The 144,179-nt window shown below is 47.1% G+C and overlaps 2 protein-coding genes, 1 long non-coding RNA gene, 1 other non-coding gene and 1 pseudogene across 12 annotated transcripts; 3 read left to right on the top strand and 2 right to left on the bottom strand.

Moving 5' to 3' along the window:
• The first annotated feature begins 43,037 nt into the window (after nt 1-43,037).
• Ptpn5 (protein tyrosine phosphatase, non-receptor type 5) lies at nt 43,038-99,269 on the top strand. 8 transcript variants are annotated; one of them, XM_030242238.1, is made up of 17 exons: nt 43,038-43,275; nt 43,575-43,808; nt 43,958-44,026; nt 44,405-44,786; nt 64,267-64,343; nt 85,494-85,687; nt 86,230-86,337; nt 86,560-86,643; nt 87,046-87,287; nt 88,385-88,574; nt 90,939-91,023; nt 93,899-93,978; nt 94,166-94,303; nt 95,091-95,201; nt 97,457-97,617; nt 97,705-97,818; nt 98,146-99,269. In XM_030242238.1, exons 5-17 carry the CDS (start codon nt 64,319-64,321, stop codon nt 98,237-98,239), a joined length of 1,626 nt encoding a protein of 541 aa, XP_030098098.1. In that variant the 5' UTR covers nt 43,038-43,275; nt 43,575-43,808; nt 43,958-44,026; nt 44,405-44,786; nt 64,267-64,318; the 3' UTR covers nt 98,240-99,269. The 8 variants fall into 8 exon arrangements, with proteins under 8 accessions (XP_030098098.1, XP_006540776.1, XP_006540777.1 ...); XM_030242239.1 differs by lacking the exon at nt 43,038-43,275 and adding an exon at nt 45,504-45,554 and having other exon boundaries at nt 43,369-43,808; XM_006540713.4 differs by lacking the exon at nt 43,038-43,275 and having other exon boundaries at nt 43,363-43,808; nt 44,158-44,786.
• Nucleotides 63,996-81,444, bottom strand: Gm14377. Of its 2 annotated transcripts, XR_003946769.1 has the most exons (4): nt 73,800-81,444; nt 66,986-67,086; nt 66,185-66,257; nt 63,996-65,694 (listed from the first exon to the last, which is right to left on the bottom strand). It is a non-coding gene; the product is annotated as a predicted gene 14377 (long non-coding RNA). The 2 variants fall into 2 exon arrangements; XR_001778120.2 differs by having other exon boundaries at nt 66,986-81,444.
• Nucleotides 93,840-93,898, top strand: Mir7056 (microRNA 7056). The gene has a single exon (NR_106023.1). It is a non-coding gene; the product is annotated as a microRNA 7056 (primary transcript).
• On the top strand, nt 102,345-117,013 carry LOC102637012 (immunoglobulin superfamily member 22-like; annotated as a pseudogene).
• Tmem86a (transmembrane protein 86A) lies at nt 122,288-126,424 on the bottom strand. The gene is made up of 3 exons (NM_026436.3): nt 126,263-126,424; nt 123,950-124,214; nt 122,288-123,651 (listed from the first exon to the last, which is right to left on the bottom strand). Exons 1-3 carry the CDS (start codon nt 126,281-126,283, stop codon nt 123,212-123,214), a joined length of 726 nt encoding a protein of 241 aa, NP_080712.1. The 5' UTR covers nt 126,284-126,424; the 3' UTR covers nt 122,288-123,211.
• Between the last annotated feature and the right edge of the window lie 17,755 nt (nt 126,425-144,179).

Here is a 144,179-nt window from a genome sequence, read left to right as displayed (position 1 = left end):
TAAAGAAAGAAATTAAAGAAGATCTCAGAAGATGGAAAGATCTCCCATGCTCATGGATTGGCAGGATCAACATTGTAAAAATGGCTATCTTGCCAAAAGCAATCTACAGATTCAATGCAATCCCCATCAAAATTCCAACTCAATTCTTCAATGAATTAGAAAGGGCAATCGGCAGATTCATCTGGAATAACAAAAAACCGAGGATAGCAAAAACTCTTCTCAAGGATAAAAGAACCTCTGGTGGAATCACCATGCCTGACCTAAAGCTTTACTATAGAGCAATTGTGATCAAAACTGCATGGTACTGATATAGTGACAGACAAGTAGACCAGTGGAACAGAATTGAAGACCCAGAGATGAACCCACACACCTATGGTCACTTGATCTTTGACAAGGGAGCTAAAACCATCCAGTGGAAAAAAGACAGCATTTTCAACAAATGGTGCTGGCACAACTGGCGGTTATCATGTAGAAGAATGCGAATTGATCCATTTCTATCTCCTTGTACTAAGGTCAAATCTAAGTGGATTAAGGAACTCCACATAAAACCAGAGACACTGAAACTTATAGAGGAGAAAGTAGGGAAAAGCCTCGAAGATATGGGTACAGGGGGAAAATTCCTGAATAGAACAGCAATGGCTTGTGCTGTAAGATCAAGAATCGATAAATGGGACCTCATAAAATTGCAAAGCTTCTGCAAAGCAAAAGACACCGTCAATAAGACAAAAAGGCCACCAACAGATTGGGAAAGGATCTTTACCTATCCCAAATCGGATAGGGGACTAATATCCAATATATATAAAGAACTCAAGAAGGTGGACTCCAGAAAATCAAATAACCCCATTAAAAAATGGGGCTCAGAGCTGAACAAAGAATTCTCACCTGAGGAATACCGAATGGCAGAGAAACACCTGAAAAAATGTTCAACATCCTTAATCATCAGGGAAATGCAAATCAAAACAACACTGAGATTCCACTTCACTCCAGTCAAAATGGCTAAGATCAAAAACTCAGGTGACAGCAGATGTTGGCGAGGATGTGGAGAAAGAGGAACACTCCTCCATTGTTGGTGGGATTGCAAGCTTGTACAACCACTCTGGAAATCAGTCTGGTGGTTCCTCAGAAAATTGGACATATTACTACCGGAGGATCCCGCAATACCTCTCCTGGGCATATATCCAGAAGATGTCCCAACCGGTAAGAAGGACACATGCTCCACTATGTTCATAGCAGCCTGTTTTATAATAGCCAGAAGCTGGAAAGAACCCAGATGCCCCTCAACAGAGGAATGGATACAGAAAATGTGGTACATCTACACAATGGAATACTACTCAGCTATTTAAAAAATGAATTTATGAAATTCCTAGGCAAATGGATGGACCTGGAGGGTATCATCCTGAGTGAAGTAACCCAATCACAAAGGAACTCGAACAATATGTACTCACTTATAAGTGGATATTAGCTCAGAAACTTAGGATACCCAAGATATAAGATACAACTTGGCAAACGCATGAAATTCAAGAAGAACGAAGACCAAAGTGTGGACACTTTACCCTTTCTTAGAAATGGGAACAAAACACCCATAGAAGGAGTTACGGAGACAAAATTTGGAGCTGTGACGAAAGGATGGACCATCTAGTGACTGCCATATGCAGGGATCCATCCCATAATCAGCTTCCAAATGCTGACACCATTGCATACACTAGCAAGATTTCGCTGAAAGGACCCAGATATAGCTCTCTCTTGTGAGACTATGCCGGGGCCTAGCAAACACAGAAGTGGATGATCACAGTCAGCTATTGGATGGGTCACACGGCCCCTAATGGAGGAGCTAGAGAAATTACCCAAGGAGCTATAGGGAACTGCAACCCTATAGGTGGAACAACAATATGAACTAACCAGTACCCGGGAGTTCTTGTCTTTAGCTGTATATGTATCAAAAGATGGCCTAGTCGGCCATCACTGCAAAGAGAGGCCCATTGGACTTGCAAACTTTATATGCCCCAGTACAGGGGAACGCCAGGGCCCAAAAGGGGGAGTGGATGGGTAGGGGATTGGGGGGGGTGGTTATAGGGGACCTTTGGGATAGCATTGAAAATGTAAATGAGGAAAATACCTAATAAAAAAAAAGAAAAAAAAAAAGAAAAAAAGATAACCACCTTAGATCTCTCTTCCTTCCAAGGAAACAAAGGCAGTTCGTGGAGGTACAGAATGTCACTGGTCTGATCTTATTCCATAAGAAATGTGGGATTAGGAGAGATATAAACAAGAAGAATCAGGACTGAATAAACTGCTGTTAGAAGGAAAAAAAAAAAAAAAAAAAAAGAAATGTGGGATTCCTGTTTTCTATACAAAGGTTGTGAGATTTGACATTAGTATAATCGTGGTCTAAATATAAAAACCATATTGATTAAGAAAGACCTAGAAATTCATTCCCTCTACCATAACTATAATGAGCACATACTCTTTGTACCTGGCTGACAGCTGCCTGCGTAGAGAGAATGCTGTGACATGTTCTTTCTGTAAGTGGAGATGATGCATGTCAGACATTAATATTGCCATGAAAGCTTTGGGAATAAAAATAGATGTTATTTTTGCCCCTAGTATCAGGGGCTCCCAGCAGTATAGAAGAGGTCTCCTTACACAAATCTGTCATACAGATACAACTGACTTGAAACCATCCAGGATAAAACAAAGATATGTCAAAAGAGAGAGCATCTTGTTTATAAACTATAGTTACAACCATGCAATTGAGGTGGGTAAACTGGGGACGATTACCTGGGAAGCTTGGAATCTGAATTGATGACTCTACTGTTTTAACCACCATATTAAATTTTTTGTTGCAGGAGTGGGAAGATAAACAGTCAAGACATTAATAATAATAATAATAATAATAATAATAATAATAATAATAATAGTTATTATTATTATTATTAAACCTTAAGATTCTTCAGAGAATGAATATCGACACACACACATCTTTACTATCCTGGACCTCTGCCAGATATTTGGTCTTAGCTGCAACAAGGAACCTAGGCTGCAATGTCCAGAATGGCTCTGAACAGACAGGAATTGGCATAGATTTGCAAAAACAGCTAAAGTCAACTCCAAAATAATCAAATCAGACAGAACACTCAGGCTGGTACTCAACAAGCCAAAAGCCAGCATCCTTTCCTCACATACCCCTCCTCCCAAGCCTCCTCCCAAGGATATTCCATCCCTGCTGTCCCTTGGGCTACAAATGAGATGCTAAAAATAAAATTGGGGGGATTTGGAAAGTAAGCAGTGGGGAGCAAGCAGAATGTCCCCTCTTGTCTAATACAGTCTGTTTGAGGGCAGAGGAAAGAGCTCTGGCTTCAGAGTAAATTTAACATTTCATTCCCTGAGTCACACTTAACTCTAAGTACTGCCTTTAGAGTTGATAAGACCTAACAGAAACCTCATATTTGAGAAGTCAGTGAAGGTCTTTGTATATTCAGGATATTTTTTTTCTTTGCCTGTGTAACAAAGCAAGAACTCTGCCACTGAGCTACATCTCCAGCCTTACACCACCTGGACATCCAGGTTAAACCCTTTGCAACAGCTCGCTACACTTGTAACAACAGAGCAGCTCAGCTTCTGATGCTCTGAAAAGGATGGGAGAAAGAGACATGGCTTAGCCTGGCTATGGACTCTTTGTACATTACCATACAGTCCCTTCCAAAAGCTTTCTAGAGACAAGATAAAAATTTAAATGTTGCTTAATTACCATAAGTTCCTGTGAGGTTTTCTTGTAGCCTAGGTGTGTGTTAACGTCTGTCCAGAAAACCAGTGTCCTCCTTAGTGGTGACTGATATCCACTTGGGTGGTCCTTCTACAAACTACAAACTGTGCTTTCTTTTGATTTATAACATTGTATTCTAGTTTAATTGTAGGTAGGTGTGTGTGTGTGTGTGTGTGTGTGTGTGTCTGTCTGTCTGTCTGTCTGTCTGTCTGTCTGTCTGTCTGTGTGTCTGTGTGTCTGTGTGCGCGCCCTGGAGGTATAACAGCAGGAAGGGACGAATCAGGGGGGGGGGGTCGGGGGAGGGGGACCATTCAGTCTCACTTCGTGAGAAACAGGACAAAGAGGAAGAACACCTCCCTGTGGCTTGACCTGCTCTGACAGACTGTTTCTCTCACAGGCTTTATTTATACATAAAAGCATTTCCTCAGAAACTTTATTCATCCATTACACAGCTTTTCAAAATATATTTACTTTTAAAGTCTTCCTTGATTACATGAGGATATTGAAAGAGGAGCAAAGCAAGCAAACAGCAAGTTTATGAGAACTGAAAGTTAACATTATGATAAAATCAATTTCCTTTTATCTCAATTATCTCCTTCCTTGAGACTGGAGTCCTAAAGCATTGTGGTTACAGAAATACTAGACAGGGTGACTATTTGAATTTGATTGTTTCAATTTGACACCGAATTAATAGATCAAAAGTTATTTCCTCCTACTTGTTGTATCAAGCTTGGCTTTCTACAAAAGTTCAGTCTACCCCTGTTTAATTCTTCCTTTCCTTCCTCTATATTTCGTTTACATTTGGTGTAAGACCACCGTCCTTTTTCTTTGATTCTTAAAATATTGTGCAGCCCTTGCTTAAGCAAAGACAACAGGTTTGTCCTTTGTTTTTCTATAATATCAGAAAAGTTCTGGTCTGACAATCTATCCAGGAACGCAGACAGCTCACTAAGCCAAAATAATTTCCTCTGTGTCTCTGTCATGAACCCTTGTTTCACTACAATTCCTATCTTTATTACAATTCTGTAAAGAATAGAACATCAGAATTCCTAAAACTGCTTGCTTCTGCCAGCAGCAAGATACCAAGGCTTGTCCTTAACTATATGATCAGAATCTCTTCCTATTCATACTAGTCCCTTATTTCTGAAGCTGAACAGAAAAGCCTAGTAATTCGCTGGGCAGTGGTGGCACATGCCTTTAATCCCAGCACTTGGGAGGCAGAGGCAGGCGGATTTCTGAGTTCGAGGCCAGCCTGGTCTACAGAGTGAGTTCCAGGACGGCCAGGGCTACACAGAGAAACCCTGTCTCGGGAAAAAAAAAAAAAAAAAAAAAAGCCTAGTAATTCAAGTACAGTTTGTCAGCTTCTAGAATTTCCCTAAGTTTTTCTTCTTTAAGAATTTTTCTCAAATCCTCTGTCTCACACTTACTGATAACGTTCATTATTTATCTAAGTAAAAAGTCCTGGGCTGGCGAGATGGCTCAGTGGTTAAGAGTGCCGACTGCTCTTTCGAAGGTCCCGAGTTCAAATCCCAGAAACCACATGGTGGCTCACAACCATCCCTAAGGAAATCTGATGCCCTCTTCTAGAGTGTCTGAAGACAGCTACAGTGTACTTACATATAATAAATAAATAAATCTAAAAAAAAAAAAAAGTTCTAAGAAAGACTCAATTTTCTCTATAACTGTTCTTCCTGAGGAACTTCCATTAATTTCATTCTTGTTTGCACCAGATTTTAGTTATCCCAGCTCTAGCTTTTGGAGAGAGACCTTTAACAGTGAAGAACATAAGTACAAGCAACAGTTGTACAGCAAATTTCCACCTAGGACAGTGAAGGGTCAGTCTAAGGTCATCCAAGCATTAGCACTTTGTCAAACAGCGCCTTCAGGACTCTTGGCACCAACATGTGTGGGTGATGCATGGGTGCATGTATGCATGTGTGTGAGTCTGTGTGTCTGTGTGTCTGTGTGTCTGTGTCTGTATATGTGGTACCTTTCACACTTTGTTTGAGCTACCCACTTCAATTAACCTGGGATTATCCCCATCCTGTCCCCCGTCCTGCAGCACTGGTTACAGGCCTGCACCACCACACCCACCCTGCTTTGTACATGGTGTATTAGTTACTTATCTTGTTGTTACAACAAAATATCTGATCAAAACAACTTGAGAAAGGAAGGGTCTCGTTTGGCTTATAGTTCAAGGCCAGAACTATCCATCCTGACAAGGCAGTCGTGGCAACAAGATCATGAGGCTCAAGTTTGCATCACACCCTGTGTCAGGAAGCAGGGAGCAATGAGTGTTCCATGCGCATCTGGAGTTCTCCTTTTTATTCAGTCTTGGACGCCAGCCCATAGAACAGTGATACCCACAATCAGGGAGGATTTCCCACTTCATTTAACCAAATCTAGATAATCTCTCACAGACGTTCCCAGAGACTAACATAATCCAGACAACCCTTGTCTTCTAGGTGATTCTAGATCCTATCCCATTGACATTAAATATTAACCATCACGCACGGACTCTGGGGATCTGAACTTAGGTGTTCACACTTGCAAAGCAAATACCTTACTGGCCCAACTACCTTCCCAGGCCCATCACTAAGAAGAGCTCCATGAATGGACTCCCACACTCAGCACAACATCCTTAGGATTCATCCAAGTTGCAGCATGTACCAATAATTCATTGATTTTTTTTTTCTGTGATAGAGCAGGATTCTACAGGTCACAAGTGAGAGGACGCTTGCATTGTTTCCAGACTAGCTTTTATAAATGAAAATGAGTTCAGTGTGTTCGTATGGATTTTTAAGTGAACATCGTTTTCCATTTCCTGGGATGTGTGCCACAATGGAACGTTGGGTAGAATAAGAAGTGCATATTTAATTTTTCAGAAAATGCCAAAGTACTTTCTGTGGTGCTAAATTGTGTTACTTTCCCATTGTCAGTGTATGAAAACTCAGATTTCTTCAAATCCTTGCCAACACTGAAACCTAGAAGTAGTTTAGCCACTCCAGGAGGAGTGCAGAAAGTGCACACTAGTTCCTCAGGAGCCTTCTCTCCACAGCTTGTAAATAGGACCTGCTTCACATGAGCCAACCTCTGGGTCTCTGTGCCCTAATGTCTTCTCCTCATTGTGTTTCTTATTTCATTCTTCCACGATTGTTTTATTTTCCTAGAGACTGAAACAGTCTGTCCTTCAGGGAAGCTCATTAAGAAAGAACATAGCCTAGTGTGGTGGCACACGCCTTTAATCCCAGCACTTGGGAGACAGAGGTAAATAGATTTATGTGAGTTCAAGGACAATGTGGTCTACATAACAAATTCTAGGACAGAGAAATCTCAAATCCTTGTCTCAAATCTTATTCCCCTCCCCCAACCCCTGCAAAAAAATAAAAAAGTTTTTTAAAAAGAAAGAAAGTAAACAAGAGTTTCAAAATAGCTTTAAGAAGACCCTGAAACTGGTCAGATTCACTAGGCCCAGCCCTCCTCCAGAACATACAAACAGTAAAGACTGCTGAAAATGCCTGAGAGACAAGCCAAGAAGCAAAAGAAGACTCTGAGACCAGACCAGCTGCCTGGAAGAAGCAGAGGCCAGCCTGAGCTGCCTGGAACAGGCTCAGACCAACTGAGGCACCTGGAAAGGACACTCTCCAGCCTGTGGAGCTGCCTGCAGATCATGCAGTGCATTCCAGGGTCCCAGGTTTTGTGAGCTGTCACCCATGCTGGGATGGCTATGGTGACACAACTATCTGAGTCCTTTCTGCTTCTGTAAGTAGCCCTTCATCCATATTCCTCTAGATAAGCCCAACAAAACTCACTGGCTCCCCAAACTGGACTTTGGTGCTTTGGTGGTATCCATACTTTGCTTTGTCATATAGTCCCTACCTGGAATGAGTAGATGTGTGTGTTTCATCTTCTCAGGAAAAACTGCCACATGATGAGATTTGCACGCATATATCGGACTGTAACTGTATCCACTTCCCATTGCCCTGCCACATCACTGGATGTGGCCTACATATCCCTAAAAGTCACAGTCTAGGATACGGGGGACTGAGATTTCCATGCACAACTACTGGAGGGACACAGTTAAATCCATAACAAGGAATTAATCTGCTAAAGAAATGTTCTGAGTGTGGTTTTTATTTGCCATATTTATGTTGCTTCCCACAGCCTCCTTAATGAAATAGAGATCTTAATTTTGGTCACAGTTTTGGAAACTAAAAGTTCAACCATCATCCAGGCTCTGGGATGAGTCTCGTGGTGGATGACGGGAGTGCACAGGAAGAAGGGATCTCTTATCCAACCAGGAATCACTAAGACATGGGTAGCCAGAAGGATCCTTCTACAACTGTGTCTCACAAACCCAAGGGGTTGCCTGAGAATAGGATTTCCAGAGCACCTAAGAATGCCCCATCATGCTGCCCTTTGTAAAGTTCTACAAAGCCAATCACCATGGGAACCGAGGGTCAATCACAGGAGCTCTCAGAGGGCATCCAAACAGTATCCAAAACTTAGCAATAATAATATTAGGCTACCTGCAACAAGAAGAACAGAAAGGCAAGTCACAGATTTAAAACTTTAAGTATATACACTACATGAGAATAAATTAATTACAAATTGACTGAAATGGAAGGAGAAAGAAGAATATGTTGTGTGTGCCTAATCCTTTATAGTTCACAAAGAAAGCAAATTGATCCTTTTATTCAGAGTGATAAATTAAAAAACAAATAAAGGGGCTAGCTAGATGTTTCACGTGTATGGGGTACTAGGGCCAGTCCCCAGTACCACAGAAATAAATAATAAGCTAAGTTTGTTATTTGTAGCTAATAATAATAAGAGACATAAGAATAGACAGAGGCTGGGAATGGTGGTGCATGTCTTTAATCTAAGCACTTGGGAGGTAAAGGTAGGTGGGTATCTGAATTCAAGGACAGCCTGAGCTACTTAGCAATTCCAGGCCAGCTAAGAATAAACAGTGAGACCCTGACCAAAAAAAGAATTGACAATGACAAACAATAGCCAGTGACAGTCTCTAAAGAGTGAGCCCAGGGGAATTCTCAATCTGCATAGATTTCTGTCCTTTAGAACAGCCCTGAAAGCACTGCCACCAAGACAAGGTAACCCTTTATCTGGTAAGCCTCGGATGGCTCAACTCTCTACGCAGCGCTTTTAAGACTCCATAGTGCAAGCTCACCTTGCTTGATGCTAAGGTAAGTTGGCAATTAAAAAGGAAAATCACGATTCTTTTGAGAAACAGAGAAAAGGGGAGAGGCATGTATGTGCGTGGAACTGGGGCAGATGAGGCCAAGAAACAGGTTGGTGGTGGACCAAGTCTCAGCTGACTCCCGTCTCTGATTTGATCCCACTTCTTGCGCAAGAAATCACGTGAGCTGACCAGAGTACTCCCTACCCTTGACTGGAGACCCCAGTAAGGTTGCATTCCCAAACTTTCAGGTGTCCTCTTGTAACATCTCCTCCCTGTGTCCTGTGTCTCCTCCCCAGGGTGGGAGTCATGATGCTTCCTCCAGGAGTAAGGCAGGACTCAGATGCTGCCTTCTGAACACAGGGCATTATCAGAACCATCTGAGAGGTCCTAAGTAGGCTTACCCAGACCCTCCCATGCAAGTTCCTCTGTCTTCTCCTTCGTTCCCACCATTCAGATCTCTGTAGAAATGGCTGCCTCTTACATTCTCTAAGAAGCAAGGTGACATGCAGCTATTTCTTCCCAGAAGGCTATACCGTGGGTTTCCTGGTTCTGCTGCCTTTCCCAACACTTTCCATTGTGTGTTTCTCAAGGCTCCAGGAAGAAACAGGCAGGGGAATCATAGCTCAGGAAGGGGCTACTTACAAGAACAGACAGGTTAAGGAGAAATGTCAGCGCCTACAGAATCACCCCCAAACAGCAGTACACAGCTACAATGTTGTCCACCTAGCTGTGAGGCACAGGTCAGAGCTGGCTCCAGACAGTGTCCTACCACCGGTGGCTACAGTAGCAGAAGAGGTGAACCTGGCACCTGTGGAGGCACTGCCAGGGCAAAAAGCCTCATAGAAGAGAGGTGGGGAATAAGAAACCCAGATCCCTCTCCTCCTGCTTCCAGAGCCCTGTGGTGTCACCAATCCAAATAGAAACAGAAGGAAAAGGGTCCAAAGGATGGGTTCACAGTGCCCACTCTCTTTGGATGCCAAACTGCAAAGGAAGATGACAATGAAAGACACTTCATGGCCCATGAAACTATCCCTCACATCTCCTGTCTTTTACACTTGTGTCCCCTGTGGTTTTCAATGCCTTGAAAATGGGATTTTAAAAAGGTAAAGACATATTCATTGTATTAATAACATTAATTAGGGCCTTACTAGACATGAGTTAGAAACTCCAAAGCATCAGACCCAAAGACTTTCGCAAAACTGCTCGTGGCACCCAGTCCTAGAGGGGAACCAGCATCTTTGTGATTCTCCATGACTCTCAGTCCTATCAATGCTGCGGGGACTTAGGGGAAAGTAGTTTGGAATGTGGGGACATTTCCTTTGTTAGTCCCAGGACCCAGGCACTGGTTGTATCGCTCCACTCATCTGCCTTGGTTACATCACTATTCAGATGCTCAGATCACATGGTAACATCAACATGGGGGGGGGGGGGGGAATGGGGGCTGGACGTAGTGACACATGCCTGTGATCCCAGCATTGGGAGGGAGGGAGGGGCAGGAGGACCAGTAATTCAGGGTATCCTCAGCCAAACTTAAAACTCAAAATATCACAATCAAAGAAGAGAAGAGTGGGCCATTGCAATCGGATAAAAGCACTTTTCACCTGTGATCCTCAGAACCTCCATAGTCGAAGGAAAGAACCATGAGACAAGCCGTCCTCTGACCCCCACACAAGCACTATGGCATGTGTACCCACACAACTAAAAGGGGAGGAAGAAGAGGGGTACTGGGATGCATTTGGGTCTTCAAAGATGATCTCTTCAATTCTGTGTTCACATAAAGCACATTTTTAAGTTCCCAAAAAGAGATAGGAGGAAACGTGACACGAGAGTCGAGCAGACCCAAGAGCTGCCCTGAGATCATTCTTGAAAATGACCCAAGAAAGTCCCTTTGTCTCCTGGGCTAGGGGAGGCCATTGTAAGAGACATTCTCTAAGGAACACTGGGAAACAGTAACAGATAAAACAGCAGTGTCTTGGCCCATAGAGTTCCATGCTTGCGGAAGAAGCTATCTTCCTCAAATATCACACATGCACCCTAAGAGCATGTCTAAACTGAGAAGTGCTTTGAGCAGAGACAGCACACTAATGTCTTTCCTCCAATTTCCCTATTTGTACCAACCAACGTCGTGGGAGCTTGTCTCTCTGAGGAGCTCATGGGTGGGTTCATCAAGAGCATCCTCTCCAGGGAGGGTGTGTCCTCCTTTCCCCTGAGAGCTCCCTGCCCTGGGGAGTCCTCTGAATTGCAAAGCTGTGGGTGCTTTGGGGGCCATTGCCATCTGTGCTCCCTGTGTGATTGGTTATGCTTGTCCTCTGTTTTTGAAGTCTGTCTGTGCCACATTTTATTTCATCCACACTTTTATTGTCCCCCCCCCCTCCTCAGATACAACTTGGGAATTATCAGTCTGATTTTTGTTTTTCCTCATCCACCTGTAATGAATGCACAGTGGGGAGGAGGGACAGAGGACAGAACGTGGTGGTTTCAAGTCAAACTCTGTGTGAGACCAGGAGCTAAACTCTCATCCCACGCTCTGCAGAATGGAAAATGTACTAAATCTTATCCCATAGGATCTTGAGGGAATCCAAGGAGAACAGGCCTGGTAAACAACACATCGATGCTGTCACGAAGCTGAGCACTAATCCTCTCTCTTCTGCTGGGATGTGTGCATCGGTAAGTCACTCTTTACAGTCCATTTTCACACAGACCCTTCTCACAGAGAGAGCTTCCATCAAGGAAGAGAACACTGTGAGGGCTCTTCTGGGATGGCGAGTAGAATGGCCTCTTATTTCTGTACAGCTCACAGCTTTCTTCTCCTCCAGGGCTTTCCTGTGCTTCGAATATGCCTTTTCAGTGCCACTCAAGACCTCTCCCTCCTTGCGGCTTCCTGCTTTATGCGCAAAGTGCTTCCCTCAGGCACAAATCTTACCCACTGTGCACATAAATGCTTCTAAGTGCAGACAAAGCCATATTGACTCCTCACTTCAGAGCCATTTTTTCTGATCAACAGCAGTTATCTGGGTGCCCATAAACAACTCTAAATATGTGCAGACCTGTCTCATACAAAGAAAGAAGGCTGCTGGACTTAATGTCATCGCACTGGATGTCTGAGTGTGCTGCTGGTAGCTTAGTCCATCTTCATTTCCCCCTTTACCCAAATTATCGAGCACCACACCGTCCCTCACCCATGAATTTATTTATTCACTGAACAAAGACTGAAACCAACTGAGCTACCCATCAAGCTAAGCACTAGAGATACAAAGTTCTCTGTCCCGCTCCCTGCTGTGGTTATCCATTTCTGGATCCAGTTCTTCTTCCCTTCCTCCTAGCAAGAGGTCACAGTCTCCTCACAGCCTTAAAGCAAAATCTTCTTTCTTGGATGGAACTGTTTCAGTCAGGGGGATGTTACAATCCCAGAGCCTGAGCGTGTCCCTGGCTCTGTCCCATTAAGCATCGGTATTTGAATCTTAGTATATTTCCATGTCATTCGGAGGACCTGAGGTTTTGGACAGCAAGCTCGGGCTGTTGGGAAAAAGAATGCTTGGTTTTCATGAATGTTCCAAGAATCCCCAGTCTTGATAAACTTCTTAGACTCCACAGTCCTGCTTCCCTCCTCTTTTTTTTCAGAGTATGAAACTATTTTTTTTTAAGATTTATTTATTGTACATGCATACATTCTCTATCTGCATATACACCCGTGTGCCAGAAGAGGGCATCAGATCCCCTTGTAGGTGGTCTCGAGCCACCATGTGTTTGCTGGGATTTGAACTCAGGACCTCTAGAAGAGCTACAGTCCTCTTAATCGCTGAGCGATCTCTCCACCCTGTTTCCCTCCTCTTAAACATGAAGACAGAGGTGTCCGTAATACAGGGAAATACTGAAACTTAGATATTCTGCAGCAGATGCTCGGGTCTTTTTAGGTTCCCAGGCATAAGCAGAGGATTGCTGAGTCCAGATCCAACTACTAAGGAGAAGAACAGAAGTCACAGCAATGACTAAAGGTAATCTCCTCCTCCTTCTCCCTCCAACCTTTGTCATAAAGAACTGGGTCCTGGACAGACTGATCCTCATCACTGCCCTGGTTGGGCCGGCAAGCACAGTAGTTATTCTCTGGCTCTTTGTCTTCTACGTAGGCAGAAAGATTTAGTCTCTATCCTAAGTCTTTCTGTAGCCTATTCCTTCCTGTGGCGCCACGTCATTGGTTTCCTGCCAGGTGTCATCAACTCTCTGAATTCCAAAAACCTCGAGATCTTAAAGAACAGGGTAGTTGTTCCCTACAGCACAATTCAGTGTCACTAACACTGAGCACTGCCCACTTGTCCTGTGCCCCATTTGCTATCACTGCCACTATCTGAGGCACACATTGGCTGTCGTGGGTGCCCTGCTGTAGGACCTGTCACTGTTACTGGCCCTCCTGGAACGATGCAACTGTTATGTGCTAGTTGGGAGTTTTGCAAATGACTAGCATTTTTTAAAAAACTCAATTATATCATAACTGTGTGATTGATTGTTTTATTTGTGATCCTTTCAAGGACTGCGGTAGAATAATGTAGTAAAGACCAATTATTGCGTACTGGCTTATTGATTTATTTGGTGATTTACTTAAAGCGCTGCTTGCACTGCCCCTTTGCAAAACATGATGTCACCTGCTACCTGGAACAGAGTGACCTGGGAAGGAGCTGAGACAATGAGCTGTTTGTTACCCTTGACAACTGGCTGACTGCCACACGTGCCTCTATAAACTCTTGCTTGCTTGCTTGCTGCCCACTTGTGGTTTTAGAGTATAAAATGAGCTATAAACTCAACATGTCATTGAAGCCTTGAGCAGCCCTCTTGGCTTCAGCTCCTCCCTTCCACTCCTATTGGTATTGAAGTCCTTATTACACAAAGATTCCCACAACATTTCTGGAGGCCTCCCAGTAAGATCTCCTTCACCAGATCCCCAGCTGGTCCAGAGAGGTTGCTGCCCTAGGGTCTCTCGGCCCATGGAAGGTCTCTAAAACTGAGAAACACAACCCCTTAGTGGGTGGAATTCTGGAGTCCCCTTCCAGTGGCCAAAGGGACTGTACAACCCAAGACCAGTTTCCAAGTAGAAGGGGACAGACTAGACTGAACTTCAGACCAGGTAAGGATCCCCCAGGGGATAGGCCAGAAGAGCCAGGGAAGGCGTCATCACCCCCAGGAGACTGCATCTGAAGCTTGATGGGATGCTGATGTGACACTGGTTTCCAAGAAGAAGATAGATTGGTCTCCAGAGAAACAGAAAGATTAGAAATTTTAAATGGGAATATATAACTTCTGAATGAATGGAGGAACACTTGTAATGGTCCCACAGTTCTGTAGCTATGGGATCTGATCGGGCTCCAAACTATGGTTGCCCTGTGGTCATTTCATCTAAACCAACCACCTCCTGGAATAGGGGGTGGCCAAGCACAGGGACATGCATGTGGCTCTAATGTAAGACCTCTTAAGTCACTGTGAGGTGTCTGGGCAGGCGGGCACTTGCTTGAGGGAGAAGTTGGTCGTCCCCACCCCATCCCATGCACTACACAGGGCTAGGCATATATAACCTCCCCCAGCTCCTGGTTAGGGAACTCTTCTCATCCTGGGATCTGCACAGTCCCAACATGAGACCTACACAGTCCTACAAACCATGCTTGACAACTTTAAAAGAGGATTTACTGCTAAGGAATATAGATGAAGCCCTCCAAATTAAAGACTCTGAAATCGGTTGGACTTCCTTCGATGTCTCCTGGCTATATGAGGACACTCTAGATTTGCCTCTGATTACCAGAGTCTGAGAGGTTTTTATGGGATAACTTGACCACCCACACCACTTCCCATGTGTTGATTCATGATATCTGTTGGCCCGATACCCTCTAGGATGGCTTTGCTACCAGAACCTTCCCAGCCCCAGACCATACTGGCTGCAAAGACAATTAAACCTGAAGACACCAAGGAAACACCTCCATTAGCTTCCCCAGAGGATGAAATTTTCCCATGATGCCTCTTCCACACCACTTCAATTGCCAGTGCTATACAGCTCTGAGGTAGTCAGTCACAAGACCACCTAATCCCATCCCTCTAACGGCATCCACCCAACACCATGCTCGCTAGCCTCGTTGAGCCAGCCAGCTCCTCCAGACTCTGGTTTGGTATGTTCCAGTGATGAGCCTATTCCAGTGGGAATTCCACTGAAGGAAATGCCAGGCCTCCCCTCATCCGTGAAGATGGCAGCTGTGTTATCCACCTACTTGCCTAAAGAAAAGGGAGCAGCCCACCACCACCGCTGCCTCACAGCAGGACAGCTGCACAAGCTGGTCCCCGATCCAGGTGTGGAAGCTTTTACAGATGGGAGTTAAGCCTGCAATAGGAGGAGGAGTCCTTCACAGCAAGAGACTCGGCCCAACAAAATATCAAGGCAGGGAACTGTTTATCTCAGGGGCCAAAGAAACAAAAAACAGAGGCCAAACCCTACAGTTCCTAAAAGCTGTCTGGGCATCCTGGGAGCTGTTCCCAGGTTCACACAAAGAGCCAAGGTCCAGTCCATGAAGACATAGCCCAGCAGTCCCATCCCATTACCTCCCAGAAAGTATGTCTCCATCATTGATGAAGGGGTGACTAAAAATCAGGAAGACTGCCACGAGTAGGAAATTATTAATTCCTGAGATGGCATTTCCCAGCCTCGTGTGACAAGCTCAGGAAACAACCCAGGTGGAAAACCTGCTCTACAAGAACTGTTGCAAAGACGAGTGCTGATCCCCAGGTTGTCAACACTGACCCAACAAGCAAGCAAGCAAGCAAAGCCCATCTGCAATGTACTAGGAACAGCCCCAGGCAGGGACCCGAGGCCCCATGCTGACGCAAAAGCAGGGGTCCCCGAATCTGAATGTCTGGAAGTGGTCTTTAGTGACACTAACCCAGCAGAGGGTACCAACACTCACTGGTTATGATGTGCACTTTTTCAGGCTGGATAGAAGCTTTTCTTACCCACACAATTTACTTGGAACTTGTGCACAGGGCACCACCCCCAACCATCAGACTAGCTGAGAGAATGAATAGGACTTGAAAACAGCATCGGCCAAACATTTGCCAAGAAAAAGATCTCCCTTGGCCAGAAATTCTGACACTTGTACTGTTTAGTGTACGTTACATGACCTCTCCTTTTAAGATAATGCTTGACCACCCAACTCTACTGCTCCCAAAGGACTCAAAGGACCTCCCAGAGTGTGGACACACCTGCCTCCAATGGTTCTTGAAAGGGGTGGCTGACACTCCACAAAAAATATTGTCCGCTTTCTCTGCTCTTAAAGTTTCAGGTCTCAAGCACTGGATACACCACACCCACACCAAGACTGCTGCAGACCTAAGCCAAGAATGGATTGTGCCAGCCCAGCCCAGCCTCTGAAACTGACCAGCTCAAAACTACCTCGGAATGGAGACAACTCCATGTGAGGCCTGGCAACAAAAGAATGGTTGTGGATTGTGGGTAACCTATTGGTCTTATTTAAATACTGGTTATGCAAGAACTGCACCCTGAATGGAGCCTGCAAGGGAGCTCCCCCAGGGAGACAGGGAGACAGGGAGTTAAGGCCATAAAGGGACTTGGGTTAGTAATCCAGGGATGGGGAAGACCAGAAAGAAATAATACAAAAAAGGGAAACTGGCCTGTAGTGACAATTTTGAAATGTTAGGTTTCTTTAAAACCACAGAAATATTATAAGAATATGTTATCATTTAATCCCAGGTGTGGGATGTGGACTGCCTAGGAGTCATCACAGCAGCTGACTATGATTTGCCTCATGCTCTAACAGAGGTGTGGTTTTACCAACTGCAGATCGTTTCTGTGATTGTGTGATATTTGGAATCCTAGGGACTTTTCAGAGAGTCTATAAATGCTAGGGCCCTGAGAGGTAGGGGGTTGGTGGTTGTTGGTAGTTGTTATTGGTCAAGGTTTTTTATGTAGTCAGTCATACACACACACACACACACACACACACACACAACCAAGAATAAGAAATTAGATATCCTGCGGGCAAAAATCAAAGTTGACCCAAGGAACTCAATGCCCCTAATCAGCAGGGGGTAGTGAGATAATAATTTCATCCCCTATCTGACTTCATTTCACTCCTGACTTAATTCAGGGATCTCTTTCCTTTCCTCTCTATCCTTTTTTTCTCTCTTATCTGGTGTTAGGGGATTGAAAGGTGGAAGAAAAAGGGTGGAGAAAGGCAGAAGAAAGAAGAACCCACAGAGTAACCAAAGACAGCTGCTACACTGGCCATTTTTTTAAATCCCTTCATCTGGAAAAGATGTGTCTTAAAATGCTGGCTTTTGTAATGCCAGCCCCGAGCTCCTTTACCCAGGTCAGGACATCCATCCGGATAAGCTTGCAAGCAAGCAGGTTATTTATCCTGGAGTAGGAATAAATACCCCCAGGGCCTGATTAACAACACAAAGGGACAGGCTTAACTGGGACTTAGGAAAAGCCCAATATGTGCAAAATGAAAAGGGCTGTGCCAAACTAAGAATAGATACTGTTAAAAGAACAGTAGCTCCTGCTGGTACACAGTTTGTCTCCCCAGGGGTATTTACACCTGGCACCCAGGAGCTGTGGACTCATGACTTACCCATTCGTGTCCCGTGACTTAGGTGTGCTCCCAAGAAGTGAGGTCCAGCAGTTCTTAATATTCCTTGGAATCAAGAAACAAGAGAACACCAGTCTTGCATCCAACCAGTTCAACACTGTCAGCTCTATACTCAGATCAAGAAAAACCATTGTTCAGGAAAACACAGTCACTCTCCAGAATGAAATAGATTCATTGACAGCAATGTTCCTCCAAAATCCCAGAGGACTGGACAATTAGTACTGGCAAGGATGACGCAGCCACGGTTTTAAATGGGAAATGCTGTCTTTATTCTAACCAGCCAACAATAGTGTGGGGGAGATGCCAAGAAGTTATTAAAGGAGTAAGGCTAAAGGTACACGAGAGTCAGTGGAATGCAATGGAGGTGATTCAGCAGGGGCATCCACCCATTTCTTCAACACGGATTCACAAGGTGTGAAGAAGGGGAGGACGGGGGAATGAAGTAGACTGCAGTAGAAAGGACCAATTATTAAACACTGATTTATTAGTGATTTACTTAATGCACTACTCGTATGGCCTATCTGCTAAGCATGACTTTATTTGCTATTTATAGTGGGTTGGACTAATGTTGCTTGTATTCTAATGCTAATTTGCACCCCCCCAAAACTGTTTGCCCCAAAGAGAGTCCTCACATAAGACATGAAAGAACCCTACCCCAGTTGATTCTGATTGGTAAATAAAGATGCTGCCAGCCAGTAGCTGGGAAGAAGAGACACAGGCGGGGTAAAGGAGAGAAGGAGAGAAGCTGCTATGGAATAGAAGAAGAATGTGCAGGAGAGGAAAAAGGAGAGCCACCACGGGTTAGCTGAGCCATAATAATGTGGACATGTGGGCTGGCCAGTTGGAGCTAAGAGCAGTCCAGATGGAACAGTAAGTAATAACCTGGTTTATTGATAGAAAGGGTGATTCTAACAGCATGGAGGATAGGCAGCTGCCCAGCTATTGTGCTGCCTAAGGCATATTTAAAAATATAAAGGCTGTGTGTTTTTTTCATCCAAGAACATAAATGATCCAAGGTGGGTAGAAACCCCATGACAGGGTTTGTTTTTTGTTGTTGGTTTTGGTTTGTTTGTTGTTTTTTTTTTTTTTAATATTTATTACTACAGGATCAGAATGACCTGGAAAAACAGCTAAAACAATGGGTCGGTGCCCTTCACAACCTGCTGGCAGCCACACCCCTCAGTGTGGTTTTAGAGTATAACATGAGAATACAAACTGGGCCTGGCATTGAAGTCCAGGAGCTTTCAGGAGCTGTCCTGACTTCGGCCCACTGTGACAGTTCCTGTCTTCGACTCTCACTGGTGTCGGAGTACTTATTCCAGAAAGGTTCCCGCGCCAGCCCAGCCCAGTCTGCGGATCACGATCCTCTGTAGTTCCCAGTGGACTCCATTGCCTGCAGTGCTGGTCTCCCTCATCTGTGGCTTGCTTTAGAATTGGCTGGTCACGGATTGTATGGATTGTATGAGCTTCAGTGTCCTCCTAGCCGCTCCATCCGGTTACACTCTGTGCAGTTAACAGCTGCACCAACCCTAGCATTTACTTCCTCATTGCTTCGGTTAGCAGCAGCCACAGTGACAGACCCTCCAGGTGGCTCCCCAAAATGCCCAACAGAATGTGAATGAATGCCCCCCCCCCCTGTGAATGAACGAGGGGGGAACTCTTCATCCAGGAACCAAGGAAAAGGTCAAGAAGCAGACTGGACCAGTGAAGAGCCTCTACCTCCCCCCACTAGATATGTCTTTAACAGTTAACACTGTGATATTTGTTTTTCGGTCTGGCTTATTTTGCTTAATATAATGATTTCCAGCTCCATCTAGTTTCCTGCAAATGTCGTGATTTCGTTCTTCTTTACAAATAATAAATGAAATATGTATGGAAGCAGAAGCGGGTGCTGATTGAAAAGGAAGAAGGAACCCAGAACAGTGGGAGGAAGTACAGTCACAACCTTACAGGGAAAGCTACAGCTTTAAGTCATTCAGAGCATAACATAAATAAATACATACATGCATACATACATACATGCATACATGCATACATACATACATACATGCATAGATAGATAGATAGATAGATAGATAGATAGATAGATAGATAGGTAGGTAGATAGACAGACAGACAGACAGACAGACAGACAGACAGATAACAGTAAAATAAGCCAGGTACAGCGTTATACCAACAATCCTAGCACTTGGAAGGCAAAGGCTGGAGCACGTAAGTTCAAGCCCAGCCTGAGCTACATAGTGAATATTACTGCACCAAGTAAAAGGTGTCGAATTCACAGTAAGAAACCTTTCTACAGAGAAAGGCCATGGCCCAGGATGACTTCACTGAGGAATTGCATCAGCATTTAAGGAGCAGAGAAGGCTACTGACTCGAATATATTTCAGGTAATGTAAGAAATGGGAACACTTTCAAATCCATTGTGTGTAATCAGTACTGCCACGATGCCAAAATCAGGAAAAATACAATGAATCCAAACCTCAAAGTCACTAGGAAGGGAGGGAGGAAGAGAGGGAGGGGGAAGGAAGAGAGGGAGGGGGGAAGAAAGAGAGGGAGGAGGGAGGGAGGGAGGGAGAAAAGGGGAAGGGAAGAAGGGAGGGAGGGAGGGGAGGGGAATGGAGGGGAGGGGAGGGAGGGCGGGAAGGAAGGGAGGGAGGAAGAGAGAGAAGGGGAAGGGAGTGAGAGAGGGAGGGAGGGAGGGAGGGAGGGGGGAGGGGAGGGAAGGGAGGGAGGGAGGGGAGGGGAAGGGAGGAAGGGAGGGAAGGAAGAAGGAAGAGAGGGAGGGGGAAGGAAGAGAAGGAGGGAGGAGGGAGAGAGAGAAGGGGGAGGGAGGGAGGGAGGGAGGGAGGGAGGGAGGGAGGGAGGGAGGGGAGGGAGGGGAGGGGAAGGGAGGAAGGGAGGGGAGGGGAAGGGAGGAAGGGAGGGAAGGAAGAAGGAAGAGAGGGAGGGGGAAGGAAGAGAAGGAGGGAGGAGGGAGAGAGAGAAGGGGGGAGGGAGGGAGGGAGGAAGGGAGGGAGGGAGGAGGGAGGGAGGGAGGGAGGTGGGAGAAGGGAGGGAGGGAGGGAGGGAGGGAGGGAGGGAGGGAGGGAGGGAGGTGGGAGAAGGGAGGGAGGGAGGATTCAAATGTTTCTTAAGGCCAGATTGGGCTGATTGTTTACTGTTAATAAGGAAATAGCTCATCTTATCCAGGCTTTCTGACATGTTTACACTTAGGTAAGTCTTTATATTTTTCTAAGATCTTTCACATCAATACCCAAATCTTAAAACCTTAATTATTGTTTCCCTACTCCTGGTTGGTAATACAAGTGAACATGTTTCCAGAGTCCCTAAAGCTTGCTCTACTCCAAAGTATGCAATTCTAAGGCCAGACAGATGGCTGAGCAGTGAAGAGCACTTATGGCTCTTGCAAAGGACCTAGTTTTACTTCCCAGCACCCACATGGTGACTCATAACCATCTGTGAATGTAGTTCCAGGCACTCACACACACACACACACACACACACACACACACACACACACACACACGCAAGCAAGCAAAACACTCATGCACATAAAATAAATACATCTTTTTTTTAAGATGCAATTTCTATCGAGTCTTTGATAATATCTATGACTTAGTGAACCTGCAAATATCACCCATTAGGATATCCTGAACAGACATTGTCACCTTTTTCTTCCCTTCGAAGATCTTGTTCAGTATAACTCTGATATCCCAGTCTTAAAATAACTCTATACTTCTGAAGGCTGAAGACACTGCTCAGCGGGTAAGAGCACTGGCTGCCTCAGACGGCCAGGGCTCAATTCCCAGCACCCATATGGCAGCTCACAACTATATTTAACTTCAGTCCCAAGGGATCTGATGCCCTCATCTGGCAGCTTTGGGTACTGCACCCATGTGGTACACAGACATACAGGCAGGCAAAACATCCATGCACATAAAATTTTTAAAAATAAAAACTATTAAAAATATAACCTGCTGAGATCATGTGGTGGTGTTAGGGCTGGTCGTTTCAGAGGCTCAACCCTGGAGATGACTGGTTCTCCCTTTCTAGGCAGCCATTATGTAGCTCCTCATGTAGGAGTAGGGCCTTGTAAGAAACTTCCCTGTGTGTAGTGTCTTAAACTAACACACACACGTGCACCCACACACATGCACACATGCATATATACAAATAAGAAAAAGCAAATGGAAATGCTAGAGACAAAACATAGACATCAAAAAAAAAACATAGACATCAAACATAAAGATTCTTATGACAGGCTCATCACTAGACTTGACACACGTCAAGAAAGAAGATAGATTCAAAAGAATTTACCCAAAAATAATACTAACAGATGGAAAAGTGTTGGGGCGGGCGGGTTACATGAGGGCTGAGAGATAGAGTCTACCTGTACCTGTAGTCCCACGAGGAAGTGAAGGAGAACCACCAAAATAAACAATGCTTGAGAATGTCCCCAAAATAATTAGAGGTGTCAAAGAAAATATCTAAGAACATCGAAAGCTCTCTGCCAAAAAAAATCAGGATAAACATATTTTAAAACACCTACAGATTTCATACGGTCTTAGTCAGCGTGTCTGCCAAACACAATCTCGCAGGTTGAGCAGCTTTGACAAGATCAATTTCTTTCTCATGCTCCCAGAGGCTGGGGAGTCCAAGGGCAAAGCTTGTGGACAGCAAAGCCTGAGGTGGCCTCCCTTTCTTTGTACAAAAGACAGAAAAAGAGTGAGCGCCCTCACATTGTCCTGTATTGCCAGCAGCCCTACCCTTGTGACACCACTCAACCTGAAGAACTACCTAAAGGCCTTACTTCCAACTACATTCTCATTGAGGCTTAAGGCGACCATGTGGACAACTGGGTCACATAAGAGTCGCTCCTCCGAGTATGCTATACAGAAAAATCAAAGAGCAAACCTTAAAAGCTGCTGGAGAATCCACAACAATCATGCGAAGAGAAACAAACAAAATCAAATTAGATTTTGTGGGAGACGTCTTATAAGCTATGGAGGTAATAAGAATGGGGTATATTTTAAAGGAAAGAAAAAAAAGCTTAACACAGCTCAACGCTCTGAGAATACAATTCAAATAATAATAATATATATTATTAGTTCCGACTCCTGCTTTGCATATTGTACTGCATGTATGTAAAATGCCATTGTGGTAAACAACTGGATGATAAACGTGTGGGTCATTTTTAAACGTCAGACAGCTTCCTATGAACCTACACTTACACAGCGGTAAAAGGATTTTTATACCATGCACAAGGACTTCAAAATCCTGAAATCAGGATAAATCTAACAAAGCATGGCTGATATGGGCAAGACAGGAAGGAGCTGAAGAAAGCCTCCATGGCTGGGGAGATACTCTTGTCCCTGGATTCAGAGATTGTTAAAGAGTCCGTGGTTCCCAACTGTATCTAAAGATTCAATGACATAAGAAACAGCAACCCAAACTCATGTTTTTATAGAACCCACAGAGTCTAAATTTACATGGAAATTTTGAGAGGAAAGGGAATTAATTCAAGAGTAAGCTCAAAACTTAGAATCAGCTATAGACATATAGGATAAAAATGTAGCCTAGAATAAGCCCCAGTATAGCTCATAAACGATTGACAGCATAGCATCAAAGTAATTCAAATAAGAACTATATTTTTTTAAAAAAATGAAAGAGAAGAATACCAGTTTAGCATAAGAGAGATCTTGATCCTTATCCCCACATGACACACAAACATGTAAAAGCAAAACTTAGAATTTTCTGAAAGATGATATTCGCACCCAGAGGTAGGTCAATAGACGGAAAGCTTGTTCCACCCACATCCCCATTCATGGGCCAAAGCCCTGCCTTTAGGATGATGGTATTTAGATGTGGGCACTTGGAATGTCCCTAGGGTTAAATCAGGGTGGGTGCCCTATGGTGTAGTTAATGCAAGTGGTGGGAGGGGCAGGAGCTTTTCTACATTTGCTTTTTCTTAGTTTTCAATTCACTAATCCTTGGAGGGCTGGGGGTGGAGACATGTTCTAGTTTCCCACAAGAACCCCGAGCAGTGCAGAGTTTCCTCTCATGGGTGGAGTCTGTGGCGTTGGCATGCTGTCTCCAGGAGAGCTCTCAAGCACTAGCCAGCATTAGTGTGATGAGGCTCTGGGACCCATTAACCATATCTACCATAGTCAGGGCTTTAGAGAATGGTGCCGTGAAGTCGGAGAAAAGAAGAGATAATACAAAAGGACAGAAAGGTGAGCAGAAGCCATGCTGTTAAATGCCAGCATCAACAAAGTTGGTTAGATTAGACATTGCATCCTCTAGTTGACGGAGATAGATAAAGGACTCGTATCCACTCATTTGTGATATCCCAAACTATGCTACCCGTTTCCATATGCCCAGCCCCAGGAACACGAAAACTCAGTGCTGATTTTATTACTGCTCACACCGCCCATGTCTGCCCACAGACTCATTCTCCCATTTCTAGACTACCTGAGGTTCTCATCACAGCAGCTGATGTGCGAGAATGACAATAGTTGTTCCATGGTTGGGTGAGGACCACAGCCACACCCAGGATGCCTCTGCCCGACCTCTGCATCTCTGTCAGGTTCTCTCTATGAGCAAAGGGCAAAACAGGACAGACTCATTCCTCCATTGCCGATGCTATGTGCACAGAGGCAGGACCCCCAGGACAAAGATCTCCCATGAGAGCAGGAAAAGGATTTACAGCATCTTCGTTTGGTTGTCATCTGAATGGGGGTGTCATGAACCCATCAGTGTCCGCAGTTGCAACAGTCACTCAAGAAAACCAAGAGAAGCCAAAGGTCTACACGGTATTCACTATGCCCTTTGAAGGCTGCGATGGTGTAAGTCTTCACCATCCAGAGGGTGTTATTAGCACGGGAAATAGGAGACCGCTGGATAACTGTGTTTGAAACTACACCTCCATTAAGATAGTTATGGAACGAGTTTATTGGAGAAGAACTTCAGGTCTTGGACTGAATTTATGGAAATGTTTATCTTAGCCAATAATGAGTGTGTCAGTGTCTCTCTCTCTCTCTCTCTCTCTCTCTCACACACACACACACACACACACACACACACACACACACACACACTTTCATCAGTTTGGATCTGTTCTGAAATAATGTAACAAACAACGGGTTTGGTTGTATCTTTTCCATTTACTCTAGTTAGTATCCTTATCATACAGGGCTGCAGAGAAGGCTCAGCATTTAAGTTACTAGCTGTTCTTTCAGAGGACCCTGGCTTTGCTCCCAACGCCACGTCATGATTCACAACCCTCTTGTAGCTCCAGCCCCATGGGATCTGTTACCTTCTTCTGGCCTCCACAGGCACTACACACACATGATGCACAGACACACATCCAAACACTTAGGCGCATAAAATAAAAATAAGTAATATCTCCAAAAGTTTTTTTTAATATTCTTATGATTTAAAAAATATTATCCTCCTCAAACCCCCAGCTTCTGCTACATGGCACTCAGTCAGGTTGGAAGACACCAACAAGGTCTGGGAGCCAGGAAGTCAAGCAAGGGGGTGGAGAGATGGAAGAGAAAGAGAAGCATGGGAAGAGAGATGAAACAGAAGATGTGAGTAGTGAGGAACAGCCCAAGGTGAGTGGCCTCTGCTGCCACCTGAGGACCATGGGGTCTGTGCCAATGTCCATGGCCCATGTTACCTCCAAAAACTATGTGGATATCTCTGGTCTGGGCTACCACTTGGGGCCATGTTGCTGCCCATTGGGGTAACCTACCCCCACCCATATTGTATCAACTGGCTATGAAAGTGTGTCCCTGTAATCTCAGTTGTTAACTGCTGGGCTGGCGGTGCCTGGGGCTGGCAGGATATACGGCATCGTCACTTCTATAGCTTGCTTTCTATACGGAAACATTGGTTGCCTCCTTGCCTTCCCCAAAAGATGATTCTCTGAGATTAGCATGTTAGAAAGCAAGCTGCCATGAGAGAGGTCACTTAGCCCTCGATCTGCTCAAAAGGCCACTCTAAGAGATGGACGGCACCTAGGCCAGCATCAAACTTGCCTCCACCTCTGCCAGCAAATCCTACCCAAAAGGCGAGGCTCCAGGACATCTATGGGGGCAAAATCAGCAGAGACTCCTAGCAGTTGGGGGATGTGGATCCTGAAGTGGCCACTTCCTGTAGCCAGGCAGGACTCCAAGGGGAGGGACAAGGACAGCAACCATCCCACAAAACCTTTGACCCAAACTCTGTCCTGCCTACAGGATGTGCAAGGACAAAGATAGGGCAGAGATGGAGGAAATGGCCAACTAATGACTGGCCCAAATTGAGACCCATTCCAATGGGCAAGAACAAATCCCCGACACTATCAATGATATTATGTTTGCAGATAGGAGCCTAGCATGACTGTCCTCTGAGACTCCACCCAGCAGCCAATGGAAAGAGATTCAGCCAGCTTAGACAAATTGGTGATCTCCGTGTTTATTTAGTAAGAGATCCAGGGTCGACGAGGCCTCTACACACACAGATATACATCCATACCCACATGAACATATACATACAGCACACGGATGTGAAAATTAAATAATTTAATTATATCGTTAAGAAGTTTGCCCAACTCTGATGATACTGCAAACCTCTGCTCACCTCGTTTGTAGTACATTCCATTGTCCACTAGAGGGCACACGCTGCAAATTAATGAAGGCTTGAAACACCGGACTAAAATCCAATCCAAGATTGCCAATGTTAAATGAGTATGTCACCTTATTAAAATTCTGTCATACTTACTGAAAAAAAAAAAGGTTGCCAGCCTCTACTACAGATACAGTGAGACCATATAGAAACAGCCATGGTGGCAGAAATTATCAAGCTTGGTCTGGCTACTGGACTGCTGTTCTGGGTCTGAATATCCCTAATGTCCCCAAGGTCCATATCCTAAGAGCTTGGTGTCAGGGACACGTAACTAGGAGGTAAGTGGACTGTGAGACGTGAGGAACAGTAGGAGATTGCTGGTCACTAAAGGTGTGACCTTGAAGAAAAGTGCTCTTGCTCTCTCCCCCGCCGGGTGTGTGTGAATGCGTTTGTGTGTGTGTGTGTGTGTGTGTGTGTGTGTGTGTGTGTGTGTGTGTGTGTATGTGTGTGTGTGTGTGTTGCTCCTACACACACTAGATGCCAAACAAATGACTTCACCTGACCACACACTTGAACCCCCAAAACTGTTCTTTGTAAAGTTAGCAGTGTCCCTGGCATTTCACTGTATTAATGCAAAACTAACTAATCAACCCATAAATTGTAAACAACGAAGGCCAACATGGAGGTCCCCTGTTGCAGTACCACCCTCCAAGGATGCCAGTAACCTTGGGTAATAGCTGGAACCTTGAATCCAGTGCTCTTGGTCTAAGCACGTGTCGCTCCTGCCCAGAGTGTCTTCACTAGCCATGGGTTGGTTCAAAGTCATGCTCAAAAATAAGACGAGGCAAAAAGGGTACATGAGCTGTAAATATTAAGTTTTATCTTAAAGTGGTATCAAGATACCTTCCTCTCCTCACCCTAACCCCACCCATCCAGGATATATATGATCCAGCTCCATGAAACAGCACCCTTGTTACACATATGGGACCATGCTAGTTAGACCAAGGAACCTTTGCACAACTAAAGAAGAAAACACCAGGCACAATGGAACCCACTAGTCAAAATATGTGCCACGCCACATAGGACTGATAGTGGCAGTAAGGTCACCTCTGCAAGCTGGGGAGTCCAAGGGCTCAGGCCAAGAACCAAAAAGTGGAAAGTCCTCCATGAGTAAAAGACTTGCCTCGAGAGCTCAAAGATGGAATCAGGCATGGCCCCGGCCACTATCATTCTCACAGGCTCACTGAGGGCATTGGCTCCCCACACCTGCAACTCTAGACGACAGGCATCACACAAAACAGGATGAAGCTTGCACAAGGGTACAAAGCATGAGTTTCCCTGGCCATGGACAGGATGGCTGCCCCTCTAGTCTCCTGATGTACATGCCAACAGACCTTCAAAGAAAGGATTCACCATGTTGCCAGGAGCAACACTCGTCATCATGTGAAAGGGGCAGATGGGTGTGGCCGCAGAGTGGAGACAACCAGGAGTGAGCTTATAACTGGATGTCTCTAGGTGTTTCCATCCCAAATTTAACTATAAATAGGTAACATATAGTCAGAATGGCCTGCCCAGGAGACAATAAAATGAGATTAAGACTCTCAGGAATTAGGGTTTCGTCATTCTGCCAGACCAGCCAAGACACTGACTGAAATGGGAAGAGTCCACAGTGAGCTGTAGAGAAAGGAGGTGGTGGGCCATTGGTCTCAAGACCATCTGCAGCAGTGGGAGCCGTGAGCCCCTCTGGGGCCATCAAAAATCCTGGCAAGCCTGTGACAAGCTGGCGTGACCTCATCTCAGATGACTCTGGGCTGCGTCAGGTTGATAATTAAAGCTAACTAGGACACTCCACAGCCAACTGCAACCCAGAACTGTAACCTGGGAGTCTGCTTTAAGGGTTGCCCTGGTGTTTCTGATCATCACAAGGTTGGAAACCACTGGTTTAGGTCACTCTCTTGTACTGAGTCGTTTAGACTAATGTCTCCGTGAACTTCTGTGAGCAGAAAGTGAAATTTCAAGATCTCTCCCAATATCACAAGTCTAACATCCAGCTAATTCCTCATCACTGACTAATAGGCATTAAAAAAAAAAAAAAAAAAAAAGCTTGACTTGAAATTATCATAGAGTGACTATTCATTACCAGAAGAATTGAACATGGTCATTTCTGAAAGTGACTATACTTCGTGAAAGACGAGTCATGGTGGCTCGTGGGGGGCTGGGTGTTGGGGGTGGTGTCACTCTATTAATCAGAATAGTCAGAAGATGATGCTGTAGCAACAAACACCAAAACCTGTGATTCGAGACCCTGGAGTCAGTTATAAAGTCATCTCCGCAGAGTTGGCATCCAACCCAGAACTCAGCAGGGGGCGGGGTTCCTCCTAGTGTTCCCCTATCTCAACACTAGGCTTAGAGTTCATCCCCACTGCCGGGCACTCTCTAGCATCAATTGTATCATCCTACATAAGAAGTCATTGAAGGGCAATCCTGCTATATGCTCAGACCCCAACTGCACATTAGGGAAACCAGCAGTGGCTACAATAGTTAAATAAAATGTATAGGATATATGAAAGTAGAAAGGAAAATATATGTGTGTGTGTAGTGGTATACATTTGGAATTTGTTTGGGTTTTTTTTTTAAAGATTTAATTATTTATTTTATGTATGTGAGTATACTGTTATGTCGCTGTCTTCAGACGCACCAGAAGAGGGCATCAGATCCCATTACAGGTAGTTGTGAGCCACCATGTGGTTGCTGGGAATTGAACTCAGGACCTTTGGGAAGAGCAGTCAGCTCTTAACAGCTGAGCCAGCTCTCCAGCCCTTCTTTGTTTCTTTACATCATTGAGGGCACAAGTTATTTTGAATAATTTACATTTTTATTTTACATTAAGTTTGCATCTTTATTGTAAAGGAGTCTAATGTAAAAACTCAGTCTCAGGCCTGAAAGGTAACCACGTGTATTTTAAATCCACGCTGGCATTCCTGCTTGCACTTACTTCTGTGTTTGTTCTGCTCATCGATGTAGATTTTATTTGATCTCTAATGACTTTGGTTCAAATTTCAGGGCAGGAATTTCTCTTTGGGTCTCAGTTATTCCATCTCTAAAACAAAGACATTGGGAGAAGTCGCCTCTAACATGCCTTTCAGCAGAGGGTGTGCAAATGAAGACCCTTAGCTGTTATCTACTCTTGCCTTCTCCTTTCCTCCACAACTGCACCTAGGACCATTAATACCTGGCAGAATAGACTTTGAACCAGCCTCCCCAAGTCTACAAGAAGGGCCCAGAGCAGCTCACAGTGCTCAGACACACCAGTGGTGTCATTCAGAGTCTACAATTGCATCCACTGTGATGTGCAAGCATCATTACAGCCCTGAGACCCTGGCCAGAATCACAGAATTCCTGAAATTCTGCCTTTGAATGCAACACTGAAAGCCACTTCCTCCAGTATATTCCAAAAGTTTTAGGACTTATTATTATTATTATTATTATTATTATATTTCTTCATTTAGTTTTATGTGTCTTTTGCTTGTATATGTGTGTGAATTGCAATTCAATGTGTGTGTGTGTGTGTGTGTGTGTGTGTGTGTGTGTGTGTGTGTGTGTACGCTTGGTACTCACAGAGGCCAGATCGCCTAGATATTAGAGTTACAGATGATTGTGGACCTCCACGTGGGTGCCAGGAATCAAACTCAGATCTTCTGCAAAAGCAACAAGCACTCTTAACCTCTGAAACATCTCGTCAGCCCCAGGATTTCTTGCTTACCCTGTCACTAAGGGCAGCTCCTGGAACATATTATAGACTTGCTATTTGCGTGAGTCTAAACCTCACCTCCACTCCCCTTTTATGACATGTTTTAGGAAATCACCGTCTGCTTCCCCAGCAGCTGAGAAATTATTGCCTAATGAGAGACTCCAGCCCATTGTTTTTACCCAGAGACAGACATACCTGGAGGACCCTGGGGTTGAACTCTATTCAATCTGTTAACACAGCAACTGAGGGGCAGCAAGATGGAAAACCAAGGACGTAAACATCAGCACAGGACAGAAAACATACGTTCCAATGACAGCCGCCCTCTAAGCTGTAAACTGACTTTTGCTTAACGGGACATTTATGCCCACTTTTAAAGTCCTGCTTTGCAGATTGGGCAAAGGCAAGATTTTCTGAATCCAGTGTTTCATGGTTTAGATTTTCTGCACGGAAGTCAGCAGGGGGCGTATGTGTTCCTTAACTCAGCCTGGGCAGCAGAGTCTGGAGCTGATTCTGCACTGGAGTAAACACTGAGGCGTATTAAGGCTCTGCCGTTACCCCTTCTTGACAACATAGAGAATGGTCTAGTAGATATATCCTCAAGCAAAAGAGGAACTTGGCAGTAAATGGTACACAGAACAGTGTGTATAAATCCTTCCATTGCCACTGTTAGACTAAGACCCAGAGGCAGCCTGAGACCTACAAGTAAAAAACACCACCACAAGCCCAAAGGGTGAGCTGGGCTCACCATCAATCAGAGTCCTTCAAAAATTCTATTAGCAACACCTTGCTCTCTGTCTTAGTTGCGGTTACCATTGTTGCCATGAAACACCATGACCAAAGAAACTTGAGGAGGAAATGGTTTGTTTGGTTTACCCTTCCACATTGCTGTCCGTTATTGGAGGAAGTCAAGACAGGACCTCAACCCGAGTGAGATACCGGAGGCAGGAGCTGATGCAGAAGCCATGGTGGAGTCTTGCTTACTAGCTTGTTCATTGTGGCTTGCTCAGTCTTCTCATAGAACACAGGATCACCAGCCCAGGGATAGCGATAGCACTACTCACAATGGGCTGGGCCCTCCCCCAGCAGTCACTGATTAAGAAAATCCCCTACAGCTCTAACTTATAGAGGCATCTTCTCAATTGAGGTTTCCTCCTTTTAGATAACTCTAGCTTGTGTCTAATTGACATGAAACTATCCAACACACTCTCTAAACCTCGGCTATACTTGTAAACGGTAAAACTAAAAGAAACTGCAAGAATATCAGGCACTGTGCATCTATTACCTCTGAAATTAACACAGTCCCTCCTGGATAAAGGAGGCCTGTAAGATTCAAGAAACTCCTTACAGTGCTCAGGAAATTCATGAAACTTACAGGCCTCAGGAATCAGAGAAAGATGAAAGATGTACATGGTCCCTCCCAAGATTATATGAGCAGTAAACAATTACTGAGGGAAGACTTTCTGTGGAGCTGTCTGCAAGTTATACAGGGAATAATTTTTTTTTATCACCCATGCTCATTTAAGTATCCCTTCACCCATATTTCTATAAGAAGGCTGAGCAAGCCACAGTGAGCAGTAAGTAAGACTCCACCATGGCACCAGACAGTGGTGGTGCACGCTTTTAATCCCAGCACTTGGGAGGCAGAGGCAGGTGGATTTCTGAGTTCAAGGCCAGCCTGGTCTACAGAGTGAGTTCCAGGACAGCCAGGGCTACACAGAGAAACCCTGTCTCGAAAAACCAAAAAAAAAAAAAAAAAAAAGACTCCACCATGGCTTCTGCATCAGCGCCTGCCTCGAGGATCTCACTCTGCTTGAGGTCCTGTCTTGACTTCCTTCAATCCCAGCTGATTCACATCTGACTTGAAATCCAGGTTATTTCACTGAGCTTCTGACTGCATGTGGGAGATGGTCTTTAAAAATAACTCAAACATTGGATCTAACATGGCTTTGAAATCAAGCTCTTAGATGGCGGAAGCAGGAAGATCAGAAATTAAAACCCAGGCTCAGCTACATGAAACCAGTAAGAAAATTATTGTTTTCTTAAGAAGAAGAAGAAGAAGAAGAAGAAGAAGAAGAAGAAGAAGAAGAAGAAGAAGAAGAAGAAGAAGAAGAAGAAGAAGAGGAAGAAGAAGAGGAGGAGGAGGAGGAGGAGGAGGAAGAAGAAGAAGAAGAAGAAGAAGAAGAAGAAGAAGAAGAAGAAGAAGAAGAAGAAGAAGAAGAAGAAGAAGAAGAAGAAGAAGAAGAAGAAGAAGAAGAAGAAGAAACTCTTGGTGTCTAAAATTAGCCTTCATAGACAGGATCAGCCACTATGACACCTTTGCTCAAAAGATGAGAGAAGGGGAGGAGGGGAGGGTGGAGGCAGAGACAGAAGAGAAGAAAGAAGGAAGTGAGGAAGTAAGAATGAGATGGGGAGGGGCTGAGGATATGAACGAAGGTTCCCACGGCCTGGTCTCCAGGCAGCCTCTGCCTCTTCTCCAGGCAGAAGCCTTCCTAGCAACTGAAGCTACACTGCATTGTTTGAAGTACTCGTTTCGTTTCAAATCAAACATGAAGGATGAACTCACCCCCAAGACAAAAGGCCTTTCCTCACAGGACTCAGATAAATCAGAGCTCAAGGTCAGGAGAGTCAAGGGTGAGCAATCCCTCAAAACCCATCTGCAGAACAATTAAGCATTGTCAATAGCTCTGCAGGCTTCTGAAGGGCAGGCTTGGAGAACCTCGGAGCCAGCAGCCAGAAAGGCCCTGGGAACGGCCACACTCAAACATTTCACCTGGCAGAAGGTGTAGCCCTGAGAGGAAGTGCAAGAGTCACAAGTCGAGTGTTCGCAGATGCCAGGGAAATGGAGCAAGTTGAGGTGGGTAAGAGGGGTTAAATATGTCACAGCAGACAGGGACTTTAAGAACAGCAACAGAAGAAATATTGATGGGTGAAACTAACATTTGTCCTCAGTAGTGAGAGTAAGAATAAGGACTTTAGCAAACTGACATCCCTGTCTTCTAAACACCATTTGCTACCCAGTTGCACTTGGTCATTGTTATAGCCTGATGGGATTGTTTTCCAGGACTTTTTAATATGGACTGGGGACTAGGAATATGTCACAATTGGTAGAAAGCTTGCCTACTATCCACAAAGCCCTAGGCCCAATCTTCAGCACCACATAAGCAAGCATGGTGGTGCATGCCCGTAAACGCAGAACTGGCGTGGAGGCAGGAAGATCGGAAACTCAAGGCCATCCTTGGCTAATAGTGAGCTCAAACCCAACCTGGACTACGAAAGACCCCATTGCCAGAGAGATAGGTAGATGGATGGATAGATAGATAGATAGATAGATAGATAGATAGATAGATAGATAGATAATACAGAGACAGAGAAGGAGAGAGAGAAAGACAGACAGGCTGTGAGTTGACAGAGTTAAAATGCTCAGATTTTTTTAAAAAATGATGGCAACTAGTTAAGAACAGAATCTTTGTTTCCCATCTTGCCCTCTGACCTGGGACACTGTGCATGGTAAAGAATTGTTCTCCTGAAAAGCCCTAAGCTCCAATTTTCACCTAAATGTCCCCTTACTTTATGACCTCACAAAAGACACTTTTCTCTCATTTAGACGAGACATTGTTTCTCGTCTAAAATATGAAAAGGGGGAGGGGAGAATGAGGAGGGAAGAGGGGGGAGGAAAAGGGAAGGAAGAAGAGGAGGAGGAAGACGGAAGGAATGAACCTATCAGATTTCTTTAGATGCTCTCTGGGTTTCTGAGTCTGTACAGAAGGAAATTAGCAAGACATCATGGAATAATCATGATCTCCAGGGACCAAGTGTCTGGGTGACACCTGCATCCGACACACACTCTGGTCCCACTGGAACTTCAAACTTGTCCACAGGGAACACAAATGTCTACCCTCCCTGCCAGCCTCTTCCCACCTCTAACCCAACTGCCCAAGTTTTCAAAACTCCACTCTCATCCAACCACAAACCCTGTCTATTCTATTTCCTTTTAATCTTTTAGCTCTGTTCACTTCTTTCCACACTTTCCTCCCAGTCTAGACATCCATGAACTTCACCCACATTGCAACAGCCTCTCTCTCTCTCTCTCTCTCTCTCTCTCTCTTTCTCTCTCTCTCTCTCCCTTTCCTTCTCCCTCTCTGTCTCCCCCTCCCCTCCCCCTCACCCTCTTCCTCTCCTTCTCTTTGTTCTTAGCTCTCATTGGTCCATCCTTCATAGCACAGCCAAAGTTTCCTCCATAAAACACAGGTGTCCAGCTTAAAACCCTGTGGTGATCGGAGACATGGTCCATGGGAAAGAACGCGTCTGTGCTGTAAACTTGTCCAAAGCTATCACTAGGGATGTAAACTTGTCCAAAGCTATCACTGGGGAGGTCTTGGGCCTTTGAGAGAATCAACAAGCGATGCTGCAGATGTATTGCTAATGGAAGCACAGTTAAACAGCCCCTGACTGCTTGTGTTTATTCCCACAGATTGAGGTCGCTCTCATAATTGGTTGGAGAAGCCTCTTTCAGCCATGGGCATGGGCGAAAGCAGAGATTTATAACATACCAAAGCACCGAGAAGGGACTGCTGAGTTCTCCACTGCAAAGCAGAAATCTATATCACTCACTCCAAAGCCCAGAAATATTTCAGAAGAGGAGAGGAAGGGCTGTAAGAGCTGGAGAGTGGAAAGGACTTTTATAAAATGCTGTCACCTGAGTATCACACAGCTGTTACAATTATGAACACCAGGGACGACAGTGACACCTGCAGAAGACATGCACACAAAAGAGAGATGAGTGTGGGGACATGGCTAAGAAGAAGGGACTGAGCAGGGGTGGGAGGAGGAGTCAGACGGATGACAACAGACAATGTGATCAATGTAGAATGTACACATACAGGAAACTCAAAATCTTAAGCCTGTGTTTGCCCTTGTGGTAAAATCCAAACTGCTTGTATTACTTGCTTGGGTGCATCTGTGATAGAGTCTCCGACAGAACAAATTAACCGGGGGAAGAGGTGTAATTTATTTTGGCTCACAGCTTCAGATAACTTTTGTCTGTCACAGGGGAAAGGTATGGCAGTATCCATGGTACTGGGAGCATGTGTGTGTGTGTGTGGGGGGGGGGGCTCACTGTATGATGAACAAGGAAGCACTGAGAGCATTGGAGACCCAGAAGCTGGGCTGTCCCTACTCACCTACTTCAGCCAGCCAGCTCTCACACCTGAAGGAGAAGATTTAAACCATGAGCCAGAGGAGGGTATTCAAACCGTAACACTTTAACCCGAGACCCAGCATGCGTGGGCTCCTTACCACTGAACTTCCTTTCTGCCAGTCAGGACTCAGTGTTCCAGGACAGTAAATGTTCAGCTGACTGAAGTCCAGTGGTGCTTGTGGCAGAACTGGCTTGGGTCCCCTTTTAAAGTTCCACTGGGCCTTTACATGGGACTTTACATAAGACCTCTTCCAAAGGAGCCGGGGAACAGTATTGGGGGGGGGGGTGCTTTTGTCTGTTTACCTTTCTGTCCACTTCGGCGTTCTCATACTCTTTCCCCTGAAGAAAAGAAACTAGCTGTTTACCAATGAGTCCCCGGCACCTTGTGTTGTCTGGTCCCCAACAGCCAGTGCACTATTTTATGAATGAATGAGTAAATGAATGGATGGATAGACAGATGCCAGGATCGTCCAAAGACTCTGCCACTTTCTAGTATGAGTCTGTAGTGAAGCTGCCCTCACTTTCTGCACCCGTCCTTACAGGCAGACGTGGGTTGTGTGGGAATATGTTTTAGGACCTACAACATCTGAATGTAGACATTAGTTGCTACCCATCTCCTCTGTGCTTCAGTTTCCTGGCCTGGTTCCTCCTCCGTAGCCTTAAAGTCTGAGTTAAGTGAGTTAGCATATGCAATGGGCTTTAAATGGTACCTCACACACTGCAAGCATTATCAGAAGAGTGTGGAGAAACGATGAGTGAGCTTTACAGCCCTCTGGGATGCTGGGTGTGATGAACATTTGCTCATTTTGGATTAACCAGGTCTTGCGTATGGTTCTGATAGGATTGTCAACTGCAGTGGGCCCTTCCCTAGCCAGTGGAAGCCTACACCCAGAGTTCAGTCAACAGGGCGCCTATTCTCCTGATCCTGAGAAATAGAAATAAGAGTACACAGGGGGCTGGAAAGATGGCTCAGTGGTTAAGAGCACCGAGTTCAAATACCAGCAACTACATGGTGGCTCACAACCATCCGTAATGAGGTCTGACGCCCTCTTCTGGTGCATCTGAAAACAGCTACAGTGTACTTAGATATAATAATAAATAAATCTTTTTAAAAGTTTAAAAACAAAAAAGAGTACACTGTTAGAATTGTATTAACCCTACGGACCTCTGGGGTGGCCCGGCCTTCAGCTTTCCAAGCTGGGTTCTTCAGCCTCCCCCCACCTGTGAGTTTCCTCATACCCTTCCTGGGCACTGGCCATCTATGTGCTTCACTGGCAAGGACTATGCCTGTCTCAGACCCAGAAAACAGTCAGGCCATAGTCACTGTGATGTGGCTCATAAGGTACTTCCCTTCCCTGTGCCTCAGTTCCCCACGCTCAACGTGGAGGACCCTGAGTCGGGTGCTTGCCCCCAATCCTGGGCCATCAGCAGAGCCTCTATGGGCCTCAGAATATCTGTATGGTTCACAGGTGCCTCATTAGACTTTAAGACACAGCCACTGGGGACACTGGGGCCTGAATGGCCTCTGGGGACCTTTCAAATAAAAAAGACCGGGGATCCAGTCTTTCTATGATGATGCTACCCTAGAGAACACCACAGTTTGGGCTCGTGTCTCATTGTCCTCTGCATCCAAGAGGAAAACTCTGTGGTCTGGTTATTTTTCTCTTGCTGTGATAAAACAAGATGGCCAGGGCAATGTACAGATGAGTTATTCTTATTTACAGTGTCACAGGTGGGAAAGCCCCGCAGCAGGAGCAGGAAGCTAAGCAGTTACGGGTCAGCCACAAGCACTAAACAGAGAGAGCAAACCAGAGCTCTCAAAGCCTGCCCGCAGTGACACTTCTTTCAGCAAGGCCAAACAGTGCTACCAGCTGGGGACCAAGCACTCAAATGCCTGAACCAAGGTGGACATTTTTTTTTTCCTATTCAAACCACTACCCTCCAGTAGCATCCACGTATTAGGACAGAGGTCAGATCCTTTCCTGATTCCTTGCACGTTCTAGTTCAGGAGTTCCTCCCCGCCCTTGTCTCTCACTCTTATTCCTGGTAGAAAGAGGTCCACCCTCGCACCCTTGGCACTCTGAATGGCCACTTCCTGTTGCAACTCAGATGAGCTCTCCCACTAGGAGACTTTAATCTGGACACCTAGCGAGCCCTGTGCCTTTCTACCTCTGTTCTCCATCAAGCCTGCCTCTTTTCTTTTTCTTTTTAACATTTATTTATTTATTTATTTATTTATTTTTAGTATTTATTTTTTTTCTTTCTTTTTACACTCCAGATTTTATTCCTCTCCCAGTCCACCCTCTCTATCTGTTCCACATCCCATACCTCCTCCCTGCCTCCCTGTCTTCACGAGGATGTCCCCACCCCACCCCCAGACCTCTAAACTCCCTGGAGCCTCCAGTCTCTTGAGGGTTAGTTGCATCTTTTCTGACTGAACCCAGACCCATGCTGTATATGTGTTGGGGGCCTCATATCAGCCGGTGTATGCTGCCTGGTTGGTGGCCCAGTGTCTGAGATGTCGGGGTAGGGGGACTCGGAGCGTCCGGGTTAGTTGAGACTGCTGGTCCTCCTTCTGGGTTGTCTTCCTCCTCAGCTTCTTCCATCTTTTCCCTAATTCAACTACGGGGGTCAGCAGCTTCTGTCCATTGGGTGGAAGCAAATCCCTGCATCTGACTCTGTCAGCTGCTTGTTGGGTCTTTCTGAGGGAAGCCTGCCTCTCTTTACTTTCTCTCTCTTGCACTTGCCATGGTCTGAATTATCTTGCTGTTTGTTGTTTTAACCAGATTCTTTGCCAACAGGCATGCCCCCTCCACTGGAATGTATGTTCTATGAAAGCTGGGAACCTGGCTGTTGTTTAACACATACCAGTCCTGAGCAGCAGTAGGGCACTCAGAGTAAACCCACAATAAAGCGTCTAGTAGTTACTACAGTTTGTAAGAAAACCCAAACAAGCCAGGCGTGGTGGCGCACACCTTTAATCCCAGCACTTGGGAGGCAGAGGCAGGTGGATTTCTAAGTTCAAGGCCAGCCTGGTCTACAGAGTGAGTTCCAGGACAGCCAGGACTACACAGAGAAACCCTGTCTCGAAAAATGAAAAAAAAAAAGAAAGAAAGAAAGAAAGAAAGAAAGAGAGAGAGAAAGAAAGAAAGAAAGAAAGAAAGAAAGAAAGAAAGAAAGAAAGAAAGAAAGAAAGAAAGAAAGAAGAAAGCCCAAACAATAAACATAAGACAGGGCTTCAGTTCTCAATTAGCTGAGCAAGTTTTGGTTTTTTGGTTGGTTGGTTGGTTGGTTGGTTGGTTGGTTGGCTGGCTTAGGCTATGTTGGGTTTTATGTTTGTTTGGTTGACTGTTTTGTTTTACTTTCTTCTGTTTTGTTTTTAGACAGGGTCTCACCTAACCCATGCTAATCTAGAACTTACTATGTAGCCAAGGATGACCTTGAACTCCTGATGCCCTGCTTCTGTTGCCAGGGTGCTGGGACTACCATGCTGGGCTCTGAATATTTCTGATATATTCTGAGATCAGGAGCCAAGTAACTTAGCCTTTAATGTAATCTGAGTATGGTGCCGACCACACTCTAAGGCTTGGTCTAATCTGTAGGGAACAGGGTGGGGGGGCAGGCTTGCACCATACACACTCCAACTGTGCACACCACAGTGATCTAACCCTAGCTAAGGTTCTCTTCTGAGAAAGCTGGCTAATGACCTTGGTCATCTTTTTACTCTTCAGGCTTGCAACTAAGAAATATAGTAGTCACCTATAATAGAGTATAATTTCCAGGAATAGTCATCTGTCTCTGGATACCCATGATTCCTACAAAAGCTGTGCTTTTTTATTTTTCTGTCTCTACTACCACAACGCCAGGCCTAGCACCATATTCTTAACATTACTAGTTAAATATATATATATATATATATATATATATATATATATATACACACACACACACACACACACACAAGGACACTATTTTTAGTCTCTTAATACAATCCACTTTGCTGGTTTTGATGTTTGGATAACACCTAACTTTGATTGAGAGATCCCATCAAAAGAAAGTTCATATAGTTCACTCGCCTACTAGATTCGTAGGGGCCTTCAACAGTGACCCACAGTGATGATGATGCTACAATCACTGGCTACACAAACCCTAAAGGCTCTGTCTTCAGAACGCACCAAAGACCTAAGAGCTAGGGCTACCTCCACTTCTTTACAGAAGCAAGTAAATAAAAGGGAACAGACAAGATGTATAGGCTACAAAATACAGTAGCCTACATTGCCAATCAGGTATATCTATTTCTTCCCAATGCCACTCATTTCAAAAGAATTCACTGCATGCCTCATGTATGTCAGACAGACAAATGCCTAGGATATATCAACAACACAAACAGATAAATATGCTTGCTCATGTGAACCTTATATTCCAGTGAGAAAAGATGGACATTAAATAGTGACTTTATTGAGAGCTCAGTGGTTAAGGTATATGTTGCTCTTACAGAAAACCTGAGTTTAATTCTGAACACCCTTCTCAGGCAGCTCATTCCTTAAGGGGCCTTAACTCCAACCCCAGTGGGATCCAACAAAGGAGTCTGGCCTCTTTAGGTACCAACACACATGTGTACATACCCTCACAGACACATAATTATATGTATTATGTATTATAATTATGAATATATACATAATTATAAATAATAAAAATTGCAAAATTTAATAGTGGTTCGGTCTTAGTTAGGGTTTTCTTGCTGTGAGGAGACACAATGACCACAGCAACTCTTAGAAAGGAAAACATTTCATTAGAGCTGGTCCAGTGTCATCATGGCGGGAACTGTGGCAGCGACCAGGCAGATATGGTGCTGGAGAAGAAGCTGAGAATCCTACATCTCGATCCTCAAACAGCAGAAGACTGTGTGCCACACTGGATGTAGCTTGCGCATATGACACTTCAAAGCCCCACCTCCACAGTGACATACTTCCTCCAACAGGGCCACACCTACTCCACCAAGGCCACACCTCCTAATAGTGCCATTCCCGGTAGGCCAAGAATTCAAACACTTGAGTCTATGGGGGCCATTCCTATTCAAACCACCACACACTCTAGTAAAGAAATCATCTAATTCATAATTCATAAATTTACTCATCTAGAACATACTATAAAGTTTCCTAAGAAATACAAAGTGAGATATTGACTATTACAATATAGTTTATAAACAAGTGATGCAATATGCTAAAAGGTAAAATAAACAGATATAAGAGAAAGAAATAGAGGCAGATCAGAACAGCCAAAGAGGGCAGGGAGGGCTTGGTAGAGAGGACAGTCATGGAGGGAACACCTCGCCGAGAGAGCAGTACTTCAGCCAAACCCAAAGAAGATGAGTTATTGCTACAAGGTGGCTGCTCTCCATTCTTCTTAGCTTCCAAGATGATCGACCCAAATCTGAGCCTCATTACAGTGCCTTAGAGGTGCCGAGGACTATGCCCTTTCTCCCTTGGAGAAGTACGATGGCTGCGAGCAAGGCTCCCAGGACCAAACTGTATTCAAACCCTGGCTCTACCACTTTCAAGGTACATGGCTTTGTGGTGGTATTTCCATTCCTCTGCGTCCCAGCTCCCTGCTTCAAACTGGAGATATTAATAGGACCTACGTCACAAGGCTCTTTTCAGGATTTAGTGAGATAGCACAGGTGAATTCCTTCGCACACAGGAAGAACTCAGTAAACTCAGCTATAATCACTGAGCCTCACTCCAGTCTCGCAATGTTTATTTACATTTTCCTTGGTCCTGGTTCTTTATCCTTACTGATATTTTAACATTGTTTATGGTTTCTGCTTCGGTGGTAAGCCACCTCAGATCCTTTGTGGATTAGGGTAGGTTATAAATAAGTCAGTAAATAAATTAAAATCTGGACAGGAGAATATTTACACAGAAGCAAAACGTTTCATTACCAACAGACTGGACTGCAAGTGAGGTCAGAAGCAAGAAATATTGATTCTGATTCCTGAGAGTTCATCAAAAGCCACTACAAGACATCCCCTGGTTTCTCTCTGACCATCTTTGTCAGCCCTCCCTCCCCTCTCCTTTCTCTTCCCTCTCTTCTTCTTTCCCAAGCATGTCTTCCTCCCTCAAAACAGAGCAAATGAGTCACACAAAATGACTCAGTAGCCCCCCAAGTCCTCCCGGCCTCCCACCAGCTTTGGTGCCATGGGCCTCACAGAGCTGCTGTTCCTCCCATTAGAAGAAACATAGGAAACAGATGGGGTCACTTCCCGTGTTGACGGGCAGAATGCTGACTTCGTGAGCTACTAGACCTAGGCTGGACCCTCTCCTGTCAGAGTGACTGAGTGACTGAGCTGGGTGGTGACATGGATGTCCCTGAAGCCCTCAGTGCCCCTAATTCCTGATCAGTAACAGTGACACCCTAGGTGTTTGTGTAGATGCAAAGATAGAATTCAGGACTGCAACACATTATTTTCAAAGTCTTCCATGAATGTTAACTGTACCAAAGTAACCCTTAGAGTGCCAAAAACTGCATAAGGGTGGACGTGGCAGACACAAGGTAAACAAGCTGGTTGAGATATGTCCCTACTTGATAGAGACCCCGGCAAGAAGCAAAAGAGAAAAATCATTTGAACCCTGGCTACTATTTTATTTTATTTTTAGTTGTGTGTCTGTCTGTGTGAGTGTATGCCGCGTGAGTGCAGGTGCCTGTGAAAGACGGAGACAGTGTTGGATCCCCTCGAGCTGGACTCACAGGTGATTGTGAACTCGACCCTTTCCAAGAGCACTGTGTACCCTTAACCACTGAGCGACCTCTCTAGCCCCAGAGCCCCTACTATTAGAGGGACTCTCAGGGGTCTTCCTTGTCTCTCTCTTTGAGATGGGCATCAATAGCTACATTGACAGCCAGGCATGAGCTCTGCACAGAGCAAGGGGAGTTCAGGAGGCAGCCCTGCCCCCAACCCGCATCCCCACCCCCACCCCAAACCCGAACCCTGGGCAGGACTGACAGAAACCCTCCAGGTCCAGCTGTGCCTCCTCTGTGATTCCTGCACCGACAGTGCATGAACCTGGGCTTGGCTGACCTGCAGGGAGACTCCTAAGTCCTCTTCTTTTTCACTTCCATCTGCTACCCCGTCCCCAGAGCAAAGGCTCTCTGTTCTGTGAGCTTGGACTTTGGAACTGGCCAGAGCTTCATTCGAAGAACACACTTGTTTAAGTGGCATTAACAAAGTTACTTATTCTACCTGGTCCCTCCAGACTATTTGGCATGTCAAAAATGTCCACCACTCACCAAAGTAGTCACAAAGATTAAATAAAGCAATACAGTGGGGATATTCGAAGCACTGCCCCATACATAGTAGGCACTCAGTAGCTGGTAGTCACTTTAATGACACCTGAGGAAGCTCAGCCTGACACTGCAGCGTGACATGGCGCTGACAGGCTCAGGGAGGGGCAGCAGGTCCACAAGCACTCCTGGGCAGCCAGGGAGTACGCCCTGGTTGTCACACTGACACCTTCCTCCCCACTGCCTGGAAAGGAAATTCCTAGAGGGTAAGCAGGAGACCTAGCTTGCCTCTGTGCCTTTCCTAGGCAAAAGAAAAGACCCAGCTTAGGGCCTTCAGACGCTGATGAATCCTTCTGTGCTGAGAATCAAGGAGAGCAAAGTCACTGTCTGGAAGTCTAGAGTGCATCTAGGTGGGGAAGGCGAGTGTCTCTGGAAACACAGCTTTAGCTGTCCCTTGGATGAAATGGAGAACCGCTATAGGCTGTGGGATAAAGGACTGATATTTCTCTCAGACCACCGCATAGAGGATGATCTGAGGGTGGCCAGGGAGGTTCCAAGGAGAAGGTGACACTTGGTGTTGAGAATTGCACAAAGAATGGGGGTTTGTGGGAGGATGCATTCCAGGCTAAAGCACAGTGAGGTCAATGGCCTAGAGATGGGAGAACAGCAGTTTGGTGACAGGGGAAAACTGCAAGGCAGCATAAGAAACCGGAGCACCTCTGGGTACACAAAAACGAAGGTTTTAACTACCATAGGAAAACACGAGGAGCAGGCCTGCAATCCTAACTAGGAGAATCACCAAAGACCTCATGGAAGTAGCACATTAAAGAGGTAACGGGAGAAAGGGAAGCCATATGGCTTTCTGGAGCGGAGAGATTAACAATGTGAAGGTCCTGGGGCCTGAGAGGCTGCCATCTTGGTTATGGCCACAGATTGGGAGGAAGGAGTGAAGGGCAGGAAGTGAAGTTAGAGCATTAAAGGACGCCTGCTCATGAAGACCCTCCCAGGCTATAACGGGCGCTTTGGTGAATGCAATGGCCATCGGCTGTGGGAGTTCTGACAAAGGATAGATGCAACCTGGTGCGCATTTCTTTCTTTCTTCCTTTTTTTCCTGGTGCGCTTTTCAAAAGGATCGCTCGGAGTACTCTGTAAAGAAACAGCTGCAGGTGGCCAGGGACGGAAGACTAGTAAAGAGGCTACTGCGGAAATTTAAGCTACAGAGGAGAGCAGTGGCTGGAACCATTCTTTTTAGTAGCCGCGTCCTGCTTCTCATTTTCGCCATGTAAAACTGCTGCGTGTGCGATCCACTCTGCCCCCACAGAGCCTGCAGTGGGGTGAAATGTCAGGAACAAGCCCCGGAGAAGGTAAGATTGGAAAAAATGCCACAACTGGGCAGCCCTTGGAACCCTGGCGCCCACATGAAAGCAAAGCGGATGGGTGCCTGTCCCGCTGCATAAGTCAGGAGAGCTAACCCCGATGGAGAGAGAGGTGTCCACCCGCTCTTGCTCTACAGAGACAGAAAAAGAAGGAGTGGGAAGTAAGGCGCCTCCTCCGAGTCCTGGAACAGGTCCTGAGCTCCCGGGTATGCAGTGCTCCGCGGGTACAGGTGCCAGCTACAGCATCCCCCTGTGCACCAACACTCCCAACCCAGTTCTGACCCCTTTGTCTAGCTTGCCTCTACCCTCATCCATCTGTCTGTCCGTCCTGCTCCAGATAAAATGTGTACAGCCCTAGTGGGGTCCCTCTGGCGGTTGCCGTAGTCGCGCAGCCCCGACCCGGGGCTCCGGAGAGAAGAAAATCATGAATGAAATGGATGCGGCGCTCCCACTCCCCCGCCCTCTCAGTCCAGGCAACCTTGGCATGGGGGCGGCGCCTGTGGGGACTCCGTACAGAGTTGTGGCGGGTGAGGGGGCACTGGAGATGGGATCCCATGTTAAGGGTCTGTGGTCCGCCCCTCTAGAGCCCTAGGCGATGCTGGAGCTCCCCACCCCCACCCCGCCAAGCGGGCGAGCCCTGCGCAATTCCCGGGGAGCGGCGCAAGCCCGTCCGGGGGCGGGGCGGAGCCCGGGCTGGGGGTGCCCAGCAGACCCGGCAGCTGCACCCGCGACTCTGCAGTTCAGGCGCATTTGGTGGGGCGATTGGGCAGGGAGCACGCAAGGAGAGCGGGACTGAGGGCTCCGCGGACAGACCGACAGACGGACGCCCCCGCACACGCAGACGCACCGAGCTCCGCACGGCCCCTGTCACACACAGACAGGGACACACGCAGACACGCACACTCGCGCGCTCACATCCTCCCGCCAGCCTGCTTGTCCGCCGGCGCCTGGAGCCCGCTCTGGCCGGTAAGTGCGGCGCCTTTGTGTGAGAAGCCGGGAGGCATTGGTACGGGGTCCCCTCTGGGGCGGCAGCGAAATTGACATCTCCTCCAATCCACCGAACCCAGGAGCCCGAGTCCGCCCCCGCCACGCCCCCCGTAGGGAGCCCCAAAGACTGGAAGTGGGGTCCCCAATGCAGGGGAGGGGGCTTGTGGTTGGGGACCACGGAAGGAGCGGCCGCCACTCCCCGTGCTCTTGCGTGGTTCCAAGGAGGGATTCAGATAGTGGACCAGGTCTGAGCTTCTGCGGCCCAGGCTGGTGTGCAGCTCTCAGCTGCAGCGCCTCTGAACCCCCAGAGAGGGGTGATGGAAATGGTAGCTAGCCAGCTGGTTGCCAAATTGTGCCTTCCCCGAGACCCTTTAGCCATCCGCCACTGGGTTCCAAAATAGATTCCCGGTGCATTTCCCCTCCCCCCGACATATTGCTTTTTTTTTTTTTTCCTGGAGGAGGCCCAGGCTCCTACAAAGCTTGGGTCAGAATCCTCATCAAGGATCAATTAGAGAGTGAAGTAGCATCTTGGGGCCGGGAAAAAAAAAAACTCATTTGATAGCTTCATTCTCCAGACAGGGAAACTGAGGCCAGTGAGGTGGTAAGGCCAAGGTCACTAGCGAGTTAGTAGCACAGCATGCATCGGAATCTGGGGCGCTTGGTTTTTATACCCATTTTCTCCCCCTACACAATCAGACCTAATCCCCAGGAAACCCCAGAGCCCAGAAATTCACGTGAGTACGCCAGGTGAGTCTTGACAGTGCTGGCCCTTCCCCCAACTGAAGCTGAAGATGCCATTCATTTCCTGTCATCCTTGCTGGTTTAAAAAAAAAAAATGGGAGTGGGTGCTTTAATTTGCCTCATTTCGCCTCTAGGGGGGCTCTGTTTTGCAAGCATCCATGGTTTGGAAGGTAATTTGGAGAATGAAGCAGAAATTCGATTCCTGGCGTGGCTCTAGCCCTTCCAGGAGTTGCTAAGCCTGAGGGTCCCCAGTTGGACCAGGTGATGTGGCATTCCATGCTTCATCTCTTCACTTAACTTTGGGATGACCACACGCCTTCCCAGTCAGGCACTCTGCCGTCCTCCATGAGCACCCACTTTTGCTCATCCAACCATGTCTTTGTAGAGGTCTAATCATCCTTCCTTTATGGAGTCCCCCAGGTCCCCACTGATGGCTCTTTTTCTTGCTGTTTACGAAGGCTGGCCTCTTGGTATTGCTGAGAAAGCTGACAAGGAAGCTTGAGTTACAGCTGCACCAGGCTCCCTCAAGGGCAGCTAGGTGTCCCCATGCAGAGTGGGCTGTCTGGTGACAGAAGGTGCCAAGAGAGGCTGGCTAGAGAGTTCAACCACAACTTGATGGAGAAAAGATGAAGTTGGTCACCTTGGAGAGTTCAGATGAGATAGGGTCCAAGTTAAGATCAAGTTCAGTATCTAGGGGCATGAGGCTGTCTCAAGGGCTTTCTTCTTGAGTTAGGTAAGCAGCCTAACATGGAGCAGGGCAGAGGTGGCCTCATAACAGCTCCAGGAACCACCACTGGCATCGTTAGTCTAAGTAGATGGTACCCTCCTCCTCCTAAGAGGCACCATTTACACTGACCTCATAAAGAACTGTGGCACTTAGGTGTGGGATATGCCAAAGCCCCCACCCTGAGAGAGGGACACCTTGGTCCTAGGTCCAGCTCCTCCTCCTCCTCCTCCTCCTCGCCACTGTGTAGTTCAGAGGTTTCTTGTAACCTCTCTGCAGCACACTTTCTCCTTAAGGAAAATTCTCTCATGTCCAGGATTTCAGGTCTGCACTATTCATTGGGGTTAGCCGGGGGGCGGGGGGGGGGGGGTCGGGGGAGGGGAAGAGCATTTATTTATATGACTACTCTGGGCCTGGTTTCCTCTTCTTTCACTTTGTGAGGGAATGTTGACTGACTTAAAGAGATAATGCATGTAGGTTACTGAGCACAGTTCCCAGGACAGAGGGAGGACTCAGGAATGGATTGATGCTTACAACATTCGTGCCTTTGCTTTGCAGAGATGCCCTCCACTTGTTCCCCTCTTCAGATCCTTTGAGGACGTGGGATTTTAAGTCCTCTCAGTGATCCTCCCTAGAGCCAGCCCTCTCCTGCTGACCTATGCCTCTATCCCCTGTGAGACATCCATGTCAACACCCTGGTGGACTTTTGCTTTCCAGTTAGTTTGCAGTTATTTAGATTGAATGATTAGGTGATGCATCTTTACACAGTGTCAAGGCTTTTCTTACCCTTGGTCACCTGTATTTCCTCTGCACGGTACAACAGTGATGCCGAGAGCTTCAACCACTCCATTAAGCAGGTGGGGAAGTTAGGACAAAAATACAAAGACTCCAAGCTAGATGGGACAGCCTGTTGTCAGGGAGCGCAAGTAGGAAAAGATGGCAGTAGCCTATGGATAGATAACAAGGGCCTGGACTGGGGGTGGTTTGAAGAATGGATAGAAAAGAGATCTGGCATCAGCAAGAGGTCTCTTGTCACGGAAACCTGCAGAACAAACAAGGCAGATAACCTACTAAAAAAGTTTAGAAGGGCAGATTTCTTCTTCTTGAGAATCAAGGTGGTTTCTTGAAGTTCACTGGTACCCGAGATAGGTCTAAGTGATTTGTATATTAGAAGACAGTTGGGATGCTTCCAAGAGGTAGAAACAGCCTGAGCAGGGAGCAGACAGATTCAAGGACTTGGAACATGGTCAGAAACTGAAAAGTGATCCATCCCCACTGAAGCCAAGAGTTAAAACTAACTCATGACAAGGTTTTGGTGGTGGTGGTGCTGGGGCACTGGGTGCCAAGCCAAGGAATTGGATTCATTGTCGAGTGAAGGAGAGATATAATCAGACCTGCTACAAGGAGAACAAGCTAGATGGGGCAGCCTGTTGTCAGGGAGCGCAAGTAGGAAAAGATGGCAGTAGCCTATGGATAGATAACAAGGGCCTGGACTGGGGGTGGTTAGAAGAATGGATAGAAAAGAGATCTGGCATCAGCAAGAGGTCTCTTGTCACGGAAACCTGCAGGTGACTTGATTTGGGCGCTTCAGGGAAAGAGGAGAAAGGGATGGCATGGCTTTGTGGTTTGAATGGCTGATGCTACCATTCACAAAAAGAATCCGCCAGGAGGGGGAAGGAGACTCTGAACGAATAGGAGTGGCTGACAGGAGCCATGATGACTCCTGATGCAAGGCTTTGCTGGCCAAGCACCTGATACAGTCAAAAGCCAGTTCATCCATTCATCCTCCGATGCATAGACACACCCATGATGTGCTGGCTTGTTGTAGGTTCCAGAGATGTATTGCTGAAAAAGACAAACTTCCTACACCAGGAAAGACAGAAAATAAAAACCTAAGCAAGATAAAATGCTTGAGGTTTGCCTCTGGAGCAGGATAAAGCAGAAGGAGTAAGTGGTGGGTAAGGGCAGAGGATGGGACTCTCGTTAAACAAAACTGCCTTGTAGGAGCTGATATCTAATCAAAGCCCTGGAGGAAGTGAGGAGGAGACTTGAGAGAGCAGTCCTTTCTAGAAGAGGTTACATGTGCAAGAGCTCTGGGATAAGAATAGATGGGTGTTTCTAAGGAACCTTGTGTTGCTTGCTATAAGAGGTAGGCAAGGGAGAAGTCTGGCAAGGAAAAGGGCATGAAAGAGGGCAGGGCCCATCATGCGGCTGCTTATAGGTCTGAGGAATGAGACCTAGAACACATTGGTGTTAATGAGTCCAAGAGGACCTGAGTCCTATTTGTGTATTCTTAGTGCCTAGCAAAATAGCCCTAGTGCTATACAGTGACTCACTAAATATAGTCTTCGAAGGGATGAATATTGGAACTGGCCAGTCATGTATCAGATTTCACATCTCAGACTTTCCTGAATCAATAAGTGTATTGCATCATAGTAAGGATATAGTGAACTTGTTGCATGGTCACATTCATAAAACTTAGGGCATGGGAATGCCTGTGCTGTAAATTGAGTCAAATATGTGTCTCTTGGACAACTAGATGGCCCAAGGGATAAATCACTTACCATGAAACCCATGGAAAGATGGAAAGAGGGAGATAGATGACTCTGCAAAGTTGTCCTCTGACCTTTGTACACGGACCGTGGTACTCATGCACCCACACAGAAGCATAGTAATTTTTAAAAAATCTTCATATCTTGTTCAGTCTGACTCAATGTTGTAAACACTACTGATGGCTGAGGCTAAGTAGGAAAATATACCTGCAATGATTGCAAACCAGCTAAAATGATGGCATTTGAGGTCTTTGATCTTATGTCTACCATAAGATCCTTTTGTTCATTCCACAGTTTCTCCTGTTTAACCCCTTCACCCTCAGCCACTTCTCTAACAAACGTTCTGAAGACACTGATTTCTTACACAAAGGAACAGATTTTCAGGACAAGGCATTATCATCTCCAGTAAAATGACAGTCTCCCAAAAAGGCAGAGAGAGAGCAATTAGGACATAGAAATTATAGAGTATAAATACTTTAGACACCTAACTCGTTATTTAAATGAATCTACAAGTGTCAAGGGCAAAACTCTAGAAGGTAGCTAACCATATAAAACACCGATGCATTAAACTGAACAAGGTATGTATGGATACTAAAAATTATATGGGACCTTGTGCCAAAACAAAAAATAGTTCACCAGAAAACCTATGCACTCATATGGCTTGGCACAACTGTAGATGTGTTCTGACCCAAACTTTGCCTGTGGCTGAGTGACCTGAGTGAGGTCCTGTCTCCCAAACTCAGCTTCTCTATCTCTAGCAGGGGGTAGGGTAGGGTTTCCAGGATGCTGCAACACTAAACCTTCCTAGCCTGTGCAGTTGACAGTGATGCTGTGGCCCCCTGTGGTCGTCAGATGATTTGCGGGTGTGGGGCGGATAGGTAGCATGCTGGCCTGCGGCCAACATGAGCTGTTCCCACGAACAGGAAGTCAACTATGAGGCTGTACCTTGTGGGGAACAAGTTGACAGGTGGTCTTAGTCTAGGACTCAAAGACTGAACCTCCTGGTCCAAACTCCATCTGAGTCTAGCAGATGCTTTGGCTACGTATCCTGGAACAGGAAGAAGACGATATGGGACACAAGAGCTGGATCCTGGAGAAAATGGAGAGAAGGACACACAAGATCAAGGAGTTCTAGGGGTGCTTGAGAGGGTGTGCTGAAGGCCTTGCTTTTAGTTCTTTGGGGTGTATACTTAGAGACAAAAGTGCTGCCTTATGTGGTAACTCTATGTTTCACTTTTTGAGAAGCTATGGTGTGCTTTTATTTTTTTTTAAATAAAAGGGATTTTTTTGTTGTTGTTGTTTGCCTAGCGTGAAGAAAACCTCCCATGGAAGTCTTAGGAATGAATGGTGCAGGAAGAAGCCATTAATTTAAAACAAGTGAATTTTGTGTGAGCTCTGCATGATCTTGGAGGTAATAGAGAAGAAGAAAGGGGAACAGAATACAAATGAGCACAGCCACCACTCCTGAAGAACTGTTGTGATCTAAAGGCACTGTGGGTGGAAAGAGAATGCTCTCCTGAGAGATTGTAGTGGGTGGAAGTCATTCAAGCATGCAGGTATTTACTGCACTGGGCACCAGGGTGGACACAGGAGCCTCAGCAATCAATATGACCTGCAAGACCTTACCCTTGAACCAGTCTGATCTAGTGGGGTCAAAAAAAAAAAAAAAACCAATCTAGCAAACATGGTCCATATCAATGTGTGCCTTGAGAATAAGACACACAGACTTTGAGATAGAACTGATGGTATGAGCTTACAGGCCCCATTACTCAGAGGGCTGAGGCAGGAGGATAGTAAATTTAAGGCCAACCTGAACTACCGAATAATGAGCTCAAGGCCAGTCTAACCTAGCAAGATGCTATTCAAAAATTGTTTTAAAGTAGGGGAGCTAGAGATATATATGGTTCAGTTGGTAGAGCTCTTGTCCGGCACACATGAAGCCCTGGGTTTAGTTCTCAGAACTGCATGAATTAGGTACGTAGTGCATGCCAGCAATCCCAGCACTTGGGAAACATAGTCAAGAAGATCTTAAGTTCTAGGTCATCTTCTGACAGCATAGTAAGTTCAAGGCTGGCCTGAGATACACGAGACCCTATCTTTACTAAACATTGCTCACATATAATCTTAAAGGTATATCTATATGCAGTCAGATGCACAATGATCTACTGAGCCTTTACAAGCCTATGAGCTTGTTTGACTAACACAAAGATACAGAAGTGGCTTAAGGATGCTACTCATGTGTTATATATACAGTGTATATATACAATACTGCTTTAATATTGGTAGAATTGTTTTTATGGAATCAGAAGAGTAAATTTCTTCCCACGTCTAAAAAAAAATAAAACAATGAGAGATGTGACATGCTTCATTAAACCTCCAACCTTCAAAGGCAATAATTACTCCCATGTCTATCATTGTGGGAAAATTTTATCTTTTCTGGAACTTCGTGTAAATAGAATCATAATGGCATTGATTTGGGTATTGATTTCTAAGTGGTAACTAGAAAGGTTGGGGGTGGGAATGCCCATTGGGTTCAGAACAATGTCTTGTCCTACCTAGCCGCCAGCCACACTGAGAGGCCCCTCCTCACCCATTTACCTCTCCAAGCTGTTGTGTCCTGCTTCCTCCCACCCCAAGCATCTTCCCTGCTGTTTAGGGACTCCTGCTTGTCTTTCAGCTCGCATCCGTGCAGTTACACCCTCCATAAGACATGCCCAGCTCTCGCGTCACACATATCTGGCACCACTCACTAGATTGCAAGCTAGTGGAGTGGAGACTAGGATCAGCTATGTGTCCCCAGAATGAGCTATGCAGATATGGGTATAGCATTATACTGTCTTGTCTTAAGATTGTTTCACATACAAACAGAGTTTAAGATAAGTATGCGGGGGCTGAAGAGATGCCTCGGTGGTTAAGACCATTAGCTGCTCTTGCAGAGGACCCAGGTTTGGTTCTCAGTACCCACATGGTGACTTACAACATTTTCAGAGGATCCAACACTTTCTTCTAGCTTCCATGAGCACTAGACATACATGCAGTGCACAAGAATACACGTAGGCAAAACATTCGTGCACATAAAATAAAAACGATTTGTATATACATACAATGTATATACATAGGTGTGTGCACACACAGGTGGGAATTGTCTAAGTGCTGGGTACTTGTCTAGCATCTAAGAGGTGCTAGATTCAATCCTCAGGACCACAAGAATAAATAAACATAAAAACACAAATTTAAGGATCACAATGGGAGGGGAACAGTGAGATGGCTCAGTGGGTAAAGGTGCTTGCCACCAAGCCCGATGACCTGAGTTCTATACCTGGAACCCATATGACTGAAGAAGAAAAATGGCTCCAAAAGTTGTCCTCCGACCTCTATAAGCATATCATGCGCGCACGCACACATACACACAAGTATGTGTAAAAAATCTAAAAATTAAAATAACTGCAAATATATCTCAAACTGCTCCCTGAAGCTGATAAAAGAAAAATAGTGCAAAGCAGTCTAATTTCTGAGCATAAATGAGAATCATAGCCTAGGACTTATGGCCAAGGAAGAGCTGTGCAGCTCAGGGAGCAGCAGAGAGGAGGAGACCAGCCAAGAAAAGTTGCCTAGGAGAGGTGAACTTCAAAGGTTTTCCAGGAGGAGCCTGTGTTGTGCATGGGGTTATATAGTCAGGAGCTAGCCACAGAAAGCCTTGAAGCATGGTCTTCAGTTGTGTTGAAGGCTGAGTCCCAGTCCCTCCTTTTCATTCTCTGAGCATTTCTTCCTTCGTCTTCTCTCACTTCTTCCCTTCCCATCTCCTGAATCTGAGCATACAGGAAAGCATGGAGGGCCCATTGCATTACCTTTTGTCTCTTCTCTGTCTTCCTACACTGGAGGCTACAGGACTAAGTCCATCCCTTACTCCTCCTCTGCCTGGGCAGCTCATAGAAGACACAGTCATGGACAGGCCAGCCAGGGAACAGCTCCAGGGTGGGGTGTAGTCCTTCACCAGGTCCCAGACCACCAGAATGCTGGAGAAAGAGTTCACTCGGAGCCCAGGTTGCATGCAGCAGCCTCACTTGGAGAGAGCTCCTGGAGAAAGCATGCACTAAGGTGGGCCCTGAAAGAAAGCAGGAGGCCACAGCTTAGAGAGCCTGTCCAAACAGGAAGGAGACAGAGAGGCTGAGAAGCAGGAGAGAACGTGGCTGGGAATGGACCCGTTTCAGTATGGGAGAAGACTTAAAGAATTTAATTATTTTTACCTGTTCCTCTCCAGAGCTCTGGGTCTGGCTCTGAAGGTCTGGAAACAAGCCAGGGCCTTTCAGAGGTGAGAGAGGAGTTTGTCTGGGGATCCCTTCTCTTTAACTGCAGGATACCTGGCAGAGCCTAAGGCAATGGGAGGCTGGCTTTTGTAGCTGATAGCAAATATAAAAAGTAAGAGGTCTCCCATGACTTGGGGGTAGACTGCAGAAGATGCTTTGAGCTGGGTCAATAGGAACAACAGTGGGGATGTCTATCTCAGGATTACCTGGCATTTTCTGTACATATGATTCTTCCTAGTCTTTACCACAACCCTGCAGCTCCGCACACTTCTTCTGAGCCTGGAGATTAAGACACCAGCCCAGGGTTCTGTAGGCAGAAGGTAAGAGGATGTAATATGCCAGTGTCTGAACCTATCCTTTCCCCCCAAAGGACTGTGGTTGACTTAAGAGGGCAACCACAAGACAGCCGGAGTGCCATATTTTGAGAGAGTCAACTCACAATATGTCTGTTGAAGGCCACCCAGGGTCCCAGGGATGCAGCTATTTCCAGAACACGGTAAAAGAATCCAGTTTCCATCCTGACTTCTCTATTGGCCAGAATGACCATCTTGTCAGATCCTAAATATCCCTACATTTCTTTTAGCTTCTACAAATGGATGGTGATGTCTCCCTCTGTGGTGGTTTGAATGAGGATGTCTCCCCTTGGCCTCCCCACCCCCTACCCCACCGTAGGCTCATATATTTGCACTTTTAGTTCCCAGTTGGTGAACTGAAGGATTAGGAGGTGTGCCCTTGTTTTACAAAGTGTGCTGCTGGGGGTGGGCTTTGAGGTTTCAAAAGCTCACATGAGACCCATAGATTCTCATTCTCTGACTCTCACTGACCCTGTCTATCTGTCTGTCTGTCTGTCTGTCTGTCTGTCTCTCTCTCTCTCTCTCTCTCTCTCTCTCTCTCTCTCTCACACACACACACACACACACACACACACACACACACACACACACACACTCACTCACTGATGGACCAGGATGTAAACCGCTTTGCCTGTCTGCTTCACACCATGATGATTAGGGGCTAATCTTCTAAAAATTTAAGCAAGCCCCCAATTAAGTGTATTCTTTTATGAGTTGCCTTAGCCATGTTGTCTCTTTACCACAGTAGAACATACTAGGACATCTACACACACACACACACACACACACACACACTTGTCTAAAGAAAATATTCAGAGAAGCATGTGGCACATACAAACACCTGACTTGTCTTTGTTAAATTTGTTTCAGGAGGTCAGACCCTTTTCAGCCTTCATTCCTAGTCCTTTCTAGATCTTTTTCCTGGTTCATGCTCAGTTCATGCAAAAGAGCCTCAATCCAGAAGCTGTCCCTGAACTTAGGCTCTGACTGGGCTTTCCTAGGCCTGCCTCTGACTCTTTTTATCTGATTTCTCCCTCAAACTCTGAAGATCCCTCCATCTTCCCCACATTTACTGCTGAAGGCAGAGCCAATCATGACCCAGAAGAGATACTCAGAGACTGGAATGAGACCATAACGGGAACTACAGCCACTGTGGATGTGACAGTACCTAGGATTCCCAAGCTACAAGGTGGAGGCAGACTTTGAGGTGACCATCTTCCCACCTTCCCTTCCCTAAATGCCTCCAAGTATCATAAGAAGGAGCATAGATGATTCCAGAAGTGAGCATCACTTCTCCATAGCAAGTCACCGCAACACTGACACAGCCAGCAGCAGCAACAGGGAAGTCCAAGTGAAACCAGAGGCCGGTAGAAACCAAAAGCACAAAACAAAGTATGGTCAGGGGAAGCCAGGCAATGCGTAACACTTACAGTACTGTGTGCCATAGGCTTGTCTAAGATTCTTAGATTGACTTAGCATGGATATTTCTGTTGGTCCAGATTCCTTACCAGATTAGGAAACTGAGGCACAGAGAAACTCAACAAAGCTCTGGACCTCTTCCAGGCTGGCAGCAAAACCCCTCACATTCACAGCTTGAAATCAACCACAGTAGCAGCATTTACACCATGGAAAGTGGCAAAAGTTACAAAGCAGAGCTTTGCTGTGCATGATTCGGGACTCATCTTGAATCTACATAGACCTTGTATGGAAGGAAAAGGGCTGTAGCCATTGGAGAATACCCAATGCTCACACAAAATAATAACAATTGGTATTCCCCTTTTTAAAAATCAGCATATATCTGTACAAACCAATAGATGTAATTATGACACTGCCATATGCGTGTGTGACGTTTTTCAATCATGCTCGACCCTAACGTGCTCTCCTGCCCTTCTCCCGCTGCTCCTCCTCCTCCCATTTAATCTCATTTCTATTTTCATGTCTTTTTTTTTTAATCTAAAGTCTACCTATTAAAGAAAATGTGATATTTGTCTTTCTAAGTCTGGCTAACTTTGTTTAACATGATGTTCTCTGGTTCTACCCTTTTTCTGCCAAATGACATAAATTCATTTTTTATAGCCAAATAATGCTCCATAGTGTGCATATACCACCTTTTCTCTATCCCAGTTCAACTGCTGATGGACATCTAGGCTGACTCCATACCTGGGTATTATAAACTGTACCAGCATAACTTTGGTGTGCAAGTGTCTCCATCCTTTACTGACTTAGATTTCCTTGGGTAATACCCAAGAGTTGTACAACTAAATCCTATGGAAGCTCCACATTTAGCCTTTGTTTGTTTGTTTGTTTGTTTGTTTAGGAACCTCTTTACTAATATCTATAGCACCTGCATTAACCTTACATTCCCAACAACAGTGTATTTCTTTTCCCAGCATCCTCTCTGGAGTTTGCTGTTTAGTTTCCTAAAGATGGCCATTCTGAGTAGAGTGAGGTGGAACCACTAGCCGATATTTGCATTTCCCTGTTGGATAAGGATGTTGGACTTTGTGGTTGTTGTTGTTGTTGTTGTTGTTGGCCATTTGTACAATTACCTTTGAAAGCTGTTCAACTGTGGGTGTCTTTAGGAGCTTATGGGATCGTGTCTGAACATTTTACATACATCTCATACAAAAACCTTGTCTAGGACCCAAAATTCACTTAATCTTCCTAATAACCCTCTGAATCTTAAGTGTGAACCAGTTGAGGAAACAGAGACCTGGGAATCAGGTATTTTGGCCAAGATCTGGGAGCTGGCTGGGAGCCCTAATTTGTAGAGCAATATCAGGGGTTCACACTTGCTTCTTTTGTGGTAATTTTAATAAGCCACTTGCAAACACTCAAACTCTAATCCACTTTCATTTATTTTTTGGAACTAATTTTCAAACAAATGAATGGATAAAGTTTAAGTGTGAGAAACAGGAAGCCTACAACTTAAACTATAAACCTCGTGGTTCAAGTAGACCCTGGATCTGGAATTGAAGCAAACAGTGGAAACCCTGACTCTGTAGTTGCCAAATGTGATCTTGAACAAATAATTCTCTCTCTCTCTCTCTCTCTCTCTCTCTCTCTCTCTCTCTCTCTCTCTCTCTCTCTCTCTCTCTCTCTGCCACTACCACATGCACATGTATACAAGGGAGTTCCTTACTTGGGGTTAGAGTAAGAAAGGAGAAAAGAGGTTTGTAATTGGAGCGGGATCTAGCACACAGTAAGCCCTGGGCAAAGGGAGGCTGTGATGATCACACTATAGTCCTGGGTGCAAGTCTTCCCAGTGTGGCAGGAGCCTGGGCCTTGATCACAGAACAGAGGGATGAGAACAGGAAAGTGGACACCGAGCTCCCTGAGGGAGTCATCAGGAATTCTTAAGGAGGTAACATTTGAACAGGGTCTTTAAATTAATTTTTATTAGCACAGAGTAATGGATTTCAATATGGCATTTTCATAAATAGACATCATTTTATTTTGTTCTTATCCCCCCACACACACACTACCCTATCCCATCTACCACCCCTACTTTGCTGGGCCCTTCCTTTCAAACAGGTCCCACTTCTCTTAAAGTGAAAATTAGTATTTCCCAGAGAGACAGATAAAGAGACTTTTCCAGCAGAAGGAGAGGAAGGTGCATTTCCAAGGCATTAGAGATGGAGTGAGAGTCTAAGTAGAGGAAGCATCAGCATCCCCACAGGAGGTGTGATCACACCTTCATGTTCATGACTGCCTGTTTTCTCCTCACAAATTAAAACTGTGTACCTGGGGAGTGGGGAGCAGAATGGAATGTTTTCAGAGCCTTAGAAAACGCGGGTAGACCAGATGTCCTTTGAACCCTCAAGACCTCCAGCTATCTTTTGAGTCCCTGCCTGCCACACAGTTCATAATCACATAGGTCTATTCACATATGCAGATGACTTGCACTGTCCAATGACCACAGCTGGACTCAGATTCTGCCAATGGTTGGCTCAGCTTGGTTCACCCTTCACACCTGGTCAGCAGCCTTTACCCAGCTTCCCTGGACCATGACCTGACTTCCCTCATGGTGTGAGTGTCCTCTGCTGGGCCACTGCCTTTCTGCCATCTCTCTTTTAATCTTGATGCCACAAAATTGAAACCTGAACCATAGGGATGGGCCCATTTGTCAAACATTTTTGAGGGGAGGTTTTTTTTTTTAAGATTTATTTATTTATGTATATGAGTACACTGTGGCTGTCTTTAAATACACCATATGAGGGCATTGGACCCCATTACAGATGATTGTAAACCACTATGTGGCTGCTGGGAATTGAACTCAGGATCTCTGGAAGAGCAGTCCGTGCTTAACTGACTGAGCCATCTCTCCAGCCCGATATTGTTGTTTTACATCCTTCATTTTCATTACAGGCTCTCAAGATTCAGAACACATCACATGTGTAACTATAGCCAGAGGTTCAAGTTAGTAGGTTCAAGACCTGTGACCTGTCTATGTTCTGATGGAACATGGTTGCCATTATCACACTCAAACTGCCTCCAAAGGCAGACTCATGCTTCCTGGAAAACCAGTGGTCACATCCTCTAATCCTTCTGTGACAGGGAGGACCATAAGGGAGTGCCCCCTCCTAGGTCTGGGATGGGGAACAGACACAGAAATCACTCTCTAGCTCCTTCATTGGTTCACACTATGAACCCAGAAGAACCACTGTACCCCCAAGCCTTAGTATCTTCCTCTGTAAAATAGGGACCATCATATGTTTCTCCCTCTGTCTGTGGGGGGAACTTTTATCAAGAGCACCCAGCACCTGCTAGAATGTGCCACCATCCTATCTCTGAATGTGGTTTATACCCAAGGCTAGAAGGTAGAAAAGAAAGGTACAGAATGTGGGTAATGTGGGCAGATCTGTAACTGTGGGTGGCTTTGGGCAGGTCACCTCATATGACAAAATCTCCACTTTCTTCTCTTGAAAATTGAAGTAACAGTCAATTTCTTCTAGGCCTGTTGGAAGGCCAAGCACCTCCCACATAGACAGTGCTCAGGATAATGCCTAGAACTGTGTCACTGTCCACTCCCTCCTTGGGCATGGAACAGTGGAAGAACAAGACTAATTCTACCTATTTCCCTCCCTCCTCTGGGCACCTTCTCCTCCTGATTTCCATCCACATAAACCTATCATGTGAAACATAAGATAGAGATGTTGAAGATCAGGAGTGGCCCAGGGAAAGAGTGAACAGTGTCCACAGAGCCTGAGCTGGGTCACAGTGAGTCTCATGGACCCTCACCCTAAAGGTGGAGTCAGGACAAGATGCCTTAGCCATGTACATGAGCCCATGATGTCTCTCTATGTTGCTTTCACAATTAGCCTCAGTTGCTCAGTCCCTGTGTGGTATCCAAGGCCAGCAGAGAACCTCTGTGTGACTGCTGTTCCCATCTAACCACAGTGAGAAACAAGAAGAGCCACTGGACCAGACCACAGACACCTGCAGGCTTGACAACACTTTCCCATTGTCCCCAAAGATGGGCACAGTCCTTGGATATCTCATTCACGCTGGAGCTACGCCAAGCAGCTAGGCAGCATTTAGAGCCTTGTGCCCTTTCAGAAGCATGCACTGGTCCTTTTCATGAGTTAGCATGATCTACACAATTGCCTTCACCACCACCATCGTTTTTCTCCTGCATTTTATCTCTGTTGGTCACTTGCAGGGCTTCTGGGCATCCGCTGTTGTATTCGGTGGTGTGATAGCCCTGGGGAACTGAAGAGTAAACTAGAACTTAGGGGACAATGAGATTGGCTTAGCAAATAAGTGTACTTGCTACCAAGCCTGACAACCTGAGTTTGATCCATGGAACATACGTGTTAGAAGGAGAGGACAGACCCCACCCCCAGCACACAGTGCTTGTACACCCATGCACACACTGGGTAGGGGGTGGCTGTGTCATCTTTCTTGGCCTGAAGACGGCTCTCCACATCCTCAACACCCACCTCCTTGTCCAGTAGACTCCATCTTAAAGGTCTCCACCTTCCCCAAGACACCAAATCAGGACAGCTTTTCAGGGAGCATGGCTTGGGGATCTATGACCAAACCTTCCTTGTGATAACTATGAGATGTCTGCTTTACCTCTCTGGAAGTGAGAGGAAGGAGAAGGAAAATAAGGGGGAAAAGCACCAGTTCCCATCTCAGCAGATCACCCCGTCCCACACCACCTCCCTTCTGACACGAGTCAGACTTTCTTCTCTCCACTCCTCATGCCCTCCCTCTGCCTGGTCAGCACTCCCACCCCATAGCCACATACTCCCACTCCTCCATCAATCTTATGACTCCTCTACCTTGTTTGGGCCTCTACAGTACTCCAGGGCACCCTGGACATTTCCTGTCAGCCATGACCCCTTCTCTGGCCTGGCTTCATCCTTACCTGCATTCTGCAAGAGACGCCTGTGGCTCACTGCACTTGTGTGGTTTGCTCATAGTAGCTGTTTGCAGTAAACACATATTGAAGAAATGGATGGGCCAGTCCCTGTATTAGACTCACTGAAAAGATGTAAAGCCGGGCTGCCAAGCCCCTTAGCTGGGCTTGTTCAATCCCTTCCACCCTCCTTTCCTTGGATGTCAGGTAGTCACATGCTCCATAATGCTACCCACAGAGCAGGATGGGAAGGGAATCATTCATTTGAGTTTATCTCATCCAGAGAACTCTCAAGTTCGTGGTCTGCTCAGACGAGGGCACAGATGGCTGGACAGTGGACAGATGGGCCAGGAGGGTAGGCAGCTTGGTAGGATGGAAATAGCATGAACTAGGTAGGCATTGGAAGGCCTGGGCGCAGAGCCTGTCTGTTCCCTGAGTTTGCTGCACGCATCATTCTGGTCTCTTTAGCTGCCAATGACAGAAACACTTCACCCAGACGGTAAAGACTCTTCTTAGGAGCCTTGGGGTATGACACAGGCGTGATAGGCAACTGAGCTTCACTTCAGGGATCCTTCCTGTGACAAGAGGCAGACAGGGCACTAGGTGAAGGAGCAGGTAACTCCTAACAAGAATTGAGGATGTGGTGAACTACCTGCAAACACTGTTCAGGTCACAACTGTGTGACCTGAGTCACTTCTCTGTGCCTCATTTTCCCCCAACTTGGTGTTCTGACGCTGTCCAGTTTTTCTTTACATCTACGGTTTGCTTTTTGCTGAGGAAAATTCCAGGCCCTGGCCCCAGATGGCACCTTTTCCTACCTGGATACCTTGGGAATGAAGTTTGAGGGAGCTAAGTGAGGGAGCACTTGCGTATGGTCTCCAGAGGGCACTGAGCCTGCCCATTCTGTGACTAGTGACTCACTTGCAGAATGTGACCAGCCTGATCATTTCTTTTCCATCAAGCCAGTCCCTCTGCGTGCTAAACTTGCTGATAACAGACCTGGGTGGTGGTCTACCTAGCCGTCCCTCTCTAATGTTAAGAAGCTCCTCGCTAAATCCACTGTCCTATCAGAGACCCCAAAGCCACCTGAGAACCTGACACTACCCTATTTTTGACCTTTAAAGTTCATCAGATGCTCAGGAGCAAGAGTGCCTGTAATGCATCGGGGGTGGAGGGAGAGAAGGATGCTCTCACATCACTGAAGTGGATAGGGAGGGTAGGTGTATACATCGCTAAGAAACATCAAAATCAAGTAAGCAACAAGAGAAGCGTGAGGCAGATGTGAGGAAGCCTGGAGGGTTTGATTCTTCCCTGGAAGTTATGAAACGCTCTATGAAAGAGGTGATGGCTGAGAAGAATACACAGGAGGAGTAGGATGTGGCAGAAGCTGGAAAGAACATTGCAGGTTGAGGAACAGTGCGAACCAGGGCATGGAACTGAGAGCAGTTCCACTTGTCAAATAGAGATGGGAGATAGGATCTTGAGACAGTGGAGAGCTTTGTGGTGCTAGGGAGGCATACTAAGAGGCCTGATAGGGCAAGCAGGAAGTCCATGGTAAAACACAAGCCAGTTATGATTTCCTCAGCTTTACACTTGGGTGTCATGGTCCCTCCCAGCTAAGTTTCCTCCTCCCATGTCCCCCATATCACCTAAGATGGGTGCTTGCCCAGGCTCCTCTGCCTGCCTCACCAAATCTGTCATCTTTGCTCCTCATAAACACTGCACAAAGCGAGCACCTACTCCAAGATGCCCTCAGTGGCACCCACCCACCTACTCCTAGGCAGAGGAGTGTGGTACAAACAAACACATTCCCCATTGTCCTTGAACAAGCCCCTGCTGAAACTCAACTCAGAGCAGCTATTTGTGTCAGCACCATCAGCCATGGGTTCCTAGAAATTGGGCAAGTGGTCCAGGCTGGGTGTATAACTATGTAATTATACCCACAGGCATGAAGGGGCTGTTAAAAGTAATGGTGATGATATCCAGGCTGCAAGAAGCCTGGGATGTGACCACCTTACTTGCAGATGAGGAACATGCCCAGGACAGGGAAGCGATGGCCCAAAGTCCTAAGCTCGTGGGGATAATAGTAGCACTGGATCATAGTAGCACCATTCACAAAAGCCCAAAGGCAGAGGCAATCTACGTGTCCATCAGCTAATGAGTGGATAATGAAATGTTGTCTGTCCATACAGTGGGAGATTATTCACCCATAGAAAAGAATAAAGAACAGGCTAGTAACGGTAACCAGCTTGGATGCACCCTGAAGACATTATGCTAAGTGAAAGGAACAAGACATGGAAGTCTTCATGTGTAGCTCTACTTCCGTGAAATATCCAGAATCGGCCATGGAAACATGAATAAAATTAGAGGTTGCCAAGGGATTAGGGGATGGAGAATGAAGTATGGTTCCTTAATAGGTATATGGGGTTTCCTTTGGGGGAGGTGAAAACATGTTGTCACTAGGTAATGCTGGTATTAGATGGTATAGGTTTATTCAGTGTACAATGATGGGTTTCATCCAGGTGTGGTAGTACACACCTACAGTCCCACCATTCAAGGGCAGAGGTAGGAAGATCAGGAGTCAAGACTAATCTGAGCTGCATAACAACACTGTCTCAATAAAGCAGTAAAGAAATAAACATTAGGTTTTGTGCTATGAAGACTTCATGGCCAAATGCCACCTGCTGAATCTTGAGTCCCTTCCTTACATCTATGCCGCTAACTCCGCCCACTCCTGCTGCAGACTTCCTGAACCCAGGCTGGCTCTGGGAGCCTTGTGCTACCTCTCAGTACACGGCCACATGCAAAAAGGACTCCCCATCCAAGAGGTAGAGCTCATGATTTCTGAGAGAAGTCTCACCTGCTTTCTCATTCTTCTGACCAGACTACTTCCAGTCGGTGCCCCAAAATGAAACATTTGTACTGCCCAAGTTCTCACTCTGGCAGCCTGTCATCTATAGAAATATCCTTTAAGAAGTAGTTCCAGCCTTCCCTTTGGAGGACACTTCCTCCTCCCACAGACTTGAGGGGAACTCTCCCCTTGAGTGGAACTTATGTCCAGACATCAGTTAAAGAGATGGATGCCATGACACAATCATGTTAGCATCTCCAGCTCTTTGGTCAGATGGGAAGGACCCTGGCTCACCCAGCACTGCATTGGACTGCCAAAGCTCTTGCTCACAGGGGTTGCTTGGCAAATGCATGTCGAAGGTACCCCATCATTTCTGAGGCTCTCTGATTCTAAGCACAGCAATGGGAAGCTATTGAGTGAGTTGACACAGGCGAGTTTTAGCAAGTGTTGCCCAGCTGACAGAGGAAGTGGAAAGGGTTGCCCACAGCAATCCATTCCATGCTGCTATATCTGCTCCTGGTGGGCAAAGAGAAAGGCAGTACCCAGAGTCAGGGCTTCTCTGTGCTGTGTGAATGGAGCATCTTAGTTTTGGAAATCTGATCAAACTCCTGCCAGAGTCGAGATACACAGCTCTGAAGGGGCAGGGGCTGGAGTCCAGCACAGGGCAGAACCAAATCTTGCTCCATTTTCCTCCACAGTGTTGGGTGCTACTCTTTCTGCTTTTCTGACTATGAAATTAGTCATTTTCTAGGAAGCTTATTTATAGAGTCCACTGCATGCATGCAGCGCTGAGCTATTCTGAATGTGGCTGGGGTGTGAAAGCAGGTGTGAGTCACTTGTGGGTCCCCATCCAGATACCTTGCTTATCTTTCTGCCTAACATCGTCGTCCACTGACTCGGGTTACCTTCTATCTAGGGGTGCTCTTATAGTAAAGCAAGTTCAGGGTTGAGAGGCTGTTCGCAAACCCAACTCCCACGGCCCCCACTTTTGCATTCAAATGTGCACACACACACACACACACACACACACATATATATATATATATATATATATATATATATATATATAGCATCATCATCATCACTAACAAAGGAATTAGAATGGCACAGCAGTAAGAGCTTTAGCTTGGAGTTCTCCAGTGTAACTTCAAGCCCAGCTTCACTCTGATGAGACCTTGGGCAAGTCACATAAACTACTAAGCTTTGTTTGATGAACATTATTTCCTGGAGTCATGGTAAGGACTGTGTTTCAGAGTCTCTGGAAGGTAAACCAGTCTTGTGGAGGGGGAAGAGGAGGAAGAGGAGGAGAAGGAGGAGGAGGAAGATGAGGAGGAGGAGGAGGTGGTGGTGGTGGCTGTGGTGATGATGAGATTACACAGGAGACACCTGCAAAATCCAGCCCCTCTTCTACAGCTTGACGCCATAGGGGCTGTTCTTTCCCATGGGTCCTCCTGATGAAGTGGAGCGAATCAAAGGGATACTGAAGGGGCAGCTCTTCGTCTTTGCTAACGGCTGGGGCTCAATCCTGGACCACCAACTTCTCCTAACAATTTCTCTCCCACTACAGGAGTGAGAGAGAGAGCCAGGCTGCTGATGACTCCGAGGGAGGAACCCTGGACATGTGCTGTAGTGAGAGGCTGTTGGGTAAGTGTCCTCCACACTCCTATGACTCAAGAACTCAAAGTTGGGGAAGAAGGTACCACTTGACACAGAACCAGAGACCTGGCTGACTGTGAACTTGCTGTTCCAAGGTATCTGTATAGATGGGGATTTGTTGCTCAAACCCTGAGTGTCTTTCTGACCTAGTATCCTTTGGGGCAGCTCTGCCTCCTCTGGGAAGAAGAGCAGACAGCTGAAGATGTGCTTAGGGGTAAAAAGGAAGAGAGTAGGCCAGGGAGCCCAGCACAGAGAGCCGCTGATCAGTGATGTGTCAGTGAAGGCCTCGGGAGCAGTGGAGAAGATTTTAAACCAGATGCTATGGTCTGAGCTGAGGGTGGCCAAGCAGCATGCAGAGCTGCCTGTCAGTCCTGCAGAGAAGCCTGGTTAGAAATCAGAACCTGCCTTTGGAGTGCAAGTGACCACACATGCAGGAGTCTGCCCACCTGTTCAAACCCCTGTCGTAGCTGTCACCATGGAGACAGCCAGGGCACTGTGCCCATGGGGTGGCAGCATGGCACACCAGTAGGAGACCACATCCCTGGTCAAGGTAAACTGCATTCAAAGGAAAGGAGTAGAGAAGACAGAAGGTGGTTTTATTCCCTTTTTATATGTTTTAATTATTTTCCTCATAACAAGCGTCCGTTGCGGCAATGTTACAAAATAAAGGCAGGCGAAACCGATGAAAACTTGCCATACCTTTGTCAGCCTACGTTTTCATATCCTCCGCCCAAATGTTTGTTTCAAAAATAGCCTTTTGAATTCTAACTTTGAAGCCGCAAACCTGTGGTGTCTGAGAAACCTCATGATCGTGCAAGGTAAGACGTTCTAAAATGCAGTCTCTGTGTGACATTTAAGATTGGCATTGAAAAGAAACAAATATGACTCTGAAGTAGTGACTTCAAAATAAGCAATGACAGCATCCGCTGCCCACTGGTTCCCATGTCTTGAAAGCTCTTCTAGTAGCCTGGGCCTTTGGAGCAGCTTGCCCTTAACCTGTAGGGGCACCATTGCATACCATGATCTCCTGGTTAGAGGGATGGATGTATCTCATAGAAGACATCCTAGAGGCGACCAGAAGAGCTAGTTGGAAAGAAAGAATTGTCTGAAGGAATATGAAAGCTGGGTACCTGAAGGGCCACCGTGTGCTGGGAAGGGTGGGGTGACAGATCCATCCCTCATATTTTAGTGTGATAGCATAAGTCCAACATGTAGGCAAGAAAGATGGGGGTCCACGGGGTGAAGAACTTAGCTTCCTGACTTTCAGAGTGGTCCAGTCGTCGAGCTGATGATTCCAGAGGAGAGAAATGAGTGCCCCATCACTGGAGGCATTCAAGTGCTGGAAGATAAGCAACAGAGAGGAAATTTCCACAGTGGGTGGGAGATCTCAGTGACATCAAAGTCTCTTTCAACTATTAAACACTTCTGTGATTCAGATATGAGTCATAGAATTCAGAGATGATTCTACAACCAGAGATGACCCCACTGGCTAGAAAAATATCCATGGAAAGTAGGACATAATGTATAGGAAGCAGGGAGAAGCACAGTGTGAAGGGAAGAGCATGGGGCTTGGCATTTGGGTCTGACTATGCTATTTACAGGCTGTGTATTTATGGGCAAGTCATTTAACCTTGCTGGACCTGCCTCCAGCCCATCGTCTGAAAATAGAAAGAACAGCAACATGAATATTCATCTTCACAAAGGTCCTGGGGCAGTAAATAGATGTGACCCACTCATCGGTTCGGTAAGAACATTTACTGAGTACCTTCCATGTCTCAGGTACTGGATTGGGAGCTAGGACATAGTGGTAGATGAAACACAGTCCCTACCTTAATGAAGGTTCGTGGACGGGTTCTGTGCTGGGCCAATTCTGGAAAATGGGGCAGAGCCACAGCAGAGAGGCTACAGTAAGAAGCACAATACGTTTAATTCTAACTCTCCTCCCCCAGAGCCGGCAAACAATGTCGACTGGAAGAGATTAGTCATCTCCATCGAAGCTGGCACACTGCCTGCCTTATGCAATACTCAGGAAGTTGGTATCATTTACTGCCCCCATCTTACAGATGACAGGACCAAGGCCCAGGGAAGTTGGGCTTTCTTCCCAAATTCCCTTAGCTGGTTGACATTTGGTAAGGGAAGACTCAGTCCAGCCATTCCTGAGCCAATGACCTCGCCACTGCCCTGGTCTACCTCCATTGTCTCCATAGAGTCAGTGTTGTCTGTAGATTGAGTGAGAGAGAGTAAAGGGATGCTTGTCCCCAGGGAGGACTTAGGCAGTGTCTCCCTCTGTGTCCTACTTCTGGAAAGCCCTATCTGCCAAGGTCCAGAAAGGTGTGTGCCCTCTAGGCACCCATGATGCCAGGCAGATACAGTATTGTAATGGTTATTTACCTTCTGGTGACCATGAGCTCATGAAGGCAAGGCCCACTCTGTCTCACGTCTGTGTCCTCCATGCCCAGCATTTGTTCAGCCATGTCTCCATTTATTCACCATTAACTGAGCACCTACATGTGACCGGCTCTGTAATCGTTTCAGAAAATCTAATAGAAAGCTACACTAAGAAAGCACCTACCCCACAAGACTATATTATGTCTTAAGAGTGGGGCTTCAGGTCTGGAGAGATGACTAACCTGATAAGAGCACTGGCTATTCTTCCAGAGGGTCCAGGTTCAATCCCAGTATTCACATGGAGGCTCACACATGGTCTGTGCCTCCAGTTACTCCGTGAACTCTGCAGGCATGTAGTGTCGAGACGTACATGCAAACAAAAACCCATATACATTAAATCAATTACTATAAGGGAAAAAAGAGTGAGATTCTGGTCTTAAATCTGTCTCAGTCACTAATCAGAGAAGTTAATAACTTCACCTTCCTGGATCTGCTGTCTATAAAGTGTCAAGATTAATCTTTGCAGGGCTAGAGAGATAGCTCAGCAGCTAAGAGCACTGGCTGCTTTTCCAGAGGAACTGGGGTCATTTTCCAGAATCCACTTGGCAGCTCATAGATGTCTGTGACCTCACCTCTAAGGGCCCCAACACCCTCCCAGAGACAGACATGTAAGCAAAATCGCAATGCACATAAAATAATGTTTTAAATCAAGAAAATAAAACATTTTTAAAAGATTAATCTTTGGTGCCATACAGGATTGTTGGATGGCTCGGTGGATTAATAAAGAGCTGAGATCATCCATAAGTATCCACTGTAGAGGGAAGATAGGCAACTCGTAGGGAGGGGGAACCATGGGCCAACAGTGGAATGACCGTAGAAAAAGATGAAAGCGAAGCAGAGGGAGGTGGGGAAGAACTGGAAGGTGGTTTAGCACTGTGATTGTGTGGCGCTGATCCTGGTGTGAAATCTATTGCCACAAAGGCTGGTCATCCAGATTTGCTGACCTAAATGGCAACCTGGACATAAAACAGATGAATGTACAGAGGCCAAGAGCACTGGGGTGCTGGGCCTCCGAAGAACCCATAGACACTGTGAGCAATTGCATAATGATAATAGCAGTATAAGAATACAGCCCTAAGTAGTCTCTCTCCCTCCCTACTGCCTTCCCTGCTGGGCAAGATACAGGCAGAGTGAGGGCCAGCCAGGCTGGGTGACTCATCCATTCCCACACAAACTTCAGAGTGGGATGACACGGCCAACACTCAGAGCCTCGGTCACCCGGACCTGAGCCGGCATGAGGCAGGTCATATAGACCTCTTAGATAGCGTTCCCTGGAGTGAAGATGTCTTTAGGCATCACAAGCAATCCAGGAAGCCCACAGCTGCCTTCAAAGCGGGTAGGCTGCTCACACCCTCCAGGGCAACTCCCACGTGCGCTCACACACTTTGTGTTTGTTCTCATTTGACACAGCCGCATGCTCCCATACACACACGCACATGCCCACACAGTCGCCCGAGCACGTGGCCCACCTTAGACTCACAGGGCCCTGTGGGGGTGGACACGCACCTCCGGAGGACATACACACCTGCATGTCTCCTTCCTCTCGCATGCTCAGCTTGCTCAGCTCTGCAGTGACATCTGCCTTTATCCACTTCATAAGCTCCCTGGCAACTAAAAGACATACCAGCCCTCTCACTCTCTCTGGGTCTCTCCTGGGACTGCACCCTGACCTCACATATGTGCACCAAGATCAGAAAGCACACTCCTTCCCCCTGCATCCCCTCTTCCCCTGCCATTTAGCACTCTTGATTGCAGGGACCATGGTTGATACTTGGTGTAGACCTGTCACTCCATGCTTGCACAGACATCTTTTCTTCCCCCCAACACGCACACTTCTTTTTAGGTGGTCACTCTCCTCTCTCCCACTCCCCTCGCATGCTGGCTTTCCTTGCTCGCAGTCACCCAAATGCATTGGTACATGCAAACCCACACTTCCTGCTCTTGGGCATGTAGGTGTTCACATTTGCATGAACACCAAAGCAAATAACCGTGTTGATGCTGGGGGCTCTGTTCTTCCCCCAGCCAGCATTGCCATGGCCCTAGCCTCAAATCCAACCGCTTCCTTTGGGTACACAGGAGGTAGAAAATGCTGACGCCACATTAGTGATGAGCAGGCCACACTATCAAGTGACATCATTAAGTCTCGCTTTCAGTGTCTCCAATGAGCAGACTCATGGACAAGCTGACTCCTGAATTTTACAAGGGAGGTCTTTAATGGTATGCCACCTCCCGGCCAATCTCTTACTGCAAGGGCCCTTGCATGTATGCACATAGGCACATCACACTGTATAACTAATCATGATCCACAATTCACCTCAATTAGTATGTACCCTCAAAATGATGCTCCTAAGGCCGGGGGGGGGGGGGAATCATATAGGCATCAGGTCATGATAAAAGGGAATTCTGAAGACCTCATTATCAGAGTACTGCCTGAGAAGAAGGCATGGACACCAGGTAGGTGCATGGGCACCTGGACCTTGTAAATTATTGCCCTAAAAGAATGGTATGGCCTAATGAGAGGAAATGCAAGTCCCACATCTAAGAATGACATTGCTCTTGAGACCAAGGTACCCCAGAGAGCCCCTATAGCTGATTAGAGTCATGATCGTCCCAGCTACCCTAAGAGTTAAGTGTTTGATATTCACACAAGGTTTCAAGTGTACAGTGAAGGCCTAGAATTTGTCCTTTGGGTAGGGTCAGAGATGACTTCTTGGGCGGGTAGCTTATGAGCCCTGCTTCCATCTTCAGTCTTGATAACTTGAAGGCAGGTCCCAGCCCAGCACTAGGCATAGTACTCTATATGTAGACTGACTAGTGTTCAGTGGATTATTGTCTGAACCCAGGGAAGCAATCTTGGCCTCAACAAGAAGCAATTGCTTATCCTGGGTGCCATTTTATGGAATAGAGAAGATTGAGACCTGTACTCATGAAGGCTTGCTTATCCTAACTCTGCAGTGACCCCTAGCCCCTTTCTGCTGGTTTTTATTCCTTTACTACATTGATGCTTCTGTTTTCATTTAGAACTTCTAATGCATTTAGAGATGTTTACACTGACTGATAATTTGAGCCTTTGGGCCATTATAAACAAAGCACTGTTAGGATGTGCTAAGACACTAATGAAGTGACATTTTATAATATCATTGCCTTGAGAAGAGGCCTTAGCCAAGTATCCACCAGTCAACAGTGGTGGATCTTAACTATTTCCTGACACCAAGGCAGAAGTGAGAGCAGGAACCCAAGAGGATGAGCCTTGAAGTGCTTTGGGGAGGTAGACAGACCTGGGTTCATGTTTTAGCTCTGTCACTAACTGGCACCATGGCCTTAGGTAGATCATCTGAGTTGACCTCAAATGTCTATTCTCTCAACTACAAATGGTGATAGATATAAGATGTAAGGTTAAGTTAATGAATGACTTAATAGATCGAAAGTGTTTGTTGCACAGTATTCCATAAACGGTAGCTAATAACGATGGTAGTCATTCCATAATATGGAGCATGAACAGAAAAAATAAAAATATTAATCTTTCATTTTTTCTAAGCCTGCTCCAGGGCTCAAACTTCCAGTTCTGACCAGGCCTTCAGCAGCATAGCTTCCATGACTGTCCACCACAGGTCTGAGAGCTCACAGAGCCAATGTAGCCTCAGACAAGAGTACTGTTGTAAATCAAATAGGAAAGGGACCAACAACTGGCAAGAGAACAACCTCTGCCCTGTTAGCTTCACAGAGGTGGACATGGCTATGATGTTGTAGGGAGTTGTCTGGGTGTGCAGAGACACTAAAAAAGAGTCTCAGCGGCTGCTGCCTTCACAAAGGTTGATGCCAAAGCCCACTGAGACAGGTGAGAATTCATTCCATTCCTAAGACACGTGGGGACAGATGCTCTCCTTTTTTATCCAGTCACCATAGCTCTCAATATATTCTTTATAACCTCCTCGTAAAGCGCGCCCTTTCAACCTTGTCCTTTGACTTGGGCTCATTTCTTCTTTACAGATCTCAGCCTATCACTGCCTTATAAACTGTCTCAAAACTTAGTGGCTTCAAACAGAGACCATCTTAACCCGCTCAAAAGCTAAAGGATCAGGCAAGAATCCGCCAGGGGTTCTTCTGTTCCACATTAGCTGAGGTAATCCACTGGGCTGCGCTCACCTGCTGCTGACCAGGGAAATAATGTCCGAGAGAAAACTTTTCGTATGCACCTGGTGCCTCCGTCTCTGCCACTTGGCTTCATTCTCTCTTTAGTTAGCCTGGGTTACCTCACAGCATGGTAGTTGCGAGTACGTGGACTTCTCATATAGCAGCTGACTTCTAAGATAGAACACCCCAAGAGGGTAGAAACTGGTGCTTCATATTTCCTAAGCCTCAGAAACTATAGTATTATTTTGATTTACTGATCAGAGCTAGCCATACTCTCAGCCCAGACGAAAGTAAAGGAAGAAACATGTTTCCTCTTGATGGACCAAGTTCAAGAATCTACACCACCTTCATCTGCCATGGCGTCCTTCATCATCTCCTCTGCTCCTCTTACACTGGTTTCTTTCTTAAATATCAATTCCTTTCTCCCATTTCCTACCCCCATTGTTTTTCCAAGCCTTTCCTTATATCAACACCGCACTTCTGCCTATCTTAAGTCTTTGGCTTTTCTACTTGCTTGTAAAAAGCACGGCTGTGTGCAGACTCCTCTCCAACACTTGTTAGGCCACTGTGTGCTATACCAAAATAAATTAAAGTTGGAAATAGAGCCAATATGTTTTGAAATGGAATATTTTACATCCTTCTATCTGGACAATATTCATCTGTAAGGAGTTGGAAAGCCAGGTTCATAAGTTAAGCCAGGAGCTAATTATGACTCCTTGTCATTCTGCATTAAGATTCAAGGTTTGGAGAAAACCAAAACTAGCCTAGCTGGCTCTATCCACCATAAGGATGCTCACATGCACTTATGCGCAGGGGCACTCTGGCCCATGCATCTGAGCTCCAAACACACCTTCTGCAAAGTAGAAGTGCACAGAGCAGTTTGTTGCTTATAGGAAACAAGAAGAGAGAACACCATACTCAACAGCCAGACTCAGGCCAGGACACACAGAGAAGCTCTGGATGTGGGTAGAAAGGGGGAAACAAATGTCTTCTTGGCTTCATGGACCCCTCACTTGTGAGAGGGATACCTAGTCAAAGAGGAAAGAAAGCAGTCTTTTAAACATAAGCAAACTAAGAGCCATTCTCCTGGTGTAATGGCAGTGCTGAGCACATCTGCCCAAGTGCCTGGCGTCACTCTCATAGCTGGACCAGGACAAGTCCCTGCACCAACCACTCCAGCCCTCAGGTCACTCTCCTGCACTGGAGAGTGGGGAAGTTGGTCTTCCCACAGCAGTTGTGAGGCCACAGTGAGCTGGTACGTGCATGGACCTTGTAAACCAGAGTCTATTCACTTTATCTGCTTTCTATTGTTAGATTCAGACCCGGATATGAATCTGAGCCCTTCCTTTCAAAGCTTGGGATCCTGAACAAATCATTTCACATCTCTAAACATCGGCCCACCCCACTCAGGCTGAGGCTGACTGTGACTGTTAAGACAGATTGGTTTTTGGTTTTGTTTTTTGTGTTTTGTTTTGTTTTGTTTTGTTTTTTGCCAAATTCCAGTTGATTATCACCTTCCTTAAAACAAGCCATTTCTGACCCAGCAAGAGAGATTGTCAGATTAAGGTGCTTGCTACTAAATCTCATGACCTAAATTCAATCCCTGAGAACTACATGGTAGAAAGAAAGACCCACTCCTGCAAGGTGCCCTCCGGCTTCCACACACATGCCATGGCAAACATACATTCAAAAAAAGGCACTTACTTAATTAAAAATATAAATTTTTAAGAGACCATTTCTCCATTACAAACAAGGCCATTTGGGACTGCACTTCTTCTGTCCACCTAACCCAGTTCCTCCCTCTACCAGCCCACACCAATGGTCCTAGAGCCCAGCAGCAAGGCACACTATAGCCACACCCACCATAGCCACACCCACCATAGCCACACCCAGCCAAGAGGATGTGAGTCCAGCATGTTGTCATCTCAGGAAGTCTGTCATCTCAGAAAGGGGTAAGGCTGCCTGTGTTAGGCAAATTTTGTTGCACAAGTTACCAAAAACTTTACAGCTTTAAACATTCATTATCTTACTGTGTTTTTTACTCAGGAGTCCAGGGATGATTTAAAGGGCTTATGGTTCTGGCTTAGCCTTTCAGAACATCTCAATATGTTAGTCATTGTACAGTAATCTCAAAACTTAGCTGAAGCCAAACACCTGCTTTAATCTAAATTCACCCACAGCTGTTAACATGCCTCCTATTCCTGCAGCCTGTTGGTCTCAGTTCCTCTCCAAGCAGACCCTTCCATAGCGACCCAATAAGACACTGGTTCCCCCAGTGTGGGTGACTTCAGAGAGCATGCCATGCAGGAGAGAGCACCCCAGATGGAAGTCACAGTCTCTTCTAACCTAATCATAGAAGTGTTATGCCTTCACTTCTGCTGTGTGCTTTTGGCCACAGAGCCTAACATGGTTATCATGTGGGAGAGACTGCACAGGGTTATGAATACCAGGAGGTGGGATCATTGAGGGCCACCTTGGGGGCTGTCTACTATATTGCTTAAAAGATGAATAATTAAATTTGAAAAGCTTTTAGTAAAGCTTAATGTAACTATCACCCTCCATCCAGCTTCATTTTCAACCCACTAGAATATTTCAGTATGCTTCCTTCTTTGTATCTTTCATTGTTCAATTTGCAAGTTAAATTCTATATAATTGTATATATGGGCTAGTGTGCCATCAGTCTTAAACCATGAATATAAAATGTCCATCTTTTAACACAGTTAAATCCTTATAATTCAAAGAGACAGAGTCTTAGGATATAACAATGAACCATCCCAAAATGCTAATTAAATGGTAGTTGTAGGTTGGAGGGCACCCTTACCCCTGCTTGCATTGTTGACAGACCCCAAACCTGGGACTCACCCAAGTCCATGAATAAGGGCTGGTTAATCCTATGAGACCTCTGTAGAGACAGCTGACCAGAAAAAAAACCAGGGCATCCTGTTTCCTTGTAGAAAACCGACAAAATGACTCAGAGGTCATGTTGGCGAGCCCACTCAGGTAAAGGGAGATTCAAAGGCTCCTTGACAATCATCTATGCTGCAACCAGATCCATGAGCCTTTCCTTCTGGGAGGTGTTGATTCCCAAGCAGGATCTCTCCAGCTCCCCCAGACTTAGGAGACAGAACAAAAGGCCCTGTCTGTCCTGTCTTTCTCTTTAGACACCGGACCAATTTCTAGTTCAGTGGTTTGGTTTCTGGTTTCCTTGGAGGTGGGGAGGGTATTGAGAGCTTCCAGCAAGGCAGGCCATGCTTCTTCAGTGGTCCACATGAGGCCCCTGTCTGGCTTCCTGCACTTGCTTCCTTTGCTCTCTGCTGTGCCCTCTATACATAGCTCATGTGTCTAACATTCATTCTTATTCCTGCCCTTGCTGAAGAACTTCAACATTTCATTCTCTATTTTCAAATTGTGTATATTGAATAGACAATCCGTGTCTTACAATGGTTGGAACTAAAGTTCTTTCTGACTTGAAGGTGAAGGTGAAGCAGAAGAAACAGAACCTCACATTTGGATCCTCTCCCATGCTAGCAACATACAGTGCGCTACTCTTAACAGGGCTCTGGGCAGGAACGATGATCTGAGGCTTCTTTCTGGTCAGTCAGATCAGCAGGGTAAATCACGGACGTTCCGCCTGATTGCTAAGCTTGCTTTTCAGCAGGTCAGGTGGGATAAAAACATGTCTACGTAGGATGGTTTCAACTTGTACTGAGCTTCATGGGCAGTAACTCAGTCCTAAGTCAAGTTGTTCCTGCACTGTGTTGGATCTCGATTTGTTACTCAGTATTATCCATGAGTCTAAGTTCCTTGATATTTTGCTCCTAATAGATGCAAATGCTCTCTTTATGTCCCTGAATACCTGGCCTTTCTTCCCCTCTAATAATGGGCATGCAGCCACATCTCTTACCTCACTCTTCTCATCAATCACACAGGAGAGAAATATGACATTACTCCTCCCTCACTGTGATGGGGTTGTTTATTTGTTTGTTTGTTGTCAACTTGACACAGGCTAGAATCAGTCATCTGAAAAGAGGAAATCTCAATTGAGAGACTGTCTCCATCAGATTGTCTGTAGGCAAATCCGTAGGGCAGTTTGATCAATGATTACTGTGGAAGGACCCAGCCCACTGTGGGTGGTACCACCCCAAGGCAGGTGATCTTAGACTGTATAAGAGAACAGAGTAAGTAAGCCACGGGAGCAAGCCAATAAGCAGCAGCAATACTATCAGTCCTTCAGGATGCCCCCATACAGTACCTGTGAAACCTGCTTTAGCTTCTGCTTCCAGGTTCCTGCCTTGACCTCCATCCATAAGGGACTGTAAACCGTAAGATGAAATAAACCCTCTCCTCCTTGAATTGTTTCTGGTCATAGTGTTTATCACTGCAGTATAAAGCAAACTAGACTATTCAGAGACTACGTACAATTTTCTTTGAGCTTTGCATCTTGGAGCATACCCTCTGGTTTCAGACCAGTTCAACAGACAACCTGAAGGCAGGCATTGTAAATGGAGCCTTAAGAGATGCACAGGAGCCCGGAGGTGCTAGACCATTCCTACTGGCCATGACTAGGACATCTGTCCTTTATCCTAAGAAAAAAATAATAGACAGCCATGGATTTGGATTTCTGAGGTCATTTAGCCAAAACTGCTGAAGAACTCCAAGCTAGGACATGGCCTGCCACTGCTGTGAGTCTTAGGCCACCGACTCTCAGGAGGCCCCCTGTAGAACCTCTTTGCTATCTTACTAATGAGGGAGCAACATGAGAGACTTTTAGGAGCAAACCTCAGAACCAGGAGGTGGTGGTGCACACCTGTAATCCCAACACTAAGGAGATAAAGGTGGGCAAATCCAGAGTTCAAGGTCATCCTCAGCTACATAGTGAGTTCAAGGCCACTTAAGCTATATGGGACCCTGTCTCAAAAATAAAACAGAAAGACTCTTATACCCTGGAGCTTCAGTTCTTCATCAGGGAAATGAGAAGGTCAAATGAGAAAACGCTCATCTTCCGTGGGTCTTCGTGCTTAGGTCTCAGGCCCTTAGGGTTCCTGGGACCCCATCACCCCAGGGTATCCGATGTCTGTTCCCTTGTTTCTCAGCATGGTGGCTGGCACAGGGAATGCACCCATAGAGTCTCACTGAAGCTTTTCACCCTCATAGTTTAGAGCCTCCACTCCAGAGAAGCACGAAGTGCTCGGCCTTTGTGAGCAGCTGCAGAGCTGTCTGTAGTTTCACACGGAACCATTCCATTATATCCTGTCCAAAGCATACTTGAGTTGCATTTTGTTTAGCATTCTAGATTTAATTAACTGGCAGAGACAAAGCCTCCCTGTTTCCCTAAACCCCCGTCCAGGCCCGTTCTACTCACTGACCCCAGCTCTCAGCCAGCAGTCTCACAGCCCCAGCCCACATCCAGGTGGGGTGCTCATTGTCCTCCTGGAGGCTCAGCTGGCCCATGAACAGGAAGTCCTTAACCTCAGCTGGCCTCCCTACCCCACCTCTCGCCCACCTCATCTCTTACTGCTGGCTACCATCTACTGAGCATTCATGATCTGCTAGATACCAGGCTGTGCGTGTGTATGTGTTTACCTCATGGTAGCCTAAAAGTCCTATGAGATAATGTTTGCACAACCATTTTCTAGAGGAGAACTAAGTTCAGACTGTCATGCAGTCACTGTGCTTATCCAGGGTCACACATGTAGTAAACGACCAAGCTAGTGAAGATTTAGAGTCCTCAATCAGTAGGACTCTGAATCTTCAGGCTTCTAGCTACTACCAGAAGCTGCCTGTCCAGAAGACAAACTGGCTTCAGCCTCAGGACTTCCTCAAGTTTCCTGGAGGTCTGCCTAGCTTGAGTTTCCAGACACAGTCCCCCATCAGTCCCCCTTCTAAAGAGCAGACTCTCTCCTGTCTGTGAGCAGTGATCAGTCCATGTGTCCACAGCAGACTAAGCAGTGTGTACCCTTGACCTCCAAATCCCTCCCATCACCTTGGCCCTGGCCCGACTTTTAAGAGTCTTCCTAACTGGAAAAGCCCACCCACCAAACATGATTGACTGTGCCTAGAGAGGACCCACCTAGAGAGGCAAATGCAGTAGCAGCCTAGGGTAGGTAACAGAGCCAGAATGAGAAGACTGACGATGTCACCAGGCCTCCTAGATCTGTGCCCTGACCCTTCCATCCATACGATGGCTTTGGGCAGGTCCCTTCCTCTTGGACATCTTTCTTTTTTCTGAACTGTAAAAGAACAGTCCCGATACCTCTGCCATGCAGCCATTAGAGGACTTAGTGCTTGTAAAGAGGTCACCAGAGTCTCTCCTCACCAGGTAGCCAAATTTCATACAAGAAGCCAGCAAACACACGTTGGATTTCCATTTCCAGCCTGGCAATCCTGCATGTGGCATCTCTTCTGCCTGGTATGGGGGCAGAGACCAACGCCTGTTGGTGAAGGGGCTGTGGAAGATTTACTCTTGTTCAAACGACCACAGAGAGGTTCTGCACCTTGCCCAAGTCACGGGGCTGAAAATGGTGAGCACCTGCATTCTGGTCCAGAATCTTCTCACGCTGAAAATAGTTTTCCTGTTCTACCCCGTCCTGCCTGCTGAAGAAACAGAGAGATGAATAAGGTGTGGGTGGTGGGGCTGGAGAGATGGCTCACTCTGGAAAATGCTGGTTGTGTAAGTACAAAGGCCTGAGTTTGGATCCCTAGCATCACAAAAACAAATTTAAAAAATATGGCATCGGGTGCTTATAATCTCTACCACCCCACTCCTGGGGGAAGCAGAGACAGGAGGGTCCACGGAGCTCACTGGCTAGCCAATATAGACTAATCAGTGAGACCTTGCCTCTAAAATAAGATAGACAGCACCTGAGGAACACCAGAGGTTGGCCTCTGGCATCTACATAGTGCACACAAATATAAGACGCAGGCCTACCATCAGCCAGTTTATTATCCAGCAGAGCCTTGCTCCCTCCCCAGGCACTTGTCCTGCTTCACCTTTTGTGGATCTCGATCTTGGCTATCAGGACTGATGGAGCAGAGATGTCAGGAGCCAATACACACTCCCAAATACTGTGTCTACTGCCCATTGCCTTTGCAGAGAGGAACCAGAATTTTTTTTTTCACCAGGACTCCTGGTGCTCCTAGAACCCTGCTGGCCTTCACTGGCATGCGGGAGTGTACACACACACATATACATACACACATACACACACACACTCGCGCACACACACACATGCGCACACACACATGCGCGCATACACATGTACACACTTGACTCTATTTCCTAAGTTGTTAGGAGGGGTTGAGAATCAATACTCTAGGAGCTGCCCCAGCTTGTGGTAAACACTCAGTCTGTTCCCAGAAGCTCAGCATGGTGGCTCCCATCTGTAATCCCAGAATTCAGGAAGTGGGGCTAGGAAGGTCAGGTGTCAAAGACCATCCTTGGCGACATGAGGAGTTCAAAGCCAGCTTGGACTGTAGGAAATGCTGTCTTAAAGGGATGGAGGGTGTCTGTTCATAATGCTTGGGGTAGCAGACAACCCCCATGCTCTGCCACTTGGCTACCTAGTGACCTTAGCCAACCCATGTCCCCAAGTTGTCCCTCAGTCTATTCAGAGAAATTAGCAGGCTGAGCCAGATAAGCCTCCCTGGCTCGATAGTCAATGACTTTGGAAACCTGAACAGGATTAAGTGCCACGCCCAAGTGGCCAGTGGTCTCCTGTGAACAGTAGACCGCCCTTGGCTGGGCAGTCACTCCTGGCCACTCTAAGAAAGAAGAAAAGCTGAATGGGACCGTCTCCCTCCACACATAAACAGGAACAGGCAGGCTTCAGCTCCAGTCATGGTGGGCTGCTGCTGGAAGCAGGCAGATGAGTCACTGGGGAGTCTCTGTGGTTCTCCGGCTCCACAGCACCAGCCCCCAGGCGGTGGAACTGCAGAACTGAATGGTGTGATTGGAGAGCTGGGGTACAAGAGAGATCAGCGTGTCCTCACATGCTCCAGATGACACCTGAGGCCCATATGCCTTCACTCTTTACCCTGGATCTCACAAGTTTCGGCCTGGGTTACTGATCCTGCCTCTCAGTCACTCTTCCCCCTCCCTCCATACCACTCAATATCCCAGGATCCATCTGCCAAATAGCATGCACAAAAACTGCACCGCATCCCAGGACAGCTGATAGGGTTAGAGGTTCCCACATGACCCTTTCCTAAGAAGTCATATGGCAAAAAGAAACCCTCCCTTATTGTCAGGAAGCTCTGGGTTCAAATCTCAGGTCTGCATTTACTCAGAAAAGGTGTTTAACTTCTCTAAGGCTATATTTCCTCCGCTGGAAAAATCGCTATCACTCCACTCGAGGCAAGCCTTTCAAGAGCCTCATATCAAATCGCCTGTAGGCAAGCAACCTCTGAGTGGTGGTTTCATGTATAGCAAAGCAGCTATCTTACTGCGAACTACTGACGCTAACCCTCCATACAATCATCTACCTCTCCCTGCCAACTGGGACCTAATGATAACATCTGTCATAGAGAGGTCACTGCAACTACTTTGGGAACAGCACAGCCAGCCCAGGGAGGTGATGTCACCTTTCCCAGAACATGATAGTGACTGAGAGGGAGCACAGGACAATAAGACGTAGCATTATCTCTAGAAGATGGGCAAGAGCCAAGAGAACGAATGGGCCAGGACCCGGGCATCTTCATAGGCAGGGCTGCTTGTTCACTGCTAAATTCCCAGAGCCTGGCCCAGTTCTTGGCAGTGTAGGCACACAGCAAATCCTTAATTGAATAGCAGGGAAGCAAACCCTTGTGGTCTGAGCTCTTGGCATGTAAATAAGTCTGCTCTGGACTCGCACACAGATGAGCAGAGGCTAAAGTCAGGGCTGGGATCCCAGCGTCATTCTTTATATCTGCAGTTTCTACCACTTTCTATCAGGGATTGAGGCTTCTTAATGGGAGGTCTAAGGAACCCCCTCCAGATTGTATGCACAGTACAGTGTATGTTTGATGGTATGTCTAATCTGATCGTTTCTGTCCAGAAAATAATTTTTTAATTGTAAAAAAGATTTTATGTTTTCTTTTATGCATGTGTGTATACATATTAACATTCATGCATGTGGTGCCTACAGAGCCCAGAAGTATACATATCAGATCTGTAGCTAGAATTACAGGTAATTGTGAGCCTCCTAATGTAGGTGCTGGGAACTGAAAGAAAGTTCTTAGCCACTAAGCCATCTTTTTGGTCCCCAGTTTTTTTTTTTATATTTTCATATTATCATTAGTGTGTATGTGTGAGGGGGTGGGAGGGAGAGAGATGACACATGTGACGATCAGAGGACAACTTCATCATATTGATTCTCTCCTTCCACCTTTATGTAGGTTCCAGGGATCAAACTCAGGTTACCAAGTTGTATGGTAAGGATCCTAACACACTGAGTCACCTAACTGGCCTCAGAAAGTGACTTGACATAAACTCTGCTCTGAACGACATATATCTGCCTGGCACCTGGTAAATCTCATCATTTGGTTCATCAGAACCCCCAGAGACTTTTTCTTTAAATGCAGAGCCTTGGGCTAAAGCTATATGGATCAGCTAATAGAATGCCTCCTTAGCTTGCACAAAGGCCTGGACTTGATCCCATCATCATATAAAATCAGGTACAATGACGCCTGTCTACCACCCCAGCACTTGAGAGGTAGAAGCAGGAAGATTAGAAGTTCAAAGTCATCCTCAGCTTCAAGGTCATCCTCAGCCACACCCGAAGTTTGCAGCCAACCTGTAATGCCTGAGACTCTGTTTCAAAGGGAAAACAATGTTTAAAGCTTCCACCTCTGTCTCTGAGATCTCCATTCAGGACCCCATCATATACAGTTAGCCTACCATTTCCTATATGCAGATGTAATGGCCACAGGTTCTCAGAGGGGCTTGCCTGCCTTCTGAGTGGCTGTTATGTTAGGGGTAGAGCTATGTGCACTGGCATTCTCTATATTCCCACACTTCTTAGTGTGGATTGAGTCAGAGCCTGAAACTTGAGAGTACTAACTTGGATTCGTAAGACCTGAACTCAGAATTTTTTGTTTCTTTTTAAGAATGTCTTTCTTGCTACAAATATGTTGATAGATAAATAGACAGGAATTTAAGACATATAAATAAAATTACCTCTCTTCTCCCTCTCCTCCCCCCAAAACTGACATGATGGCACATGGCTTTGATCTAAGCCCTTGGAAGGCAGAGACAAGTGAATCCCTGAGTTCAAGGTCAGCCTAGTCTACATAGAGAGTTCTAGGCCAGCAGGGCCACACACTGGCACCCTTTCTCAAGAAGTACACAAAAACTGCTGTTAACTCTTACTGCACATCAGATCATCACACTACCCGTGTGCAACACCACCCCCTCTTCATAAGGCACACTCTACCTTCTCCTCGGCACATTACCTTTTCTTACAGCTTAAGGCCAATAAGATCGCACTGTGTATAACCTCGCCTTTGCACTCCAAACTTCCAAACTTTCTTCCCATGTTATTAAATATTCACCCACAGAATCATAATATAATGGCTGCATGATACTTTATTGTAAGCAAGCTTCATGCTTCTCAGACTGGAGCACATGTAACCCTGAGGGCAAAGCCACAGGATAAATGTCACCTGTCTCCCTGAAGCACAAATTTGATTCAAAACTTTGGGAGGGGAAAAAACATTTTAATATCAAAATGAACACTATGCTACGGTGTAGGTTAAGAGAAAAACCTATCATTTTTTTTTAAAAGAAAGCAATAAAGTCCTAATCTATGTGAGCTTAATGTTGTTACCCTATGAGGCTAGAAACAAACAAGAACTCGACTCCAGTTCAAGTGCCTGTGCACACATAGGTATAGGAAAAGGCCCAGGGAAGAGACACAACTCAAAGGCTGCAGCTTGAGCTGGTCCTGGCCTGCACCTTGCCACCCCTCCCTACATGACATCACCATCAACTGTGTGCACAGGGGCCTTGCCCTTGAGAAACCACCCTCCTACAGAGGCGGATGCACTTCCCACATGGTTTGTCTTCTAGCAGCAGCTTTTCCTTTCTCTGTACCCAGAATCAAACTGAACTTACTGGTCACCAGCTGTGCCCATCATGGGTGAGCCACCCTCCTCTTTCTCTCTTAGACCCCCACCAGCACTCTGACACATCACCGATGGTGCATTTATTTGTTCTGGTTTTCCCATGGAGCTAGCAATCACTCATTCCAAAGCAAGAATTGTAGTATGACCTGCCACTTATTGGGTGCCTGCAAACTGTCAGAAAGCATACAGAGTTTTATCTATAGGATCTAAAGTCTTTATAGCAAATCTGCAAAGTATATATTATCACACTCCCATCCCCACCCCGCCACCACCAACCTTATTGAGTAAAAAAAAGGAAAGGAGGAGGATGAGCCAGGCAGGGTGGTGCACATCTTTAATCCCACACTTGAGAGAGAGGCCGATCTCTGAGTTCAAGGTCAGAGATCTACATAGTGAGTTCCAGGCCAGCCAGAGCTACACCTGTCTCAAACATGCAAACAAACAGAAGGAACAGGGTAAAATACTATCACTTGTCCATCAGGCACTCATCCAGTCAACATGCACCAAACCTACATGCCAACAAACAAACTGATACCACTCTGCCCTCAGGGACTTGTAGGTGAATAGACCCAGTGACAATCTACATGGCATTTTACAAACCATAGTGAGTGTAGTGTATCCAGAGTCCCAAGTGACTTGCCTCAAACTGAACCCATCTCTTCCATTTACCAAACAGGCTACCTTGAGGGGGGAAAAAATAACTCTTAGCCATTCTGTCCTTCATCTCCCCTTTGTAAAAATCAGGGGAGCGATGGCAGTACCAACTTCCTAGGGATGCTGTGAATAATAAGTGAATTAATGAATGCCAGCATTCAGAACAGAGGCGTGTCAAGGTATCTTGCGGTGGGTGGTAGTATGAAGAAAGGGCATGGGTAATGGGGCAGAACCTAGTTCCGGTGACATTTAATTGTCAACCACAAGATGAATAGGGGTTTCCTAGGTGACAGAGACAGTGGCAAAGGAGGGAGCAGGATGTTGAAGGAATATTCTAGGTAGAAGGAATAATAGGCAAACATTAGGTACAGCAGCAGCTCACCTGGGAGCTACCAAGGTACAGCTGGACTACATCGTTGAGGAGCTTTCAGAGTCTGCAGCTGGCAGCAAGGAGCCTGGGATTTTACCAAGGCTTCTCCAAGCCCAAAGTTCTCGAATAAGCCTGCGCATCTAAGTCTGGTGAGAGGCTCGGTAAATGTTGAGTGAATGAACACATGGGCAGCTGTGTTGGCTTCACAAGCTTCTGTTGTCAGCCAACAAATGCACACATGCAAGTCCACATGTATAGTGATGTACAGACAGCCCCATGCCAATTGTCCTGTCCAGCTGGGCACATCCACTTTGTCAGGCTCTTTCTTTTGGGTGGGATGCTGACCTGAGTTTGGATGGAAATTTCCAGCACCTGGAACTCTGAACAGTGAGGATGCTGTTCCTGGTTCCCCACACCATATCAGGATGCTCGGATCTAAGGCAGAACGTTCACGTGAAACTCCCTTTTGCAAAGTCTTGATGGAAAAGCAGCCTCCAGATCAGGATAGAGCAGAGCTTCTGCCCTGCAGTCACAGGCAAAGGCACTCAGAGCACTTGGTGACAGCCTGTGTTGCCCCTGACAGGGTGTAGAGGCTCAGTAAGAAAAGCAGGGGTGGGCTGAAGATGTAGATCGATTGGTAAAGTGGTTACCTTGCATGAAACCAGGTCCTGGGCATGCTCTCCAGCACCACATAAACCAAGCATGGTGGTGCAAACCTGTAACCACAGCACTCCGGGAGGCAGGAAGGGGGTTGGGGAGGGCAGGGATCAGAAGTTCAAGGCGATCCTTAGCTACATAGTGAGTTTGAGGTCAGCCTGAACTTCATGATGCCTCAAGGAAGGAAGGAAGGAAGGAAGGAAGGGAGGGAGGGAGGGAGGAAAGAAGAAAAAGGAAAAGAAGAAAGTGGAGCCAGGAGGATGAGTATGCTAATCTAACTGCCTGAGTTCAATCCCAGAGCCCACATAGAAAAATTTAAAAGATCTTAAAATGCACCTGAAATCCCAGCATTTCTCTCTTTTTTTAAAAGCATTTATTTATTTTTATTTCATGTGCATTGTTGTTTTGCCTGTGTGCATACCTGTATGAGGGTGTCAAATCCCCTGGAACTGAGTTACAGACAGTTGTGAGCTGTCACGTGGGTGCTGGGAATCGAACCCAGGTCCTCTGGAAGAGCAGCCACAACTCTTACCACTGAGCCATTTCTCCAGCCCCAATCCTAGCATCTCTAAGGGCAGATGGAAGAAGGACAGGAAGGAGGATCAGCTGGGAGTGCTTACAGCACAGCACTGATCAATGAGAGACTCTGCCTCAAGAGTCATCCTTTCACTAAGGCACGTCACGCATGCTCTCACTTAATAGTGTTTTTAAGACAGGAGAGCCTGAGGTATGGGGAGAGATGGCTCACTTGCTGCTCTTCCAGAAGACTCAAGTTTCATTCCCAGAACCCACGTCAAGCAGCTCACAACCATCTGTAACTCTAGCTCCAGGGAGCCCAATGCCTCTGGCTTCCTTGGGCACCTGCGCTCATGTGCACATACCCACATTCAGACACATACACCGATTTAAGACTACTCTTCCAGAGTTCCTAAGTTCAATTCCCAGCAACCACATGGTGGCTTACAACCATCTGTAATGGGATCTAACGCCCTCTTCTGGTGTGTCTGAAGACAGTGACAGTATACTCATATACATTAAATAAACAAGTCTTTAAATAATAATAATAATAGTCTTAAAATGGAAAGGCTAATAATGTGGAACACAGTCCCCATTTCTCAGATGAGTAAACTAAGGTTCAAAGAATAAGTACCCTAGGCTATACCAATTGTAGTCATCCAGAATTAGATGACAGGTAGCCATTATCTATTCTTCTCACCAAAATTTTCTTCCATACTGCTCTGACTTCTGCTTCCTGATCTGATTGGGGGGGAGGGTCTCAAGGTGGGGAGATGTGCAGTCATAACCACCCCAGGATTTCAGTCTTCCAGCCCCACTTGGAGCACATATCACAAAAGACAAAATTCTGAGAGCTGGAGTGGGCGGGTTGTTCAGGGTCACGGCCTGCTTATGCCGTATTCTTTTTCTTCCCCTTGCTTTTCTAATTGAGTTTGAGGTCGTTGTTTTTGTTTCCTTAAGAAATGGAAAAGAATGAAGCTGCGTAAATACAACGGTACTAACTCTGAAAACCCCCTGCCATTTTAACTCTCTTACTGCAGAAATAAAAGAGAAATAATTTGTCCACCCACACGTAGCTTGTTCTGACGAAGGTAGGTGAATATTGCTTTGCTAATCGAGGGTGACTGCTGGAAGTGGAGCCTCTCTGACTGAGAGGAAAGCTACAGCAACCCCAAAAGGAGCCAGACCACCGTAGGTCCACAGAGCCCTGAGCTCAGCCAGAGCCAAGTCACCAACCCCTCCTGTCCCAACTTCCTCAGGTCTCCCCCAGCCGGTAGAGATGGAAGCACCGGACGAGGCCGAAGGACTCCCCAGCAAGCAGAAAGAGATGCCACCACCCCCGCCACCCTCACCGCCCTCTGAGCCAGCTCAGAAGCTGCCACCTCAAGGCGCTGGGAGCCACTCCCTCACCGTCAGAAGCAGCCTGTGCCTGTTTGCTGCCTCTCAGTTCCTGGTAAGGATGTCATGGGTTTCACCAGACCGGGAGAGAGGGTGGGTTGAGGGATGGATGGCCTTCTCCTTCTCCCAAAGATGGCTGCCTGGGGAGGTTGAGGGATGAAGACCTTTCTGATGGCTCCAGTTACTTCAAGTCTTCATGACTGGAGTGAAGGGAAGGCTGGAGTTCTGAGCTACAATCTCAGGAATTAATTTCCTCATATCCTGCCATCCCTAATCCCTAACTCAAAATCCCGGGTCCCTGAGCCCCATGTCCTACAGAGTTCTCTCTGAAGACTCCTGTCTAAGGAGGCCCTTCTGGAAGACTTCCCTTGTGTGTACCTGTGGGGTCTCCTGTGGGGAGGGGCTGTCTCAGTTGCCTGTGATTAGTTTTTCTCCTGAAGAGTGCTGAGGCCTCCTCTGGGTACACCACCCTTCCCTCCACTGCCCAGTCTGAGAGGCTTGGGAGCCTCCTTGGGGGCTGAAGGTGAGCTCTGCAGGGCAATATAGGGGCAAAGGGCTGCAGCCGTACACTCAGTCTGCGCCTCCCAACTGCCCCAGCTTGCCTGTGGGGTGCTCTGGCTCAGTGGCCATGGCCACTCCTGGCTGCAGAACACCACAGACCTCATCTCCTCCTCGCTCACAGTGTTGAACCATCTGGGACCTGTGGTGAGTAAACTCTGAGGGGCCCCTAGGACAGTGGGATGGAGTGGGTTAAGCTGGGGTTCCCATCCCACCCTCACAACCCCTGGCTGGGGTGTCTGAGTTCAAGAGATGCTTCTAAGAACCCAAAGGCCTTCTGTGGTCGTCCACCCAGATGGGTTAATAGATAAGAACACTGCTCTTCCCCAGTCTCTCAGTACACTGACCAGTTTATCTGATGTTCCCCAGGCCTGGCTGGGTTCTGGGACCTGGGGGATACCAAGTCTGCTGCTAGTCTCTCTGACTGTGAGCCTGGTCATCGTCACCACCCTGGTAAGGTGCCTCTGTCCTCAGCCTCAGTGCCATCCCTCCCCACCCCTCTCTAAAGTCCCCCTTCCAGGCGGGATGGCCAGGATTTTGAATGGGGCCCAAAGATGGGTTTGTCTCCTTGAACCAGTACAGCTCCTTAAAGCAGGAGGCTCCTTTCTAGAAGTGAGGGGGTCTGAGAAAAAGGGCAGAGGCAGAAATAACCCCAGGCCCCACCCAGAAGGATTAAATCACAAGAAACTGGGGATAGAGAAGAGAGAGTGGGGAGAACCTGGCATGTAGGAACCAGAAGAATGTTATTGCTACAAACCTTGTAGCATCAGAGAGCTCAATCCCACAGGATACCCCAGGAGCCTGGAGGGCACCAAGCACAGTCCCCAGTCCATGATGCTGTGTGCTCCCAACCAGGTGTGGCACCTCCTCAAGGCACCCCCAGAGCCACCTGCCCCACTGCCCCCAGAGGACAGGCGTCAATCAGTGAGCCGGCAGCCTTCCTTCACCTACTCAGAGTGGATGGAGGAGAAGGTAGAGGATGACTTCCTGGACCTGGACGCGGTGCCCGAGACACCTGTGTTTGACTGTGTGATGGACATCAAGCCTGAGACTGATCCTGCCTCATTGACTGTCAAGTCCATGGGTCTACAGGAGAGGTGGGAGGGGTAGAGGATGGGGTGGGCCTGGGGTCACAAACTCTCAGCTCTCCTTAGAGGGTAGATGCCTAACTCCTGCTTTAGAGAACAGAGTTGTCTTCATACCTTAGCATGCATAGACATGTAGTTTTCCAGCAATGCATATTAATCAGGGTACCTCAAGATGAATGTCCAAAAAATAATAATAATACAATTCCTTCCCATGTGCATATGGGCATGTTTAGGTGTGCACAGATACATACCGATACTCTCCTTGGCTTGAGGAAGTCAGGGTTAGTTTCCTTACAATTTTAACTTAAGATTCCTTGAGTTTTGACTTACCTCTGTTCCTTGTAACATGTAATTTGACAAAGGGACAATAGATAGCATTTCCCAAAAACCTCCTGGGCATGAAAACCCTACTTGCCTAAAGCGCCCCCATAGAATTTCATGAGCATGCTTTGGGAGATCGTGACACCCTCTGTTTAGAGCTAAATAAGCTAACACATTTCTGGTTTGAGATACCTACAGAATGTCATTTTAAAAAAAATACTCAAAGAGGACTCAGAAAACCTAGACAATGCTTCTTGGCTCAGCCACTTCCTCATAGTGAAAATCTAGACAATGTTAGTGCCCTCCCCAAACTCAGTGCCCCTTTCTATGCAATGAGGATCCTTCCTGTCCTGATGTTTTAGACACTATGCATGATGGAATTGGTCCAGTATAGACATCTTTGCTACTGCTAACTGCCCTTGGGCTCCCTTCTCCCCTAGATGTAGAGGGTCTTGGCCTCTCCTAGCAGAGATGCACTTGACCCCATGCCAGCCTTATTCTAGAACTGTGCTACTGAAGTCTGAAGTCCTCTTGAACTTGAGCCTCACCTTAGTAAATGTCTCCCCTGTGGGCCTCCTTCCTCAACAGAGAGGGGAGGTGTTAGGGACAGCATGAGGGTGAAGCTTTTAGAACAGGGGCCTCCACCCGACTGTGGGAAGGAGCAGATTGGTGTAGGCAGGAAAGTATGGTCCTTAGGACAGGTTCTTGTCACATCCCTCTTCCTGGAGTCCACTCTGCTCTCCACTGACCACCTTTCTCCTTCTCCTCTTCTATGACCTTTGCAGGAGAGGATCCAATGTCTCCTTGACCCTGGACATGTGTACTCCTGGCTGCAATGAGGAGGGCTTCGGCTACCTGGTGTCTCCACGAGAAGAGTCAGCCCATGAGTATCTGCTCAGCGCCTCCCGTGTCCTCCGGGCAGAAGAGCTACATGAAAAGGCTCTGGACCCTTTCTTGCTGCAGGCGGAATTCTTTGTGAGTCCCTCCAAGTGGCCACTCCACCATTGTCCATGTAGTGGTCCACCACCCGGCCAGTCAGTGCTCAAGTGTACAGGCCCAAACATGAAATAGACTAACATCTCCTCCTCGTCATCTCCCCCAGCATCCTGCACAAACTCTCACCCTCTGAGACCTGATGTCCTCACTTGGAAAGTCAGACAAAGGGCAGGAGTTAGGGAGATGACACCGTATGTCAGGCAGGCAGTGGTACTTGGCAGGGTCCTTGCAGGAGGTAAAGGGGACAATACCATATAGCAGGCAGACAGCAGTGCTTCTGGATCTGTTTTGAGGACCGTGCTTGGAAGCTGTGGAAAGCAGCAACCTCCTAGTGGGTGTGGGTTCAGAGGTAGAGCCTGTACCTAACAGCATTCACAAAGTTGGGCCAAAGCCCATAGGAAAAGAACCTTTTGTTTTTGCACTCTCCTGTCTTCCCACCCTCCTCTGTCTCCGTGATCAGGGATGTTTTTCCCCATGTCCCTAGGTCTCCCCTTTCCTCCCCTAGGTTTAAAGCTTAGGCCTAACTCCTTTTCCAACCTCTAACCAGCATGTGTTAGATCTAGAAGGACCCAATAACTAACAGTCCTGATCCCCTGCCTGGAGTGTGCAGCCATCTAAGAGCTCAGCCGTAAGAAAGCGTGGCCTGTGATGTCACCAAAAAGTGAGACTGAAGTGAGCCTCGGCAGAGTGAGACAAGAGTATGCTTTTGATACTAAGCCTCAGACAGAGCAAACGCCACAACTGCAGGAGTCTTAGCCTTGTCCCATGGGTCTGCACCCACAGTTAATAAGAGAACCCCAGCAGAGAGAAGGGAGGAACTGAGGCCCAAAAGCCCACTTTCCCATCAGACTCAGGTAGCTCATTCCCTTGTGCCACGTGGGCTCAGTGTTCCAGGATCCACCAGCAAAAGAGTGCTGGGTCCCAGCTTGCTTCTCCAGCCTTGTGCTCCACTCCCATACCAGCGGGAGATGTCCACTTCTGGGCCAGGGGACTGGGACCTTCCTCGAATCACTCCAACCTCCAGGTCTCTAGAAAGCCTTCCTCCACCACCCAGCCTCAGCTCCCACCTCTCCCCATGCAAAGAGCCCTCCACATCCTTTCCTGCTCAGTAGATACCATCGATGTTTGTCAAGGAGGAAAGAGCAAAGACTGCTCACCCACTCCATGGGCAGCTCTGCAACATGTGTGTGGTGAGGGTTTTTTTTTATTATTATTTCTTTTGATTCGCACAAGAGTCCTAGGACGGTACCACTGTCCGCATTGTGCAGAGACCATATAGTATATCCAGAAACACTGAGCCAGAACAGAAAGATTAGAAGAAACTGCATAGGGAGGCATCCCTGGGGAGACATCCCACTGGCCATCCGGGAGGGGACAGAGCTGGGGTGAACCTAACAGTGAGAGCCAGGTTGGAGGTCCAGGGCTAAAACTAGTATTCTCAGCAAGTGCAGCACCAGGAACATAGACCCGCATGGTTCTGAGCAGAGCAGGGAGGCATGACTATGAATGGAAAAATCAAGAAAAAAGAAAGCCAAGTCAGGGAGATCACAAGTTCAAGGCCTCCCTGGACACTATAATGAGTTCAGGGCTAGTAAGCAACTCACTGAGACTCTGCCCCAAATTTTAAAAGCATAGGGGGAAAAGAGAGAACTGGGATCTTAGCTCAGTGGTGGGGTACTTGCCCAGCATGCACAAGGCTCTAGGTTCAGTCTCCGGTATGAGGGGAAAATGGGGAAAGGAACAAAAGAGGGAGGCCAGGTCCAGAGAGACTTCACACACTTGGGTGCCCATCAGACATGGATGCTTCAAAGGGAAAATGGGCTTAAGGGATGGAGAAGCAAGCTCTCTTTTTACTGGGCAATTGGGGAGGGTTCTTGAAGTGACCTCAGATAGATGTGTGGAGGAGATGAAGGTGGGCAGATACTATCAAAAAGTGAGCATCACAAACAAAAGTCCAAGGAGAGGATGACAGATGGCAGGCACACGCGTCCCCAGAGCTACCTGGCTGTCTGCTGCAAAGAGAGCAGGGAAGGAGGCGGTGGCTGGCAAGGTCACTTTTTGTCTTGTTGTTTTTCTCTTGGCCTTTTATTGTACGTCTATCACAAGCCAGGCTGGCCCTCAACAGACAATTGCTCTGCTATTTATTTTATGCCCTTGGCATATGCCAGTAACTCTTCTAAATGGGTGTGTGTGAAAACTCACGTAGCGGCAAATGCTTGTCAAGCGAATGCATGAACTCAAGACAGTGCCTACACTGGCAGTTGGAGGCAAGCAGCCTCTGAATTTGGACTTCTGAGAAGACCGCCCTCAAGCTGCTCACAGCCCCGTGTCTTCGTCTTCTAGGAAATCCCCATGAACTTTGTGGATCCAAAAGAGTATGACATCCCAGGGCTGGTGCGGAAGAATCGGTACAAAACCATCCTTCCCAGTGAGTACCTGCTGCCCCAAGGTGGGGAGGGAAGAGAGATCCTGTCGTCTGGGAAGTCCTCAAGTCCAGGGCCCATGGGATGATGAATAATCATCCCGGGAGATGGGATGGAGGCTGGGACAACCAGGAAATAGAAGGGAATGAGCAGGGACTGCTTCACCTTCTGTCCCTGGACCCCTGCCCTTCCAAAGGCCAGTGGCATCGAGCGCACGTGTGCATGGCCTTTCTTTTCCTAGTGGGTATATCATGTTTTAAGAAAACATTAAAGGTTCAGAGAAGGTAAGTGACTAACCCACAGCCACACAGTTAGCAAATCAAGGCTTTAAACCTGGGCTTCTGTGGACCCAGAATCGAGTTCTTCTGATCACCTGTGTCCTATACGATCTGACTGTCAGTCCTCTAACAAGCAGAGCCACCCCCCGAAGGAAATGAGGTGCTGTCATCCTGTAGTGATCTGTCTATTGTAGGGTGTATTGTGGGGCTACAGAGCAATGCCCTTATAATGCTTGAGTAGGGCTTGTCTCCTTTGGAGGTGCTTAGACCAGCTGACCTGTTCATTCTATCCCATGATGTCATTGTCAGGTCATGTTTATCAAGACCCTCTGGGGGCTACCTCAGAAGGAGGGGGTGGCCTGTTGGAAATGAACCCACACACACACAAAACCTACTCCACTCAGTGTGTGGAGTAGTGAGCCCTTAAAAAGCAGTTTGCCATCAGCATCTCCAACAGCATGTAAGATGTCATGACTTATTTTTAACTTTTAAAATATCGACTTGTGGTTGCTATGGTTACACAGTCTCTAGGTGGTTATGTTTAAACAAAGCACCATTTAAGGCCAGGATGCTTTATTTGGGCTGCTCACCTCTTTTCTCAACTTATCCTCTCTGCTCCTGTTTTTCCTGCAGGCAGTGGCCTGGCTACCCCAGAACCTAGCATTCTGCTTTGCTCCTTAGAATGGCCACTGGAGCTAGCCATACTCTATGTGGTCCTGCTGGATTGTTGACAGGTTCCCACCTCCTCCAACCATACCCTGAACCTACAGGCCCCCACACTCAACACAGAATGTTGTACAACCAAGCAGAGATGACCCTAAACCTTAAGGGACTAGATGGGAGAGAGAGTGAGACAAAGAACACGGAAGGCCCAGCAGAGGCAGCCTCTTTGATCAGGAACACCCTGAGATTTATTCTACACACATTTCCTGAGCCCCATCCCAGGGACTGAGAATTGGATTCTGCACACAGAGCTTGGTGTCTAGCAAAATAAACAGCTCTGTAGACAGGTCCAGTGTGAGCACCACATCAGCAGACTGTGTGAAGGTCAAAATGCAGGGTCACAATGCTGTCCCATTCAGCACAGTTCCTCAAGCCCCAAAAGGACAGCGAGTGACTGGATGACACACCGGTCCTTCTTGAAGGAAAAGGTGGATGACTCCCTCAGATCCAGCCCCCTCCCTTCCATCCTTATTACCAAATGACTTGGTGGGTGTTCATTCTTCCATGTTGCCCAACTCTTATGAGCACCATTTACATATGGTACACAGATGCCAGGCAGGACAGCCTGTGACCTTGACACTTCCTGGATTGTGGCCGTCATATCCTGACTTGTGCTTTTTCTCCTTCTTGCCTCTTCTCTCTCACAATGAGGCAGAACAGAAATCTAATCGTGTCCCCTTCCTCCTTAAACACAGTCAATGTCACCCTCTCTAAGCAAGGTATGTGATACTATCTGGCATCTGGCTCCTCGCCAGCACCAGTCTCAGCCTTGGCCTGTGCACCTGATCAAACAAACTGCTTGCTGTTTCTTCTCTTGGTCCTTCAACCCTGAAAGGTGCCTCAACTACCCTGTCCCAGTCCCAGTCCCAGTCCCAGTCCCTTCTGTCCCCTCTGTCCCCTCTGCCCCTCCAGCCCCAGAGCTCTCAGGCCATGTTCCACTCGTCTTCCTACCCAATGCTATGCTATCCTTGAGGCAGGGATCATCCATCTCTTGTTGATCTAGAAGGTTCTTCTCATAGACACAGCATCAAGCAGAGCTGGCATGAACCTGCAATCATGACCGCCACAACAGTGACTCTCTGATTGCAAAGTTTTCACATCTGTCCAGAAAGGACAGCACCTACATCTGTCCTTGAAACACCTTAACCTGGATAAGTGAAACCAAGACAGCCCAGGCAGAGCTGAGCACTCTCTTCTGTTGGCCTTGCAGAAGGCCCCTCCTGCCTACTCTTATCCCTCTCTTCCCCTCCCCTGAACCACTTCTATGCACTCTCTACAAGAACTGTCTACACCCATATCATCTGCCATGACCCAGGCAGAGATGGGGGTCTAGCAGAGGGCTGGGAATGAGAGGCAGACACCCATCACCTCCATCATCACCCCAACAGCTCTAGGTTCTTTTCCATTCCCAATGTCTGCTGGGAACTCATGATCACAGCAGTTGTGTTTGTTAGGTAGCATTTGCCCCATGCTGTTGGGTGGTGCTTCTCGGCCCACGAGCTACTGGTTTTCCTTTTAACTCTATTTCTAATATTACTTATTTTGTATGCACACGCATATAAGTGTACAGGGCACAGTTGTGGGGGTCTAAGGACAACCTGTGAGATTCAGTTCTCTCCTCCAGCACATGAGTCCCAGGGACCCAACTCAAGTTATCACTCTTAGGAGCAAGCATCTTTACCCTCTGAGCCATCTTACCAGTCCCTGCTAACTCTTTTCGTCTTTATAAGGAAAAAGAGGTCATCAGGTAGTGACTCTTCATTTTCTGCAGTGCCTGTGACAGCACTTACTGGCTGTGATCTCAGAGGAAATGTGGGTGCTGTGGAGGAGGACAGAGAGGTTGGGCCCAACTCACAGCCTCACCTGTCTCCCACCACAGATCCTCACAGCAGGGTACGTCTGACGTCACCAGACCCTGAAGATCCTCTGAGTTCCTACATCAATGCCAACTACATCCGGGTATGTAGCTCCATCCCAAGAGCCTTCCACTAAAGGAGAGGCCTGAGCTGATGCAATCTGTCCTTCAGACTTGTCCCCCAAGCCAGTGTGGCTCCTACAAGCCCCAAGAGGAGCCTAAGTGTGGGATGGGGCCCTGGGAGTGCCACCTCCACCCCTGACCTGACGGGCTGGACTTGGGTGGCTGCAGGGCTACAGTGGGGAGGAGAAGGTGTACATCGCCACGCAGGGACCCATCGTCAGCACTGTGGCCGACTTTTGGCGCATGGTGTGGCAGGAGCGCACACCCATCATCGTCATGATCACCAACATCGAGGAGATGAACGAGGTAGGGACCCTGTGCCATTGCTCGTTGCGCCCTGCTCTGTGCCCCCACATGAAGCATCTCCTTTGCATAATAATCTTCCTGAGGATCTCGTGAGCCTGGCGTGCACTCAACTGTCAACATAAGGAAATGAGAGGTGTTGACAGTTAAGGTATACACTCAACGCCACACAAAGCCTAGCAGAGCCTGGAGCTGGCTTCTCCCACCCCATCCAATGGCTGTATTTGAGTCATGATCTGCTGCCTCCCAGTCTGCCGCTGATACGCATGTTCATGATGAGCAAGCTCATTTAATTGAATCTCCATTGTTTAAAAAAAAAAAAAAAAAGAGAAAGAGCTCAAGTGAGGAATCGAGTTTTATCCCAATAAATAAGTCCAGGTGTGGTATATGCATGCAGCCTTATCCCCAGTGCTCGGGAAGCCAAGAGACAGACAGACCTAGGCCTCACTGAACTTACATGGTGAGTTCCAGGCCCACGAGAGATCCTGTCCAAAAAACCAAAGTGGACTGCCCATGAGGAACAACACCTGAAGTTAAACTCTGACCTTTACACACAAGCACACAGACACACACACACACACACACATTATCCTATAAGATGGTATCATTTTCATTTTTCAAATGGGAGAAACTGAGGCTCAGAAATGAGAAGTAGGTCACAAGTTATGAAGTCAAGATTTCGACGCAGACTTCTAAAACGAAGCCTGTCGTCCTTGTAGACCCCAGCGGAGCAGGAAGGGATGTGGAAGAGGAGTGGGAATGTAACCCAGCCTGATCTTGGTCCTTGCAGAAGTGCACAGAATACTGGCCAGAAGAGCAGGTGGTCCATGACGGCGTGGAGATCACCGTGCAGAAAGTCATCCACACGGAGGACTACCGGCTGCGACTCATCTCCCTCAGGGTGAGGCATGGACCTAAACAGGAAAGGGATGTTGGGGAGGCTTAGTTGAGACCCCCACCTGAAAACAGTACTGAAAGGCCTACTGTAGGTGACACATCGACCCACGGCACTCCCAGCACGTACTGTTAAACAAGGGTCAATAGACTCAGACGCTAAGCCTTGCTTGCATGTGCCCTACGCCCTTTCTGTGCACTGCCGACCATAGCAGCTCTCCTCCACATCTTCCCAAGGCCAGCACTACCTGGGCAAGGAGGCTTCAAGGGCTTCCAGCATTGTCCTTATCGTAACTGAGAGTTCCTTTACGAGTTTGAGTGACAGTAATGTCCCTTCCACTGGGGTGCTGGCTTCCAGTCTGATGCACCCAAAATGTCCACCAGCAGAGGGCAGGCACTCCTTGCTGCTTTAGGACACACAGTCATGGTTACAGGAAATGGCAGGAAAAAAAGGAAAATGCACAAAATATGAGCAACACGAAGCAGCCCAGAAGGGTGGGGAAAGGGCATCCTCCTGCTGGAAAGTTGTGCCGTGTCCGGGATAAGCAGAAGAGGAGGGCTGCTCCTTTGGGGGCATCAAAAGATTCTGGTTTGGAGAAGCAGTGGGATGTATTTGTGGAGGTGAAGTCCCCTGTGATAACCCAGAAAGGTAGAGAAGTTAAGTCAAGCACCAGGAAGCTGATGCCCAATTCAGAAACAGCCTGATGCTGATGCTAACAGCCATGGGGTTCCGCCACAGAAAAGAGCTCAGGGCCTGACATTTGTCCCTCTGAGCGCCTCTGTCTCTCACTGGATGCAGTGCTGGGCAAGATGCCAGGGTGCCTTAGCCCCCACACTGTCATGGGGACAGTGTCCATATGAGCATCTAACACCAAGACTTCCTGAAAACCTTGAAAGCCGGGGGGGGGGGGGGCAGCTGCTGTCACAGCAGAGTGACCCAAGGACATGAGGAACCATCTCCCAAGTAGAGAGGCTAGGAGACAGGCTAGAGAAGAACCAGGGTGTCTGGGTTTGAGGGTGTTTCCAAGCACCTGCTTTGTGGTTCCGGGTCGAGTACCGGGGGCATAATTGTGTCCTGGATTGTTTCTTCAAGGAGCACCTGTAAGATGGTAAACACCAAGTAGTACAGGCAAGAATACAGAAGGGCAGTATGCCAGATGGCGTGCTCTGGGGTGAGGTGCCTGGCAGTGCTGTATGGGGTCCTGGAGGACTGGTAAGGGGTGACTAGTAGGGGACAAATGGAAAAGCTTTCCCATACATAGAAGGAGCAGCTGTGCATGCAAGCACACGTTGCCTGGATTGTGTCCTCCCAGGGCAGGAAGGATGATGGAGTGAGGAAACTTCCTGGGGTCTCTAAGGATATGAATCACATCAAAGGGGTGAACTCCTGCCCCATCTTCAAATTCTCACACAATGGAAAGGAGGTTTCAACATACGAAGTTGGGGGAGGAAGCCACCGCATTCAGTCCACAGTAAAGGGTTTCTTGGTTTGGTGTGGGATTAGAGGCCAGAACTCTCTTACTGAACTACATTCCCAGCCCTTTTTTCACTCTTTTGTTTGTTTTGAGACAGTCTCACTAAGTTTCCAAGGCTGGCCTAGAACTTGCACTGCAGACCATGCAGGGCTTGAGATTGTGATCTTTCTGCCTCAGGCTTCCAAGTAGCTAGAATTACAGGCCTGAACCATCAGACCAAGCCAGGTCTTAAACACAGCGCAGGGTATCCAGATTCGTGCTGGGGAAGGATCATGTTGATGCTATGGGTCTTTGATAGTCAGGGAGGAAGAAGGTTGGATCTTCCCACCATGGGATGGTAGAGCAGAGAGGAGGCTGACAGCAGCTAATGAGGACAGTGGGGTGGGCAGACAGAGCATAGTACCTGTGTTCTTGGTCATGTGACTAAGGGGTGCCTGGGACATCTGTCAGGATAGGAACTGTCAGACAGTAATAAGTTGGAGAAAAGCCCCTTTGCTTTTCTTCGATGATTTCAGAGTTTAGAGGCTAATGCTACATGCACGCACACGTGCGCGCGCACACACACACACACACACACACACACACACACACACACACTGATCTGTCTTGTGCCATTAAGCAGTATGGTAGATGGGGGACTACAGATTCCCTACTCTCATTCCTCCCTTCCCATCTCCATCTTTGGATCAATTCTGAAAGCATTCACATGTACTTGGGGGGTGTTCTCTCTCTCTCTCTCTCTCTCTCTCTCTCTCTCTCTCTCTCTCTCTCTCTCTCTCTCTGACAGAGAGGGACTGAAGAGCGAAGCTTGAAGCATTACTGGTTCACATCCTGGCCTGACCAGAAGACCCCCGACCGGGCTCCCCCACTCCTGCACCTGGTACGGGAAGTGGAGGAGGCAGCCCAACAAGAGGGACCCCATTGTTCCCCAATCATCGTTCACTGCAGGTGGGTTCTCCTGGCCACCCACTGGAGCCGGGCCACCCCATCCCTGGACTGCTCTGTCCCTTACCCCATCATCCCCTTGGCCCTCAGTGCAGGGATTGGGAGAACTGGCTGCTTCATTGCCACCAGCATCTGCTGCCAGCAGCTGCGACGTGAGGGCGTGGTGGACATCCTGAAGACCACGTGCCAGCTCCGTCAGGACAGGTTAGCCCGCTGATCAGGGGAGGAGAGGGTGGCAACATGATGTGAGCGTGAATCGAGGGATAGCTGACAAACCAGACATAGTGTGTAAGGTGGCTAGGGAACTGAAAAACCAAATGGGAGAGCACAGAATCCAGTCAGCTCTCTTCTGGAAGAAGGCAGAAGAGAGGCAGCTGGTTTGGAAAGACAGTGCTGAAAACAAAGGTGTGGCCCTGAAAGGAAGGGGCAGAGGGCAGTGGCTGGGAAGAGTTGGTCTCTCTAAGCTGCAGACTAGCTGGTGCCCCTAGTGTTGGTGGCCCTCCCGCAGCCTACTGCATCTCTACTGGGCAGGGGTGGCATGATCCAGACATGCGAACAGTACCAGTTTGTGCACCACGCCATGAGCCTCTATGAGAAGCAGCTGTCCCTCCAGTCCTCAGAGTGACCACGCTCTTCCTCTGAGATCCACTGGGTACTGCCAAGCCTGAGGCTGGGTCTTTACCCCAACTACCCAAGATCTTGCCTTGGGTCCTGGGCCTATTCCCTGGCCCTCCCCCTCATCCTCCCCTCTCTTCAGTCTGTTCCCCATCTATTGTCCTGGCCTGGTCCCTACCCCAAGCCTAGCTCTCCTACTGTATATACTGCAGAGTTGGGGAGGGCAGGGGAGGAATGTGCCAGGCCAGGCCTGGGGCCCCTGGGCCTGACCCACACCATATAGACCTGAGGGCCTCAGTTTTAACCATGGTTCCACAGCTACTTGGTCCAAAATGTTTCCATGCCACACCCCAAGTGTCCTACCATAATGTGTTCTGTCTGTCCATCTATCACAGCTATTTGTACCAAACACTGTGTCCCCTCAGCCAGGAAAGGAGCACTGAACTAAGCTCTCACCCCTCAGCCCTCACCCACATCCCCACACCAGACTCCCACCCTGCTCCCCAGGCAGAGATACTGACCTTCCTCTGGCCCCACTGGCTCCTCTGCAAAGGCAGAGTGCATTTTGCTACCAGGATGTGGATGGCAGAGACCAGGCAGGGGAGCACATGATGGTTGACAGAGAGATCCCAGCTAAGACAGTTCCTGGGCAAAGATGAGTATCTCCAGTCTATGTGGCACTGGAGAGGAAGAGGACAGATATAGTGGGGAACCCCAAAGATCTGAGCCCTGAGGGGGGCCTCCAAGAGTAGGATGTGGACAGCTCCAGACCTGTGAGACATCTTTCTGTGTCACTATGGGAAACCGCAAGTGTCTCCCTACATGTTGCTCTGTGTGTGTTCCCTTGTCCATGCGTGTGTTGAGAGCCCATGAACAGGGCATGCATGACTCTTTGGCAACATGTGTTATCTTGGAGCCACGTGTTTTTATTGCTGACTTTAAATATTTATTCCACGGCAAACGGAGACATTTGGTGTCTTTTTTTAATCCGCTCGTGGTCATTGAATAGAGCAATAAACAGAGCATTTTGAGCAAAACTAGCCTCTTGGGTCTGTCATTTCCTGCTCTCTCCTGACACCCTAGGCTTTTGTGTGCACCCCCCACCTCCCCACACCCACACCCACACCCACACCCCTCCCCGCCCCTAGCTCCTGCTTCCCAGCACATGTGCATAAAGTTGGCCCTCATGCTCGCTGGCGCCCCCTGTGGAGATTGTGAATATACATAAAGCTGGGTTTAAAAAAGAAAAAAAAAAAAAAACAGTCTATTAATAAATACCTCAGAATTCCCACTTGCGGGCTGGTGAGATGGCTCAGTGGGTAAGAGCACCCGACTGCTCTTCCGAAGGTCAGGAGTTCAAATCCCAGCAACCACATGGTGGCTCACAACCATCCGTAACGAGATCTGACTCCCTCTTCTGGAGTGTCTGAAGACAGCTACAGTGTACTTACATATAATAAATAAATAAACCTTTAAAAAAAAAAAAAAAAGAATTCCCACTTGCCTTCAGCCCCAGCCCACAGAGGTGCACCACACCATAGGGAACCTCAAAGATGTGTATGGGACGATTCCAGGAAGGCAAAGTAACTAACAGGTCACCAACTACAACAGGTGAGCCAAGGAGCCCAAGGGCAGGGCAAGAAGACATTTCCATCTCACCCAGGCTCCTCTCTCATTGGATAGCACACTCCTTTTCTCTGGAACCCCATCTGAGCTTTAGACACCCTTATTTTTTTTCCTTATTATCCGTGGTATCCCCTCCATGGTTGAATCTTTTAAGGCCCTGCTGGCTGGCCAGTAGCCCTGCCCCAGGGTGACTTCCGTTTCCCAGCAGAGAATCACAGCTACCTTTGCTTCATCCCAGGGGCCAGGGATAAAAGCAGAGAAGTGTCCCAAGTGGCTTATGATCTAGTTCCCTGGGGCCCTTTGTGGGGGAGGAGCTACTCTCAGCCCAGGCCTTACTTCCATGGGAAACTGCTGGTTTGCAGCCGCTATTGGGACCCATGGGGCTAACATGGGGTAAATGGACTAGTCAATAGGTCCAAAGCAGGGATGCCAGCTCAGGGAGATCTCCCACCCAGAGAATGAGCCTTTCTATGTAGATTTCAGACTGAGGAGGAGTAGGAAGGAGGAGGTCTAATGTTATCCCTTGCCCCACCAGGCCACAGAACGCAGCACAAACGGTATTCCCCAGGACTTGTGCTAAGCGGTACATCCACCAGACTCATCGAGTGCCCCTCTTCCCAGTACTGGAGAGACAAACGCCTCTGACTTTTTCCCCAAACCCTGTTAAGCTGTGCGTGCTATTGTGCCCAGGCACGGACAGGCACATATGCCAACCTGAGCCCCTCAGCTTGGAGAGGTCCCAACCTACAGCAGTGAGAAGCAGAAGGCATAAGGCACAGGAAGCAAACTGCTTGCCTGCCGCCTCAGCTTCCCTCAGGCCTGATCCCCGGCATTCTGCCCATTCTTGGGTCCAGCTTGCTCCCCTCCCCTAATTCCTACCACCAAGCTGTGTGCCCCAGTGCTGAGACAAGAGCCTAAGAAAAAGACTCCCCCAAAGGTCTATACAGCATCTAGGGATCTGGCAATGACCAGTGCCTGCTATTGGAACAAAGAGGGAGGAGACCGGCCATCCTACTGGCAGAGCAGTAGCTGAGCCTCCAAGTCACAGGCACAGTATTCAAAGGTTAGAAGGCACAGGTTAGTACAGAAGCTAAGGCTTCCTGCCATCTCCCCTGGAAAGAGCCACGAACTGGTACTTTCTGTACAAGAAAGGGATATGGTCTGAGGCAGAATAAATGGTCTCAGAACCAGAGATGGAAGGTATATAGTAAGGCAGGAACTGGGCACTAGCCTCAGAGCACCTGCTCGGGAGAAGGCTTTAAGCCTGGAGGCCACTGGGACAAGGCAGGGCTGGAGGAGCAAGAATCCCAGATGCTTTTCTTGGTGACAAATCTGGGTAGGTCATTTCAGTCACACATGTTTCCTCATATGCAAAACAGATTCTTAAAAACTACCACATAGCGGGCGTGGTGGCACACGCCTGTAAAGCACTCAGGAGGCAGAGGCAGGCAGATTTCTGAGTTCGAGGCCAGCCTGGTCTACAAAGTGAGTTCCAGGACAGCCAGGGCTATACAGAGAAACCCTGTCTCAAAAAAAAAAAAACAAAAAAAAAAAAACAAAAAAACAAAAAAACAAAAAAACTACCACACAGGTTAACTAAGAGGCAGGTACACCCACTCACTGCAACACCAGGGTTATCATCCAGAACAAAGAAAAAGCCTTGTAAACTGGTATACGGAGACCCCCAAGGCACAGAGAGAACACAGGGGCAGAACTGTGTGTCTGACAGGCCTCCTGACATGTACAGTGGGAAGGCCACATACACATATACATGTCTGCATTGAAGAGATCCAGAGGAAGCCCCATGCACATTGCATGCAGGTCCCTATCTGGGGGCCCGAGAGGCGGTGAGGAGATGTTTATGGTACTTTATGTTTTTAATATATTAAACTACTGGTTCAAAAAAGCATAAGGAAGAAAGCTAAGGCTCTGCTTTGTCCTGTGTCACATGGAAGCAGAGCTGTGGAAACAACAGTCACCTGCCTCACCATCCCAAATCCCACGAGTCCCCAGGACCCCGAAACAAGAGCTAAGCAGCTTCCTTGCAAGGCCTACCCCAGAACGGGATAGTTAGAAATCCCTCCTTGGCCTGACTTCCTTTCCTCCTGACGAAACACCCAGCCCTGCCTTCCTCTCCCACATACCTTTCAACAGGTCCTCCAGCCCTCTGTGAGCCCTATTCAGCTGAGTAAGTTTAAGCCCCTTATTCTCCCTCTCTAGGAACCTGGGATTGTTTGTGTTGCTGGGTGAGGAACAGGCTCACTAGTTCTTCTAACCAGTCAGGGAAGCAGAGATGGAGAGTAAAGAAAAGAGGCCAAAGAGTAGAAGTCCACTGCCTGACTGCTCTTCTCTATGCATTCCCATCTCCTCTTGTATACACACACACACACACACGGACACACACATACACGGACACACACAAACACCACCACCTCTGAATATACCTCCTACTCCTACTTATCTTCAGTGGTCTCATCCTCTCCCTGGTCCACACAGGTGAGTACCCGAACCTGCTGTCACCATGACAACCACTCAACACCAGCAGATGGTATAGGAATATGTGTCCATGGAGTTCTCCAGCTCCACCACCCACATGGAGACCTTCTCCCAGACAACCAAGACCGTGGGAGGGAAATGGAATGGGTGGGGAAAGTATGAAATGGGGTCTTCCTCTGTACCCACTCATGGGTAACCTAAGTGTTTGCCTGCGTTGGTCCTTCGGGAACCCCCACACAGCAACAACCTCCTCTGTTCTGACCCCAGGCTTGAGCTAGATGGTCAGCACAGATCAAATCTCTGGGGAAACAGACTAGGAAAAGCATGAATCCCATACATGTGTGTGAAGGGTTGACAAACTCCTCAATTGCTTAAGCCTTTCAGAGCCAGAGGCAAACAGATTGCGTGAATGTCACACTTTCCGGAAGGTAAATACCTTATCTACACTGAGGGAGGCTAATCCTGGTCCACTTAAATGGAAAACCCAGCCACCAGCAGAGGCAAGACAAGAGCATAAACAAAAGCCCTGAGTGACCTTAATCCTTGAGGGCTGGACTTGAAGGTGAGAGCACCAAAGGAAAGCTGAGAAGGGGGTCTCAGGGCAAGTCTGACCCAGCTGCGTCTCTGGTGCAAGCGATTAAATGATGGCTGGGAGCCAGGGTATTGAGTAGCTTTCCTTACAGCCATTGCATCTGCCTTCAAGGTCCCAGAAGAACGGAGTCTAAGTCCTCTGTGTACAAGGTCATGCGATAAACACCGTATCACTCTGGCCAGTAAAAAAGAGCCTTGAAGTAAGGACTCAAGGCCTATGATCTAAACTAGAAATTGCACAATGGTTTCTCCTCATCACTCTGAGCCCTAGCTGTGAATTAGAGCCATCTCAGCATAGGGGTGGGGCTGGAAAAACTAGCCATGCCCGAGTCTCTCCGCAGACCATTAAATCGGGAATGTTTATAAGCTCCTCGGGATTCTGGTGTGCAGCCAGGGCTGAAAGGACTGACCCGCAGAGTTCAGGCAGGAAACGGGGAAAGAGTGGGGGACGCTGGAGAAAACAACCTTCGAAGGAGACAGTTGTGGTTCACCTCCCACTAACTAGCAATTGAAATTCACATGTGACATCTTTCCCTTTCCATGGACGGCTACTTCTTGTTTACACATTTGTGGAGGTCAAATAAAAGACATCTGCAGGCAAAGTGCAGCCTTACCATGGCCTGTTTAAGGTCATGGTTGCTATTTAAAATCAAGGCATGAGCGTGTCTTAACAGCATGCTTTTCATCTCAATCCTTCAGAGGAATACAGACAGCAAAAGTACCTACTTCACTGAACTGTCCTGAGGATCACCTCTGATATGCACCCCACGTGGCTCATGACACAGGGGAAGGGCTTCATAATGCAGGGCAATTGCTATTCATTGATAACTTACTACCCGTGAAGATCGTCCACAGTTTATACTGCAGTGATAGAGCACTGGCCTAGAGAGTGCAATGCCCTGGGTTCACTCCCTAGCACTGCAAGAAAACAAAGCAAGAAGGAGACCCGGGAAGTGAGGTGATGCTCATTCCATTATGGAAGTCTAGAGACAGCCCCTCAGGGTTGGCAATGTGTCCTGCCCCTCACCCAAGTATCACTACTGCCAAGAAAATCAATACTGAACCCACAGACTGGCTGAGAAAATCTAGAACAGAATCAGCTAAGTTATAGCCCTCCCAAGAGGGAGCAGGCCCAAGCATCTTACACTAGAGGACCAGAACTTCCAGGAGAGAAACCCAAGAGACAGACGGACAGACGGACAGACGGACAGGTGGACAGACACAGGCCTCTTTAAACGTCTCCTTTTATACATCTGTATGAGACTCAAAGTGACCTATAAAGGTCCTTGACCACTGAGTGGTGAAGAGGTGTTAGTGTCCCCTAGTGGCTGAAATTTGACAGAATTTGATGACTATCATCTCTGATGTAAGCCTTTCTCAGCCACAGATGGCTTCCTGTCCTCTGCCACACTGTCCTTGCTTTCCATGCTCCGCCCACTCAATCCCTGCCTGAACTCCCACCTGGAGGCTTCCTGACATCTCCCTTGGCTCACAGGAAGTTGTGAAAGGACACAGCACAGTGCCATTGTCTGCTTGTGGCCCTGAGTTCCAGCACCCTGCCTGGAGAAGTGTCTCTGAGTTCATCTCTCTGAGAGTGTGCCTCTCCCTGTGCCCCCCCCCCTTTTCCTTTTTCTTCTCCAGTCTCCCCCAATACACAAGCTGAGTACTGTGTCCCTCCTACTCCAGGCTGGACCCAGATCCCCAGGAGGAGGCAGAGGGTGTCAGTGCCTCCAACATACAGGCTATGGAGTAAAACATGTCCTGTGTCCACCATAGGAAATAAAGCACTGTTCAGAACCCTAGTGCAGGGAACCCCCAAGCCTACCATATCCTGGAGGAGGGAAAGGGGGGGAACTGCTAAGATCCTCTACAACAAAATCAACAAGGAACACATGCTAAAGGTGAGGCTGGACCACAAAGAGATAGAGGCCTGGAGAACACCCACTCATCACGCAACCCAGCTGACCCCCTGCCAGGGCATTCTGCAGGCAACCCAGAAACAGTGATGGGGAAAGGGACATTTGCATGATGGGAGGGTCCTTGGGGGCTGAGGTGTTGCCAGAGCAAGGAGGGGCCCAAAATTATTTGCAGGGCAAGAATCACTAGGGCAAATCCAGAGGGCAGGGATACAGGCAGATGGAAGGGAAGCGTGGAGTCCAGCAGACCACAGCAAAGGAGTAACTGGTCAAAACTAGGACTCAGTGGATGGCTACATAGTACTGCAAAGAGGGGTCATAGTGGATGGAGGGACACCGAGCTGGGGGACACAGGGACCTAGTAAGGGACTGGTCATAGAGAAGGGGCTGAAGATCCTGGATCCTCCAGAAAAGACTTGTCAAGGACCAACCATCCTTAAGGTATCCACCTTCTGGGGCACTTCCAGAGAATTGCTGCGCAGCTGCAATTTCTGGCTTCCGGAGGCCGATGAAAGGGAGAGATGGGTCACTGGGAGAGCCTGTGATTTCTAAGGCCCTTCCCCACTCCCCACTGTAAAGATACAGTTCTGCCTCCCTCCCCCAGCCAAAATCAGCTTCTTTCCCCACAGCCCCATCTTTGGATCTTCTGCCCACACAAAAGCTCCCCGAGAGTCACTTCTTGCACACGCCCTAACATTCAACAGGCTCTGAAAGCCTGTGAGCACCATCGACACCAGAAGCAAACTAAGCGTATTCACTCCTCTGTCCTCTAGGGTCTAGGCCAGGGCCTGAGACAAACATATAAGTTGCACTAAATGAAATACTCATCTCACTTCAGGAAAATAGAATATAGAGTCCAACTCTGGAGATCCACGCCCTTGAGGAGCTCATAGCGCAGGGAGAGTATGATGTGGAAGCTGATGCTGTTGCAGTAGAACCAGACTGTACACACCCATACCCACATGGCTTGCCCAGTTTTTCACACATAACCCCAACACCCCCCCCAAAAAAAAGCCCTCTCTTTTTTTTCTTTTCCCTTCTTGTAGAAAATCTCTGTGCCACCACCCCACCCCCACCCTCTAATGGTGTAACTCTGATCCACCTAAAGTGGCTGACCTCAGGTGACTCAGACGACTACAGGTACATTACAAACAATGAGCACACCGATGCCATTACACCATCCTTTCTGGAAACAGAGGCTGGGCCTGTCATTTCTTCCTCCTCCTCCTCCTCTTCCTCTTCCTCCTTCTCTTCCTCTTCCTCCTCCTCCTCCTCCTCTTCCACCTCCTTCTCCTGGCTTTTTCTCCTAAGAATTAGATGTCTGACTGTCAGTCTGTGCCCTCTTTCTGTCCTCGGGCAACAAAACACTAGATTAAGAAGCTGTTTAAAAAGATGGGAGGTGGGGGAGGTCCCCTGCCTAGGATGCAGCCCACCCCCCCCCATCCAGCTGAAGCATCTCAAAGGCTTTGTCACAAAAGCCCTGAGTTCAAAGCCCACAGAGAGTGGAAGGTTATCTCAAGGTCGGTACAGAAGGAAACAGTGAGTGACAATCTTGGTCCCCCTCTTACAATCTAAGGTTTCCCTGACCAGCCCCCCCCCAAAAAAAAGAAGCAGGAGGTGACAAATGAAAAAGAGATGCTGATGATTTGGGCCAGGATACCCAATAAGGACTTTGCAAAGGTCTGACCATGGTTTTCCTGACTCGGGAGGACTGCTCAGAAGCTGGAAACCATAAAGAGAAAGTGGGGAGATGGGAAGGTCAGTGCCCAACAGGGAACAGGGACCTGGGCTTCTCCCCTGCCCTGCAGCACACACACTCACACACACACACACACACACACACACACACACACACAGAGCCAGGCTGTGTACCACAAATGCAGTGAGAGACCCTAGCACCTTCCTACTTAGAGACCTTCCTTTCTACCTTCCTACCATGACTCACTTCATATCCCGAGTTGCATGCACATGAACTCGGCCAGACCTAAGTTCAAATCTCACTTCTGCTATCTTAGGTATCTCTCTGAGTTTTAGTTTCTACATCAGCAAAAACTATACTTCTCTCGCACATTTATTTTTCTATTGTTGTCATGTATTTGCTCCATCAACAAACTCTTGCTAAGCACTGACCATGTAAATTATAGAGTCTGTGTCCTGGGCCCAGACACATAATGAGTGCTCTGTGAATGGTGGTTCCTTCCTTATCCCCTACAACCCTACTCTTCCATCTTCCAGTTGATCAATTAGTTTAGTGGGGCAGCAGGAGGTATTACCTAATGAACTTAGCCCCTTAAAGGGTTTCCTCCAGGATTCTGGGCACAACTAAACAGAGTCCAAATGCCTCTGATCCTTGCATTTTGATGAACCAATCTCCCAGGTCATTAGAATTCTGAAGCCACTAGAAGATGTAGAAACCAAGGTTGACACAACCAATGTCTTCACCTACGTCATGGAGCTGAAGGACCCCATCCTGAGATGATATGGGTCAAGGTGAGAAGAGCCTAGTCAGGGACCACCCTGGCCCTACCATGGCTTCTACACCATCTGCTTTCTCAGACCCTCTCATAATCTATAAGCCAGGGTTCTCTCTTGTAGCCAATCAAGAGGATACCTTCTGAAACCGTTGAAAGAGGCTGGTTACTAGACATTGTTTCTAGTCATTCTGCCATTTTCATTTTTATCTGAAATTGTGATTTTTCCTCTTCCCATGCCCTTGTCTACCCACGTTTGAACAGAACACCTGAATTAAATAACCCTGAAGGATCGCTTCTCAGCCTTTTGGCTAAGATCAAGTGTAAATAACCCTGAAGGTAACCGAACTTCTGCTCCTAGCAAGAAGCATCTAACCGGTTCATAGAGATTAAGAATTCGGAGGGTTACCAGATTTCTTCCATGTTCTAGGTTTGTACAAATCCGAGGCTGAAATTACTCAGTGAGGCGAACATTTAATCCTAAAATTAAATACTATATCTAGAATCTCTGATAAGTAGCCTACAGCTACAGTCAGCTGACAAGGTGGGTAGGTACCAAGTGCATGCAGGTTATTACTAACATAAGCATGAGCAATGCCAGTACCTACGGCCTGACTGTGGGAGATAAGTGGATAAGCACCATGGCACTTTGAGAATGAGAATGCCCCCCTAGGCTCATATGTTTGGTAGAACTGTTTGGGAAGGATTTGGAGGTGTGCCCTTATTGGAGAAGGTGTATCACTGGGAATAGAGGTTTCAAAAGCCCATGCTACTACCAGTAAGCTCTCTCCGCCTTATAATTATGTCTCAAGATGTGAAGTCTCAGCTACTGCTCCCATGCCATCCCCGATAACCTGCTGCTATGCTCCCTGCTGTGGCACTTATGGTCACTAACACTCTGATGCTGTAAGTCCCAAATAAGCACTTTCTTTTATAACCAATAGAACATAATTAAGATAAATGCATAGTTTGCCATGCTGGATATGAAAATAGGCATGGAGGCCCAAAAGGCCTGTCGGGGTTCAGGGAAAGAAAACGGCCTTGAGGAGTCTATGGCTATATTGGAGAGAGAACTGTGCTCTGTGCATGAAAGGACTACATGGGGATTGGAGTTAGTACAAAAAGAAAACATGAGATATACGGTATAGATATGTGAAATATATAGAGACTATGAAATAATGTCACAGGACTGTGTAGCATAGTGGTTAAGAGGACAAACTCTGGAGCTAGATTTCTGGGGTTCAAGTCCCAGCTTCTGCTCCTTACACCTGTGTAATTTAGAGCAAGTTTCCTTAACTTCTTTGTCCTAGTTTCTGTCTGTAAAATGGGGAATCATCATAGAACCTACCTATGAGAATTAGATTAAAAATTAGCTATAATAATATAATATAATCTGCCTATCAGATCTCTAATACTACATAAATGTTTTTTAACTGATGTTAATATTACTGTATGGGGAGACTATGTAAGTATCATAAGATGGGACTCCAGAGCAGATGGTGACTAGCAAATAGAACAAAAGGAAGAGTGCTTCCCAGCTGTAGGCCGCAGAAGGTCAATGACCCCTGAACTCCACCTCCCTGCTTCCTGCTGCAGATAAGCCACTGAAGTTCATGGAAGAAATGAAACTGGTGGCGGTGACCATGGCAGATGGCTGTGTTTGAGATCCACGCCTCCAAGGGAGAGAATGGCTCTGTGTGGCAGTTCCACAGGAAGCAGCTGAAGAAGGGTCACAAGTATGAGATTTCAGACCGTCTGAGAATGGTCTGACTCACACGATTAGGATCAAAGATGCCAGACTCAGCAACATGTAGGTTCTTGGCCCAGTCAGGAACTTGGTACAGAAGGGTTGCCTCACTGTCCATTGCAAGTGGTTCAGTGAGAGCTGGACAGATGGAATTCCTATCACAGCAGCCCCATCCATCCATCCATCCATCCATCCTCCACCATCTGCTCTTGACAAGACTCTGTGATGGGTACTGAAAAGAGAAGACTCTTCTAGTGGAGGAGGCAGATGTGAAGGTGAAATTATAATAGTTACTAAGCCAGAGTCAACACTCAGCTGAGTAATGATGGACCAAAACCGTACTAGCTCTTAGCTGTGAGACTTTCCCTGTGAGGATCCACATCTGTTCTTCCCCAAAATTGTCAGATTGCACCGACAATAGCCCAAAGACTATTCTACCAAGTCTAGCCTGGTGAGCCAATGAATTTATTGAAGTTACTTTCACTTGCAAGAGTTAGGGGTTGAAAGCAACTGCATCACCAAATCCCCACCTCAGGGTGGGTGACAACTCACAAAAGCTTCCTTACTGGAGCTCCCTGTCAGTGTTCAGTCTCCTCTACCTATGTATGGTTTACTGCTAATGTAGCCGTGGGAAGGGGCCTTGCAAACCTCTGTTTCCTGAGAGTTGCAAGTTTCCTTAGCTTCAGGTGTCTTATGAGGCCTCCATTCCCTCCAGGAAGGAATGTGTCAGTTCAAGAAATAGCTATATAACAGCTTTACGGTTCTCACATCACGTATTCCATCAATCTGACATATTCCCATATTATAAGCAGTTGTTGCATATGTTGCATATGTGACAGTGAAATGCCACACATGTGAACCACACTTGGAATCTGTCCTACGAATTCAGCATTGCTCTGATGGAGGTAGGCATAGCAGCTGTGGGGAGCCAAAAGAAGGCAATGTCACAAAGCCCTGAGATTATCCAGAAGAATAAAAGGCAGTTCAGCTTTCAGAGAAGGAAACAGCATGCCCACACAAAATAACAGCCTGAACAAAAGCCCAGATATCAGAGAGATATCTGATAGAGAGGGAGGGCAAGAGGACTCCTGACTGTAAAGATATAAAAGTTTGTCAGGTACTGGCATAGCCTCACAAGAGACAGCTATATCAGGGCCTGGCAAATACAGAAGTGGATGCTCACAGTCTTCTATTGGATGGAACACAGGGCCCCCAATGAAGGAGCTAGAGAAAGTAACCAAGGAGCTAAAGGGGTCTGCAACCCTATAGGAGGATCAACAATATGAACTAACCAGTACCCCCCCCCTCCCCACAGAGCTTGTGTATCTAGCTGCATATGTAGCAGAGGATGGCCTAGTCAGCCATCAATGGGAGGAGAGGCCCTTGGTCTTGCGAAGATCATATGCCCCATTACAGGGGAATGCCAGGGCCAGGAAGCAGGAGTGGGTGGGTTGGGGAGCAGGGTGGGGGGAGGGTATAGGGGACTTTCAGGATAGCATTTGAAATGTAAATGAAGAAAATATCTAATAAAAATTGTTTTTGAAAAAAAAAGATATAAAAGTTGTTGTCCCAATTCACATATTAGCAAACAGACTAGATGGGTAAATCAGTTGTGTAAAGCCAACACTCTCTCTGCCATGCACTTCCCTGGATCACATATTGCACACAAATATACTACTGCCTCGAGTTCTTATGGTTTCTAGGGTCAGAAAAAGAGGGAGGAGCACACAGACCTGCAGCAAACATGTGTGGTGATTTGGGAGGATGCTGAAAATTAGTCTGTCTATAGGCCTTCCCTTTAAATCTACGAGCAGCTTCAAAAATGCATGTGTAAGAGAAAGGAGTAGCCCACACCTTGAATACGATCTGATATCTAAGGATGTGTCACTACCCTCAGAGAAAGATGAGTGACTGCTGTCACATAGCCTCAAGTACAGTGTGAGCCACAGAGGCAAGCAAACTGAGATGGTAGTTAATGATGCACAGAGCAGAGATGGTGGGGAATACACCACAGTGGCCATGGAGGGTGGGCACCCCACTGAATACTGCAGGACTGCATCCTCACTGTGGAAAATACACACACTCTTTGCTGACCCAAACTGACCAAACTGTTTGACCCCAGCATGGACACTGACCCCCACCAGACCAGAATCAACTTGTACCTCCTCCATTTCCCAATTCCGGCCATCTCTAACCTTCCATAGTCTAACCATCGATACTTCTAATCAATCTCCTCAGCTTTGCAGATTCTAAACCAGTTTACCTAACTTCATCTTTTACTTCCAGATTCTGACCATCTCCAGCAACCCTAGTTATCCCAAACTTCTTGATCCTGATCATCCCCTTACTCCCTCTCCATAACTACTCCACACTGACTCTTACCACATCAGTGAGTCTGGGGGCTCCCTAGACCAGACCAGTATAAATACAACTAAAATCCCAACTCCACTAACCACCTATATCTCTGCCATCTATTTCTTTCAAGAGAGCATGCTAAGTCCCAGAGGTTCATCTTCCACTAATTGATTTCCCGTTAAGCATCTCTTGGTCTTCCTAACTGCCAAGGCTCTGAGCTTCCTTCAGCACCCCTCCACCTGTTCACTGCACTCTCATCACCCACTGACCATTGTCTACCTGGTTCTCATAAATTTTGATTGACACAGCAACCGTGAATGTTCCCATGAGTGTGGTACCAACTCTTTCCCCTTCGTTCTCTTTTACACCAACACTCTGAGCCAGTCAGTCCCTGCCCTTTCTCCTTAGAACATCTAGGAGCCATGAAGAGTGGCATGTCAGACATGCACTGGGCCCCTGGCTGCATTGTATATAATGACAAAAGGGTGTCTGAAGGGTAGCAGGGAGGACTGAGATGAGGAAGGGAGCAAGAGATGTTGACTTGGCTCATGCTCATACTCATGCACGCCCCTTACATCTAGATCACAGACTTGCCTGGTGTGTCAATGGTAAAACAGGTGAGGAATACATGCTTATCTTCCCCAACATGGGCACAGAGCAGGAAGGAAAAAACACATTCCAGGCAAAGTGCACAGAAAATGAAGCCTACATATCCACTGCACGTAAGGTCCCATAAAGGTAGAAAAGGTTCAAGGATGCTGGGCCAGCCTGTATGCTCATAGCCATCACACACACCCCTATTGCCACCAGTTCCTCCCCAACCCCCTGATGCCTTGCCCTGTAGATCTCCTTCCATTGACTCATCCATCTGGAAAACATTAGCTATCTGGTGACCATGAAGGTGGGCTACATGGCTTACATTAAGGTGCCCTTCCAAACAAGGTTATTACCCAAAGTAACCTGGTTCAAGTTGGGTATGTGGGTGCCCAAGAGGAAGCAAGAGGAAGCATGTGTCCGTGGAGCTCAGTGAGACCAGGATCTGCTCACCATCTCCAATTGTATATACATAAAGACATCAGCTTGGTCCTATTCAATCTCAAGAATTACTGTCACACAACAACTGCCCCTGTGCACAGCCATGGGGTTGTTTGAGAGTACAAGCTGCCCAGTAATCAGAGAGGGTGGCTGGTACAGAGACCCTGGACTGAGTTCGAGTTCTGACTGGGAATGGGATTAGAATGTCTGTTGACTTTATAACCAGAAGCCAACTACCTAATATCTTAAGTAGCCTTGGTCAAGAGACCTCTCTAAGCCTGTTTCCTACCAGGAACAAGGTAGGGGTTTTACTCTAGCATCTCTTTCTAATGCCTTTCAAATGCACAGCCAAGCACACAGTACAGAACACATCTTGTGATAGTCACTTGTGTGTTTCTAAACAGTGAGGATGCGGTTAGAGGTAAGGAGATGAGGTGAAAGAGAGGTGGGACTGAGATGTAGAGGTGAGGTTGGTTGCAAAGAGCACTGAGGTGGGAAGTAAAATGGGATGCAGTGGGAGGTCAAAGGGTAGGGATAAAGTGAGAATGGGAAGCTGGAGTTGGGGTAGGAAAGGGAGTTTAGATTGTTTTGAACATGATAAAGAACTGGCCTTGTGATCTTCAACATCATCAAACACATTGGCATGCACGAGTGCACATACTCGTACTCTCGCGCGTGCGCGCATGCACACACACACTCACTCACACACTCACACACACACACCATCTTGCCACAAAACTGGGGCATGAGAAGGTTTGAATTTTCATTTGCCACCCCTGTGTCCTTGGTGTTAAGGATACATAGATACAGAACACCTAAAAGGGTAAAACTAGTAGACAGATAAGTAGCTGTAACCCAAGGTCGACAGTAACACGAGAAAGCACGGGTATTCTGGAACCTCCAAAAAGAGAGAGAACTTATCTAGGAAGGGCTTATGGTGTGAGTAGCAGCTAAACATGGTTTGCCAGGGGCTGCAGAGCAGCTGTTTCTAGGTAGGCAGGAGGCTCAGAGAGGCAAGGATCAAAACTCTCTGAGCACATCTTAGGAGAGCTGGGCACAGGACAAGTGAGGGATCCAGAAATCTCAGAGCTCAGTGATGCCCCAGGCTAGCCAGACCTCTGGTCAGTGAGAAGCCCTCCTGACCCTTTGCCTCAAAGCCCCATTTGTGAAGCTGTTGTCTGTCTCAAGACCATCCGAAGCCTCCCAAGACCAAGTGCAATTCCTAGGGCTCTTGGGTAACTGTGCACATAAATAGAAGTAAAACTGGTTATCATGGTAGGATGCTGGCAAGAAGCCCCGGATTAAGACAGTGGAGATAGATGACAAAGTGGCCAACTTCACCACAAAGGCAGAGTCTCGATTTATTCTGGTGGTCAGTTAAGAGGGTGGAAGTGACCCACCTGAGACTGAGGAAGGCTTTCCTCATCATAATCCCATAGTTGAGAGATACTGCCTCGTGTTAAGGGGCACACATACAGGTTAGGATGGGGCCCTTAGACCTCTGAGGTGTGCAGATCTGCAGGGAATACCACAGGCTCATTCACTAACTACCGTGCAGGGCATGCTGATTGCCGACGAAGAACAAATGTCATTACAAGACTCAACTTCTTTCTTCACTCCAGAGATCATTTTGGAAGCTGAGGGTGCATGACACTAACTTAGAGATAAGCTTGAAATCACTTTCATTTTTTCCAAAGAAACCCCTTGGCAGTGTCAGTATTTTAATTACGACTGCTAATTAATTACTAGCTGCACCCCTCCCAAATGATTTCCAGGTGTCAGTGTGTCAAGGTTGAGAACTGTGGCACCAGAGTGGCAGGAGCTAGAAGACTTGGATTGCCTGCATCTTACACAGTAAAACCACCCACGCTTTAAAAAAACATCCATGCCTGCCCTCTACCCCAGGAACATTCAATTAGGATATTCTGAATTAAGACCCAGATACTAATTGTTGGTGTCAGCCACATAGTTCCCATTTAATGTTTAACCAGAGTTAACAATCATTGGTTTAAGGTAGTTTAAACAGGGGCAGAAATCAATATGGATTGTGAAACTATATATACGCTCCCCTTCTCAGCTTTTCCCCTCTCGTTACCTATAGAATCCCCTGGTGGCTGATGTGACTAGGGAATTGGTGACATGAAAAGAATGTCCCTACCCAGGATGGGATGGGCCAGTGCTTGGCTACTCTGTCGAGTGAAGAAAGACAAGCAATAATCTGTGGGTTCCAGTCAACAAGGACCCCATTCAGGGTGAGGTACTAGGGACAGAAGTTTGGGGCCAGGAGGGGATGGGACAGAGGAACTCTTGCTGAGTGGGCATACCTTCTCCTCAAGCTCCTTTGGGAGTTCTAACATCCCATTTTCTCCTCTTCTGTGGTTTCACACTCTTTTATCTCCTGTCTCAGAGATATCCCTGGCCTCCCGCCCTCGCATCTCCCCACCTCAAGCACAGAGTATACTGTGGAGACAGCACACAGACTAGAAACTCTGAATTATAGTTCTGTATAAGGCCACTCTAGTACATCCCAGCATGCCAAGCAGTTCTGTGGTGGTCAAGAGTCCTATTACTATGAGGTCAGGACCAACCCATTCGTAGAACCAGCCCCTTAAGAGAGAGAGAATGTCTTCGCTGGGAAGTCTGCACTTCTGGCAATTGGCATAGGGGAGCAGGGCTCACACTGAAGAGAAAGCTAACAAGTGAAGATTGAGCATCTGGGACAGTGAGAGGGCGGGGTGGGCTGAGTGTTTGCTCAAGCTTTGCTCTCTCTTGGTAGCTAAGTGAGTGGGCATGTTGGGGTTAGGTAAGGATGCTGAATGGGTGCTTAGGACGTCTTGAGTTCCAGACATGAGATGGGGAGACATCCTGTAAGTGGAAGTGGGGGCAACAGTGAGATTGAATCTGGGTTTTGAATGTAGATGAGTTGAATGTGTTGGGTGTGTTGAATTTTGAGGAGACTGAAACTACCGAGTTGGTAAAATAACTAAACTGGCACATTGTTGAGTAATCAAGTTACTATATTAAGAGTGTTCGCTGCGGGAGCTGTTGTAGAAGTGATGAAAACTAAGATTCAGGCACACTGGGTGTAGGGACTAGGCACGGGACTGGAGTGGATGAATCTGGGGACCAACTGGATGTCTGGGATACCCTAGAACCTCCAGGCCTGCCACAGGGCCTAAACATGTCTGATTCTTCTAATTTAGTGGTTCTCAACCTGTGGGTCACAACTCCTTTGGGGGTTGAATGGCCCTTTCACAAGGGTCGCCTAAGACTATCAGAAAACGCAGATATTTACACCGTGATTCATAACAGTAGCAAAAATACAGTTATGAAGTGGCAACAAAAACAATTTTATGGTTGAGGGTCACTATAACATGTATTAAAGGGCCGCAGCATTGGAAAGGTTGAGAACTACTTTTCTAACTCAAGCATCTCCCTTGGCTGATGTGAGCCTGTAGAAGGGACCAGCCGTCCAGCTACATCCTTGAGATGAGATGAAGGCAGCAAAAAGAGTACCAAGTGCATGGAAGATGCCATCTCAGGTACCCGCTACATGGCAGGGATCCTGACCAAAATGCCAAAAAACTTCTTTTATATCCGAATTGTCAGTGAGGCTGGGGTTAGAGACCTGTGGAGCTAGATGAAGACCCATACCACGCCACCACCAGGTGAGGACACAGAGCTATAGGGTCAGGGCCCCCTAAGGCTTCATCCCACAGAGAAAAATGGGGCTATGTTCTGATCAAGAACAACTCATCATATTCCTGATGTTGGGACAAAGTCAAGGGTAACCTCTGGGATTCCCTTGCTTGAAAAAAATGCAAAACAAACACTGTGCCAAAGTAGTAGCTCTGTGTGCCAATGGAGGTGGGAGGGATATAGAAACAAGACTCAGGACCTACCTGCCCAGATCTCACCTGCTGGGAGACATAGATGAAACAGTAAATGCTTCCCAGTGTTCTGGAGCATCCAGACACCTTGGTATGCCCCGTACCTCAACCATGAAAGAGACCGGGGAAGGCTCAGGAGGAGAGGCCTAAATCTGAAGGGTGGTCCGTGCCCTTCCTTACCTGTGTGTCTTCCATCACAGGAGCCCCCAGTTTGACCTCAGCGCTGGGCTAGAACCACACAGTGTTGGGTGCTGGGACAGCCCTCTGCATACATGCAGTCTTCTATGAGTTGTCTCCCATTCTGTCCCCCATACTGCCCTCCGTGTAACCACACTGTCCACATTGTCCTGTTGTCTCTGACTAATTCTGCCACTCACCAGATCCCTGTCCCTGGAGCCTAGAAGGAGAATCTTTGATAAGCCGAATAGCCTTCTTCCAAATACTTTCCAGTGACTGAGTGTGCTGCCTCCTGTTTTTACCCAGAGCTCACCACCACCCACTGTGACCTGGCAGAAAGACAGCATCACCATCAAGGGCTGGAAAACCATCACCAAGGGCAAAAATTATCCCCAATTCCTCATTAGCAACACCAAGTATTCTGACTACAGAGAGTATCAGATCTTGCTTCAGAATGAGTTTGGAGTCACACACTATGACTCCTGTTCCTGTATACTAAGTATAGAAACTAGGCATGGGGTTGGATATATGAATTTAGGGACGAACTGGATGTCTGTGATACCCTAGGACCACCAAGCCTGACACGGGGCCTAAACATGTCTGATTCCAGGTACAGGAAAAGTCCTGAGGGTAGGTGGTGGTACTACTACTACTACTACTACTACTACTACTACTACTACTACTACTACTACTACTTGCATGTGGTAGGTACAGACAATGGGCAGAAGCAGAGGAGTGGGAAGGGGGTGCCTGGGGTTAATCCTTGCATAATTTCCGTGCTTGTGGCAGGTACAGATGGTGGCAGAGGCCTTTTGCAGCCATCCTTCCACGCTCTATGTAGCTCCCCACTGCTGTTTAAGCAACCTAAGCCACAACCGTTTCGAGTGAGCAGACAGTGAGGCCTACTTTGACACCACAAAGGGAGGCTTTATCAGCCTTTGACTGTAAAGAGGCTTTTGTACCCTCTTATCTCAGAGTCCTGAAGCCCTGGAGACCTTGACCTAGAGCACAACCCCTGTTTCAGATTCTGCGGTTGGCCATATCTGATGAGATAAACAGAGTAAAATCTGCCGGGAGAGGGGTGGAGAGGGGTGAGGGGCAGGAGGCGCCCAGTGGAGAGGAATCGACTAAAAATTATGAATCATCTCTTAACAGAGGACTGGAAGCTTTCAAAAAAAGGTCTGAAGAGCCCCCACAAACTGAAAATGGTGAACCTCTATTGAATATTAACTACATTGTGGACACCTTACTCCTTAGCCCTGTAAAATGAGCCGCCATTGTTAAGTCTCCATCTTGTAAATGAGGCAATGGGTATCAAAAACTTGCCAAAGGTCACAAGCTAAAACACTTCACAAACATCTTTTCTGAATCCAGGACATCTGCTGCCTACCACTCACAGAAGGAAAATGTGCCCTTCCATCTTCCAACAGGCTGGGCAGGTGGCTACAGTGAACACACAACTCTGTCCCCAGGGTGGCCAGCAAACCTCTAATTCTTCCAGATTTCTGGACCTCCTGCAAACCTACAGCTATTTGAAGAGGCCTCCAACATGGTAACTCTGACCTGGAGCCATAATCCTGATCTCCAGGAAGATGGTGGTGCCACTGTGTCACCTGAAGAGGGATGAAAGGGAAGATGGTGGTGGCTGCTATGTCACCTGAAGAGGGATGAAAGTAGCCCCCACCCAATTCATTGCAACTGTGCGTGTCTTCAGCAACAAGTACATGATGGCACAGCAGGAAATGTTATTTCAGAATGGTGACTCAAAATGAAATGGGGGGCTGTACTACATGGATACCTGGCTTGCCAATAAGGACCAGAGTGAATACAGGACTGGGGGGTCAGGGTTGTGTCAGGAATCCCTGATGGTGAAGAGGACATAAGGTCATCAAAGGGTACCCAAGAGTTAAGATCCGAGAACCATGAGATGGGCTATCACTTATGAGCCCTTTGAGAAACTCCTCAGAGATGTTATCTTGTGAGTGCTTTGAGTGATGGGCTGATACAGAGGTGAAAAGGTACCCTTAAGGGCCCAGATAATAGTGAGGGGGTAGAAGATTACAGAGACAATTTGAAGCCTGCTATAAAAAGAGGGACCAGTAGGAGGGCTGGAACTCTGAGAAACAGTAAAGTCTGAAGGGATACAGATAATATCAGAAACCTAGAAACGAGGGCTAAATGGGCCAAAGAGGAGATCTTAAAAGCTGAGTTGGCATAAGGGAAGTGTGGAGGAAGAGTTCTAGGCTAGGATAAAGAGCTGAGAACACCAGAATCCAAGAAGTAGGTGCAGGGAAGGGATCTAGACTCCCTTAGTCTAGGAAAACATAAAATCCTGTGGGACTGCTTCAACTCGTCAAACCCTGGAGCAGCTAGGAGCACTGTGAGTGTGCAAGAGTCCCTAAGAACTGTGTACAATGTGGCATACACCTTTAGTTCTAGCACTTGGGAGACACAGGCAGGTAGTTAGTTTTCTGTGAGTTTGAGGCCAGCCTGGTCTACACAGCAAGGTCCAGGCCAGCCAAGGTTGTATGTATAATGAGACTGTCTCAATAAAAGGACGAAGGGAGGGAGGGAAGAAGAGGACAGGAGGGGGGAGGGAGGGAAGGAAGGGTAGAGGGAAAGAGGGACAGAGGGAGGGAGGAAGGAAGGGGAAAAGAGTAAAGAAAGGACACAGCTGAGATCATAATTCCTAGCACCTGAGAATACAACTCAGGTATTCCAGGTTCCATTGAAACAGCCCCAGGGCATCTTTTGCACTCTAAGATGAAGGCGGCTCGTAGTGGCCATCCCATCTATGCAGTGAGAACCTGAGCACCAAGCTGAAGTCTTATCATCAGGACTGGCACCATGTACCCCACTCTCTGACCCGACTCGAGCACTCACTGTGGTCTGTGGCCAGGACGACACCATGACTGGCACCTTCCTTGGGAAGCCATGGCTCATGGTGCTATCCACCAGGGTGATGTCAACATCACTGTCAATTCAAAGCTCTAGCACAACTTTGCCAGCAGCATATGTAAACCGGTCATCTCCCACCTACGCACTAAAGGACAGCCGTGAGTACTGCATGTTGCTAAAAATGAACTAGGCAAGAACCATAGACGCTCCGTGCTGTCTATGGTGAAACCACCACCAGGCATGGCCTGGAGGGAGGACACATCCATCCCATCCAAGGCCAGGGGCTAGCGCTGTTGTTTATTTAACCTGCCATCAAGTGGTACAAATATTCTCCCACCTTATCAAAGGCATACATAACTCTCCAGGCACCTGCAGATGTGGGAGTTCATGATCCCTTGCTAAACTGTGACAGCACACACTGTGACAGCACACACTGTGACAGCACACACTGATGGGCTGAGACTCACCTTTTAAAAACATACTGGCCCTTGGATTTAAAGCAGACTGGCCCGTCACAATTTACACAGCAGGGTTCTGCACAAAATCTGTACCGTTTACAAGTTTTCCCCACTGGTTTTGATGTGCATCAGTACTGAGAAGCATTGTCTAAGGTGAAGGCAGGTGAGAGGCTCAAACCCTGGGAAGACTGGAGGACGCCTCTCACACGTGCCTGCCATGCTTTTGCTTGTGAGGCGCATGATTGAGGAGTTACCCGACTCTTCACCTAGCCTACGTCCTTCATAGCTACATGGCTAGCAGCGCGACCCCTCCAAACGCAAAGCCAAGCCTGCCATGCTTGGTTGTTCAAATTCCTCCAACCTTCTCCCAACCCTCACATTCAAATCCCAGCATTTTGCTCTCTCACTCCCTCACTCTCTGTAGTGGTGCACCTCCACGGCTGTGGTCTTCATAGTTACTGATCTTTGTTCGGACAGTTAAGAGATGATGTCTTTCCTTGCAGGGTGATGAGGGGAAGGAATCCCATTGCTCTGTCTCCCAAATGCTCAACTAAGTGTCAGGCACTAAGAAGGCAAGGCTTCCAGAATGACTGCTGAATTACGTACAGACAGACCTAAGCCAAGAGGGCATGGGCAGGGTGGATGTGGGGAAACAGCTCTCATTACACACCCAGGGATCCACAAGTCACTCTAGTTAGTTTTAGGGACACAATGCCACCGTTGCCTAACCAGCCTGTTTCCTCACCTACTGGGTTATGAGGAAGTACCTAGTACAATTCCTGGAAGATACCAAGTGTGACTGGATGGCAGCTTTTGATCCCATAGCTAATCCTACTCAGGAGACCTAGGGACCAATTTCTACGTCGTGACTCTAAGTCTAGCAATTTCAGGTTTTTCCTGAGCACTAGTAGCAAATATTTGTTTGGATCTTTCAAAGCCAAGTCTAGTCTAGCAAGTCAAGTCTAACACTGATCACTGAGACTCTTCAGAAAGCGGAGCACCTCATACCAGCTCCAGGCCACAGGTCTCAGCATCATAGCAGACACTGATGCCTGTGGCCTCTCAGACAGTCTGCCTTCCAGTTCCGGTCACTGGACCCGTGTAGTGAGGGCGCGGAACGAGAAACTCACTAAGCTCACACTCCCTGCTCCTGAGAGCGGGTGGGACAGGAACCATAGGGATGCACACATACAGCGTGGACTGGCTCCAAACCCACCCACAGGAAGTCACCCTGGGGCTTCCCTACCCTCTTCACAACCACTCTCAACCCTCACCGTGCCCTCAGAGCATGGGACACGGTCAGCTGACTTCCTTCCTCTCACCATCTTGCTCCCTCCCATGCCTTCACTCCTGGTAGATCTGTGGTCAGCATACTGCAGTTTAAATGGATCCTGACCTTGCTCCCTTAGCATCCAGCCATCCTCCAATGGAAGCAGGAAGGAGCTGCCCAGACACCTTACTGGTTTAAAATATGTTTTACAGTAGAATAATCCCTTGACGTATTTTAAACCAGAGGCTTGTAATGAGAGAGGGTCCCGGAACCCTACTCCCTGTATTACTTTGCTCTCTGTCCCCATGAAAGGTCTCTATAAAAACTTAAGTTTGGGTCTAGCTTAACAGCTCATAGTAATACACAGCTTAATAGCAAAGAACCATTTTATCACGTGAAATGGCTTGGGTTTGATCCCCAGTACCAAAAAGAACAACAACAAGAACAAAATGTTTGGAAAGGAAAAAAAAAAATCATTCAGTACCCATGAGGTTTGAATCTCCTATAATCACATTCCCCCAGAATATACCAATGGCATATTCATCGATGGCCCTTTCTACTTCAGGACCAGAGCAGTGCTGGTTAAAATCTGAGGGCCTCTGGACTACGATAAAATAATATTCTACCCAGGCTTCAGGTCTAAACATCAGCTATTCTAATCCCATCCTCTCCCCTCCTTCCCAACTTTAGAAGATGAATCTGCACCATTCGAAGAAGCAGCAGGTCTGGGCTGGAGAGGGAGGGGCACTGCAGCACCAAAGACACTGCAAGGCTAAGGGTAACCAAGACCGCTGGGCACCCACACACTGGGGACTATGTCAAGGACAAATTCAGAAACATGGCAAGACACTATTCATCCCCACCCTCCCCCTCCTGACTATAATCACACAACCACACAGCCAACACACACACACACATATCACCACCACCACCACCACCAGGGAAGCAAGACCCACTGAAACAAGTACAAGTGTCAGCACAGCCAGGGAGCCAGCCTAGTGCCAAGATGCCTGAGCCAAGATGACTCTGACCCAGGCTGTGAGGACAAGCAGGGCTTCTGGCACCATGCCTCTACCCCCTGTCTGGGACAGGCACGTGCCACACAGGCAGACAAGTCAGGAAGCCAATGGCCCTTAGGTTTTTATTTTATTTTATTTTTTCACATGGGCAGTAGAGGATGGAGTTACCCCATCCTCGCTCCCCTTGCATTGACTGTGCTTTGGGTCTAAGACCCTAAAGTGTCATTTAGAACTCACTCCCAGAGCTGGAAGAAAGCATTGTTGGTGTGCTGGGGTTGGGGGGGCAGCTCTGAGCTGGGTTAAGCACCCCTCAGGAGCTCTCTGAGGCCTGCAACTTTAAGTCTTTTGCAGACAGTAGGACAAAGACATATAGTTGGAGACTGGCCCCTTCCTTTGGCATGGTCCACCCTAGCCCTGGGGACAGAGACTGGGGGTGATGGTATGAGGCCTGAGCTGGCCTGTGAGAGAACAAGGACCAATCTGAAACCTTGGTGCCCTCAAGCTTCCAGACCAACCCAGTCCTTCTACCATGGAGAGACAGCCATTGCCACTTAAAAGACTGCTGAAGTAACGAGGTTGGACACAGAAAACCAGGCTCCACCTTCAACCAGTCTTCCCAACTAGGGAGCCTGGGGAAGGAGCTTTCAGGACTCCTCATTCGTGGGTCATCTTGGAAGAGAAAAGGTGGGAATGGAGGGGCCTGGCACTGCCATTGGTCCTGGGCGTAAGAGAGAGTCACACTCTTGCATCTAATAAAAAGAGAGGGGTCAAAAAGCACCACCACCTTCCAGGAGGGCTTTGACAGTCCTGATGAGGTGAGGAGATGTCTACCTCTGACTCAGGTGAGGGATGTGAGGCTGCCTCTTTGAGCTCTCCGGGTCATCCTGGACTACCAGCTTTCCTGGGAGCCCCTTCAGCTTACCCCCCTTCAAGACTGCCCCTTTCCCAGAAGCCGCCTGCTGGTCCAGCTCCTGCATGACCCCAAAGTCTGGGCCCCCAGCCCCAAGAGAAAGGTGAGCAGACCCCAGTCCCTTCAGTCGGCCTTGCTCAGTCTGTAGTCTTCTCCCACTGGCTCTCGGCTCTCGACAGCTGACAGGGCAATGAGCATCTGAGCAGCATAGTAGGTAGACATGATCAGTGCCCGGGAGTAGGGCACGGGGAAGCAGAACTTGTTGAGAGCGATGGTCAGGTCCGAGAGGATGAAGAGCAGAGCACCACCGCCGGCCGCCAGCTCTGTCCACCGCCAGGCTGCCCCAACCAACCGCAGCCCTGCCATAGCTCTCCAGCCCATGAAGCTGATGAGGGCCACATAGACCCCCACCAGGTAGGTGAAAGCACCTGACAGGCCAGGGTAGAGCAGGGCATAGCACAGGCCTGACAGCACTCCGATCACCAGGCCTGTCCGCAGAGCCAGTGGCCGCATGCCAAAGGCCGCGGCGTAGAGGATGTGTGCCACGGCAAACATCAGGAGACCTGAAAGGGCGAGAGGATAAAGACTGCTAAAGGAAGGTTTGTGGCTAAAGAGTACTTGAGAGCTTGAGAGAAGGGGACTGGGGATAACCCAGCAGCTTTCCCCCGGGCGCCTAAGAGGGGGTAAGAACAGCCATAGTTTTAAACTCACACTCTCACACTCTCCTTTACAGAACTGGTCCCCAGCCTCAGAAACTCTCCAACTCCCTGTTCCCTCTTCTGCAGCCTCATCCTACCCCAACCAGGACCCTTTTTCGTCCAGCCCCAAGTACCCACCCAGGCAATTCCTGTAACTACTGACCATGTTCAAAGTATCCGTGGTCCTGCCAGATGAGGAAGGCATCACCCACAGCAGAAAAGACAAGTCCCACGAAGATGAGGGAGGCACTGGGGTGAGCCAGCAGAAACCGAACACCATGAGCCAGAAGAAAAAGCCAGAGGCAAAAGATGGGCAGGCACTTGATAAGGGCGCTGACCCACGATGGGCTGGATGAAGGCAGCCAGAGCACAAAATACACACAGGTAGCCTTAAAGAAGGGCACCAGTTTGGGTCCTTCGCTCTTCACCTGGAGGAGACAGAACAAGGACAACACTCAGAGGTTAGGGGCACAAAAGCCCACAGTGAGATCTAAAAATCTTACACCTTTCCCCAAGGCTGCAGTGCACACCCCAGCCCTATACCACTGAGAACAAAGAGTTCTGACAGAGAAACCTAGCCTGTCTGGCTCCAAGCAGCCAGCAGGATGTGAAAGCCATTATCACCCTGAGGCTCAATTTACCAGGACAGGCAAGGGCTCCACTGTCCAGTCACTCTGGTCCACTGTAGGTCCTGGAACTTGGCCAGAGTCGTCACTCACTGAGCCAACAGTGCCGATTAGGATACTCCTTTCTGCAGCCCAGCCCTGTTCCCTCCTGGCTCTCTGCTCTCCCCTTCTCCAGGCACCCCTTACCACCTCTCCCTGTCAGCCTAAGCTCCCAGCTGTGTGGAACTGGAGTAAGGTCACAGGGAAACCACAGAAATGCACTGACTGGCCAACTCATGACCCAAGCTTTAGAGCCAGGACTCGGGCTTAAAGCCCTGGCAACACCAGGTGAGTGTCAGGAATGTAGGGGTGACAGTACCTCCACCCCACAAGCTTTCTGTCCTGCCTGCCCCCGCCCCGACCTTCCACTCTACCTATGTCAGACTAAAGGTGGCATCAAGGACAAAGAGAGGTGCTAGGGATGCTGGGAAGAGAACTAGATCTGTGTTGGGAGAAGAAACAGTGTTTGAAAGGCCAGAGGTTTCCAGGCTAGGAAAAGGGGATGTTGGCCATTTCTTTCCCAGAGAACAAGAGCAACTTGAGGCACCAGAGACAGGAAGGGGGGTGGGGAGGGCTTCTGATCTGGAGCCAGCAGACAGGCTGGGAGGAGATGGGGAACTGAGAGGGGGAAGTTGGCCAGCTGACTGGGTCTCAGCTGGATTAGGGGGAGGGCAGCTAAAGAAAGGTTTTACTCAAGGCCACTGCAGGCAGAGTCTGAGCAGGGGGAGGAGATTCTGCAGATGTTCTGTGGTCTCCCGAAGCTCCTTCCCCTGGCCTGCAAGTTCAGGGTTTCTGAGCATGAATTGGAGCAGTTGAGGTTCCCTATAGACCCATACTCCAACAAAAGTGCTCTGACTGTGTGTGAGCAAGCCACTCCACACAGGACTCTGAAGGGACAAGACACTTAGATCCCCTGGCAACCAGGTACCTGATGCAACTAGGAAAGGGTAGAGAAGAGACATATAGTGGGTCCAGAGTACAAGCCTGCTCTTGTTTTTCCAGAGGTTAGAGATGGGAGCAGAGTTGACACTCCCTTCCCATGGAAACTCCCTTATCAGGGATAGTCAGAGTGAGGGCAAGGCCAAAGGGAGGAAACGGGGGGGGGGGGGGGGGGGAGGGATGCCCAGCTCCACCTGTCAGCCTTCAGAAACATCACCTTTGCATGCCCAGCTCCACCTGTCAGCCTTCAGAAACATCACCTTTGCTCCCCCTCCCCCTACTCCCCAGACCCATATTTCCTAGAAGAAACTGGCAGTAAGTGGTGAAATCATGACAGTCAGAGAAGCCAGCCTTAGAAGTGTGAAGAGACAACTCAAAGGCTGGAGTTGAGAAAGTCTGGAAAGGAGGTCAGGTCAACAGAGAGAGGTCCACCTTCACCTATCGCCTGAACAGCGTTACTAAGACAGAGGCGTCACCTCCTGCACCTACAATATTAAGAGAAACTTGGGGCATTCCCAGGAAGTCGGCACCCCCCTGCACCCTCTCGAATGCTTCCCTGAGGGTCCACCACACAGAACCCTAGGGCCTGCAGCATCCAGTTCCAGGCCAAGACCTGCAGACCCGCTCCAGACACTCATGGATCAACAGTCACGCTTCCGAGTCACGTGCACAATGTTTTCCTCCCTCCCGCGGGCAGACGAGGGGCGCGCGTAGGAGGGACGCTACAAGAGTGAGGAGCTAAAAACCGTGACAGCAGCCGCTTCCCCGGAGGGGACAGCACCTTCCTCCGCCCCCCTCGGCGGCCCGGCTTGCCGCTGCCTCGTCCCAGGCCCGGGGGGCTTGGCCGCGGGCTCGCGCGCTCGCGCACTCACCACAGTGACCGGAGACACCATGGCGGCGGCGGCTGCGGCTGCGGCTGCTGGCACCCGCTCCGGGTTGCACCACCAGGACGCACCCAGAGCCAGGTGAGCAGACGACCGAACAAAGCTGGGGTGAAGCACAATACCTCCCGCGCGCTGGGCGCTCAGAGTACTGTCTGTGAACCCGACGACGTCACCACAGACCCAGCCAATGAACGGGCCGAAGCCTCGTATGGGCGGAGCCCTGCTGGCGGCGCCGGCCGGGCTCCCTCTGTTTCTGCGTTGAAAAGGAGATCCTCCCACCCCCGGGCGTGGGCGTGGCCTTCAGGCCACGCCTCTTAGGGAGGCGTGCCAGGGCATCCCGGAACGTGACGGCGACCCCCAAGGTTGGATAGCCAGCCTGGCTAAGAGACAGGCACACCACTGACCCGGAGCACAGCGAGATGCATCTTCTCTTAACACCGGAACAAAAAGCAAAGGCAGATTCTCGTCAACCTTTAAACATACCATCTAGGCGGATGCAATTCCTTTAAGACATGTCTTTGACAATGTCCCAATGTGTCCCAATGGACACAGAGGATCAACAGACACTCAACGTTCAGCATGGTAAGAGATATGTATCCAGGCACACAATATACTATATAGACTCGTAGTAGCATTAAGCACGCGTGGACACTTGTACACTAAACAAATAAAGCTACAGAAAGGGAGCTGTGGGTTGACCATCATCCTTCACCGTACCATGAAAGACACGATGAAAGCAAGCAGCAGCCTGTATGTGGACCCCATAACAGCAATGAGTAAACAAATTACAGGCACTAGGTTGCCTTGAACATACACCCCTCACAGCTGCAGCAACGGTGACCAAAAGACCCAAAGGCGTGTAAACTGGCTGCCAGAAAAACAATAAAATGGTTATAATACTAGTGGTTTGAAGCATGTTTAGAAGTATGTGTTCAGAATTTGGTGGATTGGCAAGGAGTCAAATGGACTGCAATGCGGCTGTGTTTGCCACTTCCATAGCCTTTGCCTCTGTAGCCTAGATTTCCTCAACTGTAAAATGCATGGGTGACCTCTAAGGCTCTGCTCAATCCAGACACGTTGTGTAGGATGAAGAAGGGGAAAGGTACCTGGTTTCGGGAAGTACAAGTCTATCTAGCAGGCTACATGGGGATGCAGGTTTCCAAATACATCCAAAAGGGTAGGAATGTGGTCTGTAATATACACAAAGCTTTCAGCGGTTGGAAAGGCAAAGAACGCTGGCCACTCCTGAGATGGGGATACAGGGCTGTATACTAGACCCCAACCTCGTGCTGGCCAGGGAGAGACACATACTGAACTCTCCAGTGAGCTCTTCCTGAGGTCATTCTCTTCATTTCCCCCTCCAGGCCTTCCCCAGCCATCCTGGTCCCTAAACTACCGACCTGACATCCCCTCAGAGAGGGACAGCCCTTTTCCTAGTGACAGTATTGACAACCGAAAATTCCAAATGTCATCCAAAAAAGGTGAGAGTCAAGGTTTGAGGGAGGGGAGTCACATGCCTAATCTCTAGGCACACTCATGTTTTTTCCTAGTTAGCAGCTTCTCACCTACATTATCTGAATGAGCAATGAGAATGGCTGCCCCCAAGGCTTTGTCATATACACTATTACCAAATGTGTTGCTCAGAAAGAACATTGAACTGAAAGCAACACGGACTTGGCCCCTCCTTGCCTGGGACTTACTGGTGGTGTAATTGGGCACACGCTACTCCATCTTTGGAGCCTCAGTCTCCCATCAACAGGTTATAAAATCACCACACGCATTTACAAACCTTCCCATGTCACTTAAGGGTGTAGTCAAGCCAGGCATTTTTGTTTCTCTGGACCCTAGTTTGCCTAATTATAAAGATGAGACTGTGAACTTTTAAGAGGATTTCTCTTACTAGGGGAAGAGTGAATGTAGTTGAGGTCAGAGTTGTCAGAACTCCCGGACGTGGTATACAAGCATCTGTGAATTGCCCGAATGGCAACTCTGCTGGGACCAGAACTCTGGTCCTCTGCAAGAGCAGTGCTTTAACCCACCAAGCCATCTCTCCAACCCCTGAGACCGTAAACTTTAATAGTTGGGGCCAGCCAAAATTACTGGAGACCAACATGTTGTTGGTCATAGTGGCACACACCTCTAATCCCAGCACTCAGGAGGCAGAGCTAGGTGGATCTCTTGAGTTTGAGGCCAGCCTGGTCTACATAGTGAATCCAAGATAGCCAGGGTTCTGTTACACAAGAGAAAGAAAAAAAGAAAGTCAATGTCCTACCTTAGCCCTACTAATTCACCAATTGTCATAAGCTTCATATACAAATACCTAAAGATACAAAAAAATAAAAGGTCTAAAAATGTTATTCACAGGATTTTACTACCAGTAGGCAAAGTAATTACATAAGTAGGTGGCCCACAAAAGCATAGCACCACTCCTCCGTGCCACTTCTAAGACTGCCCTCTTGCCCATTCAGAGTTGTTTGTTGTTTTGTTTTGAGACAGAGTCTCACTGTATGGCTCTGGGTAACCTGGAACTCTATGTAAATTAGGCTGGCACTAAACATACAGAGATCAGCTGCCTCTGCCTCCCAACTGTTGAGACTGAATGTGTGTCACCATACGCAGTCCAGATATTTCCTTGGTCCTTCCCTCTGCCCTGGGAGCCCAAGCCCTAGACTTAAGTACGGTGCATCCCAGGACTCCCACTTCTAGTTGAATTCAGCTGAGAGCCTGTCAGGGTGGGAGGAAAACATGGACAAAGCCCACCTGACCAGGCTGAGAATCTGGCGTTTCTAGAAACTATGCTCCTCCCTGGCTAACTCCAGGCTGTCTTCCTAAAACCTCAGGCTTTGGGCAGTGTTGTCTCTGGACCAATGGGCTTTGGCAGTGTGTCTCTGGACCAATGGTTGATTTTGCTATCTAATCCTCATCTCACTCTGCCTGCTTGAACTCCCTGAATTTCTGCCCTGCTCTAACCTTACCTTTGAAGACAAGATGCCCAACGGCCAGAAGTTCTTCTCCAGGTGGCTAACCAACCAGTCAGGTTTAAGATCTATAGTAGATGACTGCCCCGTGACTTCTGACTTTCTTACAATCCTATGATAGTGTGCTAAATGACACCTCTCAACACCATGACAGGTGACCAGAAAGAACTTTAAATGGAACAAAAATAGGGATATCTGAATTCCCAGAAATTTTCTATTCATCCCCAGAAAAGATAGGACTCTTTCTGTCCTTCAGTAGCCTATCCCGCCCTTGTTTTTGTTTTTGCTTTTGTTTTTGTTTTTAACTGATGGCTATAACTTCCTGATTAGCCGTTAGAGCAGCTACTTTGCAAATTTATCTTCCATTTCTATTCTTGGCCAAGAATAAAAAATCTTCACTGTTCAGTGAACATTCCATTTTATTGTGGATTCTATAATTCCAAGAGGGAAAAGAAAACCAAATACTAGCAACAGTTTGGTTAATCTGCCCACATCTCTACAGGTAGTAATTGATCCTCTTCAGTTATATGCTGCTGAGCCTTGTCTGACACAGACACTAAAAACTGTGTTTTCCTTCAAAGAAAGAACTTATCCTAATTTTATCCATATGGGTAATATATTTTGATCAATTTTTAAACTTCTTCAGCAGTTTGGGGAGGGTGTTCTAGGCTTTCTTGATTCTCTATTCCAGGTAGTAGAGGGCTAGAGTAGGACTTAATGAAAACTGGCATTTCTTCTTTTCTGTACCCCAAATGACTTGTCATCTGGTCCTTCTCACACAGCCCTGTCATCTCCTCTGTACCTGCCTGTCTGAAAGAAGGTAACCCTATTCACCGTTGATTTGGCCAATAAATCTATATGTATCAGTTATCATCTTAGATGCTGAAGTTGTAAATATTGATTAGGATCAGCCTCTGGACTCATGGAGTTCACAAGCAGGCAAGTAAACAGACCGGTGATGTGGCAACTGAAGTAATTGAGGTATGAAGCTAGGTGTGGTGTCAGAAACCTGCAGTCCCAGATGCTCAGGCAATTCATGTGGGAGGCTGCCTTGAGCCAACAAAATCAAGACCAGAGCAGTCAACACAGCCTCAAGAAAAAAAAATGATAATAATAACTGAAGGGGCAAAGGTATGTCAGACGTGACATGAAAGAAAACATCAGAGTGATCCATTGTACCTGCTACGGTAGAAGGAGGTGGGGCTTAATCTAGAAGAAGAAGTTAGCCTTCATTGATCAAACAGCAATGGATACAAATCGCTCAGAAGATGGAGTCAGATGCGTACAGGAGACACGCTGAATAGGAGACACACCTGTGGCACTGGGGACTGGGAGGGAGAGGTTGATTGTGTGAGCTGGAGAGGAGATATTGAGAGAGTGGAGAATGACTAAGAGGAGCTAGGTCAGGAAGGATCTTGAAGGTTCTAGTAAGGAATTTAGACTTGGCCCAGTAGATGCCAGTTGTTTTCTGTTCTTAACTTCTCTGCATGGTTCTGGCTCTCTAGGCCTGGTCCCAACTTCCCCAAGACATCTAACAGGCTTTTCAGAACCTTCCCTGCTGTTACACCCTCCCATTTACTCTGAAGATTTGGAGAAGAGATACTAGAAGTGCAACAAAGTCAGATGAAGTATGCGAGTAGGTTGATAAGGTTGTTGGGGTTATCTGTTTCTTTCTTTCTTCCTTTCTTTCTTTCTTTCTTCCCTTCTTTCTTTCGTCTGTTTGTTTTTGAGACAGTGCCTTATTATGTAGCCCAGGCTGGCCAGGAACTCACTGTATAGACTAGGCTGACTTACAAAGATCCACTTACAATCCCAGAGGGATTGAAGGCCTGTACCATCATGATTAAGTTTTTTGTTTGTTTGTTTGTTTGTTTTTGTTTTTTTGAGACAGGGTTTCTCTGTATAGCCCTGGCTGTCCTGGAACTCACTCTGTAGACCAGGCTGGCCTCAAACTCAGAAATCCACCTGCCTCTGCCTCCCAAGTGCTGGGATTGAAGGCATGCGCCACCACACCCAGCATTATTAAGTTTTTTAACGAGAAATGAATGTATGTCAGCCAAATGTGGGTGTTTGGAAGGCACTAGATACCAATCAAGAGCTCAGGCCAGCCGGGCGTGGTGGCGCACGCTTTTAATCCCAGCACTTGGGAGGCAGAGGCAGGCAAATTTCTGAGTTCGAGGCCAGCCTGGTCTACAGAGTGAGTTCCAGGACAGCCAGGGCTACACAGAGAAACCTTGTCTTGGGGAGGGGGGGGAGAGCTCAGACCAGAAATAAAGACAGAGGTCTAGCCTTTCCAGTCACAGTCAGTTCTTCCTTGGGCTTTTGACTAAGATAAAGGGCATAAGTAACAGCCATAACGACAGCTATATGGATGCCACTAACCAGTCAAGGCTCTTGATAGAGCAGAGAAGAAGTACCAAGCCAAGCTCTGAGGGACAATGACATTTAATGGAATGGCAGACAAAGAAAAACATTGAGTCAACCATATATAAACATATATTGAAGATGTGACTGGTAAGTTCTGACATACTCAGATACAAGTGTACTCACAGAGAAAAAGACAGGCACAGCTAAACGATATGCACCCCAGAGATAATGTGAGGTTTGTGATTTGGTTACTTACCTCCTTCCAGAACAGGTGACAAATGGTGGTCTACTCCTTTGTGGTGTGGCAGAAGCTTAGAAGATGGTGAGCCATGACCCATCCCCTTTCCTAACTATGTTCCATGCCCTAAGGTCTATGTAGGACCCTGTCCTTTCTGGACCCTCGGTGAGGGCTAAATATTGACACTGTGCAAGATAATATGTGGAGTTAAAAGTGGTCTCCTAGAGATGTCCTGGGCTCTGTGATTAGACTCTGGGCTTGGGGCTGAGCACAGCCTGGTTGAAGTTCAGGCTCTTCATGTGCTGTGTGCCCTTACCAAATTGTTTAACCTCTCTTAGTTTGTTTTTCTAAATAATGCCAATCTGGCAGGGGTGATGTGAATGGAAACTTGTCAATATATGAACCACATCTAGCTGTCAGGAGGTGCTGGCTCTTTTTTGTTTATTGACAAGGAGATTATTTGGGCTTAAGGTCCAAGTGGACTCTCATAACTAAAAAATTGTCAACCCAACTCAACTTTCTACATTCTCAACTTCATTGCCCCCTCCCTTTTTTAAATAATCATTGACTCCAATTTGTACTGCCTGAGTGTGGGGCCATCCACTGGAGCCACACTGGAAAAGACAACTAACTCATTCCCACTCCAAGCCATTGACTGACCATAGTTTCCCAGTCAGGGTTAGGAGCCCATAAACCCCTTCCTTATCCATGCTAGAATATTGATTGGCTTGGTCTTGGGCAGGTCTTGCACAGGCAATCGCAGCCCCTGTGAGCCCACCCACCTTTACCTTTGCTTGCAACTTATCTATAGATTTATAACTGTTATCCCTAAATGATACATCTTCTTGAAGGCTACTTTTTTTTTTGGGGGGGGGGGGGAGCCAAACATTTCATCAGTGCCCACTGTATATATCAGGCTCTATATGAGGCAAGCGTTTACTCCAGAGCGCATGTTTTTTGTCCATGCTTGCTAGCCGTATGATTCAATGAGTTATCTAGGACAGAGCACCTCAAGCTACACGTGCACATGAGTAACTGGAGGGAACTTGTTAAAAGGCCAGTGTCGGAGCTCCACCCTGAAGCTCTTGAATCAGAGGCTTGTGGGTAACGTGTGGGCACCCATGTGTTTAACGAGCTCCCTAGTGCTTCTGATGCGCCCCACACCTGCCCTTCAGAAGATCACCCTCATATCATTCCAGGTAGACAGAAGCCCACCCTGAATTTCAGCTCCCTTAAAAGAAGGAGAGCATGAATTATAAAACACCATGTTCCAGGAATCTCATGTTTCAATGCCTTAGGTATTGCTTTATTTAATTCCTATAAGAACCGTGCAAGGAAACCATTTGCCACCCCATTTCAGAGGACACTGAGGCCAGAGAGAGCCACTCGTCCAGGAGGAATTGCTGGTGCTGGAACTCTAACAAGGAACTTGTGGCCTCTGACGCCGTCACTATGACACGGAGCTGCCTCCCCCACCTGCCGTTCCCAATACCTCTTTTATGTGTGTCCAGTTTCCCACTGTCCTCGGTGCCCAGTGGCAAACTGAAGCTGGTCTTGATGGGTTTTCCACAGGCCTGGGAAAAATGGGAAAAGGTAAGATAGATGCTACTCTTCTCTTCGCCTTGCCTCAGGAAATTGAGGACATCAAGCACTCTCTGCTGATGGTCAAGGGAAAGGATGCTGAATCAGCTAACCCCAAGAACAAGGGTAGTGCGAATTCTAAAGTTCTGTGCACCTGAGACCTTTGTGCTCTGGTCTCCACCGACAAGGGGAGAAGGAAAAGACTGTAGCCGTCCCCTTGGCAGGGAAGGGGCAGAAACAAAGCAGCCCTCCTTATTCGGACCATATTAAAAGTCCTGAAAATGCAAAAGAAAAGAAGGAAGGGAGGAGGAGGACTAAACATGGCCTTTCAAAACAAGCTTTAGTGAAAAGCTTAAAAAAAAAAAAAAGGTTGACTTTTCAGTTCTGTAGGACAGAGTTTGGAGGAGGCAAGGCTGAAGCCCCTCCTTAATTAACTGCAGTCCTCTTCCTGGGGTTTTGGTCAGAATTCCAGCTCTTCCTCCTTTGGAATTTGAACCCTATTGTAACACAGGAGCCTGACATATTTCCAAAGCCTATGGTCCTCCGGACGGGAGCCAGGAAGTTGGGCTGGAATAGGAAAGGGTTTGGAGAGGGCTGGGATAATATAAATAACTTTCCTGACCTTTGCACAACGTCCCCCTCCCTGCTATTCCACCCCCAACCCCCAGCCTTTCTGACACTGGCTGCATTGCTGGTCTGTGAGCAATCTCCTCAAAGGCCCAGGCCAGCCTTTATATTCACTGTCCCTGTCCACTTTTCTGTCCACTTTCCATCCCAGCTGGACCAGGGGCTCCATGGGAGCTCTGTTGTGTTGGTTGTATTGTTGGTGTTGGTTGCAGCCTGGCCTGGTGTAAGTGGCCAGTGAGTGCCATTCAAACAGCTGACTGAAGAAGGAACAGCCACGGCAGAATGGGGACAGCTAGAGAAGTGGTTTGTGCTGGGGAGAATATCTGGAAAGCGGTTTGTGGAAGGGAGAGTATCTGGAAAGAGCCGGACAGTCTGTTCTTCCCTGTTATTCCAAGACTGGCCCTCAGATGCTGACAGTGGGGAGATAATTACTAATTCAGAGTCCTGGGGCTTAATGAGTGCAATCTCATGGGTATTTCCCCCTAAGGCTATTTCCTTATTCAGTTCATGAGACACTGCTCTCTTGGTCCTCCTAGTTTTCCATCACTGGGGAAGAAACAACCCCAAGGTGAGCCCCAGAAGCTCTAGGATCTAATGGGGTGTGGAATATTGATGGGGCTGGGATGACAGCAACACAGAACTGGACGGGACAGAACAGGGCAGGATAGAATAGAACAGGACAGGACAGGATGGGACGGGGCGATGAGGGAGCAAAGGGCACTGGTGACGTGGCTCAGGGGGCAAAGGCACTTGCTGCCAAGCCTGGCCTGAGTTCAGTGCCCAGGACTCACCATGATGGAATGGAAGCAGAGAGGAAGAGAGGAAAGAACTGACTTCTTGATTTTGTCCTCTAACCACTTTATGTGTTATGGTATACATGTGGACGTATGCACATACGCACACACACACACACACACAAACACACACACTAAAATAAATGTTTTTTAAAAACACACAGACTTCTTAGAACCAGGAATACTAGATGTTTAGGTGCTTGCTGTCATCTAACCCCACATATTGAAAGGGAAGGGTGGCTCCTGGGGCATGCCCAGTACTGAACATGAAAAGAAAGATGTGTGCCAAGAGGGACAGAGTGACAAGATGTCTACATCTAGGATACCAGGGGAAAGGGTGGAAGACCAGGTCTGTGGGTTTGGGGCCTGGATTGCAACAGATCTACTCAGGCACAGAGCTTCAAATTGCAATGAAGTCCGTGGGATGGTACAGGCCATACTGCAGGCAGAGAAGGATTAAGAAACTGCTATGGAGAAGACCCGTGTGGGGTAATGTCAGTAGGCTGTGAAGAGGTCAGCTCCAAAGGTTTTCCTTCCCTGAAGGAGCTGGGATCATCATAGCTGTAAAGAAACACTATGACCAAAAGCTATTTGGATGAGGAAAGGGTTTGTTTGGCTTATTCTTCCACATCACTGAAGGAAGTCCGAACAGGAGCCCAAACAGGGCAGGAGCCTGGAGGCAGGAGCTGATGCAGAGGCCATGGAGGGATGCCACTTACTGGCTTACTCATCATGGCTCGCTCTGCCTGCTTTCTTATAGAACCCAGGACCACCCGTCCAGGGATGGCCCCACCCACAATGGGCTGGGCTCTCCCCCACCAATCACTAATTAAGAAAATGCCTTACAGTCAGGTCTTATGGAGATTTTTTTCTCTATTTAAGTTCCTTCCTTTCAGATGACTCTAGCTTGCATCGAGTTGATATACAACTAGCCAGTACATGGTGTTAAAGATATGGCATCTCCAAAAGGTCCAAATGGGCATCTTGATTGTTTCCAGCTGAAATGAATTAGAAATGATAGCTACCAGGCCATTTGCCTATCTTTCCCTCCGTGCGGCGAGCCATAAAGACTCTTTTGAGAGGAAAGTCCCTGTCATTCCAAGATGGAAAATGCCTTTGGTCATCAGAGACTAGCAACTGGGACCTCAGAGAAACCAAATAAGCAAACGCTTTGAAATTACTCTTATTTTTAGCTTTAACACCCCCTTATCCCTTATTTACTGGAAATAACCGCAGAATCTACTGCCCAAGCCAGATATCTGCATGTCCTGTCATTGCTTCACAAATGTATAATGTTTTTCTTTTAAAGGTATAAGGTCGTTTGGTCATTTCCTCGGGCTTCACCGTGGTGAAGATCTCCAAATTAATTGTAAAATTGATTTTTAAAAATACTTTTTGTTTCTGCTCTGGACTTCTTGACTCACACCTTTAATCCCAGCACTCAAAGATGGAGGAGACAGATCACAGATCACAGATCACAGGTCACTGTGACTTTGTGGTCAAGCTGGTCTTCATAGAAAATTCCAGGCCAGCCACAACTGCATAGTAAGACCCTGTCTTATTTATCTTTGGTTTGGTTTTTTCAAGACAGAATTTCTCTGTGTAGCCTTGACTGTCCTGGAACTCACTTCATAGATTAGGCTGGCCTTGTCAAACCATGTCTTCAGGAAAAATGAAATTAAAAATTGCTGGAGATGTCAGTGCTTAAAACACTTGCTGCTCTTCCAGAGGACCTGAGTTGAGTTCCTAGCCAGGTGGCTCATAACTACCTGTAACTCAAGCCGCCTTCTGGCTTTCTACCTAGCTCTTACCCATCTCTCTGACTCTGACTCTGCCTCTATCTCTCTGTCTTACACACACACACACACACACACACACACACACACAAATAAGCTGAAGCACCAATGTAAATTAAAAAGTGCTTTGCTACACTCCTCCATTGTTGGTGGGATTGCAAGCTTGTACAACCACTCTGGAAATCAGTCTGACGGTTCCTCAGAAAATTGGACATAGTACTACCGGAGGATCCTGCAATACCTCTCCTGGGCATATATCCAGAAGATGTCCCAACCGGTAAGAAGGACACATGCTCCACTATGTTCATAGCAGCCTTATTTATAATAGCCAGAAGCTGGAAAGAACCCAGATGCCCCTCAACAGAGGAATGGATACAGAAAATGTGGTACATTTACACAATGGAGAACTACTCAGCTATTAAAAAGAATGAATTTATGAAATTCCTAGGCAAATGGTTGGACCTGGAGGGCATCATCCTGAGTGAGGTAACCCAATCACAAAGGAACTCACACAATATGTACTCACTGGTAAGTGGATATTAGCCCAGAAACTTAGGATACCCAAGATATAAGATACAATTTGCTAAACGCATTAAACTCAAGAAGAACGAAGACCAAAGTGTAGACACTTTGCTCCTTCTTAGAATTGGGAACAAAACACCCATGGAAGGAGTTACAGAGACAAAGTTTGGAGCTGTGACAAAAGGATGGACCATCTAGAGACTGCCGTATCCAGGGATCCATCCCAGAATCAGCTTCCAAACGCTGACACCATTGCATACACTAGCAAGATTTTGCTGAAAGGACCCAGATGTAGCTGTTTCTTGTGAGACTATGCCGGGGCCTAGCAAACACAGAAGTGGATGCTCACAGTCAGCTAATGGATGGATCACAGGGCTCCCAATGGAGGAGCTAGAGAAAGTACCCAAGGAGCTAAAGGGATCTGCAACCCTATAGGTGGAACAACATTATGAACTAACCAGTACCCCCAGAGCTCGTATCTCTAGCTGCATATATATCAAAAGATGGCCTAGCCGGCCATCACTGGAAAGAGAGGCCCATTGGACACGCAAACTTTATATGCCCCAGTACAGGGGAACGCCAGGGCCATAAAAGGGGAGTGGGTGGGTAGGGGAGAGGGGGTGGGTGGCTATGGGGGACTTTTGGTATAGCATTGCAAATGTAAATGAGCGAAATACCTAATAAAAAATGGAAAAAAAAAAAAGTGCTTTGCTGCATCTACTTGGGGAGTGAAGACCAATCTGAGCAATCAGACTGTTGGCGTTCCAGAAAAATGTCAGCACTACTCTGAAAGGACATCCAGTTACTATAAGGGGGCTCAGAGGCGCCTCCATCCCATTGATTGAAAGCTGAATCTCCCTGGGGGGGGGGGGGAGGGGTTGCGGAGGGAGGCAAGTATCCAGGTTGACATAGGGTGGGAAAACAGAAAGGAAGTGGCTACTATATGTGTGTGGACTATCTGTGCTCAAGTACAGGGCATGACCAGGGGTGCAAGGTGAGCTCTGCAACGTGCTCCCAGTCCTGTCAGCATTGTTAGTTATTCAGAGAGATGGGTCTCTGAATTGTCTCTATTGAAATCTGAAAATTTTGGAGTGAAAAATACATCCACAGGAGTCAGATGAGGACAAGTGTTTCTTCTTCTGTCTCTCACAAAAGAATTAATAAAAAAAAAATGATATTTAACTTGTTTCAAATTCAAAGGCTTCGATCCAACAAGCCACAATGGTTAAAACAAAGACATCGGAAAGTTTTGGCATGTGCCTGAAAAAGGAACTGTGTACCAAGCTAGTGAACGAGATCCAAGATAGCCATCTCCAGAAACAAGACCCTGACTTATATGAACAACTAGGGATGTGTTTTAGGATAATGAAAGACTTCTATTGATTGGTGAGACTTCTCTTACTAACCAGCTCTGATACCAAGGAAAGATGGCTCATACCCATACAGTTGAAGTGGAGGCAGGAGGATCATAGGCTCAAAGTCACCATCTCTCTTTCTCTCTCTCTCTCTCTCTCTCTCTCTCTCTCTCTCTCTCTCTCTCTCTGTGTGTGTGTGTGTGTGTGTGTGTCTGATTTTTTTTTTGAGACAAGGTTTCTTTATGTAGCCCTGGCTGTCATGGAAAACTAGCTCTATAGACCAGACTGCCCTCGAACTCACAGAGATCTGCCTGCCTCTTCCTCTCAAGTGCTGGGATTAAAGGCTTGCACCACCATCACCTGGCAAAACCTTGTCCTTAAAAAAAAAAAAAAAAAGAAATCAAGTTAGGTGTGATGGTGCCAGGCCAGCCAGGGCTACATAATGAGATCCTGTCTTTAGGAGAAAAGAAAAAAATCCAGCATTCGGGAGGCAAAGGCAAGAAGATCTCTGTGAATTCTAGGCCAGCCTGGACTACATAATGAACTCTAGCTAGGCCAGCAAGGGCTACATAGTTAGACTATGTCTCAAAAAGTAAACAAGTAAAATACAATCAGTTCTTGTATTCACTGAGTGTCAAACTGTCTTCTAAATATGTGTGCTTTTTCCCATGGTTCTCGCTGCTGCCGACTTTAGAGCAGCCTCCTTTTGAGCAAGCAGGGTTACTGCAGAGATTAACTGGTCAACGAGCTAAGTAACATCGGATGTTCAGCCATAAACAGGATGTCTATTTCACCCTTTCCCAGGCATTGTAAATGATGAGGAAAGAGGAGGGAGAGAGAGATGTAAGAGCCAGAAGAAGGAGCAGAATGCTGTAGAATATTGTCTCCATCTGTGTTTCAGGGATGACATGGCCTTTGTGCTCTTGGACTCTAAGCAACTGTGATAACCTGAGATCACCAACATTTCACCACTGAGCAGTGAGGGTCTCACAGGGCTCCGCCCCTTCCTGTGGATCTATAGGTAGTCAAGGAAGAAAAAGACGTTGTGTTCAGGGAATGGCCTCTGATGAATTGCCTATGATCCCATATGATACACTAATTAAACACATTGGTTCACCAAACAAGAATAAAAGACATAAAAATAGAAGGATTAGCTGGAAAAGGGAAGGGGGTTATTGGGAGTGAGAGGGAGACTAGAAAGGGTGATACGAGAAAATATGTTAAAAATGCACTATATCAGACAGATGCAGATACCCACAGCTAATCAGTGGGAACTCTTATGGAAGAGTTGGGGTAAGGATTGAGGCCCTGAAGGGGATAGGAACTCCACAGGAAGACCAACAGAGTCAATTAACCTGGACCCTTGGGGCTCTTAGAGTCTGAACCACCAATCAAAGAACATACACAGGCTGGCCTAGGCCTCCCCACTCAAATGTAGCAGATGTGCAGCTTGGTCTTCATGTGGGTTCCAAACCACTGGAACAGGGGCCATCCTAAAAGCTGTTGCCTATACATGGGTTATGTTCTTCTAGCTGGGCTGCCTTGTCTGACCTCAATGCAGATGAAGTGCCTAGCCTTGCAAAGACTTGAAGTGCCAGCATGGAAAAATTCTGGTGGTGGGAGGAGCTACCTGCTCAAAGGAGAAGGGGAGAGGGGACAGAGGAAGGACTGTGGGAGTGATCCGGAGGAGGGCAATGAGCAGGATGTAAAGTAATTAAGTGAAAAAAAAAAAGTGAATTTAAAATTAAAAACAATCCACTATAGACATGAATGAAAATGTCATAATGAATTCCACTGTCGTGTATAATTAACATATGTCAAGAAAAGCTTTTTTTTTTTTTTTTTTTTTTTTTGGTTTTTCGAGACAGGGTTTCTCTGTATAGCCCTGGCTGTCCTGGACCTCATTTTGTAGACCAGGCTGGCCTCGAACTCAGAAATCTGCCTGCCTCTGCCTCCCGAGTGCTAGGATTAAAGGTGTGCGCCACCACACCCGGCCCAAGAAAAACTTTTAAAGAACTGAGAAGATTAGAAAAGATAGCATTCCACTACACAAGTGTTATCTCTGTGAGACCCTTCTCAACAGCTACTGGAAAGTTTTTCCTCTGATGTTATTAATTCTGATTGTGAATGTTAACAGATTTATCATGAAAACTATGGGAAATAGAGAAAAGCATAAATAAAATAATAGGGCCTTCCTATAATCCCTCAGTCCAGTGACAATCACAGTTGAGATAATTTAGCATATTTCTTCCAATAGTTTTACATGAGTGTATCAGGCTTTAAAATGTAAATTTTTGATAGCTTATTTAATCTACCTATATTTGGGGATATGCAAATTGATTTCCTATTCTAAAAAGGCAGCAATAAAGACCACATAAACCAGACCTTGTGTTTATTGTTCTCTCTCTCCCTCTCTCCCTCTCTCTCCAGGTTGATCTCAAATTTGCCATCCACCTGCCTCATTCTTCTTAGCACTGAAATCACAGCTTGTGCCTCTAAGCATGGTGTTGTTTGATTGTTTGTTTTGTTCTTTTTTATTTTCTTTTATTTTCTTAGGATAAATCTTTGGAAGTCTTTGGAAGTAAGATGAATAGGGAATCATTCTATTTGCAAACCATAAATTACTTTTCAGATAAAACTGCCAAATCACTCTGCAAAAACAGTTTATGCTTTTGTGAAAACTTTGAGGAAACTAATTCATCTAATTAATGGCTGTCTGAAAGCTCTACTTAAGCATAATTTAAAGATATTTTTAAATGTATATGTGTACATGTATGAGTATGCACACGTTCATACACTTGCCCTAAGAGGCCGGAGGCGGGCATCAGATCTCCTGGAGCTAGAATAGCAACTGCAAGTCATCAGCGTAAGTTCTGGAAACCAGAACTTGGGTCCTCTGCCAAAGCAGTGCGTGCTCTTAACTGCTGAGCCATCTCTCAAGCCCCATTAAGCATTTGCAATCACATTCTGACGCTGGAGAGGTGGCTCAGTGGTTGAGAGCACTGGCTGCTCTTCTAGAGGACCTGGGTTCAATTCCCAACACGCACATGGCCGCTCACAACCATCTGTAATGAGATCTGATGCCCTCTTCCTATGTGTCTGAAGACAGCTACAGTGTACTTACATATAATAAATAAATAAATCTTTTAATAAATAAATAAATAAATAAAGTCTCAAAAAGTAGAAATTACATTCCGCTTTCAATTAATTTTCTGCAAGCTTTGCTGCCTGTAGCAAGTATGTCGTGGTGTTTGTTGCATGGAAGTCAGCTTACATTTCCCCTTGAGTTTTCACAATACTTGTATGACACAGGGACTAGAGCCTTACAGAAGCCAGCTAAGAGACTTGCCGCCCTCAGTTACAAATGAGGAAACAGAAAGTCAGAATGCCAAATAATTAATTGGCCCTTTTCAGAAACTGTATCTGTCACTAGAGGTCACAAGCCTTGGTTCCTTGTTTAATGAAGAGCTGTAAATAAGAAGAGAGTAGACAAAGGTCCAATGCATCCAGATGGAACAACTAAGTAAAAGAGTTAAGAATATTTATAGGTTAGTTACTACTAAGCTCTTTTAAGTCCAGACTGGAGAGATGGCTCAATAGTTCAGAGCACACACTGTCCTCTGTGACCCAAGGTCATTCCAAGCACCCATGTTGGGCAGCTCACATTACCTGTAACTTCTATTCCAAGGAACGAGACACCATTTTTTGGCCTCTGCAAGTACTACACTTAAAAGCACATACCCACATAGATAGATAGATAGATAGATAGATAGATAGATAGATAGATAGATAGATAGATTGATAGATAGATTGATAGATAGATTGATAGATTGATAGATAGATAGAATCTTTTCTAAAAAAAAGTTTAAGTCAACAGGGTGGTAGTTCATGCCTTTAGTCCCAGCACTCAGAAAGCAGAGACAGGCAGACCTCTGTGACTCTGGGGTCAGGCTGTTTTACAGAGCAACTTCCAGGACATCCAGGACTACACAGAGAAACCCTGTCTTGAAAAAAAAAATAATGTCTGTGTTTATTCTATAAACTGTTGTGTTAGTTTCTGTTACGGACTGAATACTTAGGTCTCCCAAAATTCCTATGTGGAATCTCTAGCCCTGCAATGGGATAGTATTTGGAGATAGGGCCTTTGGGAGATAATCTGGTTTAAACAAGTCATGATGGTTATTGTTGAGTCTCCAGGGTGAGCTCAGTACCTTAAAAAAAGATTAGAGCTTCTCCTCTCCACCGTGAGAGAATGCAAGCTAGGACAGAGGCCCTTCCCAGAACCTACCATGCCAGCTGGGCTTACAGCCTCCCAAACTGCAAGAAAAGATCAGAGTTTAAGCCACACCATCTAAATCGTTGTTAGAGTAGCTAAGACAATGCCTCAGTATTTTAGTAAGGATGGATGGCAAAGGACTTCCCTATAATATTTCAACAGTTCCTAAGGTCATCAAATGTTGACTGTCTTGGGGGTCATGATTTCTTGTGTGGTACTGGGGTGATCCAGGGACCTGCCTGTCCCATCCAATTGTTCGGCCACGCCACACTACAGTTCCAGCCCTTGTAGACGTTTGCTTTGAGAAAGGATCTCATCAAGTTGCCTTGAACTCTCTACATTAACCCAAGCTGACCTCAAATGTAGGATTCTACTGTTTCAGCCTTTTGTGTAGCTCTGCTCAGGAGATCATAAATATTCTCATAAGAAACTATGCCTGCTCGTGCATTTGGACCTGAGGGTTGATAGTGCTCAATTGGTAAAGCACTCGCTGGGCAAGCTTGAGGAGCCACTGTGTGCCATCCCAGAACCCATGTGAAATGCCAGGTGCTCTGGCTTACGATAAGAAGTTCAGCACTAGGCAGGCAGAGACAGTGGAACTCACTGACCAATCAGCCTACTCTAACCATTGAGCTCCAGGGCTCACTTTCTCAAAAAGCCTAGGAAGATAACTTGGCAGTTAAGAGAGAGCACTTGCTGCTCTTCTTGCTTGGTTTCCAGCACTCACAATTGGCCATAACCCTGTCTTAGGGGGTCCAAAGCCATCTTCTGGCCTTCACTAGCAACAGGCACGCAAACACACACACACAGTTCATGTGCACACACTCAGGCAAAACACTTATCCATATATACAAAAATATACTAATATTTTTAAAGAAAAAAAAAAAGAAGGACATCTCCTGACATGACACTCAGGCTGACTTTGGGCCTTCACATGCATGTGCATGCATGTGCATGTATATGCACATGAACACATATGCACATGGACACATATGCACATGAACACACACAGGGGATGAGGGTGGCGGGGGGTGGGGGGGAGCCAGTATTCCCCAAGATTAATCAGTTCTAACAAATAATTAAATGTCTGTGTTTGTTTGGCACAGAGATGTGGCTGACTTGGCAGGGCACTTCCTTAGCATACATAAAGCCCCGTGTTCGATCTCAGGCACCACATAACCCTGGCACAGCGGCACACACCTGTAATCCCAGCACTGGAGAACTGGAGGCAGGAGAATCAAGAAGTTCAGGGTCACTCTCAGCTACCTAGTGAGTTTCCACTCATCTGGTGGGAAAATGTTTGTTATAGAAAACTGAGCTGTTTGTTAAAGGTCACAAGCTATGTCTATCAGAAAAGGTTGAATTTACCCA

This window comes from Mus musculus, chromosome 7 (genome assembly GCF_000001635.26).
Source record: "Mus musculus strain C57BL/6J chromosome 7, GRCm38.p6 C57BL/6J".
NCBI classification, from domain to species: Eukaryota; Metazoa; Chordata; class Mammalia; order Rodentia; family Muridae; genus Mus; species Mus musculus.
Note: the sequence above shows the minus strand (reverse complement) of the source record. Positions and strands in the feature narration are given on the sequence as shown.

Excerpts from the sequence above, each read along its gene's own strand:
- Ptpn5 (XM_030242238.1), top strand. The coding sequence starts at position 64,319 with ATGTGCTGTAGTGAGAGGCTGTTGG. Across the intron at positions 85,688-86,229 it reads TTGCTGCCTCTCAGTTCCTG|CTTGCCTGTGGGGTGCTCTG; the intron begins GTAAGGATGTCA and ends CAACTGCCCCAG. Across the intron at positions 93,979-94,165 it reads TCAATGCCAACTACATCCGG|GGCTACAGTGGGGAGGAGAA; the intron begins GTATGTAGCTCC and ends GGGTGGCTGCAG.
- Tmem86a (NM_026436.3), bottom strand. The coding sequence starts at position 126,283 with ATGGTGTCTCCGGTCACTGTG. Across the intron at positions 124,215-126,262 it reads TGGTGTCTCCGGTCACTGTG|GTGAAGAGCGAAGGACCCAA; the intron begins GTGAGTGCGCGA and ends TGTCTCCTCCAG. Across the intron at positions 123,652-123,949 it reads CCACGGATACTTTGAACATG|GTCTCCTGATGTTTGCCGTG; the intron begins GTCAGTAGTTAC and ends TCGCCCTTTCAG.